The following is a 144,179-nucleotide window of genomic DNA, read 5'->3' as shown; positions in this document are numbered from 1 at the left end:
AGAAATTCCCATTCCTATCCTAATATTGATACATTTTTGTAGTTTAGGTTAGGGATGAAGATAAATCAGGAAGTAGCCTTTGAGTGTAGTTTGTACCAGTGATGTTAATTATTGATTTCATCAACCTTTAGACTCTAGGACTCAGGATTTTACTCAAGTTTAAAGGAGAGAATATCCTAGTTTGCCTAAATCTGCCTAATAACTATAAACACTTTCTTGACAGGCTGACTTTGGGCATGTTTAACAAGAAGATAGAACACCAGAGTCAGGTGATATTGTCATTTTCTAAAGAGAAAGGAAAAAGGTGGCAGTCAGGAAGGGTCTTGAGATGTGAATACAGAAAATGTAACTTTGAATTATCCTGGAATTCTTTTTTTAATACAAATGCCCAGGTATTGCTCTTCTTTTCTCCAAAACTCCAGATACATTTCTAACAAGCATCCATGTTTGAAAACAACTCAACTATATGATGATCTTTTATCTAGTTTGTTTCACTTTTTAAATTTCATAGTCAGTGCTTCCATTTCATTTAGTTTGTTTTCCAATTTCTCCATCTCTTCTTTTTTTCTGATGCTCTTTCTCAAGCCCTTTTCACACATAATAGAAAAACTTTTTTGTGTATATATATATATATATATATATATATATAGTATGTGTAATATATTTTAGAAATATTATGAATCTTTAATAAATTTATGACATTTTGATTCCACTTGTTTGATTCAGTATGAATAGGATGCTAGACTTCTAATTAAAAAGACAAGCAATGAAGTTTTACTGTATAGTATAGGGACGTATTATCAATATCTTGTAATAACCTATAATGGAAAACAGTCTGAAAAATAATATATATGTATATGTATACCTGAATAACCTTTCTGTGCATCTGAAATGTTGTAAGTCAATTATACTTCAATAAAATATATATATTGGGGGAAAAAGAATCAGGCCAGAAATTATCACTGTCAAGAAGGATGGAGCATGGGTTCCACGGGGCCTTCTTAGAGAAATGGGCTCAGGCGGCAGTTTTCATAGGACACCCAGTTACTGGGCCTTGCATCACAGAACGGGATCGCTGCCTCCTCTCTCCAGCCTCCCAAGGTGGATTCTCAGCGCCCCACACTGCCATCTCCATGTCTGAGGGCCTTTTCTCCCTTCCACAAACTGCTGTTGCCTCAATGTGCCAGGATATTAACAAGTCCCAGGGAACAGTCCACAACTCTCAGGAGTGGGTGCTTGAGAACTTCAGTCCTTTGCCCCTCAAGTGAGATAATTCTGGGGCATATATTGGGCATTGCTTCCAGGATTTCCCAGTGAGATTAACTTGCAGTTATCCACCGAGGTAGCTGGCTTTATCACACACATTGTATTGGCTGTCTTCTCTTCCCTGTATTAACTCTCCTCTTCCCCACCTGTGTCCCAGCATTGCCCAAATAAACTACTTGCTAAAAAAGAAAAAAGAAAAACGTTGAATCCCAGAAGTGCCCCTCACAGCTGCACAACTTTAGGTAGGTTACCTACCATCTCTGAATCTTAGTTTTCTCAACAGCAAAGTAGAAATAGCTCCTACGAGTAGGATTACTGGTTGTCTCAAAAGAGAGTATGTATGATAAAATATTTTGGAAACTAAAAATCACTGTAAAAATATTAGTTATTATTAAATGCCCATTAAAAGGCTGTTTGCTTTCAAATTTCTATAAGAACAGGATAGGGAAGAACTTTCAGAAAAAGAGAGAAAAGTAAGTGGGAAAAATGATGCAGGCTAAACTAGAAACCACTTTAAATATTTAATTTCCACCTGTTAGACTCTGTCTGCATTGGGTGCTGAATAAATAGTATTGACCATAAACAAAACTGAATTTCGTATTTTTAATTTTTTAACTAAAGTATAGTTGATTTACAATGTATTAACTTCCAGTGTATAGCAGTGATTCACATATATACTTTTTTCATATTCTTTTCCATTATGGTTTATTATAAGACATTGAATATAGTTCCCTATGCTACATGATAGGACCTTGTTATTTATCTGTTTTATATATGTTAGTTTGTATGTGCTAATCCTAAACGCCTAACATATCCCTTCTCCATCCCCATTTTCCGCTAGTAATCACAGGTTTGTTTCCTATGTCTGTGAGTCTTTCTGTTTTGTAAATAAATTCATTTGCATCATATTTTTATTTTTCTTCCTTAAAAAAATTAATTTATTTATTATAATTGTAGGCTAATTACTTTGCAATATTGTGGTGGTTTTTCCATACATTGACATGAATCAGTCACGGGTATACATGTGTCCCCCATCCCGAACCCCGCTCCCACCTCCCTCCCCATCCCACCCCACATCGAGTGCACTGGCCTTGAATGCCCTGTTTCATGCCTCGCACTTGGACGGATTCCACATATAAGTGATATCATATGGTTTTTGTCTTTCTCTGATTTCACTTAGCATGATAATCTCTAGGTCCATCCATGTTGCTACAAATGGCATTATTTCATTCTTGTTATGGCTGAGTATATCCCATTGTGTGTGTGTGTGGACATGACATGTTCTTTATCCATTCATCTTTCAGTGGACAGTTAGGATGCTTCTGCATCTTAGTTATTGCAAATCGTGCCGCTGTGAACATTGGGGTGCATGTATTTTTTCACATTAGAATTTTTCTTTTCTGGATATATGCCCAGGAGCAGGATTGCTGGATAAAGCTGAATTCTTAATGAAATTTCCCCCAAGAGTAAGATGAAATAAAAAATGAAATCAGTGTTTTTAAGGACCCAGAAATTTGCTCATCGCTTCTGGATAAATGAAAATGCCAAATTTATTTAAAATATTTTTTATCCTATTAAATGAGCAAACAGAAACCCAAGGAACTATTATCTCACACGGAAATGGAAGCTCAAACGCAGCAGAGATTTTTGTCTGTTTTTTCCACTGAAGAATCCCTTAGGTCTAACCCAGTGTCTGGCACAGAGCAAGTGTTCAATATGTATTTGTTAAATAAAATGAATTAGTACATTTATCTAGATCAGTGCTGCAATGTGGGCGCTAGTTTTCACAGAGAATTTACTTAAAAGCCCATGTTTACCATTCCAATGAGAAAAAGTCTTTGGTTAGCGTCAAACCCTATGCTTCAATGATTAAATTTTTCCTTTTTTTTTTTAAATTAGATGAACAGCTTTGTTGCAAGATGAGAGCAGGGGGTGACTGGGAGGGAGGCTCAGCAGGGCAGGGGGTATGTGTACATATCTGATTAGCTTGGTTGTACTGCAGAAACTAGCACAGCATCATAAAGCGATTATACTCCAACAATAAAATTTTTTAAACAATAATATAAAAAAGAGGAGAGCAGAACCCCTCTCCCCCGCGGTCCTGGTGGAATCAGCCTTAGGTTCTGAGCATCCAGGTGTCCTGTGGCGGTGGGGGGAGGGGGGGCTTGATTAAGGTTTTTACATGAAAATTGTGAGTGAAACTAGCCCCCCTTCATAGAAGGTAAGACTGTGCAACTCACACACACTTTTTGCCTCCGAATAAACTGTCTTCTACCGGCAGGAGGGAGATTGTAAGACCAAGTGTTTTAAAAATTAACTTACGCTTGTGCAGCTTAATTGTTTTACAAGGCTCTTTTATATGTGCCATCCTTGACTAGCTCAGCAAGGCACTGAGGCAGGCAAATGACAGTCTCCATTTTGTGCAAAATGAGACCGAAAGAAGGGAAGTGATTAGACAAGCAAGGGGGGAGGGGATAAAAATAGAAGTTGGGTCCCTTGAGTCCTTGTCTAATGACCTATTTACCCCAGCCTGATGTATGCATGCAGTCATAATTAATAGACTGCTCATTCATTGTTTATCAATGCAAAGATGTTTAAGGCAAAAAAATGTAAGCAATTGTTTGGACTACATTAAAGCACCTTCAGCTGAACATAAATTGCTCCCCAAAGGCATTCTTTTTGTCTCAACTTTCTGGGCAGTCGCCTTGACTTCATTTCACCCTGCATGCTTGAACAGTCTTTGTTGCTCATCCTTAACGCTAAGTGCTCATTACCACCTAGTTTCATTCTGTTCTAAAGTGGACTATGACTGCTTCTTGTTTTGTGACTTAAAGCTCAATCTTACTTGAAATAATTTCTATTTCCTGCACCTTACACAAATTATGGTAAAGATAAATGCATAAAAATTTAAATCCATGAACCAAAAGTAGAAAAAATGTGAAATCTTATTTGTGTTTAATTTTAAAAGCCTGCCCCCTGTTGGAGTAGTGGTGACATGACATGTAGAAATAAAATAGGGAGGAATTGTGCAGTTTTGTTGAAGGTCCAATCTTACTCCCGTAAGGCTTTATTTCATTTCAAGACCCTTAAAATGATAGGTCTTGGTGCCTGTTCAGATTAGCTTCAATCACGTACTCAGTCCAGAAAATTCAGAGTTTAGGAATCAGATAAGACCACACTACTGAGCTCTCTTTATATAAAATTCTATCTTAGACCTAGGGATTTTCTTTCATAAATTATTTATGAGAACACTTTAGAAGCAAATTTTTTAAATTACCTCTTGGAAATTTTAAAATAGAAACTCAGAGACAAACAGAGTAGCAGAAATAGAGAAAAATATCTTTTCTTATCTTGCCTTCTGTAGCTGACAAACTCCTATTGCTCTCACAGGATCCAGCTCAAATGTCTTCTTTCCTTTTAAGCATAATCATACTCTCTTAAGGAGGATTAGCCATTTTCTTTTCTGTACTACTGTAAATAAATTTTGCATTTATCATACTGTATTGAAGTCATTGATATATTTTTCTCCTTCAAAGCTTCAGAGACATCAAATGAGAATTTTAAAGATTTGTAAAATGTTCTGTTTGTTTTTTTTTTTTTCCGAGGGAGGAGATAGGCATTCTACTTAGCTTGTGGGATCTTAGTTCCCTGACAGGGGATTGAACTCAGGCCCTGGCAGTAGAAACACCAAGTACTAACCACTGGACCACTAGGGAATTCTCAAAATGTTCTTCTTCAAAGTGATTTTCACTTGGTATTTTAGAGAATCATAGATTACCAGAACTAAAAGGTATCTGAGAGATTATTAATTTAAATACATCCCTTCCTCAAGCTTTGTCCCCACCCCCAACCTCCATTATTATATATAGACAATGAAACAAAACCTATCTAAATAAGGTAACTATATACAAGTTCTCTCACCTAGGAATTAGCAAAGCTGTCATCCCTGTCTTTTTTTTTTTCTTTTTAACTTTTTGCTGAAAGAATTTTTTTATTGACGTATAGTTGATTTACAGTGTTGTGCTAATTTCTGCTGCACAGCCCAGGGACTCTGGTGGTGGTGGTGGTTTAGTTGCTAAGCTGTATTCAAATCTTGCAACCGCATGGACTGTGGCCCTTCAGGCTCCTCTGTCCGTGGGATTTCCCAGGCAAGAATACTGAAATGAGCTGCCATTTCCTTCTCTAGAGGATCTTCCTGATCCAGGGATCAAACCCACGTCTCCTGCATTGCAGGGGGTCTCTTGCATTGAAGGCAGATTCTTCACAGCAGAGCCACCGGGAAAGGCCTAAGTGACTCAGTCTTATGAGTCACACACACACATGTATGTGTGTGTGTGTGTGTATATATATATACACACACTCAGTTTTATTTATACATATATACACACACATACAAGAGGAGGGCCCTGCAACCCACTTAAGTGTTCTTGCCTGAAGCATCCCTTGGATACAGGAGCCTGGCAGGCTGCAGTCCATGGGGTCACAAAGAGTCGGACATGACTGAGGTAATTTAGCACACACACACACACACACACACACACATTCTTTTCCATTATGATTTATCCCAGGAGACTATAGTTCCCTGTGTTGCACTGAAGGACCTTGTTGTTTATCCATTCTAAATGTAGTAGTTTTGCATCTACTGACCCAGATTCTCAGTCTATCCCTCTCCCTCCTCTCCTCCCCTTTGACAACCACAGGTCTGTTGTCCGTGTCTCTGAGCCTGTTTCTGTTTTGTAGATAGGTTCATTTGGGCTGTGTTTTAGATTCCACATATAAATGATATCATATGGTATTTGTCATTCTTTTTGACTTTACTTCGTGAGAATCTCTAGTTGTATCCATGTGACTGAAAATGACCTTTTTTTCTTTTTTATGACTAAGTAATATTCCACTGTATTTATGATGAGTTTTATCCCATGGTGTATATGGATCATATCTTTTTTATCCACTCACCTGTTGATGGACATTTACATTGTTTCCATTTTCCATCTTTGCTATTGTGAATAGTGCTGCTATGAACACAGGGGTGCACATATCTTTTTGAATTATAGCTCTGTCCAGGTTTATGCCCAGGAGTTGGATTACTGGATCATATAATAGTTGTATTTTAGTTTTCTGAGGAGCTTCCAAATTGTCTTCCACAGTGGCTGCACCAACTTACATTCCCACCAACAGTGTAGGAGGATTCCCTTTTCTCTACACCCTCTCCAGCATTTGTTATTTATAGACTTTTTCATGATGACTGTTCTGACTGGTGTGAGGTGGTACCTCTTTGCAGTTTTAATTTGCATTTCTTTAATAATTAGTGACGTTGAGCATCTTTGCATGTGCCTGCTGGCTATCTGCATGTCTTCTTTGGAGAAATATCTATTAAGATCTTCTGCCCATTTTTTTTTATTGAGTTGTTTGTTCTTTTTTACTGTTGAGTTGTATGAGCTGTTTATATATTGTGGAGATTAAGCCCTTGTCTGTTGCACCATTCGCTAATATTTTCTCCCATTCCATAGGTTGTCTTTTTCATTTTTAAAAATAGTTTCCTTTGCAGTGCAAAAGCTTGTAAGTTTGTTTAGGTCCCATTTGTTTATTATATTTTTATTGCCTTGGGAGACTGACCTAAGAAAACATCGGTACAATTTATGTCCGAGAATGTTTTGCCTATATTCTCTTCTAGGAGTTTTATGGTGTCATGTCTATGTTTAAATCTTTAAACCCTTTTGAGTTTATTTTTGTGTATGGTGAGAGGATGTGTTCTAACTTCCTTGATTTACATGCAGCAATCTAACTTTCCCAGCACCACTTGAAGAGACTGTATTTTTCCCATTTTCTATTCTTGCCTCCTTTATCATCCCTGTCTTTTGATTCCAGTATAACCACCTCCTTTCTACACAGTGATTTTGCAATAATATATCCTGCCAAACTCTTCAGGGGTACTAATTTTGTATCCTTGAATTTTCTAAAATCATATTTTATATGCATTTTATCATATGCAAAATTTGTATGCATGTGTTTTAGGGCCTGCCTGTGTGAGGGATGTCTTCTCTCTAAATGTTCGTTCACTTATGCATGCATGCATTTATTCAACACATTTATCAAAAACAGTATGTGCAATCCTCAACAAGATGCAAACAAATTGAAACCAGCAACATATAAAAAGGATTATATGTCATGACAAAGTGTGATTTTTTTTCCAAGGAATGTAAGATTGATTTAACATCTGGAAATCAATCTTGTGATATACCATATTGATATAATAAGGGGGGAAATTCACAAGATCATCTCAATAGATTCAGAAAACGTTTGACAAAATTCAACACCATTTCATTATAAGAACACTATAAACTAGAAATAGAAGGGAACTTCCCAAACCTGTTAAAAGGCGTTTATGAAAAGCTTACAGCTAACATCACACTCAATGGGAAAAGACTGGATATTTTCCACCTAAGATGAAGAACATGACAGTGCTATCCTCTCTCACCGCTTTTTTAATATCGTACTTTCAGTTCTAGCCAGGGCAATTATGCAAGAAAAAGAAATTAAAGGCATGCAGTTTGGAAAGGAAAAAGTAAAACTGTCTCAATTTGCAAAAGACATGATCTTTTATATTAAAACATCCTGAAGAGTAGACACACACACAAACTATTAGAACTAATTAATAAGTTCAGCATGGTTTCAGGATAGAAGATCATTATGCAAAAGACAGTTATATTTCTATATATTAGCAATGAACAATATGAAAGAGAAGTTAAAATATTTCATTTACAATAGCACCCAAAACAATAAAATACATAGGGATAAATCTAACCAAAAAAGTGCAGGACTTGTACACTGAAAACTTCAAAACATTATTGAAAGGAATTAAAGTAGATCTTAATAAATGGAAATAAATGTAAATATATCCCATGTTCTTAGACTAGAAGACTTACTGTTAAGATGCAATACTTTCTATTTATCTACAGAATCAGTGCAATCCCCAACAAAATCCTAGGTGCCTTTTTTCTTTTTTTGCAGAAATTGATGAATTGATCCTAAAATTCATATGGAAATTGAAGAGACCCAGCATAGGCAAAACAATCTTGCAAAAGGACAATATATAGTTTTAGCACTTTCATTTCAGTCTAGGATCCAATTTGAGTTAATTTTTGTATGTGGAGTAAGTCAGGGGATTCAACTTCATTCTTTTGCATATGGTATTCTACTTTCATGTGCATGCTAATTCCCTGAGAGTTGATGAAGATTTTATCAACTCAAGTTACATAACGTTTGGAAGTTAAATCCAGTTCAATGTTTGAATTTATACTTTGGACTAGATGTTCAAATTTCTGAATCTAGAGTAAGTTTGGCTCCCAGGATGATAGTGGGTTTAACAGTGCTGCTTAGAGTGAGCTTGTGAAGGCATGATACTGCTAGGAACTAGGGAAGCTCACCCCCATGGGATAATCTTGCAGGAATGCAAGCAAGTTAAATAAAGTTGTGTTTTGATTGTGCCATGACCCAGTCTTGCTCAGCATACTGTTTACATATATAGACATGTGTTGAAGAAGTCTGTCTTAATGATGAAGGTGAAACATCAGAGTGTGAGGGCATGTGGTCACCACCCTCCAAGATGAGCCTCAGTGTTTCCACCTCTCTGTATTCTTGCTCTTGTATAGTCTTCCCGCACATGGAATAGGGCTGGCTTGTGTAACTAATAGGATATTGTGGAAATGATGGAATGTGACTTCTGAAACTAGGTCATAAAAGACATTGCCTCTTCTGCCTTACTCTTTCTTGGGTCCCTGGCTCTGAGGGAGGTCCACTGCTATATCATGAAGATACTCAGGCAGCTTATGGAGCAGTCCACACTGTGAGGAATTGAGGCCTCCTGCCAACAACTATGTGAGTGAAAATCTTGAAAGCAGATTCTCTAACCAGTCAAGATGATGAGAGCCCACGGAGGCATTTTGAAGAGACTAGAACTAAAATCAGTCAGCTAAGCTGTTCTCGGATTCCTAATCCATAGAAAGTATGTGACATCATAAATGTTCATTATTGTTTTAGGCCATTAAACTTTTAGCTAATTTGTTACGCACCAGTAGTTAACTAAAACAGGATGGGGAAGGGCAGCTCTGGATGCCAGAGAGATGCCTGAGAGCAGAGGGACCAGTCCTGACTCTGCCACACAGTGGCTATTCATCAGCCCACATCTTGACAAGCTGGTAATTTGACCTTACCTGGTGGGACCTGCGGGCCCAGCCATGTGCAATAATATTGAATGGAGACCCTGGTGCGTTCAAGACAAAATAGAGAAGTATTTCTTCTTCAGGTTTATTTCCAAAACTCTTTTTAGAGTTTTCCTACTGCTTTATAACTCCTCCAAGATCCCCATCTTGACTTTTCAGCTTACTGTCTCCTGTTCCATCACTGCTTCTTCTTTCTTTATCTAGTTTTATAAACTACACCAAGTCAACATATATTGAGAGTTTGTTATGTGCAAGGACCTTAAAGATGAACAAAGAAACTTCCTTTTATAGACTTATTTATGTTGGAAACATATTCATTTGCTTCTAACATTGGTGTTTGTCTCTCCGTCATGTCCACCTCTTTGCAATCCCTTGGACTGTAGCCCATCAGGCTCCTCTGTCTATGGAATTCTCCAGGCAAGAATACTGGAGTGGGTTGTCATTCCCTTCTCCAGGAGATCTTCCTGACCCAGGGATCAAACCCGGGTCTCCTGCATTCTTTACCATCTGAGCCTCCAGGGAAGCCCTCTAACGTCAAAAGCAGAGGTTAAATTGCGGAGTCTGATTCAGCAAGTCTGGGATGGAGCCTGAGATTCTGTATTTCAAGGGAGCTTGCGTGTCAGGCTGCTGGTCCTGGGACCACACTCTGAGCACAAGGCTTTAAAAACTCTGCAGGTATAGGGGTGGCAGACAGTGCAGCATGCCCAGCAAATGCATGAACTCTCATGGCAGAGGGGCACTCTGCCTGCAAATCAAACCATGGGTACTGCTCTGGCTCAACTTACATCCAAGGTCTGTCCTAGTCACCGTGAATGAAACATGAGAGAGAGACTGTGATGGCAGAAGTCAAAATTTTAACTCCTTTTCTGATTATAGCCCACCAAGATCTCCCTGCCCTAATCTTCCAGCTGCACACACATTCTTAAACCTGACCTGGTACCAGTACGCTACTCTACCTGATCCTGTCGGAGTAAGGGACCTTGGGCGCCCTCTAGAGGCCGATAGTAATAGGGGCAAAGAGAACAGGTTGCTAATTGAAAGCGAAACCTGAAGTAGAGAGGGCTTGTTTAACCTACAGGAGAGGGGCGGGTGTCAACATACTCTGTAGCCTTTTAATCAGCTGTTCTCAAAGTGCAGCCTGGCAACCGCAATGGGGTCCACAAAATTAAAACTACTTTTATACAAATTTTCTTTTTTACTCTTTCTTTAGAGAGACTTCCAGGGGTCACATGATTGAATCTCAACAGAATGAATACATAAGCAGATTTGAGAATCTTACTGTATTCTATTAAGCTAGACATTAAAAAGACCTGCAAGCATGTAGGACAGTGCTTCGCTTCTAAATTTTTTATTTTTAAAACTACAGCTATTTTTCATAAAAATGTTATTTATGTTAACATGTGATAGGCTTGGGCTTCCCAGGTGGTGCCAGTGGTAAAGAACCCACCTGCCAAAAATAAACTCAAAATGGATTAAAGATCTAAACGTAAGACCAGAAACTATAAAACTCCTAGAGGAGAACATAGGCAAAACACTCTCTGACATAAATCACAGCAAGATCTTCTATGACCCACCTCCCAGAATATTGGAAATAAAAGCAAAAATAAACAAATGGGACCTAATGAAAATTAAAAGCTTTTGCACAACAAAGGAAACTATAAGTAAGGTGAAAAGACAGCCCTCAGATTGGGAGAAAATAATAGCAAATGAGGAAACAGACAAAGGATTAATCTCAAAAATATACAAGCAACTCCTGAAGCTCAATTCCAGAAAAATAAATGACCCAATCAAAAAATGGGCCAAAGAACTAAACAGACATTTCTCCAAAGAAGACATACAGATGGCTAACAAACACATGAAAAGATGCTCCACATCACTCATCATCAGAGAAATGCAAATCAAAACCACAATGAGGTACCATTACACGCCAGTCAGGATGGCTGCTATCCAAAAGTCTACAAGCAATAAATGCTGGAGAGGGTGTGGAGAAAAGGGAACCCTCTTACACTGTTGGTGGGAATGCAAACTAGTACAGCCACTATGGAAAACAGTGTGGAGATTTCTTAAAAAACTGGAAATAGAACTGCCATATGACCCAGCAATACCACTTCTGGGCATACACACTGAGGAATCTAGATCTGAAAGAGACACGTGCACCCCAATGTTCATCGCAGCACTGTTTATAATAGCCAGGACATGGAATCAACCTAGATGCCCATCAGCAGATGAATGGATAAGGAAGCTGTGGTACATATACACCATGGAATATTACTCAGCCGTTAAAAAGAATTCATTTGAATCAGTTCTAATGAGATGGATGAAACTGGAGCCCATTATACAGAGTGAGGTGAGCCAGAAAGATAAAGAACATTACAGTATACTAACACATATATACGGAATTTAGAAAGATGGTAACAATGGCCCTATATGCAGGGCAGAAGAAGAGACGCAGAAGTACAGAACAGACTTTTGAACTCTGTGGGAGAAGGGGAGGGTGGGATGTTTCGAAAGAACAGCATGTATATTTTCTGTGGTGAAACAGACCACCAGCCCAGGTGGGAGGCATGAGTCAAGTGCTCGGGCCTGTTGGGCTGAGAAGATCCAGAGGAATCGGGTGGAGAGGGAGGTGGGATGGGAGACCGGGATGGGGAATTCGTGTAACTCTGTGGCTGATTCACATCAATGTATAACAAAACCCACTGAAAAATAAAAAAATTAAAAAAAAAAAAAAAAAAAAAAAAAAAGAACCCACCTGCCAATGCAGGAGACATAAGACACACGGCTTTGATCCCTGGGTCAGGAAGATGCACTGGAGCAGGAAATGGCAACCAACTCCAGTATTCTTGCCTGGAGAATCCCTTGGACAGAGGAGCTTGGCAGGCTACAGTCCATAGGGTCTCAAAGAGTCAGATGTGACTGAATTGACTTAGTGCACATAATGGGCTTATTACTGCTGCTATTTTTAAGTAACTTAACACATAAAATTTTTATATTCTGGTTTCTAACACAGCAAACTTCTACAGATATAATCCACATAAACAAGAACACTTCGGGGGGCCCAATAATTTTGAAGAATGATAGGGTTCTAAGGTTTAAAAGTTTAAGAATCAATGCTTTCAGCCTTGCTGCATATTGGAGTCAACCTAGGAAACTGGAGAAAATACTGATGCCTGGATTCCATGCCCAGCGATCCTTATGTAATTGGTCTGGTGTGCAGCCAGGCCATGAGATTTCTAAAAGCTTTTATTTCAGACATTTCTAATGAACAGCCAAGGTTGAGAACCACTGCTCTGGGCAAAAGGCTTTTTCAGTTCAGTTCAGTTCAGTCACTCAGTCGTGTCCGACCCTTTGCGACCCCATGAATCGCAGCACGCCAGGCCTCCCTATCACCAACTCCTGGAGTTTACTCAAACTCATGTCCATCAAGTCAGTGATGCCATCCAGTCATCTCATCCTCTGTCGTCCCCTTCTCCTCCTGCCCCCAATCCCTCCCAGCATCAGGGTCTTTTCAAATGAGTCAACTCTTTGCATGAGGTGGCCAAAGTATCAGAGTTTCAGCTTCAGCATCAGTCCTTCCAATGAACACCCAGGACTGATCTCCTTTAGAATGGACTGGTTGGATCTCCTTGCAGTCCAAGGGACTCTCAAGAGTTTTCTCCAACACCACAGTTCAAAAGCATCAATTCTTCAGTGCTCAGCCAGGCTTCCCTGGTGGCTCAACTGGTAAAGAATCCACCTGCAATGCGGGAGATCTGGGTTCGATCCCTGGATTGGGAAGATCCCCTGGAGAAGGGAAAGGTTACCCACTCCAGTATTCTGGCCTGGAGAACTCCATGAACTGTATAGTCCATGGGATTGCAAAGAGTCAGACATGACTGGGCAACTTTCACAGTTTCAACCTTCTTTATGGTCCAACTCTCACATCCATATATGACTTCTGGAAAAACCATAGCTTTAACTATACAGACCTTTGTTGGTAAAGTGATGTCTTTGTATTTTAATATGCTATCTAGGTTTGTCATAGCTTTCCTTCCAAGAAGCAGGTGTCTTCTAATTCATGGCTGCAGTCACCATCTACAGTGATTTTGGAGCCCAAGAAGAGAAAATCTGTCATTGCTTCCACTTTTTCCCTTTTGCCATGAAGTGATGGTACCAGATGCCATGATCTTAGTTTTTTGAATGTTGAGTTTCAAGCCAGCTTTTTCACTCTCCTCTTTCACCCTCATCAAGAGGCTCTTTAGTTCCTCTTCACATTCTGTCATTAGAGTGATGTTATCTTCATATCTGAGGTTATTGATATTTTTCCCTGGAATCATGATTCCAGCTTATGCTTCATCAAGTCCGGCATTTTGCATGATGTACTCTGTATATAAGTTAAGTAAGCAGGGTGACAATATATAACTTTGTCATACTCCTTTCCCAATTTTGAACCATTCCATTGTCCCATGTCCAGTTGTAACTGTTGCTTCTTGACCTGCATACAGGTTTTTCAGGAGGCAGTAATGTGATTTGATATTCCCAACTCTTGAAGAGTTTTCCACAGTTTCTTGTGATCCACACAGTCAAAGGCTTTAGCATAGTCAATGAAGCAGAAGTAGATGTTTTTCTGGAATTCTCTTATTTTCTCTATGAGACAACAAATGTTGGCAATTTGATCTCTGGTTCCTCTGCCTTTTCTGAATCCACCTTGTACCTCTGGAAGTTCTTGGGTCACGTACTGTTGAATCAAAGCTTGAAGGATTTTGAGCACAACCTTACTAGTATGTGAAATGAGCACAATTGTCTGGAAGTTTGAACATTCTTTAGCACTGCCCTTCTTTTGAGATTGGAATGAAAACTGATCTTTTCTAGTCCTATGATCACTGCTGAGTTTTCCAAATTTCCTGGCATATTGTCCACAGTACTTTAACAGCATCATGTTTTAGGATTTTAAATAGCTCAACTGGAATTTTATCACCCCCACTAGCTTTGTTGGTAGTAATGTTTCCTAAGGCCCACTTGACTTCACTCCAGGATGTCTGACTCTAGGTGAGTGACCACACCATTGCGGTTATTTGTACAGTTCTTCTGTGTATTCTTGTCGTCTCCTGTTAGTAACAACTAATATTTATTAAGTATTTATTATATCGAGCAATGGTTTAAGCATTTCATATGCATTATCTCATTCAGTGTTCTCAACAACCCTATGAGCTAGTCCTAGAATTCCCAGTAGTAAGGAAACTGAGGCTAAGTGGAAGGCAGCCTCCAAGATGACCCCAATAATCCTCTCTTCCTGGAATTCCTGCCCTCATGTCGTCTCTCCCATAGTGAATCAGAGCTGGCCTGTGTGACCAATAACATAGGAAGAGACCGTGTGTGACTCTGAAAGCTACATCATGAAATGTACCGCACGTGTTGTTTTGGTCTCTTGGTCACTGGCTTTGGGGAGGCCAGCTCCTATGCTGTGAGGATGTTCAGGTCCCCTGTGGAGAGCCTCAGCTGACATCTAATGGCAGCCCTAGACTGCCAGCCGGAAAGCCCAGCCGGGCTGCTCCCAGGTTCCCCATTCACAGAAACTGCACGCTTTTCAGTCTTCCCAATAGGACTGAATCCACACTGCTCATGACGGTAACCTTCATAATGTATCCTTATAGGGGCTTCTCCCCCTTCCATCTTACATTCACACTCCCACTTCCTTCACTCCTGCCTCCTGGGATCACCTTTCAATAAACTGCTTACACCCATGTGCTTTTCTTAGGCTGTTTCTAGGGAAAACCCTAACTAAACAGACATCATGATGAACTTGGCTTTTACAGATGCAGATGATGTTCTATTAAAAGTGAATTATGCAAGCAGTAGGAATGTAGGGAACATTTCTCATAGAGCTGGGCTTTTTTGGTTTTTGTTTTTATTTTTTCTGGTCACAAAAAACTAGATTTAGGAATTCCTAAAAGTACGATGCTTTCCCCAAATTGATGTGCATGACTCAGAAGACTCTGAATTTGGTTTCATGGATGTTAGCAGTTTTCAGCCATGAGTCCTTCCCACCTGCAGAGCTGACCTTGAAATGTTGTTGGTGACAACATTTACCAGAAGACTCTAAGGGCATCTGCCCTGTCAAGTGGGCCCTTGGCCGGCATTGTCTCACCTGCCTGCTTGCAATGAATTTTGACCAGAAATCAGAAATCATCAAACTCTTAATGAAAAGTTTCTTAAGAAAGACACTAGCTATTTCTTGGCTCTTTCCTTAAGCCACTATAAAATATTCCTTTGATTCAGGCAAGTCATGGATATTCTCTTGTATCCTTGGTACTGTCGGTTTTTGTTGTTATTGTCATTCAGTCACTAAGTCATGTCCTATGTTTTTTTGCAGCCCAAGCACTGCAGCATGCCAGAGTACTGTCCTCCACTATCCCCTAGAGTTTGCTCAGATTCGTGTCCTTTGAGTCAGTGATGCTATCTAGCCATCTCATCCTCCGCCACCCTCTTCTCCTCCTGTGCTCAATCCTTCCCAGCATGCGAATCTTTCTAATGAGTTGGCTCCTTGCATTAGGTGGCCAAAACATTGGAGCTTCAGCAGCGGTCCTTCCTATGAATACTCAGGGTTGATTTCCTTTAGGATTGACTGGTTTGATCTCCTTGCTGTCCAAGAGACTCTCAAGAGTCTTCTCCAGCACCACAATTCTAAAGCATCAATTCTTTGGCACTCAGCCTTCTTTATGAACCAACTTTCACATCTGTACACAATTTGGCCTCTATAAAATATTACTGAATTTTAAGGCTTCCAGTGACAGCTGTCAGAAATTCATATTAAGATATCATGTCTGCCCTATTGATAAGCCTGAATACATCAAATAGATGAACCAAACAGTTTCTGACAGGCTGTTGCCAAAGATTGTATTCACTAAGTTGACTTGAAATCAGTTGTTTGGAGTGCAGAAAGTATTTTCTCATAAAAACAGCAGTTATTCCTAAGGTGATACACTCATTGAGGTTCAGTTCAGTTCAGTTGCTCAGTTGTATCTGACTCTTTGCGACCCAATGAACTGCAGCACACCAGACTTCCCTGTCCATCACCAACTCCTGGAGATTGCTCAAACTCATGTCCATCAAGTTGGTGATGTCATCCAATCATCTCAACCTCTGTTGTCCCCTTCTCCTCCTGCCTTCAATCTTTCTCAGCATCAGGTTAGCTGGGGCTTTTCAAGTTTTAGTACTGCTACTTCTATATCCTGAGAACACCCTCAGTCCTGGAAAACCAAGACAGCTCGTTATTCTACTTATTTCTGATGGTTATATTTCCAGATTAGCACACAGAAGCCTGTTTAACCCTTGGTTCAGTTGAAATTATTCGTGATCCTGGAGGAGTTCTGAATAATGGATAAGATAAGGTAATGTGCTATGGTGTGTCTGAGAATTTCAGGGCTGATCAAGGAAAAGCCAGTACCAGGATAGTGTTGGACAGTATGCTTGTTGAGCACCTCTAGGACAGGGCTATGTGAGAAAGGATGTCCCTCACAGCAGGAGATCTTTCAGAGATGCTCATGCAGGGCCACCACCCAGAAGGGAAGAGGGCCAGAGAACTCTCAGGGGAGAGGGGAGTTGGAGAAGGGACTCTGTGTCAGGACAGTGCCACTTAGAAGTAAGGCAGGTGTCTCTGAGCCAGAGAACTCTGAAGGGCAGCAGAGACTAAGACTTTTTGGAGTCTTTTATAGCTGTGGGTTTTATCTTGTATATGGCCAGTTTCTGTTTGGTACAGTTTCATGAGAGATGAAAAGCAGCTTCTAGATTGGAAAAATAGGTTTAACTGGGATATATTTTGTTGTTGTTCAGTCACTGAGTCATGTCCAGTTCTTTGCAACTTCATGGAGTATGCCAGGCTTCCCTGTCCTTCACTATCTCCAGAAGTTTGCTCAAATTCAAGTCCACTGAGTCTGTGATGCTATCTAGCTATCTCATCCTCTGCCACCCTCTTCTACTTTTGCCTTCGGTCTTTCCCAGCATCAAGGTCTTTTCTAGTGAGTCAACTCTGCATCAGGTGGCTGTTGCATTGGAGCTTCAGCCTCAGGAAATTTTGTTGTTCAGTGGCTAAGCCATGTTCATCTCTTCGCTACCCCACTGCATCATGCCAGACTTCCCTGTCCTTTACCATCTCCTGGAGTTTGTTCAAACTCTGAGTTGATAATGCCATCCAACCGTCTCATCCTCTGTTGTCCCCTTCTCCTGCCTTCAATCTTTCCCAGAATCAGGGTCTTTTTCATTGAGTCAGCTCTTCACATCAGGTGGCCAAAGTATTGGAGCTTCAGCATCCGTCCTTCCAATGAATATTAAGGGTTGATTTCCTTTAGGATTGACTCATTTGATCTCCTTGCTCTCCAAGGGACTCTCAGGAGTATTCTCTGGCATCACAGTTCAAAAACATCAGTTCTTCAGCGCTCAGCTTTCTTTATGGTCCAGATCTCACATCCATATATAACTACTGGAAAAACCATAGCTTTGACTAAATGGACCTTTGCTGGCAAAGTGATATCTTTGCTTTTTAATACACTGTGTAGGTTTGTCATAGCTTTTCTTCCAAGGGCAAGACTCTTTTAATTTGATGGCTGCAGTTACCATCTGCAGTGATTTTGGAGCCCAAGAAGGTAAAGTCTGTTACTGTTCCATTTTTTCCCCATCTATTTGCCATGAAGTGATGGGACCAGATGCCATGATCTTAATTTTTTAAGTGTTAAGTTTTAAGCCAGCATTTTCATTCTCTTTCACTTTCATCAAGAGGCTCCTTGGTTCAACATCACTTTCTGCCATTAGATAGATATCATCTGCATATCTAAGGTCGTTGATATTTCTCCAGGCAGTCTTGATTCCAGCTTGTGATTCATCCAGTCTGGTATTTTGCATGATGTACTCTGCATATAAATAAGCAGAATGACAATATACAGCCTTGACATACTCCTTTCCCAATTTTGAACCAGTACATTTTTACATGTCTGGTTCTAAACTATTGCTTCTTGACTTGCATACAGGTTTCTCAAGAGGCAAGTAAGGTGGTCTTGTATTCCCATCACTTTAAGAGTTTTCCAAAGTTTCTTATGATCCACAGTCAATGAAGCAGATGTTTTTCTGGAATTCTCTTGCTTTTTCTGTGACCCAACAGATGTTGGCAATTTGTTCTCTGGTTTCTCTCTCTTTTCTAAATCTGGCTTGTACATCTGGAGGTTCATGGTTCACATACTGTTGAAACCTAGCTTGAAGGATTTTGAGCATTACCTTGCAAGCATGTGAAATGAATGCAGTTGTGCAGTAGTTTGAATATTCTTTGGCATTTCCCTTCTTTGAGATTGGAATGAAAACTGACCTTTTCCAGTTCTGTGGCCACTGCTGAGTTTTCCAAATTTGCTGACATATTGAGTGCAGCACTTTAACAGCATCATCTTTCAGGATTTTAAATAGCTCAGCTGTAATTCTATCATCTCCACTAGCATTGTTGGTAGTAATGCTTCTAAGGCCCACTCGACTTCATACTCCAGGATGTCTGGCTCTGTGTGAGCAATCACACCATCATGGTTATCCAGGTCACTAAGACCTTTTTTTGTACAGTTCTTTTGTATATTCTTGCCACCTCTTCTTAATCTCTTCTGCTTCTGTTAAGTCTTTACCATTTCCTTGTCCTTTATTGTGCCCATCTTTGCGTGAAATGTTCCCTTGGTATCTCTAATTTTCTTGAAGAGATCTCTAGTCTTTCTCAGTCTGTTGTTTTCCTCTATTTCTTTGCATTGATCACTTAGGAAGGCTTTTTATATTCTTTGAAACTCTGCATTCCATTGGGTATATCTCTCCCTTTCTCCTTTGCCTTTTGCTTCTCTTCTTTTCTCAGCTATTTGTAAGCCTTCCTCAGACAACCATTTTGTTTTTCTTTTTCTTTAGGATGGTTTTGGTCACCACCTCCTATACAATTTTATGAACTTCTGTCCATAGTTCTCAGGTACTGTCTCTTTCAGATCTAATCCCTTGAATCTATTTGCCACTTCTACCATATAATCATAAGGGATTTGATTTAGGTCATATCTGAATGGCCTAGTTGTTTTCCCTACTTGCTTCAACTTAAGTCTGAATTTTGCAATAAGAAGCTCATGAACTGAGCCACAGTCAGCTCCAGGTCTTGTTTTTGCTGACTGTACAGAGCTTCTCCATCTCTGGTTGCAAAGAATATGTTCATCAGATTTAAGTATTGACCATCTGGTGGTGTCCATGTTTAGAGTCATCGCTTGTGTTGTTGGAAGAGGGTATTTATAATAGCCAGTACCTTCTCTTGTCAAAACTCTGTTAGCCTTTGCCCTGCTTCATTTTGCACTCCAACGCCAAACTTTCCTATAACTCCAGGTATTTCTTGACTTGCTACTTTTGCATTCCAGCCCCCTATGATGGAAAGGACATCTTTTTGTTGTTGTTGTTAGTTCTAGGAAGTCTTGTAGGTCTTCATAGAACCGTTCAACTTCAGCTTCTTCGGCATTAGTTGTTGGGGCATAGACTTGGATTACCATAATGTTGAATAGTTTGCCTTGGACATGAACCAAGATCATTCTGTCATTTTTGAGATTGCACTCAAGTACTGCATTTCAGACTCATTTGTTAAATATTCCAATGAATATTCAGAGTTGATTTCCTTTAAGATTGACTGGTTTGATCTCCTTGCAGTCCAAGGGGCTCTCAAGAGTCTTTTCCAGCACCTCGATTCAAAGGTATCAGTTCTTTGGCGTGCAACCTTCTTTATGGTCCAACTCTCATATCCATACATGATTACTAGAAAAACCATAGCTTTAACTATATGGACCTTTGTTAGCAAAGTGATAGCTGTGCTTTTTAATATGCTGTCGAGGTTGGTCAAGGCTTTCCTTCCAAGAAGCAAGCATCTTTTAATTTGATGGCTGCAGTCACTGTCTGCAGTGATTTTGGAGCCCAAGAAGTATACATGTATCCAAGTTCTTTCCCCATTTAGGTTATTGCTTCTGCTGTCTGTCCCCTGGTGGATGAGGCTGTCTAAGAGGCTTGTGCAGGGCTCCCTAATGGGAGGTTCTGGTTCCTTCCCTCTAGTGGGTGGAGCTGAATCTTGTCCCTCTGGTGGGCAGGGCCATGACAGAGGTTGTGTTGACCAGGCAGTTGTGTGCTCAAAGACTTTAAGCAGCCTGTCTGCAGTTGGGTAAGCTGTGTTCTCATCCTGTTGGTGGTTTGGCCTGAGGTGTCCCAGCACTGCAGCCTACAGGTTGCTGGGTGGGGCGGTCTGGATGAGAAAATGGTGGCCTTCAGGAGAGCTTAATCCAGTGAAATACTTCTCAGAACTGCCCCCACCAGTGTTGGTACCCACAGGGAGCCACAGCCACTCCCCGCCTCTGCAGGAGGCCCTCCAAAACGAGCAGGTATGTCTGGCCCAGGCTTTTATGAGGTCACTGCCTTCCCCCCCTGGATCCTGGTGTGCCTGAGACCTTCTATGTGCATCCAGGAGTGGAGTTTCTGTTTCCCCCAATCCTGTGGGAGTGATGCTGTCAAACCCTCCTGGCTTTCAAAGCCAGATTCTCTTGTGTCTCCTCCTCCCATTGCCAGATCATCAGGTTGGAGAACCTGACACAAGGCTCAGAATTTTTACTCCCATGGGAGAATTTCTGTGGGACAGTTCTTTTTCGGTTTGTAGGTTGTCCACCCAGCAGGTTTGGGAATTTGATTGTAATGTGATTGCACCCCTCCTGTCATCTCATTGTGGCTTCTTTGTCTTCAGAGGTTGAATATCTGTTTTGGTAGGTTCCAGTGTTTCTTTCTTTTTATCAGTGGTTTTTAGCAGTTAGTTGTGATTTGGTGTTTTTGTAAGAAGAGGTGAGCTCACCTCCTTCTACTCAGCATCTTGTCTCCATCCTTAGTTGGCCTACATTTAAAGCAATTAGATGTATACATCTTTGAGTTTGGTGATGGTGGACTTTGGGCTAATAGACTTAAGCTGCTGTGAAGAAGTAGACTCAGGGACAGTATGCAGAGCTCACCTCTGACCCATTTGTATCACCCATGCATTCAGATTTCTGACCATGGATATGAGAACACACATCATTCCTGCTGCAGCTCTGACAGTGAGAACGAGGACTGTCCTGGGCAGATTAACTTCTGCCTCCACCTCTTTGCAGTTCTGTTCCTTCTTTTTTAAACACCAGTAAGTATTGTCTCTCATGACCTTGGAAGAAAGATCTAACATAAGATGGAAGGAAATGGTAGTTGCAGGGTGGAGAGTAAAATTACTGGCAGATCAGGAGTTCTGGGGCTCGGGAAGGAAGAAGGAGCTGAGGCAGTGCATTTGATGTGAGGAACAAAAACATTGTTCTGGGAGATAAGAAGAACTGTAATGGGACCTGTAGTCCGTACTTGCCTACACTGTGGAGAGAACTATTGTAGGCAGTTTTCACTTTACCCAGACTGTTATCGCAGTCAACCCCCTGTTTTATTTGCAGGAATGCCCCAGGCAGTGTGTTGTACCCCAGCCTCACTGAGGAAACTCAGGATGAAGCCTTCTGACTCATGCCCCTTAGAGAGGAAGGAGCACGTGACATGACCTGGCCCATCAGATGCCCAGGAGCCCAGCAGAAGGGCAGTTAGAATCACTCAGCTTGCTGGCATTCCACAGTGGCAACAGCACCCAGCAGTGTTCAGCATTGGCAGCGTCCACTGAAAGTGGTGTCATCCGGGCCCTGAGCAGACCGTTCCTATTTGATTGTGGTTCCAGCCAGTGAGACTCCCATTGGATAAGGCCTGATTTCTCAGCCTGATTCTTCACGATGAGTTTTTAAAGAGCTACCCTTACATTAGCCCAGGTCAGTTTCTATTGTTTATAACAGGGAATCTTGATCAATACCAATGACATAGCCTCTTCTTGATGGAGAAGCTGTAAATGTCTATTATCTCTAGGCAAACCTACATCTGTCCTCAAAGCCTTAAAACACAGATCAGGTGCATTTCATTTTTTTCCCCTAAAGACAAATCCTTTCTAAGATAATCAAGTCTCTAAATAATAAAGAGCAGTTTTCATTACAGTAAGTAAATAGTATACAGTCGTCTCTTGTATCTAAAGGTATTGGTTCTAAGATCCCCACAGATACCAAAACTGGATGCTCAAGTCCCTTATATAAAATGGCCAGTATAGGTGGCCCCCTCTTACCTCTGGGATTCGATACCCTCGATACAAAGGCCTGACTATATGTATCAACCTATTATCTTCATGGACAGAAAAAAAATGTGAATCAGCAAATGTGAAAACATTTTTATTGACCTGAAGATATAGTAATTTTAGGAAAGCAGATAGTTGACATTGTTTTCAGTTATTGTCACAGCAAGGTGCCTGTGAAACTCTTATAATTGGACTGAGTGGCACCATAAATGACACTTGAGATATATGCAAAGCTTGTCATTACCTTTAAAATTCACAAAGGCAGATCAGTTTAATATGCTTTATTCATTTTCTGGGTTGAACACTGGGTTATATCCCAGTTGACTAAAGCATCTGATGTACTCCGATTTGCATTTTTGCACACAACATACTTTCCGGTTCTACCTCGTTCACATCACTGTGATTGTGTCGGTTTCTTACATAGGGAGGACATTAGTCACATTCATTATCAGCTAAATAATTTGACCCAAATGGCAATAATAAATCATGCCCGACTCAGACAATTGAAATATCAGAATTTTTAACTATGACCTGCTTAGCTTGGGCAAAAGACCCTTGGTCCTAGCTATCCTAACTGTTCCTCCCTCCCAGGGAACATAATATCAGACATGTTAGGAAGTGTCACTGTGCATTCTCTTTGTTAAATTAGTATGTGTGGACGATTACATATATCTGATTTAGTAATAGAATGTGGATTTGTGTGTGATCTCTAATGAACAGCTTATATGTGATCATCAAAACAAAAATGTACAGAAATGTGTGTCAGTAACAAGCCAAAGAGAGACCATGAAATTTTGAATCAGTTTGAAGCCCAAATCAAGAGTGTTCACTGTTGCCTGCCAGCAATTCAAACAGTATAGAAGTATATAAAGTATAATTCAGTTACTAACCTGTCTGCCCTCCAATCTTCCTTCTTTGAAGTCAGCAAATATTGACAGCATGCTTGTGTATGTATGTATATACATATATATGTGTGCATGTGTGTGCGTATATACAGGGAATGGCAACCCACTCCAGTATTCTTGCCTGGAGAATTCCATGGACAGAAGAGCCTGGAGGGCTACAGTCCATGCAAAAGAGTCAGACATGACTTGGCGACTAAACCACGATATAAGCTGTGGGGCTGAGGAAAGCCTTCGGGAAGCAGCCGAGGCTGGGATGTGGGTCTGCACTGTCAGGGGCTCCTAGCCACGTCACCTCAGCCTGAGTCAAGAGCTAGAGAAAATAACTGATGCCCAGTTGTGGGGAAAGCTGTGTTCCTTGGAGTTCCTCTTAGAATGTCCTCCAGCGCCCTCTACCAATGAAACTTGATATTGTGTCAACTGCCAAAGGAAGAATGTTTTAAAGGGCCAGTTGCATTTTCACAGATTAGGCAAAAAGGATGAATTTGAGGTTGACAGGCAATAAATTGATAACTGCCATAACTGTACATACTACTCTGTCAGTTTGAGTTGTCGATTAGACTGTTAAAAAAAAAGTCCTCAAGTAGAATGGCTTAAAACAACCACCGTTTTATTTCCTCTCAGGAGTCTGTGGGTTTATAAAGCTTAGCTGCGGAGTTCTTCTATTCCGTGTGATGGGATCTGCGACTGTGGTCATCTGGAGGCTCTCTTGGGCTAGAATAGCCAAGGTGGTTTGCTGACATGTATGGCATTAACTGGGATGCTGGAAAAATTGTCTCCCTCTCTCCTGTCTCCATGTAATTTCAGGACTTCATCTCTATGTGGTCATTCCAAATTATTTCCTTAATAAATTTCTTCAGCCATACTTCTTAAATTGTGGCTTAGAGCTCCCCCAAAGCACAAAAGCAGAAGTTTATAGGCTTCCTTAAGGCTTAGGTGCAGACCAGCACAGCATCTCTTCTACTGTATTCTGTTGACCAAAGTAAGACAAAGGTCTAGCCCAGACTCAGTATATTAGGGGCATGAATACTGGGGGGCATGGGTCATTAACATCCACCTTCGGACACTAGCTTGGTCACCTGATTTTTTTTTCTATAAATAGGATTAATATTGCCTGACTCTCAATTACCATCACTATTGAGGTATCATCACCTAATAATGTTGCAAAGATGAAATAAGGCATGGGAAGCTCTCGGGTGACTGCCTGCTCAGGATGAAAGGAAGCAGGCTTATCAATTTGAAGATGGTACAAAACTGGTATGCATGTAAATTCTGGTTCTAAAGACTAATAAGTTGAAAAGATAAACTGACTGTAACACCATGCACTTCAGTAGGGGTTAAGGAAAAGTCCAGTAGTTGGATCTGAAACTCCAATGGAAAAAACATGGGTGATAAGAGGACATAGGACCTAACAGAACAGTGTGAAAGAGAATGAGAAGTTTAGGCAGATAATAAAGCTCAGTACGCACCTACAGTGTCGTGTGGTCAAATACCAAAAGTAGATTAAAATCTTGTATCTAAAATTTTTTTTCAAAAATTCCTTAAATATTAGTGGAATATTAGTAGGCATCTTATGGGGAAAAAAATGTCTGGAAGATGGTTCTGTGGCCCAAGTTTCATAAATAATGTGTAATACAAAGGTAAACAAAATTATTAGGTCACAGAATCACCTTCCAACCATGTTGAAGAACTCCTCAAAATCAGTAATATGCTATAATAAATAGTGATTCTTTAGTGGGAGGGGGACATGGATAAAGGTTGTGGTATTTCCCAAGTTTATTTGACCACAGAAACTTTTTTTTCCCGAGGCATCTCCCAGGACCTGTATTCTGGGGGAACATACTTTGAGGAACATTTGTCCAGAATGAAGGATTTGATATTTGTATCTCTCTTTGCTGGCCACTCAAGTTTAAAAACCTACCTTTAATTTATGGCAATGTATTTAAAGGGGGTAATGTATTATCTGAATATTGTTTGGGGAGAGGAGTTTTTTTTTTTTTAATTTGCTATTTTGTTTTGGGGTATAGCTAATTAATGGGCTTCCCTGGTAGCTCAGCTGGTAAAGAACCTGCCTGCATTGCAGGAGACCTGGGTTTTATTCCCGGGTTGGGAAATTTCCCTGGAGAAGGGATAGGCTACCCACTCCAGTATTATTGGGCTTTCCTGGTGTCTCAGATGGTAAAGAATCTGCCTGAAATGCAGGAAACCTGGGTTCGATCCCAGGGTTGGGAAGATCCTCTGGAGGAGGCATGGCAACCCACTCCATTTTTCTTGCCTGGAGAATCCCCATAGACAGAGGAGCCTGGCAGGGTACAGTCCGTGGGGTTGCAAAGAGTCAGACACGACTGAGCAACTAAACACAGCACATAGCTGATTAACGGTGATGTGATAGTTTCAGGGGAACAGTGGAGGGACTCAGCCATATATATACATGTATCCATTCTCCCCCAGAGAGAGGTGGTCTTGATGATGAAAAGATGAAGAACAGTGAAATGTAAAATACTGAGGATGCTTCATCTTGAGAAAAAAAGTGCTTCAGGGGGACATAGTGGATATCTTCAAATATGTGAAGATTGCCGCATGCAGATGCAGTAGACTTGTCTTTATAAGGGTTAACAATTGAAAGGGTTAATGGGTAGGAAGGCCAGAGGTCCCCAAGCAGCCAGAGGAAATAAACTGCAAGGGGTAGACTTTTTTTTTTCCCTTGAAATTTTGTGTAGAGAAGAAGAAAAAAAAAGTGTGCATAGTTTATTTCCTCTTACCACTTGGGGACCTCTGGCCTTCCTACCTGTTAACCCTCTCACAATGGGATGAGGTAGGCCAAGTGGTTGCAAAGTTTTCTCTGTTCAAGAAAGGATTTTCCAACTTGGAGGTCCAAGAATGGGAAGAGCTTTGAGATGTAGTCTTGAGCTCCCCATCACTCTCAGGGCTTACACAAAGTTGTATCTCCATGGTTGGAGATGTTAAAGAAGAGATTCAGGTTTCAGCTAGCTGGCCAAACAAGGTGATCTTTAAAGTTTCCTTCCATATCTGAGATTCTAAGACTTGACTCTTAATATCCTTCTTGGGACCATTATAAGCACCATTCTCCATTTCTCTGATGATGATTTCATTTGACTATCTAACCATGGTAAGAGCGGTTGATGCTTTTAACTGGTAATTGGTTTGCATAAGCCAGAACAAGTTTTATGGTTTGAATCATGCATCTAAAATATTGAACAAACTCTAAGCAGTGTTGGTGAATTTTATTATGGTGAATGTGTAAAACAGTTTGTACTTCATTCCTACTTCTGAGCCAGCTTTAGTATGCCCATGGAAATTTATCATTTTGCAGTATTTCTACAAGTAAGGTTCCTTTATGATGGACAAATCTTTGCCTTTTATCTTCTAAGTATCGAATTGATTCAACAAGCTATTTTGGATGGCTTTTTAAATTTTTTTTTCCTTATGAAATTTCCTTTATTAAGGACAGTAACTAAATTACATTGATTTCTATCAAGAATGTAATTTCACGTGTGGTCTATTACAGAGTCTGGATTCAACCTAAGAGATAATTTCCTTGTACAGTAAAAAAATTCCAGCTTCCTGCTAGAAAAATAATACTCTAAATTTTCTTGTCTTGCTTAATTCTCTTATTAAAATTATGAATTTATATTTTTCTGGATATCACGATAAAATTCGTTTAGCCTCTTTTCCTCTGCAACTTGACCCTTTTGGAGGGAGACCTTGTTTCACAGAGCAAGCTGTTCAAGTTTTGGCCACTAGGTGCTGCACTGGTTAAACATTTTCTCCATCTTCCTGGCTCGCTTGCAGTATCAACTTGTACTTGAAAAAGACCAATTTGTACTTTGTACCAAAAGGCCAGTTTCATTCACTTTGAACTAATTGTATATATTCTTGCATTTTGGCAAGTTAACTCAGTTTTTTTGGCTCTCTCCCATGTATACATGTTATTGAACATTTTGTTTGATTTTCTCCTGTTAATCGGTCTTGTAATATACTCAGTCTCTAAGTCTTGTCTGACTTTTTGGGCCCCATGGACTGTGGCCCTCCAGTCTTCTCTGTCCCTGGGATTTTTCAGGCAATACTGGAGTAGGCTAGCATTTCCTACTCCAGAGGATCTTCCTGACCAAGGGATGGAACCCACGTCTCACGAGTCTCCTGCATTGGCAGACGAGTTCTTCAGCACTGTGCCACCTGTCTCGGGTCAATTTAATTCTTAGACCAGCCAGAAGAACCTCGAAGGCTAGAGGAAAGTTTATTCCTTCCTGACAAAGTGCACACTGTTTGCTATTGTTATTATTTCAATCTTAGTTTTACTTGTCACTTTTAAAAGAAAAGTAGCAGGAGAGGAAGTCAGGAAAACCTGCTCCTCCTCAGTGTGGGAAGTAGATCTAGTTGGGTGTCCCACCTATGGAAAACTGGTGCTATCCTATCAAAGACTGCAGAGTCCACCCCATAAGTCACTCATTTGTTCCCTCCTCTTGTAAACCATTAGACATTCAGCTACTAGTGGCAGGTAGCTGAGAAGCAGGCAGGAGGTGGCAGCTATTTAAGTGCAGTGGATTATCCACAGGTATTTAGTGGATTAGTGGAAACATAAAGAATATTAAAAGGGTAATGAGATCAACTAATTGTGGTACCAGAAGCTTGTTTCACGTCACCGGTGAAGACTTTTAACTTGTCAGAAGGACGTAAGGAACCCCTGACACCTCTCACCCCTCAACTCCCATAGTAGCCTTAAGTAATGTTTGCCAGGATAACAGCTGCCTGAGAAGGAATTTTAAAATTCCATTTTAATATGGCAGACAAGTCTTTATTCAAGAGTTGTGAGATTTCCAAAAATAAATAAATAAAGCCAAATAGGATTTAATAGAATAAATTTAAGGAATTTTATGGGACCCATGACAAGTACACACAGGCCCTTTGGGAGCCTCAACTGCGGGTGAAGAGAAGGTATCAAGAGGCCAGCATAGCTGCTCTCCTCCCGGCGACAGTCTCCTGTCTTCACTTCTCTGCACGGGTCTGCCCTGTTCTACAATACTCCTCTCTACAGACTGAATCTGCTTACCCATCTGGCTCACTGATGGCTTTACACAGCCGCTCCCAAGTGGAAATGTATACTCAGCCTCTGAAAACAATCTAGTATAAACCCACTTGGTTTACTTAGGTCTTGAATTATAATTCTAGGAGCTTCCCTTGTGGCTCAGCTGGTAAAGAATTCACATGCAACGAGGGAGACCTGGTTTCGAGACCTGCAATTCTAGGAAGAGATCTTTGGATCTAGCTTGAATCAAATACAGATACTTGGCCAACTGTCTGTGATGGTGGGGAGGGGGAGAGCATCCTGTGTGGAGGAAATGACTGTCACCTTTTGTGAGGGACAGTTCAGCAGTGGCCGCTTGCTGGCAGGAGAGTGTGTGCAATTTTTTTTTTTTTCATAAGTGAAGACTTTTGACTGCATAAAACTTACAAACACTTAAATAGCAAAGAATATCTTAAGCAAAATAAGGACTAAGAAAAGTTACCTAAAAAATAGTTGCAAAATGTTAACTCCCATAAAATAACCAGAAAATTCAGGATTAAATTAATAAAAATTTTACTAAGTTTAGCTGGGGGTGTTGTAATTTAGGTCTTTTGTTTTTTTTGGAGGGGGGAGTTGCACTGTTTTTGAAACCAATGAAAACTTGATATTAAGTAACTTTTATAGATTTCTAATAAAAACTCATAGCATATAGAAATGATCTTTATTATTTCAAATGTCCTCATCCAGTCATGTCAAACCTCCCTCAATTATGGTTTAGTATAGTGGACCTTTTATTTCAATCAAAATAAAATACTTACACCTTCTGATTCTAGATGATATAAAAAATAATTTTTATTTATCTAGAAATAAAACTGAAGTGAGAATAATGTATTCATAAGAATTATATTTAAACCATCTATATTTGGAAAATACTGTTTTAGGCAATAAGAACAAATATAGCATTAATTAAATAACAGGAGTTAAATTAAAAAGGTAAATCAAAATTATTTTCTCAAAGAGACCTGGATTCAATCCCAGGGTTGGGAAGATCCCCTGGAGGAGGGCATGGCAACCCACTCCAGTCTTCTTACCTGGAGAATCCCCATGGAGAGAGGAGCCTCGCGGGCTACAGTCTAAGGGTTGCAAAGAGTCAGACACGACCCAGCAACTAATAAAACTACTATAGCATGGTATTCTATTTTAGTTTTCTGAGGAAATTCCTTACAGTTTTCTATAGTGGCTGCACCAACTTACATTTCCACCAACACTGTAGGAGGATTCCGTTTTCTCTACGTCCTCCAGCGTTTGTTATTTGTAGACTTGTTGATGATGGCCATTCTGACTGATTTGAGGTGATACATCATTGTAGTTTTGATTTGCATGTCTCTAATAATTAGTAATGTTGAGCGTCTTTGCATGTGCTTTTTGATGATGTATATATCTTCTTTGGAGAAATACCTGATTAGATCTTGTGCCCATTTTTTTGACTAGGTTGTTTGTTTTTTTAAACTGAGATGCATGAGCTGTTTGTATATTTTGGAAATTAACTCCCGTCAGTCACATCATTTGCAAACATTTTCTCCCTTTCGGTGGGTTATCTCTTCATTTTGTTTATGGTTTCCTTTGCTGTGCAAAAGCTTTACAGTTTAATTAGTTTCTATTTTAATTATTTTCATTACTCTAGGAGGTAGATTCAAAAAAGATATTGCTGCAATATTTATGTTAAAGAGTGTTTTGCCTATGTTTTCCTCTAACAGTTTTATAGTATCCAGTCTTACATTTAGGTCTTTAATCCATTTTGAGCTTATTTTTGTGTCTGATGTTACAGAAGGTTCTAACTTCAATCTTTTACTTGTAGCTGTCCAGTTTTCCCAGCAGCACTTATTGGAGACTGTCTTTTCTTCATTCTGTATTTTTGCCTCCTTTGTCATTGATTAATTTACCGTAGGGTGCGCGGGTTTATTTCTGGGCTTTCCATTCTGTTCCATTGATTTCTGTTTTTGTGCCAGTACCATACTGTTTTCTTTTTATTTATTTATTTATTTGACTGTACTGGGTCTTAGTTGTGGCATATGGAAGCTTTAGTCTTCACTGTGGCATACAGGTTCTTTAGTTGCAACATGTGGGATCTTTGGTTGGGGCATTTGAACTCTTAGTTGCAGCGTGTGGGATCTAGTTCCATGAATAAGAATCGAATTTGAACCCCCTGCATTGGAACAGTCAGCCACTGGACCGCCAGGAAAGTCCCACCAAACTGCTTTTATTACTGTAGCTTTGTAGCATAGTTTGAAGTCAGGGAGCCCAATTCCTTCAGCTCTGTTTTTCTTTGATTTCTTTCATCAGTATCTTACAGTATTCAGAGGACAGGTCTTTTGATTCATTAGGGAGATGTATTCCTAAATACTCTTTTTGATGCATTGGTAAATGAGATTTATTTCCTTCATTTCTCTTTCTCATCTTTTGTTGTTAGTGTAGAGGAATGCAACAGATTTCTGTGTATTAATTTTGTATCCTGTAACCTTATTTATCCTGTAACTGAATTCATTGATGAGCTCTAGTAGTTTTGGAATTTTCTTGTTTCTGAAAAGTGAAAGTTGCTTAGTTGTGTCTGACTCTTTGCAACCCCATAGACTGTAGTCCTGCCAGGCTCCTTTGTCCATGGAATTCTCCAGGCAAGAATACTGGAGTGGGTAGCCATTCCCTTCTCCAGGGGATCTTCCTGACCCAGGGATTGAATCCGGGTCTTCCACATTGTAGGTAGATTCTTTACCATCTGAGCCATTAGGGAAGTCCCAAGAATACTAGAGTGGGTAGTCATTCCCTTCTTGAGTTCTAGTAGTTTCATAATTTTCTTGTTTCTAGTTGTGGACTTTTCTTTTCTGCCTTTACCATTTGCTATGAAGCTGATTTGGTGCTAAATTCTTTTAGCTGTTGCTTGTCTGTAAAGCTTTTGATTTCCCTGTCAAATCTAAACAAGAGTCTTCCTGGGTAGAGTATCCTTGTGTGTAGGTTTTCCCCTTTCATTATTTTAAAAATATCATGCCACTACCTTCTGGTCTGCAGAGTTTCTGCTGAAGAATCAGCTGATAACCATATGGGGTTTCCTTTGTATGTTATTTGTTGCTTTTCCATTTTTGCTTTTAGTATTTGCTCTTTATCCTTTTGTCAATTTGATTATGTGTCTTGGCATGTTCCTGCTTGGGTTAATCCTATATGGGACTCTCTGCTCCTGGACTTTAGGTGACTGTTTCCTTTTCCATGCTAGCAAATTTTTCAGCTATTATCTCTTCAAATATTTCCTCAGGTCCTTTCTCTCCCTCTTCTGCTTCTGGGACCCCTGTAATGAAAATGTTGGTGTGTTTGATGTTGTCTCGAAGGTCCCTTAAACTGTTTTCCTTCCTTTTCAGTCCTTTTTTCTTTACTCTGTTCCACAGCAGTGATTTCCATTACTGTCTTCCAGCTTACTGATCCTTTCTTTTGCCTCATTTATTCTGCTATTGATTGCTTCAAGTGTATTTGTCATTTCAGTTATTGTATTCTTCAACTCTGGTTGTTTTTTATATTTTCTCTTTGTTAAAAAAAAAAAACTTCTTGTAACTTCTTGCTATGTGCTTCAGTTCTTTTCCTGAGTTTTTGATTGTCTTTACAATCAAAAGTAAAGAGTTCTTTACTGTGAACTCTTTCTCAGGTAGATTGCCTATTTGCACTTTACTTAGTTATTGTTTTAGGGTTTTACCTTGTTCATCTGAAACATATTCCTTTGCCATCTCTTTTGTTTAAATTTCTATTTGTGCTTTATGTGTTTAGTGGCTTAGTTATGTTTCTTGACCTCAGAGAAGTGGCTTTCTGTAAGGGATGCCCTAGGTGTCCCTCCCAGAAGTACAGTCTCATCACCCAAAGGCCAGGGATGAGGTCGGTTCTGATGTTTATGTACTCAGCTCTGCAGGCTGCAGGGTCAGTTTCCTTGCTTCTGGTGTCTGCCCCTTAGTGGGCGAGGCTGGTCTAGAGGCCTGTGCAGGCCTCCTGGTGGGAGGGGCTGATGCCCACCCCCTGGGGGGTGGAGCTCAATCTGGCCCCCTGGGGGGCACGGCCATGTCAAGGGCGTGTCTAGAGGTGACTGTGGGCTCAAGAGGTCTTTAGGCAGCCTGTCTGCTGATGGGTCTGTGTTCCTGCCCTGATGATTCTTTGGCCTGAGGCGCCCCAGCCCTGGAGCCTACAGGCCTTTGGGTGAGGGCAGGCTTTGGTGCTAATGATGCAGGCAATATGTCTGCCTCCTGGAAGAGTTCAGGTAGGTGTACAGTCACCAATATGACCCCAGACAGATCCACAGTCACCCTCCTCCCAACTGCACAAGAGGGCCTCCAAGACCAGCAGCTAAGTCTGGCCCGGGCTCCTAGGAAGTCAACTGCTTTCGCTCTGCGTGCTGGTGTGCACAAGACCTTGCGTGCACCCTCCAGAAGTGGAGCCTCTGTTTCCACCCCCCACCCCTGTCCGGTGGAGCTCCTACAATCAAGCCCCACTGGCCTTCAAAGCCAGATCTGCTGAGGGCTCCTCCATCCAATGCCAGACCGCTAGACTGGGGAGCCTGATGTGGAACTCAGAGCTCTCAACTCTGTGGGAGGATTTCTGTGATGTAATTAGTGTCTAGTTTGTGGGTCACCCACCCAGGTAGTATGGGATTTAATTACATTGCAAAGTACCCCCCTCCTATTGCCTCGTGTGGTTTCATCTTTATGTCTTTGGATGCAGAGTATTTTTTGTGGTAGATGCCAGTCATATGAAATATCAATTATGCTTAAATCAAAGGCAATACTAATCTGAATCTAAAGGGATGAACATTATAGCTCAGCTTAATTTTTAAAAGCCTATGTGTGGTGACTATTATAGGATAGAAGATAGATGTTGGCTCACAGCTAAATATTCTATTTTTCCTACAGTTTATGATTTCTTTTTTTTTATTGAGATAGTATTGGTTTATAGTTTTATATGTTTCATGTGTACACCATGCTAACCACAAAATTTTAGTTTCCATCCATCACCACACAGTTGACCCTCTTAAAATTCATGTTAAAAGAAGAAAAACATTGTAAAATGAGTCTCACTTCTATCAGACTGACAGAACTCACAACGACAGAAACATATAAACACAAAACCTCATTTATTTTTGTTTGAAGCAGAGAGAGATCACTTCGCACAGGAACAATAAATAAATCACATAAATATTGAGGGAAAATGTTCCCCTGAATACACACATGTATATATTCTTAACAGCAGCAATCAGAAGTTTAATACAATGTAAGGTAGTTTTCAATTTTAAGAAAATGCTTTCTGACAGACTTTTGAGTATGAAGTGAACAGGTAAATCAATACCATATATCACCTATGGTTCAAGTCACTTGAATCCTGTGGACTGTGGAAACCATCTTGGGGTTTACATTTAGTGTCATGATTGGGCTGTTCAACTTTTGCATTTCACTCAGTTTGGACCAGCTTTACAAATTAACCCCTCACTTCTTGATCTTTCACACTCAGGACTAGAGGAGGGGAAGGAAGGAGGGGCTGAGAGTGGGAACAAGCAGGAGACCGACCCCAGGGTTTCTAACAGGTGTCGGTTCATTTCTGCACTTCTTCCCATACTTGAGAGACATTAAAGTCTCAGGGCCCAAAGTCATACCTACAGTGGCTAAATAGGTCTGAAACTGCATAGAAAAAACCTTAAAAATTTACAGTCTACCAATTTGAAAATTACTTCAAGACACTGCTCATGATACATTTTTTAGTCTACCTTTTAATAACTCAGAACACTTTTTTAAAACAAACAAACATATGATTGCTTGCATCATCACCTCTGTCCAGTAGGCTACAGGAGCATCCAGCTCTGAGTATCTTCCATGAATAGCAAGCACAGGGTAGAATTGATACAACGGGGCTTCTAGCTGGCTTTTAAAGCTTTTCAAATGTCTGGCTCTGAGGTGAAAAAATGAAAAACAGGAGGAGTCTGGAAGGGAGTAAAGATTTAAAATTCTTTGCTGGATCTCACAGCCATTGTTTCCCTGCTGACATCTCAATGGTAGCTGCAGACAGGGATATTCAAGGCCACACCTCAGATCAACTAAGTGTCACGGGGGTGTTTCCCATCAACTTCCTTGACCAGGCAGAATCCTCACAGAAAGAAAAAGAGATCCAATGGGGTTCAATGATCATAATATTAATTTAGAAAGACCTCCTTCTAGCATGAAGGAAGCTTATTCCAAGATATTCTCTTGGATTCTAAAACCTTCAGCAATTAAATCAGAAGAAGCTGGGCTAATAAATAAGGAGACAGAGTTTCCTTGGTCTCAGTTTACAACCTCTTAAGGACAACCTCTCCTAATCCTACATTTTACTCTCTTTTGAAAATTAAATTTACGTTGGCTGATTAGCCTGCTTTTGTGTTCTGGTTGCAAAAATATTTTTAAATGTATGGTAGTCTCTACTATCGAATACATTTTTACCTGTTAAAGTATATTCTATTAAAAATCTCATGAGACCTGAGGCAAATAGTGCAGAGTAGGGTGAGAGAGCTGTGAAGATGTTTTAATCCTTCCTTTGCTGTCTGAGAGCAAAATATTCAAAATAAAGTGACAAACAGAATTGACTTGGAATACTGCCTCTCTGCAATTCAAAAGTCAACCCACACTGAGCAAAAGCAACATTTCAAAGTGCAGAACATCTGGGCATGTGTATGTCTAATGCCTGCATTACCACAAAAAGCATATGCAACATTCAGCAATACTGTACTTGGGGAAGTAAAACACATAAGTGATGCAGGGAGCTCAAATTTTAACACATTCTATTTTTACTAGAAAAGAAATTCAGGTTCTAATATATTATCAGGGCTAAATTTAACATTTGACAGGCTGGTTGTATATGGCCATTCTTCCTGCTTCTGATGCTACACTTATATTTACTGCACATGAGTCCTAAATCTAAATGAAAACTGATATTCAGCATGAAAATGTACATCCTTAGAGAAGGTAAAAGTGTAGGATCTTTCCAAGGCTAAGAACAGCTTCTGCCAATCAGCAAATCTTGCACATCATCCAAATTCCTTTGCCCACTCATGTGGGTTAGACGCTAGGGTAACCAAGTTCCTTTGGCAGGGATTGGGGAGATAGATTAGAAAACACCTGCCAGGACTAGAGAGAAATGGAATGAAATTTGGTGGGGCATCTTTGACATGGCTCTGTAGCTAGGAATTCTGGAAATACAGAGAGTAAGACTGGAAACTGGGTTTTTACTGAGTTAATACCTCACAACACAAACTCTACAAAACCAAAATTTGTTCTATCTTGTCTTGTAGGGTATACACGAGTCTGAAAGTGTTTCCGAGGGGTGAGGGGCCAGAGACTGAGCAAATGACTACTGAATTAGCATAACTGTATAAGAATAAAATTTATAGTACCGGGGAAGAAATTTTCTTCTTCATTCTGTGGTTATGGAGTTAGTGATATTACATATAGTTCTCTACCATGCGGTGATAATAAGGAGTCAGCTCTAAGCCCTAGGTATGTTATCATATATTAAGAAAAATCTCCTTTTTCTTGTTGGTTTATAGGGTTTGGAGTTAAATGAGAAAAATATAGCATTTAAATAACATTCATATCAATTTTTCTTAGGGATTTTATCATAAAGTCATAATTTGTTTTTAATTCTAGGTTATAGGAAAGCACACTATATTAGGAAACATAAAAACACTATTTGTTTACTGTTTCTAGATGTCTAGTACAGATTAAGTCCTATTAATATAAACATTAGTGGGCCATCTAAATATTTTCTATCATCCTAGAATTCTAATGTCTTGAAAATTATTAGGAATTAAAAAGGCAAGATAAAATTGAAAATAGAGTAATTTCAATATGCAGGGTTTAAAGATTTTTAATAATATTTATCTAATAGGATTTGTCCTTTATTTTAAAGTTCTAACAGATTGACATGAGTATGAAATTCCCAACAACTATGGAATAGTTCTTTGGGAGGACAGGTCATCACAATGAAACCCTTCCTTTTAGTATTGACACCTCCTGGATGCCCAGAACTTGCCCCAATTTATGAAGACACCAATCTACACAACAGTGCAGTATGGAATTTGTTTCTCTTCTGATAAAACTGAAGCAATAATAGCATCACACAGTTATACTCTAAGGTATTTCAAAGTACACAAAAATACAGCTATTTATGCTATGTAGTTACGTGAATAATATTCCCAAGAGACGTTAAATCTTTAATACCCAACTTCTGTCAAACACTTAGAAGCACAGAACTATATTAAGAAAGCGTGTGGCATTCGATTTCTGACATTTATCCTGTAAGAAGGCAAAGCACAGCAATAACACATCTCTGAAATGCAAATGCCATTAAGTGCAAATTTCCAGAACACAAGGTCAACCTAGAAACACATTTTAAAATTCAACAGATTCACTTTTTAAATTAGTATGCTCAGTATGTAATTTTCAAACACAATCCGAAATGATTTTCCAATGTTTTTTCATAGTCTTAACTTTTTCTCCCTTGTAAAAATATACTCACTGGTTCATTTTGTTTTCCAATTTTCACATTTACTAGCTGAAACTATCTAACCTTATAGGAATATCCTTTTTTCTCCACGTTTCCAAATGTGAAATAGATTTTATTTAAATCCCATAAGAAGAACACCACCAGTAATAACATTCCCTTATGTTTGAGCTTTAAAGTAAACCTTAAACAGTTCTAAAAGGAGAAATTTTTAATCCTCCTAACCAGAGCTGAGAATGAGCACAACTTCCTTCAAACGGTTTGTCAAGTGAATACTGTAACTAGACACAGAAGGAGATAGTCACGCCGAGAACAAGGGACTGTGTTTTGACTTCCTAACTCCACCTGGGCACAAGAAGATGCAGAACTGCGTCACCCCAGGAAAACCTGTAGACGCTGAGGGTCTTAAACGGAGCTCGAAAAGGGAACCACCTGCTTTCCGCCCACATACACCTCCTCAATATTTCGGTCATCTCCTGAAAGAAGCATCAAGGAATCATTGTTTAAACCTGAGCAGGGAGATATGATCAATAGAAAATGCAGCATCTAATCTGAGGACTAGAGCCTGAAATACACGCCTAAAGCAGAATTCACGTAAAGTTGAATCGACCCTCCATCACTGTCCTTTTAGCTAGAATGAGTGGTTTCCATTTCCAGCCCTAGTTGTAAAAGAAATACTTATCTTTACGCTCCAGAATAATACTCAGCATGGTGAGATGAAGGGCTTGCAAGAATTGAGCTTTCACAAGAAATCCCACATGTGTCTCTCCCACTCCAAATTCACTCAGAACTCAGAGGTCACTCAATGGAGTGAGAGGAAGAATAGAATCTTCTATACTATTTACTTCTCTCTCTCTCTCTCTCTCGTTGAATAGAGTTGAATGTGAGTATGTTTAAAAAAAAAAAACTGGCTTCCCTGGTGGCTCAGTGGCAAAGAATCCACCTGCCAATGCAATGGGTTTGGTCCCTGGATCAGGAAGATCCCCTGGAGAAGGAAATGCAACCCACTCCAGTATTCTTGTCTGGGAAATCCCATGCACAGAGGAGCCTGGTGGGATACATCCCACAGGGTCACAAAAAAGCTGGACACGACTTAGCAACTAAACAGCATGTTAAGAAAGCGCTCATGGAGAGACTCCACCACATGCTTCTCACAAACACAGCATGGTGGGGCAGGCTGAAGGGTCAGAACAGGTGTAGGAGGAAGTACAGGGTGATCTTGTCTTACCTGCCGTTCCTCAAGTTTAGGGTCTAATACTATGTTCTCAAAGAGCGTGTTCATTTCAAATAGTGCCTTTAAATATTGTACCACAAATGGGCTCAGTGCTAAGGAATGCTAAAAACAATAATAAGTCTAAGCAAATGATCACACATAATGCTTAACATATGGTACAATATATGCAGAGAGCATACCAAGAGACAACAGAAGATTTTATTTAGCATAGAGACATATATACCTACCTAGATATAGGAACTTCTGGATAACAGCCTAAAATGAAAAATAAAGATAATAATAAAAAAGAGTATTTTCTGCACTTAGAAAAGCAAATTGACAATGAATAGTGGTTGGCAAAACCCAGAAATATAAACTTATTTCTCGATGGCAAAAATCTATTTTTATTTTTTTCTAAACACAGACTTTTTTTCTTTTGTAAATATATATATATATATGTATATATATATATATATTTATATATAGCCCACAGAGGAGAAAAATGTTGTACATTTTAATGCCCAAACTTATTTATATATTTACATAAAAGATGCTATCTTGATTATCACTGTCTGTTTGCAGTTCCACATGTAAATTTCTTTAGTCCTGCATTCCACATTCCTGCTATTAACTTCAAATAATCCAGCACTTTTCTTCTAAAAACCTCAGTATGTTATATTTAATATCACACTTACTCTCATAAGTGGATCAGTTTTTAAGTGGCAATAGTTAAATTTTAAGAAAAACCATCTCATAAAGAATTGTTATTAAAGTAAGAAAAACCAGCTTATTTTATGTATACAAAAACGTGATAAGAGGGACAAAGTAATGAAACTCACTTTCTTATAATTAAGAGAATCATTGTAGCACTGTGATCAAGAACCCAGACCCCAAAAGTCAGAAATTCCTGGAATGGAATCCAAACTCTGTCTATTAATTAATAGCCATGAGTTCTTAGGAAATCATTTAACCTTCCTTAAGTCTCACTGCCCATAAACCACACAGTAATATTAATAGCATGTGCCTCTCATAATAGTTCTGATAGTTAAACAAAAAATGATGTATGAAAGTGCATAATCCCATGCCATTTAGCAGATAGAAAGCATGTTCAATAAGTGGTAACTATATTATGTTTTCTTAGGGTCAAGTACCTTCAAATATACAAATATATTCAAAATAGAAGTGTTTATTTATACCATTATTGTCATGAAATTATAATAACTTAAAAGGATCTAGCTTCCCTTAGAAGAGTCTCCTCCATTCCATTAAACTGTTTCAGTGTCTTTGTTTTTCCCTATAGGGAAGTTGTTATGACTAGTTCATGAAATAAATGCTTTTTGATCAACTTCCTTTTACGTACCTCAGAAATCTCACCAACAAAATCCCCATAAAAGAGGTCAATGGGAGAGTCAGATGCTTTGGGGTTGATCAGGAGGGCATCAAATTCCTTACCCACTTCAAAGTTTCCAATCTCTCTATCCAGCCCCAGGGCTACAGGGTGGAATAAATTAACAAACAGTCAGTATCTCCAAGCTTTGGACCATGTAAATATCCCAATTTACAAGGACAGAATATGCCAACATATCACTGGGGGAAAAAAATCAGTATCTTAATAATGAAGCATTCCAGTAGACCGCAAGACTTCGACTTACAGAAAGCAGAGAAAGGAGAGGGAAAGCAATATCTGAGAACAAAGAGGTCTCTTCAACACCCTGATCATATTAATAACTCTGATGGTATGTCTCTTTTGGCTCTACCAGCACCCTTCACAGTCCAGCTGGTCTATGATTTCCATTCATTCCCCTAAGAAACATGATGATTGACCTAATGTCTTTCTTTTCCTCTCCTATTCTCCTTCCAACATTCCAACTCCTTTCCTTCCCCTTTTTATTCTTTTGTTCTACAAAATAGCTGACAAGATCTACTTTTGTGTCAGTGAAATGAACTTCAAATAAGTAAAAACTAATTATCTTTTTTTTTTTGCATGTTTGTCAATGCAGGCATATCCATCCTAAGTTCCTTAAATGATCTGAATAGAAGAAAAATATTCACTTCTGAAAGTAAATGGATCCTCATAACTCAAGAGTCCCAGTGCTTTAGAAAGCAGACTAATTTCTCTGTAACCTTAAAGATTTCCTGGTTGCTAAAGAAGAATGATTCTTTACATAGGGCATAGGTCAATAATGTCTATTGACCTGATCCATCTCACAGCTAGAATTCTTGTTCCATGAATAGTGATGTCAAGGAAGAACATCTCTCATTTTTATGGTTTACTTTCAAAAGATGAGGGTAGCTGGTTTTCCTGGTCAGTGAGGGTATTGAATTTAAGCTCCTTAAAGCCAATAATGTGGATAGAGTGTTCCAAATGGAAGCATGCATGAAAGAAAGGTCAACTGGAGTGCAGCATTTTGTAGTTGAATTTTTACGTGTATTTTTTGTATTCTGTCACTGTCAGAATATAGTCCTGTGTGAAAATATTAGACAATAACCGCCGCATTATATTTCTCTGTATGGATATCCAAAAGTCTTTTGGCAATGCTTTAAGCACACATTTAGAAATCCTGCTTGTTCTTAAATGGCTATTTAAAGGGTAACTCATTTATTCTCAGAAAAGAGACGTTTTAGCCAAAGAATTCTTATAGGAAGACAGAGGTGCAAACATAATTAGAAAAGTTAAAAAGCAGCTGGGTGATTTCTGATTGTGGGGAGAAGAACTGAATGAAATAGAAAATAACTAGAAATCTTCTCCCCCTTCACTGATTACACTTGACATTTTTCATTTGACACTTGTCATTTTTCACTTCACAAATAGCATGACAAACATGAGTTTTTGATAACTGTATTAAACATAAAATTATTGTGTGTTTAACAGGCCAGATAACCAGGTTCATTTGCCAGGATTTGACAAGATGTGTGTGTGTGTGTGTGTGTGTGTAGTATAGCCCCACTATATAAGGGCTTCCCTGGTAGCCCAGATGATAAAGAATCTGCCTGCAATGCAGGAGACTTGGGTTCGATCCCTGGGTCAAGAAGATCCCCTGAAGAGGGAATAGCAACCCATTCTAGTATTCTTGCTTAGAGAATTCCATGGACAGAAGAGCCTGATGGGCTACAGTCCATGGGATTGCAAAGAGTTGGAGATTATATATATATAAACTAACTGGATTATTTGTTAGAATTTGGAGAGTTCAGGTATGAACTAAAAAAAAGACACAACTACTTTCAGTGAGTTGTAAATTGATCTAAATTCATATTATTGCAGAGAGGCCTAGCTGTGCTGGTAAGCAACTCAAATGCAGTTTAAGAAATGCAGTTTTACTGTCTCTGGAGCAGATGTTGGCTCTGTGAAAGCGACTGATGCATATCTTAATCTTGAGAGTGAATGTAAAGCTAGGAAGAGTCCAGCTTTTAACAGGGAAGCATTCATCTCATTCACTCAGACTCTTGTGGAGACACAAGCTAAGGAAAGGAAATTCTGTAACAGTAACCTCAGAGGCCCAGAAAATAGATCTGAAAGCTGTACATCAAGGTAGAAATGATTTGGTAAGCACCCCATGCCAGCCTGGTCAGATAACAGGATCCTGATGAAACAACTCACAGACAGCCTAGAATAAAAAAGCATTATTTAAATATAAGTCATTTACACCATGAAGTTAAGGTGGTAGGACAACTATATGAACTCAGATGTGAAGGTGGGGAGTGTCACACTTGTTAAAAGTACAGAACTTTTAAAACTTAGAACTTTAGAAAAGGAGGTCATAAGGCATGGGAAAATGCAAAGCATATGACCTTTTTCTTGAAATGTTCTTTATGTCATTCATCATAGCAGAACATTCAGAAAACAGCCAGGAAGTTTCTCTTCCCAGGATATCCTGGCCTCCATCATACTTCATTTCTAACATCTAGGGTATTTATCATAAATATCAGGATATATTAAAAAAGATACACCTGTCTCAAGATCTGTGTTCTTCTTTCTCACTAGCTACCTAGGGTTTCATGCTTTGCTCATTATCATCCATCCAGATTATACTACAATACTAAAGTGAAAGCAATGCAGTTACCAAGTTCTATCTCTTCAGTAAAAATACAATTACATGTGAGAACTGGGAAAAGCTGATGAACAATATTTGCATATCAACCAGCTATATTTTTACAACTTTCTCTTTTGAAGGAGGCTTGTAATTAGTGTACTTAAGTATATAAACAAAATACATAGTCTAGGCTAAGATTTATACAGGAAGGAAAAAAAGATTTATACAGGAAGATACTGCAGTGGAAAGCAATGATCTGCACTCTGGTATCAGATTTCCTAGATTCAAATGATATACCGCAGCCTGACAGGTGTGTAAGCCTCACTCAGGTACCTGGTTGGTAAAATAGAATCAATAACAGTAGTTCTGAGGATTAAATAACAGCATCCATAAAGCATGTTGCATAGTGCCTACCACATGGTAAGAAACCAGTAAGTCTTGGCTATTATTATTATTACTACTCAGGTCAATAGAGAGCACTTTACTTGCCTTGATGGGAAAAAACTGATTGAAGAACTCATATGCATGTGACCAATGCAAGTATCCATTACAACAATATAATTGCATACTGAACGTCTCTTCTGCCAAAAACAAGGAACTTACTAAATTAATGATTCAAATCATTCAAATAATGATTCATCACATGTACTTAGCAAGTGTACTTCACTTGCTAAGCTTTGGGTATATTATGTGAGATGCAAATCATGAATATGGTGATGCCTGCTGAGGTCAGCATCATGAGCCTTCATACTTCAGCCAAGGACATAGATTGGCATGGTTGTACATCTTGTGAGAAAGAAAGAAAATGCTCATCATTACCTTGGCTGCCTCCAAGAGTAGCTAGTCTGAAGACTTCTTTAAGGGTGAGGCTTTTTGCATTTATCTTATTAATTAAAAGGATATTGGAAACCATCACTGCTCTTCTGATTGCATCAAGCATGGATGATGAATAACCACCAGCCACATCTGAGGTAGATAAAATAAACAGTAACTTTATGAGCTGGATTATTAGGTATATAGGGTTTTTTCTGTTTTTAATGACAGATAGAGTCACTCTAATATACTTCAGAGAAAAGACTTTATCTACAAACACAGAATAGACACAGACTAATATTTAAAGGAATTCAAAACTTGTGATTAATATCAAATTATACTTCTACTAGTTTTCTAGGGCTGATGAAACAGACTACCACAAATGTGGTGGTTTAAAACATCAGAAATTCAGACTTCCCTGGTAGTTTGGTGGTTAAGACTCTGTGCCTCCACTGCAGAGGGCATGGATTTGATCCCTGGTTGGGGAACTAAGATCTCACATGCATGGCAAAAAAAAAAAAAAAAGAAACCAGCAGAAATTTATTCTCTCTCAGTTTTGAGGGGCAGAAGTCTTAAAGTGTGGCAGAGCCACCATCCCTACAGTGTCCAGGGAAGAATCTTCCCTGATTCCTCCCAGTTTGAGGGGGCTCCTGGTGTTCCTTGATTTGTGGCAGTGTAGCTCCAATGTCTGCCTCCATATTCAAATAGCCTTCTTCTGTGTCTTTATGCACCTTTCATTGCTTGTCTCTTACAAGGACATTCATTACTGGATTCACCTTAATTCACAATGACTTCATCTTAAGAGCTTTACCTTAATTACATTTGCAAAGATCTTTATTCCAAATAAGGCCATATTTACATGTTCTTGGTAGATATCTCCTTTTGGGGGAGGTGGTACGGGGAGCATAATTCAACCCAGCACAATACCCAAATGTTCAATAAAGTTAAGAGAAGAAACATCTTTGACTATTCCCTAAACTCTCGCAGAAATTGGTCAAATATGATTACATTATAGATAACATGAGATTTAAAATAAATTCATAGTTCTATGCTCTAAAAACTTGTCTTAACTCTATTTTAATTCTGATGATGACTTTGGGAATTAAATAGCTACTTCTTTATGATAATTTTTTCAGGAAGAGCTTTTAGAATGAACTTAAATATTCTGGAAAAATTAGTGTAATAAATGAGCAGTGCTGATATAGACAGTTTTACATTTGTCACTGGCATCATTAGATGAGGAATGAGAATTTTTTATAGTGTTTTAAATAAGTCCCTAATCTTAATTAAATTGAAATATAGCCTTTGACAAGAATGAATATAGAAGTTAAATGAATTAGTATAAATGTCAAGTAAGCTAACATGTTTTATTAGAGGAAAAGTACATCTATAGCTAATAAAATACACTTAATATTTCAAGAGTTCCTTTTGTCACATCTTGGTAGACACATATAATTGTTAGTGCCTATGTATATTGCAAAGATCAAAAATAATAGCCCACTAAGTAATCTTAGACTGCAGTTTAATTCTAAGTAATCTTAGACTGCAGTTTAATTTTATGTTCAGCTGTCTTACGTCTTTACATAAACTTGTATGATTTTTTTTGTTTTAGAAAATACTTTTCTTTAGCCAGAATAGTATTACCAGAGGCTCATCCAGTTTCTTGACAAGTTTTACTCATCTACTTACTTAGTCCACTTTAACATACAGTAACCATCCATCAACCTTTCATTTTATCACAGCATCCAGCTAATAAAACATATATGATTTGGGAAACATGCATATTATGCTTTGAAATACTTTGTCTATTGATTTTTTCTTTATTACTAGAACAAAGAAAATGTTCAATCTAAAGGCAAAATAAAATGCTATCACTACATGGTATGGAAATAAGTAAAGATTGAATATATATTTCAAAATATCTAAGAAGCAGCTAAGAAAACCATATAAGAATAAAAACTTGAGCCAGGGGGCAATAGAAGAATAAAAGGAAGTAATTCTATATGTATGTGTTCATCCTATTCATTCATTCATTTATCAACAGATTTACTGAGCACATTCTTTGTACTTGATTTATTAAAGCAATCATAAATAAAAGTTACAGGCACTGCATGAGCTTACTATCTTATGGAGAAGGAAAAGAGACATACAAAAAGACAAATATTAATAATAAGCCATGTTCAGTTAGTGATAAAGAAAATGGAGGTAGAAAGCCCATTGTGACAGGATGGTCAGAGAAGACCTTGTTAAGTCAACAACATTTAAACTATGGCAAAAATGAGAACTCAACCATGCTTAGAGAGACACAGGGTATTCCAGGCAGAGGAACAAAAGGCACTCAGGTCTTTTGGCAGGAGGGGGTGTGATTCACAGAAGGGATTAAAAGGGAGCACTGTAGGGAGGAGAGCAGCACGAGGTGGGGCTGGGAGGTGGAGGGATGTCACACCATGCAGAACTCTGTGGCCTCATAAAGAGGTTGGCATATTCAAAATCACACTGAAGGTGGTAATCAGGAGGGAGTGAAATATTTTCATTGTGATTCTTTTGAAATGAGAATACTGGATTAGAAGGGCCTAGGAATATGAGACCATTAGAAAGCTAGTGCAGGAGTTTAAGCAAGAAGCAATGGCTTCTTGTATGCTTGTATGAGGTGTGAGAGGCATTTAAGAGGATAGGCTTAGATGTTTGAGGGTATGATAAAGTTTGAGGGTTGTATGAGGAGGGGTCAAAGAGAAAGGAGAAAGTAAGCAGTTGAAAATACAGGTTTGGAATTCAAAGAGGAGTCTGGGCTGGATATAAAAATCTGAGTCATCTGCATATATGTAGCCCATGTTAAGTCATGGTTGCAGATGATGACTCCTAAGAAGAGAGTTGAAAAGAGGCGAGCGCCTAGGACTGAGCCTTGAGGAAAGCTTTTGAATGGCCAGGAAGAGAAGGGGCCTTCTGAGAAGATGAAGAAGGGCAGGCAAGAGAGGAAGAAGGGAAGCAAAACCAGTGTGGTTTCACTGAATCCAAGGAAAGAGTATTTCGACAAGAAGTCCAGTGTGATAGAGACAGACTGGTGTCTTTTAGAGTTGGCAGCAAAAGAGATCGTGTGTGTGTGTGTGTGTGTGTGTGTGTGTGTGTGTGTGTGTGTGTGTGTGAGTCACTCAGTCAGGTCCGACTCTTTGCGATCCCATGGACTATAGCCCTCCAGGGTCTTCTGTCCATGGGACTCTCCAGGCAAGAATACTGGCGTGGGTTGCCATTTCCTCCTCCAAAAGAGATGGTAGCGTGGTAACAATCCAGGGGAGAAAGGACAAGGATAGTAACTATGGAGGGTGGTAAGAAGCCAGGCTGAAGTGGGTGGAGGAATAGGAGAGTGCCTGGATGCAGTGTAGTGTGAGTACGTACTCAATGAAGTTTTGCTGTGAAGGGGGGTAGAGAAGTGGGGCAGGAGCCAGAAGAGGGTGTCTAATTAACAGAGAGGTTTTCTTCACACCTTTGCTTAAAAGATCAGGAGGTCTACAGAATGTTTGTATGCAGAAGGAATGACCTAGGAGGGAGGAGGTAACGATGATACACGAGAGTTACTGGCCAATGGAATTGATCTATTGAGATCAAGAGAGAGGAGCGCCTACAGGACACACCTCAGGGTATGTTTGTTTTTGACTTAGACTGGAAGAGAAATTTTTTCAGCTGCAGAGAGAAAAAGGAGAGAAAATGCAAGCAGATGGAGGAAGGTATGTAAATTTAGTGGTGGGAACATAAAGGAAAGGCTTCTGATCGCATCTGTTTTCTCAATGACTGATGAGATAAGGCCACTAGCTGGAAGCGAGAAGGGTATGATTTGGGATAAAATATTTAGGAAGAAATAGGTAAGTCTGTCTTGGAATATGGGAACATATTAGAGAAACATAATTGTCTATTTGGGTAGCGCTAAGGGCCACTTAGGATTTGAAAGCAACATTTAAAATGAAACCACTAGAAAAATGTTTTCCAGCAACATCCAGCTGCTCAGCTGTAAACATTTGAAGGGGAAGAGCTGAGACAGCCAAGGTGGGCTTTTCAAAGGTTAATTAAAAGTAAAAAACGAGGGCCGGAGGGCGGAAGGAAAGAGAGAGGCACATGAGAAACGAGGAAGTTCCAAGGAATGATTATACTGAATACTCTGGCATGTAAGATGTGTAGATTAGGAAAAGAATAATGAATTTTGAAAAAGCATGTAATCACTGGATTGGAGTCTACAAGTTGATCAAAGAATATTGCTTTTGGAATTAATTGAAGTAAATTAGAAAGATAGGAATTTGTCCCTAGAAAGTGGCATCCTGGCTCCATGTCCATTGTTTTGAAGAGTTTGTAGGTCTTGTTGATGTAAACTTGTTCCATATTTTTTCAGGTTACTGGTTTGTTTGGGTTTTGTTTTGTTTTTATAATTTGCTATGTCCTTTTTTTTTGAGATAAGGAAATTTTATACACTCATAATTTTGCTCCCACTTGCCAAATACATCTTCATTCTTTCAACCTTACACATAAACCACAACTTCTTGGTTTCTGTTAACAAAATCAGAAAGTAAAACAATTTTTAGTACTTGGGAAGTTCTTTCTTGCAGCCTATACATTATTTTAAGATTTTATGATAAAATATTAAAGACAGTCAAATGATACAGGGAAAATATAATACCAAAACTCAAGGACCTAACACTCAGTTTCAAAGACAGTATTATATATTCAGGTCCCAGGAACCTCTTCCCAGAGGGAAACACCTTGATTTATGTTGCCATTTTGATTTTTTAAATGTTTATATTGTTGTTTATTAAAGCTGTTAGACCAGTTTAAGACTCATAGTCTGATATTTTTTAAAAGGTATTACTTTTAACATTGTACACATTCTGTCATTTTTAAAACTCCTTTACAATTGTTATTTCTGTTTTAATTGATTTTAGCCTTCCCTGACATCCTGTGGTACCATACTTCCCTATACCATGACCCTTCACTTTGCCTAATCACTCATTGAATGATATAGATTTTCAAGTAATTTTTTCAAAGGGTTCATGGGGAGAATATTTTCCAAACCTTTGTACATTTGAGAATTTTGTTGCCTTCACACATGAGGGAGAATGTGGCCCAATATAATATTCTTGAATAACAACCACTTTCTCTCCAAACTCTTGATATTTTGCAGGCCAACAAAAATTGGTTTTTAACTGTGTTATTGATAACTAACTTTTCCCCTTGCCTCAGCATCTTAGAACTTTCTTTTCTTTTTCTTTATAATTCAAATATTTTGCCACAATTGGTTCAGTTATGGTTTAGACCAGGAGAGGGTAAGTTCTTTCATTACAGTAAGCTCAGTAAGCTCAGAAAAGATTTGTTCTTCAGTGCTGATGGTTGCTTCTGTTCCATTAGTCCTGGATCCTTAGTCAGGAAAATCCTGTTTGCTGCTGCCATGCTCTCTTATCTTCCATGGAGATTGTTCTCAAACACCCTCTTTGATCTTTGGTCAACTTCATTCTCCACATCACTGATTTAATTTTCCACAACAATAATTCTACTTCTCACAGCTAGCTACGTGGTTTGTTTTTTTTTTAATGGAGGGGTAATTAAGATATCATAAAATGCTCAGCACTTGTGTTCTGTTTGATGAATGCTAGTAACTACATATAGCCATCTAAGTACCTTTCAGAAAACAAGATATTAAACATTTCCCTCACCCCAGCAAGGTCCGTCATGGCCCTTTTCAGGAGTTCCCCTCCCCACCCCAAATCTTGGCAACCACTTTTTTTCATTGATGTTTTACTTTTAATCACTTTTTATTGGAGTATAACTGCTTTACAATGTTGTGTTCGTTTTTACTGTATTGTAAAGTGAACCAGCTTTATGTATGCATATGTCCCCCTCTTTTTGGATTTCCTTCCCATCTCAGTCACCACAGAGCACACCCCAGTGTTCACGGCATTGCTGTTTACAACAGCCAGGGCAGGAGGGAAGTGGCTCAGCCGCGTCCGACTCTGCGACCCCATGGACTGCAGCCCACCAGGCTCCTCCGTCCATGGCGACCCCATGGACTGCAGCCCACCAGGCTCCTCCGTCCATGGCGACCCCATGGACTGCAGCCCACCAGGCTCCTCCGTCCATGGCGACCCCATGGACTGCAGCCCACCACGCTCCTCCGTCCATGGCAACCCCATGGACTGCAGCCCACCAGGCTCCTCCGTCCTTGGGATTTTCCAGGCAAGAGTACTGGAGTGGGTTGCCATTTCCTAAACATTCATCAACAGAAGAATGGGCAAAGAAGATGTGGTACATATATACAAAAGACCACCACCCAGCCACAAAACAGGAACGAAACTGGGTCATGGGTAAAGATGTGGTTGGACCTAGAGACCGTCCTAAAGAGTGAAGTCAGTCAGAAAGGAAAGGCAACACCTCTTAACAGGAAAGCTAGTTAGAAAAATATATCAGCCCCTTTAGACAGAATGAAGTGCACATGGGAGATATGAACTTCTACCTGCTTTTGCTTGGCAGCCGTTTTCTGATTTCTGTCAATGTAGGTTAGCTCTGTTGTTGCTAACCGGGACAGTCTGTGGGCCCTGGATTTCATACACGTGGGACCACAGAGCGTGTGCTCGGCTTTGTGCTTGGCTTTGTGCACTTAACAAAATGGTTTTTAAATTAAAATGTTTTGTTTTATTGAAGTAGAGTTAATAGTATTGTGTTAATTTCTGCTGTTTGGGAAAGTAATACATTCTCTTTTCATATTCTTTTCTAGTATGGTTTATCACAGCACATTGAATATAGTTCCCTGTGCTATGCAGTAGGACCTTGCTGTTTATCCATTCAAATGTAATAGTTTGCATCTGCTAACCCTCAAACTCCCAGTCTATTCCTCTCCCTCGGCAACTACAAGTCTACCTTCTGTGTCTCTGAGTCTGTTTCTGTTTTGTAGATAGGTTCATTGGTGTCATATTTTAGATTCTACATATAAGTGATACCATATTGGTATTTGTCCTCTTTCTGACTTATTCACTTGGTTAGATAATTTCTAGGTCCACCCGTAGTGCTTCAATGGCATTATTTCAGTCTTTTTGAATGGCTGAGTAGATGCCATCATATGTATGTACCACACTGTTTTTTACCCATTCATCTGTCCATGGACATTTAGGTTGTTTGCAGTCTTGACTATTGTAAATAGTGCTGCTAGGAACATAGAGGTGAATGTCTCTTTTTGTATTACGGTTTTGTGTGGATATATGCCCTGGAGTGGGACTGCTGGATCATATGGCAACTCTTTTTAGTTTTTTGAGGAACCTCCATACTGTTTTCCCTGTAACTGCACCAAGTTACCCTCCCAGCAACAAGTGTATGAGGGTTCCCTTCTCACCACACCCTCTCCGGTATTTTTAACAAAATATTTTTGTTTTGTATATATCAATGCTTTGTTTTTTTTAATGCTGAATGGTGTTTTTTTTTGGTATGAATATGCTGCATCTGCTTATCTGTCCTCCTGTTAGGTTTTTAAACTTTATTTCCAGTTTGGGACTATTATTAATAAAGCTATTATAAATATTCTTTATAACTATATGTGTTTATTTCTCTAGGGTAAATACCCAAAATGGAATTACTGAGTCACATGTGGATGTATTTTCAACTTTAGAGAACTATTTGGCAGTTTCTTATAAAGTGGTTGTACCATTCAGTCTCCCTCCAGTAGCGTATAGCAGTCTACATGCTTATTATTTTTTCTTTTTCAATTTTCTTCTTCCATTTTCAAATTTTCCTTTTCCATCAAAACTCAAGGTCTTTTCATAGGGCCATAGGGTTTTCTTGTCCTCTAGGGATGATAGCAATATTCTGAACTCTTATTCTAGATCCTAAAGTACATGGGAGATATGTTCATCCTCTTATTATTTTTGATACCACTTTCTCTTGTTTTGCAACAGTTTTGTGAAGCATCATGCACGTTTCTCATGTTTAACAATTAAGAAATGAGAAAGTTCAGATCTGCCTCTATTTGTTATAGATAGAGTGAATGATCCAGTCTTAGACCTACACTCTTGGCACAATATAAGTTAAACAGTCTTTTTAAGTTCAAAGGAAAAGAACAAGTTCATGCATAAAAGTCATGTTTAGGAAATAGTTGTATATAGGATAGCTATGTAAAAAGCAACAGCATCCTCCAAGTTAACATATGAGAATATATCATATTAAATCAAACCTATAATCAGGAAACCAATGTCACTCTTTCCCTTTTAAGCCAATCTTTATTAACTGATGCAACTTGCCAGGTGATGTGCCGGCTAACCACATCACATGCAGTTTTTTCATTTAAGCCTCAAAGCAAGCATGCAGCAGATATTGTTATAATTATTGTTGTTCTTGTTATAGAAATTAGGAAATGAAGTTTTAGAAAATTAAGGTATTTTGCTCAAGGTCTTACGGCTAATAAGTGACAGAGCTCTACATAATCATTTTAGATCATCACTATGCAACCCAAACTCAAGAACTGGAAGTCATGTGAGGAACTAAAGTTGTGGAGACCAAACTCCTTGAAAATCTCAAAGTAACATCTGAGTTTTGCATTTCTACTAAATTTTCCATTGATAAAAACTCTTGACCATTTTTTTCCCTATACATTAAAGGTTTTCTGTCAGAGTAAAAACAACTGGTTTCCTACCTTAATACCTGAAACTACATCCAAGTATTACACAAACTCAGTGATTAAATTCAAATTAAAAAAAAAAAAACCTCAGTTGCTTTGATTCATGTAAAACTGAGGAAAACCTCTAATCTAGCACACCTCTTTAAAATTATAAATTTTATTATGGTAGTCTTACCAATATTGTTTAGTATAAAAATGAACTGAGACTTGAGTTGTTGCAAAAAATGATGAAAACCATTATTTTCAATATGCAAACATCCTGGTGCTCTTACAAATCAGTAAGACAAATGAATCAAGAATGAAAAATAAGACCTTGTGCCCCAAAGCCATTTAAAAATCTTTTTTTAGTTCATTCATACCTAATGATAAGGAAAGGTCATAGCAGATGCCTAGACATTTGGGCCTGACTCCCTTCCAAAGTGAGCAGCACTAGGCATACTCAGGAAAAGCAATTAAAATGTACTTTGAGAAAAAGGAGACGCCACTAATTCATCAGCCACCTAGACTGTCCTTCAGCCGAGCAAACATCAGACTGCCTGTGGAAATCAGAGTCTCATTTTGTTAAAAACTTCTTAAAAGCAAAGCACGTTTTTTAACATATCTCAGAGTCTCCATTATGGCATAGACTGAATTTGTGCTCACTATTCACAAGGTCGAATAATTTTCTTTTGAGACAGTATTTATGATGACACAGTTACTGAAGACTAAAAACATAAAAATCCAAGCCATTGAAATTTAGCAAGGAGGACAAAACAAAAAGAAGAACAAGGACTTTTTAAAAAGAATCTCTTGAGAAAGGCTTATCCTTTTATAGCCCTGTGTCTGAATATAAACATGGATAATGGCTTTCAAGAGGTTAATGTAACCAAAACGTTTCCCTTTGCACATATTTTCTTACTGCTTCCAACCTCACTATTTCATTAGCACAAGATGTGACTGCCAGAAAATAAAAAGTTTTTTAAAACATAGAACTGTTACTTGAAAATTAGTCACAGCAGAAAGTTAGGTACTTTATCAACCACTTTGCCATGGCTCTTAATGGGAAGCTACTCACCTGTACCCAGCCCCGTCTTCACTCCACGTTTCAGGACCTCTGGCACATTGAGCAGGCCGCTGCTGAGCCTGCAGAGAGAGGAGACGGTCAGAACAAGGAGACCCCCCACACGGGGCCAACAAGAGAAGGACGCTAATGGTAACAATGGTGATGTCACTGAAAATTGTGATTCCCATTGTCTCAGCTCTAATGCTGACACAAACACATTAGTCACACCTGACCCTCTGAGGCCTGGCGTAAAAAAGGATCAAAAACAAAACAGCAAGAATTAGAAAGGAGAGCGGGGGATTATGTGTAAGGAAAAATAAATAAGAACTTAAATCTTGCAGTTAGTTCAATGGAATATATTTTTCAGCTTTATAAACAACTTATTGACCAGAGACGTATTAATACATCTTTTGTTACCTGAACGTTATTGATTAGAGATATTTCAATATTCACTTATATAACAAATCACCAGCCACAAGCATTAGTTTCTGCAAAAATCCCATGGTCAATAATGTGTTGATATAAATGATAAAATTATAGGATATTTAAAGTATACAACATGATAATTTGATATATGTATACACTGGGAGAGGATTTCTCCCCATTGAAACATCTATCACCTCATGTATATTTACCTTTTGTTGTTGAGAACCTACAAGTTCTACTCTCTTAACAAATTTCAATTATACAATATGGTGTTAGCAACTTGTCAAAAAAAATTTTTTTTCAAGCAGCCCATCCTTCTGTGCTAGGAAGTAGAAATTATAGAGCATTGCCTTTCCTCTCTTCCTGGAATCATTTGTTGCCTTCAGTGACTAGTGATTTGCAAGGGCAAAGAAAGAGGGGTAAAACTGGAAGAGGGGATGTAGGCTGTAAGTCAGGGCCTGATGAATCAAATGCTGCTTCTGAGGACAGCAGCAACTAGGAGAGATTTCAGACATCGTGACCCTGAGCTCAACAGATGTGGCGCCTTTCTAAAGAGGCAAAAACTAAAGCGATCCTCAGAAGTCTGTGAAGATGCAAAGGTCAAAATGGTTTGCTTGAAAATGCACATTACTATCATTTTCAAAGCCCAGTGCACATGCAAGAAATCTCTCAACAATGCAAGTTGTTGGAGAAAGAATGGCAGTGACCATTCAAACCAAAACATTAGCTATAAAGAAAAATTTAACTTCAAACCTCAGTTTGCAAAGCTGAGTCATGTGTTCATTTAGGTGTTGTGTAACTAAACTCGTAGAATGTTAAACCCTTCCTCTAACTGGTCACTAGACCATAACTATGATCACTAAGATGTACATAGGCAAGATTCTGTTAGGTATGATCACTTTATGTCTGAAAACTAAAAGCCTCTGGAACCTCTCAAAACACTCCAGAAATATATTGCCATGGCTGACGTGCATTTCCTATACTGCCACTGACTAGAACTTTTTCATTCACAGAGTCCCCAGACTTCCGACAGCCAGAACCATCTCCTCTCTGCCTGGAGGCTCTCTCACAAAGCTGCATCTGCTCTGCCCTCTTTTGGGGAAGGTCTGAAATTGCAGAGACTCCATGCCCCTTCGCCCTGACCCAGCAGCCCTCCACTGGTAAGTTTGGGTATAACTACTTCAGCTCCCCCACCTCTTGGGCACGGTGTCCTTGAGGTCTACACTGGCTCCCTGCGTATTCCAGGAGGATTAAATCCCAGGAGCCCATGGTGATGACCTGCTTGGTAATGTTCTCTTTACTGACTTCCTTCCCTTCTCTGTCTCTCTCTACTAAAGGTGCTTTCTGAGATCACCTCCCAAATAAATTACTTGCACGTAAATCCTTATGCCATGTTCTGCTTCTGCAAGAACTCAAAATGAGGAAGGATATAAAGTAATCCTCAAAAAAATGAAAATCTAACAGAAACTAAGAAATTTATTGAATGAATATATGAATGATCCACCGCAACCTGCCTCTCGCTCTGCTCTAGGTCAACTAACACCAGAAATGAGAGATCCTTTCTGTATGAAATCCTGGAACAGGAACTCTTAGCCTAGCATTCATGGGTTGGCATTATGGTATCCATGAGTTCCCCAAGATTAGATGCAGCATTTCCATGTCTGTGGGGTTTTTTTCGTGAAGATACAGGCAACTTTCATCTGATTCCCTTGTGCACCTATAACTTTTCAAAAGGTTAAAAAAAAGTTGTAAATAAAGTGTTCTCCATCCTGGGGAATTAACAGGACAGGGTCCCTCCTAAGTGCATCATGTCAGATAACAACAGCATAACATATAACATCTACCGAAGGGTGATGGCTTCTGGTAGCACTGCACCATTTCTGGTAGTTTGTACATCACAAAGTAATGAGAGGTCAGTACCCTCTCCCTAGAACACCTGGTTGGCATACACACTCTTTCGGTCCTTAGCTCTAAATTCTCAGTGCTATTGGTTTTGAACTCTCTGTTTCCTATTGTTCTGTTTTGTGCAAACTCAGAAATTGTAAGAGATGTGGGGCTCCTCAAATGTATACTCTGCAAAAACTCGCCTCTTTTTTAAGTGCTCTCAGTCTCCCCAGTGTAGTACAGACAGGCATCCTTCTATCTAGTTCACATCCCAATCGAACATGACTACAGAAGAGAGATACTAGAGGAATGACAGAAAACAAAAGCTATATGGCTGCTGCTTTGCAGTCCAAACATTCATGATCTACCAATCCATAATTGCCTACTTACGATAAGTTAGAATTGGGACAGTGCGAGATGGACGCTCCTCGTTCCCTGAATACATCCAGTTCTTCTTCTGAAAGGTAGCAGCCATGTGCCATCACTGTCTGGAGGGAAGAGCATTCCAGGTGGAGACTACCACTTCAAAGTGCTTAAGTTAGTCCTCATTCACAAGCAGGTATTTAGCTGGTAAAATTGATTCAAGAAGGCCGGCACTGCACACATCAGACTTCTCTTAATTTTTAATCCTGATAATACTTGTGGGTTTTCCTGAATAAGACTTTACTCTTACAAAATTCTTTTTCTGTCAGTATAAAGCCTGTATTTAAATAGCTATCTTCTTTGGGGAGCATGGTTCAATGACCACAGAATTATCATTAAAATAAAATCTTTCCAACCTCTGTGCAAATACAATTAACATGCAAATTGAAGGCTAATTTATTAATCATATGGAAATAGATGTAGAGTAGGGTGGAAATTACGATGTAGCATAAACAAGATCTATGCAGAATACTAACCTTTGAAACCAATCATATTCAGATGTCTGTTCACATAGTCCCTAAGAATTCATTTGCCATAATAATTAAACTTTCCATGCACTTCATACATTTCGTTAAAGGCCAAGGCCAGGGGATATATTGCTGTAATGAGATCTCTCCTCACTCATATTAATTTTAATTAAAATTATTTAATTATAAATATAATACATACTCATTTCTTTAAAAAAGCAGTCTTAGAATGTTTAAAAATGTCAAAAGTCCTCTGCTTCCTCAGGAAGGATCACTTTTAACATTCAGTGTGTGTCTTCCAGGCAGTTTGCTAAGCGAGCATGTACCCACACATATACAAACACACATCAAACAATATTTCTACAAACACCCTTCCTTGTAGGTTTGTATACCTCATTCTTTGTGAATGTTGGGTAAAATTCTAATTATCTACGTTCTATAATCTAAACAATTCCTCACTGATAGCCATTTTTAAACTTTGATATGTAATTAACATCCCTATTCATATTCCTTACAGAATGGATCTTCAGAAATACATTTGCTAACTCAAAGAGATACACATTTACATTCTAATGGATACTGACAAAAATGTCCTTGGACCAAATGACATTCCCACTCTCAAAGAATTTTTTAGATTTATTTACCAATAAATTTAATGATTTATTCATCAGGGATGAAACTTCAGGCCCATTTTTAATTGTTTGCACACATGCATATGCACACTGTGTACTTTTTTATTTGGGAAATGCATGTGTTACAGAAGTCTGAAGATTACTACTGAGATTTTTAAATTTAGATAAATATGCCTTACTTCATATAGATTGTATCATGATGTGCAATTTACCTTATTTGTCAGAAGATTGTTTTTATCATACACATCTGTGTAGTTTTTATAACCAGGGTATAAGTTTTCCACAGCTTTAACTTCCTCACGATTTTCACTTATATGACTCTACAAGAAAAGAAATAACATTTTCAGTTTTTTAATGTAAAATGCCATTAGAAATTATACTTCCTACCCCCAAATGATGTGGATGGTGTCCAAGTTCCTAAATAAAATAATGAATGGTTGGTGTATTTTATTTAAAACAATTCTTATTATATATGACAATGAAACTATGAATATATAATTATATGAATACGTACTATTCTAATCCTAACCCACGTAATGCTTTCTAACAGTCTTTTCAAATTTCAAACTATAGCAAGAATAAGTAAAAATAAAAAATACTAATTGAAGAGAGTCAGGAGCCTAGCTATGCATAAGTCACCTGCCTCTTCTGGTTTTGGTCACTTAAGAAAAGTGTTCATTGGCCATCAAAATGGTAGGTAATGGATTACTCATAAAAAAGCTGAAATATGAATTAAAAAGTTGAATTTTAGCCCAGGTTCTGACCCTACATATGTGTTTTAGGGTAAGGCAGTTGTTTCCTTGGCACCTCCATTTTATCATCTTGCAAATAAGTGTTGGGCAAGATGAGTGATTTTCTAAATTCTTTTACCTTTCAATGTGTTATTCTTATAAAAATTCACAGATATGCAATATTTAAAAGGTATGAATGAGTTGCCATAAAGAATAAAGCAGGGTTTGGACTCTGGGACCCTGCTCCCATTCTGTCCCCTTTGTCAGCTCCCAGAATGAGTTCCTCTTCAGGAAATAGCTTGAGAATAAGAGACAAACAGTCCTGACATCATCAAGAAAGAGTGTATAAGAATGCACATAGAAGCAAGTCCTGGCCCCAACACTGTCCTTTCTCCAGGGAACCACAAAATCTGCGATGGTATAAAGTGTTTTTGAGACACGATGTGTCACCATACCAACCCCTCACCTAAAGCAGAAATCACTTCTGACAAACCAGTGATGAGTATAGTATATGTTATAAGAAATAACTCATGAGCAAGTTACTACTTCCAGAAATGGCAATGCCATTTCCCTTCCTCCCTGAGGTAGAGTATAAATAACCAAATAAATAAAAAACAACAATGGACTGAAAACAATGTTCCATCTGAAGAATGAGCTGTCTCCCTGCCTTGAGGAAATCCAGGCCACTGAGAAATGGGCATGGACATTGGAAGAGAGGAAAGGGAAACCAGATGGTTTGTGTCATTTTGATAAATTTGAGTAAATATGCACATATACATGTAGATACACCTCCAGCAAGTAAAAACTTAATTTTTCTGTGTGTTGATAGGGTTCAGGACACACTAACCCAAAATATGGCACCTTGGAATACTGAATATCTTAATCCAAAGAAATCTGACAAAATGGTGAAAGTAGGATGGTTTACTCTGATCTTGCCTTCACCCCTTTTTTCCTGAAACAGGTCATAAAACTCTTGTATGAGAGGTTCCCACCCTATACCTACAGGAAAGGAGTATCCTTATCTCTGAAGACAAAGGAAACCAAGAACCAGGGCTTGCTAAGTTTTCCCCACTTTACTATGCTTGCTTCATACTCCTTAACCCAGCCTGCTCCTCCAGGACTATACACTTGTCACCATACCTAACATAAAAATACTCAGGTATGTTTCATTGTGTCTCTGTTTCCTAATGAGGCTCTTGTATCATATAAAACTTATATAAACCTGTATGCTTTTCTCCTGTTAATCTGTCAGTTTAGTTTTCAGGCCCAGTCAGGGGCCCTAAAAATGTAACAGATAATTTTTTCCTTCCCTACAATTGTATGGGATTGAATAAAAAATTTCAAATATCGCAGACCACCAAGAAAAAAAAATGGGGAAAGACAAAAATAGTTGATGAACCCTAACAAGATAAATCTTAACAATCCTCCATCCTACGAAACAATAAAGGATCAATGTGTTGCCTTTCCCTGACATGCCCTTTGTTTTTGGATAGTCAACTCTTAAGAGGAAAAATTTTAGTGCAGTATGTAATGTAGCTTGAATGGAGAAAGGAAGCTACCAACTCCCAATTTTAACCCAGCTGGAAGCTTCAGAAAGTGTTTTATTCCTAAATTGCAACCATTTAATGACAAAGTAAGATATACTTTTTTTGTTCCTGACTTTAAATTAAGAAGCTTGGAACAAAAGGGCTTTTAAATCCATTTTTGTAAGGTGGAAATTAGGTTCTTTCTGCTTTTCAAATAATAGGTGGTTCCTCCAAAAAGGAAGGACTAGAACACTGAGAAAGTATCAAAAGAGAAGCAGGAAAGAAACATATTAGGTGTATCCTATGGAGAGCAGGTAACCAGTTTCTCATTAATCCTGCCTGTTTACTTAAAATGTCCTCATCTCTGGGAGCCAGATTGGAGATGACTGAGGGCAAAAGGAACCTTCAGGTTTCTTAACTAAATAGCAAGCTAGATTTAGGTGATGTCTCTAAGGAACCTTATATCCTATGATGCTATATAGAGCTCTTATGAGGCTAAGGGCAGGCTGCCCCCAAAGTGTGCCACTTTGGATGTAGATTATTTTGAGCTAAAAACTAATCAAGGCCCAAAAGATTCAGAAGAAGCTTTGAACTTCCTCCTTACCACCTACTTAAGATCGGAAGCCTGTCCCAGGAAAGAGCTATTATCAGAGATAACTATAGTAAGGTACTAGGTATGTAGACAAGGGGAACCTAGCAAAACCCACTTGCTCAAAATGGTTCAGCACATATTTACTTACGAAATAGTAACTTTTTATTTCAGTGCCTTACCTTATTTCTGCTTGAAGCCTGAGATCCCTACTTTCTTTTTAGTCTAGAACGTGTATATATGTCACCTTGCCTTACTGTCTTTGGAACCCTCATACTTATGTGGATTTCCTGTGTGCACATAATAAATTTTGTTTTCTCCTGTTAATGTGTCCTATATGCCATGTTAATTGCCAGTGAAAGGAACTGAAAGAGGAAAGTGGGGAAACCTAACTCTTCCACAGTAGATGACGAAGATTATGAAATTACTGCCAGAATTTAGAGTACAGAGACGTCTTCTAGGTCTAGACAGAGGCACGAACAGGAGAAAAATGCAAAATGCCCACCTGAATGTGCAAATCACGGGCCTTCGCGAGGTTTCCGAGTTCACCCAATAAAGTCTCAGAGCAGGAAAGGGGAAAACGTGGTGTCACTATGGGCTGCACTCGAGGATACTGGAAATCATCAAAAACACTTGGTAAAGAAACTATGGATATCTGAATGTGTAGCATACCCCAAAATGCATTTCATACCACAGCATGATTTTACATCTTCATCCCTGGGGACAGTCCTTCATTCCAGGAGTAGTGGATGGGTTTCATGGAAATGGCTCATGGTTGAGGACAAGGAAGGGTATTTCTGTAACACCAAGTTCATTGGAAGAAGATCCCATCTCAAATGCAAGACACATGAAAGCTCAGACTTGAGTGGCTTTTATGAAGAGAATTAGGAGGCAGAGGAGACGTTTCAAAGGAGAGTGCTGGGGAAACTGAAAATGGGGTGGTGGTCTGTCCCCCTTTCTACATCTTAGGGCAGTGGTGAGGCTAAGGATCCACTAAGTTACATCTAGGTCTCCCAAGATGAGACTGAAAGAAATACTGAGGGGTCCTATGGTTTCCAATCAGACCTTAAAAAATGGTGAGCGAAGAGTCCGGTTTGCCATCTAAGAGACTGCCCAGTTGAGCCAGAGGCCAGCCTGCTGGGGGTGGGGCAGAAGACGGCTCTGCCCCCACAGGCTCACAGCACCTGGGCGCTGTGCCGGGGGTGCCTGGCTAAGGCCTTCGGGCCACATGACGTGCCGGGCCCATGACATCTATGGGCCAAGGCAGTCTGGCGGGGGCATCTGGGCTGGACACCACCTGTGTTTCAGACCCGATCGGGGGTACAAGAGGCCAGAGCCAACGGTGATATAGCTAACAAACCACACCACAACATCTAGTGGCCACCAATCTGTCTACATCAATGAAGCCCTCTTCCACTTCCCACAGACCCAGCCTATGAAATTAGAAGGTCTCAGAGGAGAGGGAGGGAAGACCACTGAAAAAGTAAGAAAAAAAAATGCCTGACCTTACTAAGCTGAGCTGATGGGTTCCCCATGAAAACAATTTAAGGTTTTAGGAAAATACTTTTGCATGCATGAAATAAGCTAACCATACAGACTGCTGCCACTGCCGCTGCTAAGTCGCTTCAATCGTGTCCGACTCTGTGCGACCCATAAACGGCAGCCCACCAGGCTCCGCCGTCCCTGGGATTCTCCAGGCAAGAACACTGGAGTGAGTTGCCATTTTCTTCTCCACCATACAGGCTAACCTCTACCAAAACCAACAAATCCTACAGTCAACACAAAGGCAATCCAAAAGCGAGATAGGAACAAGTTTACTTACATTCCTCTGGAGCATTTCTGACACAAATCTGAAATAAAACAACAAATGTAACATTAGAAAAATTAGGCATTTTTCAAATAATTTTTTTAAAAGGATAAAACCATGATCCTTACATTTGCCCTAATTTTAATATAAACATTTCTAATGCTGGATATGTTTCACCACCACTAATTAAGGATTAACAAGTAGTAATTACTTTGTTCTCTCATTTGTAGTCCAAGAGATGGAGTGCAAAATCACAGGGAAATACAATTTTATCATCTACCATCAGCTGGGCTGCTCACAAGTATTCCCACAGCACTCAAGGCGTTCAGATAGATTAAGCTCTGTTTCAGGGAATATCGCTGTACGTTTATGTTCCATGGACATTAGAATCGTGGGGTCCTATGTACCTGGAGGTGTTTAGAAGCCATGGGCTCTGCACTTTCAGTTTCCCTAAAGTAGAAGCTGCTTGCCCACACAATCACAATAGCATCATTCATTTTCAAAGGCCAGGTCCTACTGGGCATGGATGTTGGAGTAAAGCAGAAGGACTAGGCCAGACATGTTGTGAAACAGGTGGTGACGGGTGGTGATCTTACCAATTATATCAGCGGGGATGATGGTATCTATATGGCCAATGAAATTGACTGTTTCTGCCTTGGCTGGAAATATTTACAAACTATAGCTTCCTATCTTCTGGTGTTACTTTGTTTAGGAATAAAATATGAATTAGGGTTCACTATACCCACAAACAAGACCTCCCGGGTGTCACTAGTGGTAAAGAACCTGCCTGCCAGCACAGGAGATATAGGAGACCTGGGTTCAATCCCTAGGTTTGGAGGATCCCCGCGAGAAGGGAATGGCAACCCACTCCAGTATTCCTGCCTGGAGAATCCCATGGACAGAGGAGCCTTGTGGGCTATAGTCCATAGGGTCACAAAGAGTCAGACACGACTGAAGCAAATTAGCACACAGCACATTCCCACACACACAGATTCCTAGAAAAGTTGAGCATATGGCGAAATGCTAAGAGGAAAATGTGTACTTCTTTCTCTCCACGGGCACATAGGAACCTCTAAACCACTGTTTTCAGAGGACACGCTTAAGGTGGAGGCCTGGGGAATGGAGAAAAGTTGGACTTCTCGAACTTTGCATCAGGATACATTTGGTCTTGGGGAAGGTATAAAGCTAAAGAATTTCCTTCTATATTTCTTGCATGTTGAGTGTCATACAACACAGTTCCTTGTGAAATCCTCAAGGTACCGTGAGAAAGCCATTAAAGAAATGTAGGAAAAGGGCTTCCCTGGGGGCTCAGTGGTGGAGAGTCTGCCGTCAATGCAGGAGGCACAGGTTCAATCCCTGATCTGGGGAGCAGGATCCCATATGCTGCAAAGCAACTAAGCCTGTTTTCTAGAGCATGGGACCCACGACTACTGAAGCCTGCATGCCCCAGAACCCATGCTCCAAAACTAGAGAGGCCACCAGAATCAAAAGCCCGCACACTACAAACAAGAGTAGCTCTCACTCGCCACAACTACTGAGGGGCCAAGAGCAGCAGTGAAGACCTATCACAGCCAATAAATAAAGTTTTATATATATATGTAGAAAAAGTACCTATGGCATCAGTAGCATGAAGTGAAGTGAAGTCGCTCAGTCGTGTCTGACTCTTTGCGACCCCGTGGACTATAGCCCACCAGGCTCCTCCATCCATGGGCTTCTCCAGGCAAGAATACTGGAGTGGGTTGCCAGTTCCTTCTCCAGGGGATCTTCCCGACCCAGGGATCAAACTCAGGTCTCCCGCCTTGCGGGCAGATGCTTTAACCTCTGAGCCACCAGTAGCATATCCCCATATAAAATAAAAAGAATATAACAAAAGCACATGATCTCAAGCAATAGCATAACCTATACCCAAAAGTAATTTAATGAGCTGGCCACAGACACTCAACACAAGTTTAACCTACAGGAGAAACCCAGATCTATAATGAAGTAGGTAAATCATTCACTTTTTAAAAAATCCTTCATTTTAAAAAGGGATTTGAAAAAAAAAAAAAAAGGGATTTGCCCTTACTAAAGTATAGTAAGTACCCAGAGGCTTTCAAATATAACTTGATATACAAAAATAGTATTGATATGCAACATTTTCCTAAGGATCAGGTCAATTTCATATAAGTTAGACACACCCAGTGACATATGTGCACATTCTGCCTGGGTTAAAGGGGTTTCTTCTCTCCATCTGTAACTCCATCCATAAGATAAATCAAGACAAACATACCTCTCTGTTTCCTTGATTGATTCCTCTGTGGTTTCTTTGTATTCTGGAACAAGGTCATTCAAATCCATGCAAATTTTGCCCACAAATGCCCGCTGCCCAAATTTATCTGTGAGAAACACAGAAACGATTTCAAGTCATGGTTCTTTCCTAAAATGTACTTTCCTGAGCCCTTTAAAAACATTTTAAATTAAAATCATTATGAAAACATAAGTGAGAGTATAAAAGATCATCATATTATTTAAGAACAATTTTTTTAAAAAGCCAGTTAATTCTGTAGGTAGTAAAGATTCTCCCACTGGTGGCTGACTCCTCTGTTTACACCCAGGACGAAGGATATTATTTGCTTAAGGTAAACTCAGATGTGTGCAATGTCCTCTACGATGTGCAAGGTTATGAGAAATATACCCAATAATGTATGTAAAGTGTCTGACACATGGGGCTTAGAAAAGGTACTGTCACTATTCTTAACTGTAGCAGTGCCAGTATTCTTCAGTTCAGTCACTCAGTCATGTCCAACTCTTTGCAACCCCATGGACTGCAGCACCTCAGGCTTCCCTGTCCATCACCACGCCCAGAGCTTGCTCAAATTCATGTCCATCGAGTCAGTGATGCCATCCAACTATCTCATTCTCTGTCATTCCCTTCTCCTGCCTTCAATCTTTCCCAGCATCAGGGTCTTTTCTAATAAATTGGTTCTTCGCATCAGGTGGCCAAACTATCGGAATTTCAGCTTCAGCATCAGTCCTTTCAATGAATATTCAGGACTGATCTCCTTTAGGATGGACTGGTTGGATCTCCTTGCAGTCCAAGGGACTCTCAAGAGTCTTCTCCAACACCACAGTTCAAAAGTATCAATTCTTTGGTGCTCAGCTTTCTTTATGGTCCAACTCTCACATCCATGCATGACTACTAGAAAAACCATAGCTTTGACTAGATGGACCTTTGTTGGCAAAGTAATGTCTCTGCTTTTTAATATGCTGTCTAGGTTTGTCATAGCTTTTCTTCCAAGGAGCAAGTGTCTTTTAATTTCACTGCAGTCACTATCTGCAGTGATTCTGGAGCCCAAGAAAATAAAATCTCTCACTGTTTCCATTGTTACCTGTGAGGGATTTTGCTTAATCCTACTAGAAGTTCTCAGCACTGAAGAACCTAATGCTTATCAGAGGTGCTAGAGGAATTCTATTTCAGTTAGGAAGTTGATGCTACGTGAAGCAGTGTTCATTATTTTAACACCTCTACCTCTGTCATAAGAGTCTTTCAGAAGTCTTTCTACATCTCTCTTTCCCCTGTAATTCATTGTAATACCTGGCCATTAGATTACTCTTCCTTAAATCACCACCTTCATTATACACTTTATCTGACTCAAAACCTTTTTTGAGTCTTTGATGCATATCTGAATCACTCCACAGTCTGAAGCATCCCCTCTCCCCAACTTCTTTCATCCCACCATGCAATGAATCTTTCCCTTTAGTTCAACTCTTCTGTCCTCTGCTTTCTGTATCCTCTATGGACATTCCTGACTCCATACCCACACCCCCATGTCACTTCTCCTGTCTTAAAGGCATTTTCCTGTCTCCTCATCTCCCTTGAAAGTCCAGTTTAAAGGTCCCTTTAATGAAATCTTTCCAGATGATCCAATTCTGGCTTCGTTCTGTCTCCTCCAAAATTCACAATATTTACTTTCAGCATCACACTTGAAGTCTTTGGCATACACTACCTTGGCCTGCAAACATGTATCAGCACATCAGTCAGTAGTATTTACGGAGCACCTGCTGTGTGGTAGGCAATGTGCTGGGTACAAGTTTTGGAAATAATCCGTCTAAATCCAGTCTCAGCTCTGCTGACTAGCTCTGTGACCTGAGGATGTTGCATAACTTCTCTGGGCGTCAGTTTATCCATCTGTAACACAGGGACAGGAACAACTGTCCCAGAAGGCTATTTACAGCTAAATGGAACCAATCCATGTGGAGTGCTTTGCACAACACCAGACATCTAGTAAGAACACACAGCTGTTACTGAAGTTATTAATCTATGTTGTTGTTTTGTTACTAAGTTGTGTCTGACTCTTTTGTGACCCCATGGTATGTACGTAGCCCACCAGACTTCTGTCTATGGGTTTCCCAGGCAGGATGACTGGAGTGGGTTGCCATTTCCTTCTCTAGGGGATTTTCCTGACCCAGGGATCGAATCCACGTCTCCTGCATTGGCAGGCCAATTCTTTACCACTAAGCCATGAAGGAAGACCTTTAATCAATGTGTGTACCTGTTGATCAGTTAATCCTATCTGATTCCTCAAGGGCAGAGACTATTTTCCATTTTACTGTGTTCCCAGCATCTAGCACACTGCCCTGAGTCTAGCCAACAGCCAAGAACTATCTGTTGATTATAATAAACTGTGGTCATTGCTAGCATTAGTAAATCTGCTCCAAAAAGCCCTAAATTAATACAGACCTATTTACGTCATCCTACAACCAAAACCAAAAAGTAAATAATCAAATTACTTAAACAATAGAAAGATTTCAAGGGCCACAGTAATACACAAATACCTAATCACTTACAAGACGTGCAGTGCTCAAATTCTAGCAATTAAAAAGCAAGACTGCTCACAAGTATAAGTCCCTGCCAGCATGGTCCCACCTGTCTGCTTCATGTGCCCATAAATCATCCTTTTATCTCCTCACCTGTAATTTCCGCAAGAAGCAGTGATGAGTCAGTGTGAATTGTTCCAAAGTAACAAGCTGTGGTTGTTCCATTCTTTAGTGTTCTCCTCTAAAAATAAATCACAAAAACCATGAATTGCCTGTGCCCAGAAAAGTCGCATGGTATATACACATGAAGATGGAATTTTGGTTTTCAATTTTAAGATGTTTTTACTTAAAGGAATGCCATCTCGACATGAAATGTAATTAAGGTAAATGGCAAAAGTATTCATATTTCAAAAATGTTAGAACTTTTGATTTCCTAGATTCACAAGATTCTGTGTTGCAGAATTTATAAAATGTGATACTAATTCCTGACTTTTTAGGATTGTTTATGGATATGCAAACTTTATTGGGAAGGAATAAATACAATTTATTCTAGAAATTACAGGATAAAATTATTCAGCCAGCTATTTAGTTCAAACTGGCAGATTGATCACATGTTTCTATCTCTCTTCCTCAGGAAATCTCCACTAAAATAATATAATGGAGTGTTAACATTTATTAACCCATGAAGAGAGAGGAGACATGAGCAGAGGAAATATTTTAACGTCTTCACAGAAGAAAAAAACATGAATAAAAACCTTGGAGGCAACTTGGAAAAAGAGAGAAACATGTGGTTTTAACAGGGAATTGGCTGAAAGTGCGTATACAGATGATTAAACCTTGGCAGGACTCTTTCCTGTTGAAATCAGCCGTTCCTTGCAAAAGAGATTTACTCTTTGCAGAAATTTTATAGTATTTAGAGAATACAAGCCCAAAAGGACAAGGTGAGGCACAGGCTGAAAGGAAGAGGCTTAAGTAGATAGGTGGCTGACTCTGGGACCCATGGTCATCTTCCCCAAAATGTCACATGTACTACTTCCACCAGTTCTGGCAGGACTGAAGGACTTCTTTCTAGAGAAGATAAATGGCTCTAGAAGAAAGATGTCCTCACAGTGACATTTAGGATCCACAATTAAAATGGCTATTCACTGCCTTCGCTGTTCATCCTAGAATGAAGCTTACCCGGCAACCAGTGTGATAATAGGAAAGAACACGCCCTACCCTAGCAGCCTCTGCTCAGCTTCAGCCAATTGTTAGAGATCAGTGATGTCAGTTCATCTTGAAGGTCAAGAGAATTAGGAAAACTGGATTTTTATGTCAGTATTTTCAAATTTTAAGACACTTAGCACATGAAATAAAATATGAATGACTGTAAGTAAAGGATGTTTAGAACCTGTCAGCTACAGAAAAGGATGCACTAGCTTTCTGCCAGAATCATATGCTGAAGAGGAAAGTTAACATCTTGACAGAGGCATTGAACTCAATCTCCATCTGCCAGGAAAGTGCTTGCATCCTAGTGTGAAATAAACTGAATTCACTCAGTTGTGTCCGACTCTTTGCGACCCCATGGACTGTAGCCTACCAGGCTCCTCCATCCTTGGGATTTTCCAGGCAAGAGTACTGGAGTGGGTTGCCATTTCCTTCTCCAGGGGATCTTCCTGACCCAGGGATCAAACCCAGGTCTCCCGCATTGCAGGCAGACGATTTACCGTCTGAGCCACCAGGGAAGCCAGGGCTTAGTGAATATTGCTGAATGAATGCATGAGGAAGCAGACCAAACTAAAACAATCAGAGGTATAAAATGATCTAAAATTAGCATTTTTACATGTATATAACAGGATACAGTATCCTTGAAAGAGGAATGGGCTACTGAGCAGCAAGAGTGAATTAATGACTTGCAAAGTTGGGCTACTGGCATTCTCTAAGAATGTAGCATAAAAGTATATACAGAAATGTCACTGTTTTTCTAAGAAGAGTTACCAAAAGAAAGAGCACATTGGAAGGGAAAATATACTAAGAGCAAGAGAAATGGCGGGGGGTAGGGGGGTGGGGGACGGGTAAAGAGGCAGAGAAATTGAATGAGCACACGTGCATGAGAAAGATTTATTTCCCAAAATGGAAATGATACTATATTAAAGAAATGTGCTGAAAAAAAAGAACAGATCTATAAGTGAAATTTCAGAACATCAAGGATGAAGAAAATCCTGTAGGACAGCAAAGTAACTAGAAAGGAAAGAAAACCAGATTTACATTGGTACATTGGATGGTGGTGAGCAAATCAAGAATTCTCTCTAGAGCTAAATTGCATCATTCAAGAGTCAGAACAAACTTTTGGTAATTCAAGGGTTTGGATTATCACCCACTTTATTAGAAAAGATTACCATCGTCTATATTCTAAGAAAATGAATCCAAAAGAAAGACTGGGGATCCAAATTTAAAACACTTTAAATTTAGATGGTGAAAAAAAAACTGGAACTAAAATCTCACATGATGTAACACAGGACATGGTGAGGGAGGTTCTATCTTGAAGAAGAGAAGAATAAGTTTCTTATCCTATTAAATGGGAGATTATAGACGAAAATGATAGAAGACTTGTAACACTTATAACAACCTAATTTAATAGATATTTTTTCAAAAGTCATTTTGACAGACCAAAAACAGTCTTTTTAAAAGTGTACAGAATAATCATAAAAGTTGACCTTTTGTTAGGTCATAAAATAACAGTGAACTAAGAATGGAGAAGAAAATGGCAACCCACTACAGTATTCTTGCCTGGAGAATCCCACAGACAGAGGAGCTACAGTCCATGGGGTCGCAAGAGTCGGACACGACTTAGCAACTAAACCATCCATCCATCCAATTACCAAGAAAAGTAACCACACAAGTTACATTTACCAGCCCGAATAAAATGAAACTCATATGAAATTTAGAAAGATGGTAACGATAACCCTATATGCAAAAAAGAAAAAGAGACTCAGAAGTACAGAACAGACTTTTGAACTCTGTGGGAGAAGGTGAGGGTGGGATGTTTCGAGAGAACAGCATGTATATTATCTATGGTGAAACAGATCACCAGCCCAGGTGGGATGCATGAGACAAGTGCTCGGGCCTGGTGCACTGGGAGGACCCTGAGGAGTCGGGTGGAGAGGGAGGTGGGAGAGGGGATCGGGATGGGGAATACGTGTAACTCTATGGCTGATTCATGTCAATGTATGACAAAACCCACTGAAATGTTGTGAAGTAATTAGCCTCCAACTAATAAAAAAAAATTTTTTTTAATTAATAAAAAAAAATAAAAGAAAAAAAAAAACCAGAAGTGTATCTGGCATTTTCTAAACTCTCAACACTTTAAACACCTTTCTAAAACAGGCTTGAAGAAGAGCTCAAATGGAAATTTTCAGTTAATTAGCTATGATGACAGTGGAAGTAATACTACCAGACCCCAAGAGCAAGTCCTTTCTCTGAGTCAGGGGAGATAAAGGTTCTCAAATAGAAAGGCTTCTAGATGAGAAACTGCAGTTTCAAACTGGACTGGAACAAATGAGAGAGACTAGAAAGTTCAAGAATCAGCTTAAATTACATTTAAGGAACAGGACAAGGAGAGCCCGCAGAGAAGGCGAGGGGGGAAAGGTCGGGGAGGAAGAGAGGCAAGGAAGAATAGGAGGAGGAACACACAAAGCCACTCATATTGGTACCCACTGAGTTCAGCCAACTGTGAGTGCCTTCTGTATGTAATTTAAAAATTAAGGAACGAATCCAGTTTTAAAATTTTACTGGATAAGCCATTTAAAATGCAGCTACTGTTCTTCTTCACATGTTCTGTGTTTGGCTGTCCCAGGGCCCTGTTCCACCCTGGTTTCTCATAAGTTTTTGAGAGGGCTCTTCCATGAATAATTGATTTTGCATTTTTCCCATTTATAAAGAAATCTAATGGGAATAACATCAACATTGTGGCTGTGTTGCCCAACCTTTCCCCAGCTTTTTTTTTTCCCCCCAGCTTTTAATTCTTTATAAGAATTGTCAGTTCTTGAGACCAACCCTTTTGAGCTCAAAATAGACTGTGAACTTAATATGACCAAATGCTGGAGACAATGTGGAGAGAAGGGAACCCTTCTGCACTGCTGGTGGGAATGTAAATTGGTTCAGCCACTATGGAGAACAGTATGGAGGTTCCTTAAAAAAGTAAAAATAGAGCTACCATATAACCCTGCAATCTCACTCCTGGGCATATATCCAGAGAAAAACATGGCCTGAAAAGATACATGCACCGCAATGTTCACTGCAGCATTGTCTACAATAGCAAGACACGGAAGCAACCTAGATGTCTATCAACAGAGGAATGGATAAAGAAGATGTGGTACATATATACAATGGAATATTACTCAGCTATCTCAAAAAAAAAGAAATAATGCCATTTGCAGCTAGATGGATGACCTAGAGAGTGTCATACTGAGTGACCTAAGTCAGACAGAGAAGGAGAAATAGCATATGACATCCCTTCTATGTGGAATCAAAATGGAAACAATACAAATGATCTTTCTTGCAAGATAGAGACTCAACCAACTTTGAAAACGAACTTACAGTTGCCAGGAAGGGAGGGGATAGTTAAAGAAAGGTCATATACATACTGCTATATTTAAAATTGATAACCAACAAAGACCTATTGTATAGGATGTGGAAGTCTGCTCAATGTTATATGCCAGGCTGGATGGGAGTGGTGTTTGGTGGAGAATGGATACATGTATATGTATGACTGAGTTCCTTCACTGGTCACCTGAAACAACCACAACATTGTTAATCAGCTATACCCCGATACAAAATGTTTTTGGTATCCAAAGAAACATTTAAAAAATAAATTTATTTTTAAAAATATTTATTTTTGTATGTATTTACTTAATTGGCTGTGCTGGATTTTAGTTACATCATTCAAACTCTTAGTTGAGGTACGTGGGATCTTGTTACCTGACCAGGAATCAAACCTGGGCCCCCTGCATTGGTGGCTTGGAGTATTAGCCAGTGGGCCACGAGGGAAATCCCTTATTAAAAAAAAAAGAAAAAAGTTAATATGACCATGAGCTTCAAAGCCACTATCAACAGGCCCCTTATCAGATTATATAATTTCCATAAGCTAAAATAGGGGAATAGAGTGTTCCTGACCTCTTGTCTTTTTACCTGGTACTTTAATGATTTGATACCTCTTTGGAATTAACTGAATTCATCTGCTGAATTTTCAATAACCCCATAGAGTAAACATATTCATTCTATTATCCAGGAGAATGTCTGCAACCAGTTTGTCTTAGTATATTTACAAAGAATCTCATTCTCCAGTCCTTTGACTCATATTAATCTATATAATACACCAATTCCTGAACTTTCCAGTCTTTCTAGTTCATTCCGGTCCAAAGTCCAATTTGAAATTTCAATTTCTCATCCAGTTTGCAATGTTTAAAGGGAACTATTCCAGGACTGACTTACTGGAATTTTTTTCTCAACAATCTCAAGAGATGTTTGCTAACATATACTTTAAATTATTTTCAGATTAAATTATCACTGTGCAAAACTCTGGGGTCTTGATTGCCTATTTATAGATCCAGGACTGTTTCCTGAGGGAGACAATAAAAAAACAAAACAAAAAATGTCTCGGTTCACGGGTACTGCCTCAGCACCCTGGTTTGAATTGCCACAGGCGATCTTCAGCCTAAGGGACAGATTCTAATTAGCAAATCTCAACTTTTAAGGGGATGCCCATTATACTCTCAGCTCATCCAACTCTATCAAGTCTATGGGCCTGGCTCACAATCAGAAACAGAGGATGTGTACACTGAAAATACTTGTTGAGAGTAACACCTATTTCTCCTATTTTGTACTCCCTGACAGCAAATACTTTGATTTCCCTCTCTGGTTCAGTTAAAGCCAAATTTGTGACAGATTCTAACAAATGCATGAACCCCCCATAGTATACATTTTTCTTTGTTTATTTTTTTCTTTGGTGTGATTTCATGACTCATTTTCTTCTCTTGTACATAATGCAATTTTAAGATATCTCTAACCCTTTTTAGAACAATGCAAGGTAAAAATAAATTTTGAGAATAAACAGATTTGGTGTGGTTAAATACGATTCATTAACACAATGCACTAGCAACTTCCTACACAGCTTTAGTCCCTCTCAGTTTTCCTGATGTCGTGTGGATCCATGCTAAATATGTAAAATTCACAATTACACTTGAATTTATAACTAAGCATGGCAAATATATAAATGACAACACTTGCTTTTACTGTTCAAGGCTTGGATGCTGCAAGATGTGGGAAACTGGCAGGAAGGCTAGGTCACTGTATAAGGCTTATTATATTATCATCATCACAACATTACTTTAAGAGAATATCCATCAATGGGTCTAACAAAAATGCAGGAATGTTCAGACTAAGTGTTCTACACGACAAGAGTTAGTGGTTAGATAAGATATTTGCAGCTTTAATTCTCAAATGCAGAAGTTATCTCTGGCTGCTGAATCGATTGGGCATAGGGTTGGAGTAGATAAAGGGAGCTGGTTTTCTTCAGAGCGTGAAAGGAAGGTTATTTCAGGGCCTTTAGTATATGCTGGGTTGGCCAAAAAGGTTGTTAATATTTTTCTGTAAGATGTTATAGAAAGACCCAAACAAGCTTTTTGGCCACCCCACAGTTGGCACACACTGCAGCCACTGTCCTCAGACCAAACTAGCTCCACAGTTCCCTCTAGTGGGCTAATATTCACCACATTCCCGCACGCCCTGCAACAGGGGACCATCCTAGTTTCCTTCCTTTCAAAGCCACCAAAATAATGTGATATCCTTCTAACTAATTTTAATTTTAGATTTCCCTGGATATTTCTTGAAGCAAATACATATGTCAGGCACTATTTTAAGAGCTTAACAAGTACAGACTTGCTTAATTACCATAACAATCCTAAGAAGCAGGTACTGTCATTATCTTTTTTTTTTTCTTTACAGATGGGGAAAGTGAGTCACAGAACTTTCCAAAGGTTACACAGCTATTCCATATGGTACCCAGAACAGCACCGTGGGTTGGGAGGGGTAAAGGAATACACGTACGCATTAAACCCAAATTTAGTAAAAAAAAAAAAAAAAAAAAATAGAGTAATGAGAAGCCAGGGGATTTGAGGATTTAGATTCAGGTGTTTCTTGGCTAGTGACTAGCTGTGTAGGTGAAGTGGTCACACACTCACTGAGCTATGAAAGAACTAAAAACATCTCTATAGTTCATGATGGTCTTAACTGCCTGTTTTTAACAACTTAAATCTGCCCCCAAGAAATGGATGTTTCTATAGATGACTGAATATAATACACCAATACTCATATGCAGGATACTTACAACAACTCTGGTATATACTTCTTCAGCAAAGTCAATGCTCTGGAATTTGTGTTCTGTAGGAAATGTGTACTTGGTCAACCATTCCAAACGTGGGAGGTCCACATTACTCCCGGCAAAGGAGTATTGAGGGGCATGGATGTGTGTGTCGACCAGCCCCGGCATGAAGAACTCACTGGAAATTAAGACAGGGAGAAAAGAATTTAATAACATCTTTAGTCATTTTCCATATCTTTAAATCATGTTTGCTCTAGACAGTGATTTAACTGTTTATCCCACCCAGAGTAGATGCAATGAGGTGAATGTAAATTATATCATATAGAAGTCAGAAAATAAAAATGAAACTCTGCTAGGGGAGACACAGTCCTGAATTGGAATGACTTGGTGTGAAGTTAACCAAAGATGTTGCAAGGAGGAAAAAACACAGCACTGGGCAGAAGCAAACAGTCGTTGCCCAAGAAATGTGTGAAGCTGTGATTTAACCGTAGGATTTTGTTCCTAAAACTAGGGGCTGTAGAACAGAGAGCAAAGATGAAAGAGGAAGTCAAAGCTTCCAGAGCCAGGATGAGGAATTACACACAAGTCACCGAGGATGACTGATGATGAGAGAAAGTATCCACAAGTTTAGTCCCAATGGTCATTTGAACCTTGGTTGACTACCAGAAATCTAGTCCTTCTCCATGTGATGCAGGGGCTACGTTCTGAAATAGAAGTAGCAAGAGAATAACGCTGGTGAGGGATGGGCAATCTGAGAAGATGAGCGTGTCAGTGGGTGAGAGGTGTAAACAGCTAAGTGAAGATACAATTGCAGTGATATGACAACCATTCTCCAGATGCTTCTGATCACTCCCACTGTTGCACCAACCAATATTCCTATTTCTATTAACTCTTATCACAGAAACTCCTTGAAAGGTGTTTTCAGAGACACTACCCTCAGAATTGAGGCCGCCCAATGCTAATAGATACCTAAAGCTTTTCCAAAGAAATCATCCAGTTCACTGGTATCTAGTATCTAATTACATCCAAGCAGATATTTGTTAAAAGACAGGAAGCACCACCGCCACCATCACTGCAAGTAAATAGTAGTTACATTTTTATATACATAAAGAACTTGAACTCAAAATTTGACATAACAAAGAATCCCTCATAGGACCAATTCAAATGTATATAATCTAATGAAAGACAAAGCCACTAGTATCTATAAATGCCTTATTGTTTTTTTTTTTTAATGAAAACTATGTATGGTGGGGATGATGATAAAGATGATGGTGACAGCAGACAATGTTTACTAAAATTGGACATGTACTGGGCACTGGGTACATCATTCTAAATATCTCATTTGTGGAAGGCAGTTTATGATAGGGGTTACATATATACATTCTTGACTAAGACTGCCTGATTTTTTTTGTTTTGTTTCTAACAGACTGCCTGATTTTGAATTTAGGCCCCACCGTAAAATGGAAGTGGTATATTCAACATATTATTTAACCTTTCTGTGACTCAGTTTCCCCATATAAAATGGAGATAGTAGTTTCACAATAGGGCTGTTGTGAGGATTGAGTTAGCATTTGTAAACACAGTGCCTCGGTAATGGAAAGCACCAAAAAAAGTAGTTGTGAAGATGATGTAATACTCACAACAAACACATGAAGTAGTACTGTAATCCCCAGCCACAAAAGAGTAAACCTAAAGCTTGGGAAATTTAAATAGCTGGAAAAAAGTAATCATTCAACTTCAGCTCTGGAGCCTAGATTCAAGCCCAGGCAGTAGCCTCCACAGTCTTGGTCACCACCCTCAGAATTTTTCATTCACTCTGGAAATGAAAAGCGGTGACAATCTACAAGTATGTCAAGAAGGCAGTGTGCAATGAGTCTACAATGTGGGGGCATGCATCGCGGGAGAAGGAAACATAGATTCCTCTCCGGTATTAGTCACTGTGCTCAGCGGACACTTTAGTCCTTGGGGCCGAAGGACTCACCATAAAATGGAATGGCTGTGTGACTTCTTCATGTAGTTGAACTGTTCAATCAAATATTTCCCAAGTATCTATTCTGTTTAAGAAACTCTGCTAAGCATTGAGTCCAAAGAAAAATAGGACATTTTCTTGTCCTTAAAGAGACTATAATTTATTTGAGGAGATTAGGGATGAGTGAAGACATCTGTGTGTGTGTGTGTGTGTGCATTTGTGTGAGTATATAAAAGAGAGGGAGGACAAACATAAAAAGATGGAGACCAAGACAGAGAGATAGAAGGAGCAATTTCACCCCTGGTAATTTACCCAAGTAAATAAATCATATGTTTACAAGAAAGACTGTATAAGACTGTTTATATGGTTTTTATTTATACTAGTCGCAAATTGGGAATAATCTAAATACCACCAGAAAATACATAAACAAACTGGGATATTAGTACAACCAAATACTATTTGGCAATGAAAGAGATTGAACTGCTAATATATACAATATGAGTGAATCTCAAAAACATTATTTTGAATGGAAGAATCCAGACACAAAAGAGTACATATTGAGTTATTACATTTATATAATGTTCAAAAAGTAATCAGTATGACAGAAATCACACAGTAGCTGCTGATGAGGGGCTCGAGAGTGACTGGAAGAGCATAAGGGAACTTTCTAGGATGATAAGAACGTTTTATATCTTGATTGGGGTGTCTGAAAAATATATTTGTCAAAATGTATCAAATTGTATAACTATCTAGGCACTTTATTATATAAAAACGTTTCCTAAAAAAACAGTTACAAAAAGTTTTTAAAGAAAAGGATTTGAATGCTCAGTTTAGTGAATTAATATATATTTGTTACTCTGCAGCTAGGAGGGAGGGAGTCATGAGAATACTTGATCCTCTGTTTTTTATTTTCTTTGGCAGAACTGTGACATATTGAAGCCTGGGTTCAGGAAGATAAATCTGGTGGTGACAGGCATGCATGGGGACACCCTTTCAATCTGTCAAGCATGAGAGCATTTCTGAATAAAGGAAAAGTATAAGTATGTGGGAGAGAACTTGATCTTTTATTAGCTCTAGGTAGTAGAGGAGGGGAAAGATTCAAAGAGAGTAGGCTTTTGAGCATGTGAGGCTGAACATATGACATAAAGTACAGAGAGAAAGTCCACTATGAGGCAGAGGCAATGTCATACTAAACCTACAAAGTATGACCTGCAAGTCTCCAAAAAACGATTGAACACATGGGATAAGAGCTCACAGAGTTATAAATGGGATTCAGATGTGACAGTCTCCCCTGATTAGGTAGCCCTAGAAGTTGGTGGTATAAGAGATTTCTGTAGAAAAAAGAACAAAAGTAAAACTAAGCCTTGAACAGTACCCTCCACTTAAAAGAGTAAGATTGAGGAAGAGAAGGTCATGCTCAGTCTAGGCACAGTCACTGTCAGGAAGACAGAGACCCATGACAGAGAGGTGTCAAGGATGGCAATGAAGGGAAGGACAGTGACCTCTGTCAAAAACTGCAAGAGTCAGTACGCTGAGAGAGCACTCATTTCCATACAGTGATTGGGGAGACACCTGATTTCATGTAGGCAAGTACTTTATTACCTAAGTACTTACCCAGCCCAAATATGTCTTAGTTACTGTCCTAGGTGCTAACGAAAGAGCCATGAATAGGAAAGACAAGTGGAGACAAAAACTATTTGGTAGTGAAGGTTAGAATGGTAATATAGGGGAAGAGTGAAAGTCACTTTTGTTTCCCATTAGGAGAAACCTGAGCATATTATGAAGATAGCAGAGATGGAAGAAGGACATAAGGCAGGGGACAATGTCTTCATAGGCAACAGGGAATGAGGATTTGTCTTATTAAAAGTTTAACTTTCATGCAGAAAGCCTAGCAATCCTTTTTTAGGAAACAAAGTATTATGAAATGCTTATTAATAGAAACATTCACCTAATCAAAGTTAGAGTCCAAGATTAATACAGAAAGCAGTACATGCAGGAATATGGGCTGTCAGGGCTGCATTGAGATAAGCCATCATTGAGCCCAGCTACTCACTTTACAGAAAGAACAAAAGGAAGTTTGAGGATAGCGATCTCATTAGTGACCCAGCCAGGCTTAGAACTCAGTTCTCCACTCAAGACATCACTTGTAGTAACTGTCATTATCAAAAGTCAAACTGGAGGCAAAGCAGAGGGGTTTGGAGGCTGAAGCAGGATAAGATGGAAAAGCTTTCCTTTCTCATCCTATTATACTCTTCCACTTCCTTCTTTTCACTTAATCACTATCCTAATTTCCTTATAAAAACCTCAACTTCCCCCTGATAAAAACCATCAACTTCACATTCTAAATCTGGAGTGCTGGCTAGGCCTGATCAGAACCTGAGGAAAAAGAACAATATGTGCTCCTATGTACATTTATCAGAACACTCACCTATCTTTTAATCAACTGGAAAATGCTAGTAAAAGCCCTACCCTACAATCAAGACACATGACTCTCTATTTAAAAGTCTAAGTTACCCAATCTGTCTGCCCTTACACAGTTTACTACCCTCATCAACATGCCCTGCAAGGGGATATGATGATTTCAAGGGCCTGGGAACCCCAGGCTGTTTGAAAACCACTCTTTCGCTGCACACAAAAAAAAGTGCAAGGGTATGATATAACAACAACATCTTGTACGTATTAAAATTTTTTATATTTGCTCATTGTGGGGTTTTTGCATTAATTTTTATTTTATTTATTTTATTTTTTTTTTATTACTTAGAGGCTAATTACTTCACAACATTTCAGTGGGTTTTGTCATACATTGACATGAATCAGCTATAGAGTTACACGTATTCCCCATCCCGATCCCCCCTCCCACCTCCCTCTCCACCCGACCCTAATTTTTATTTTTTAAAATACTGCAGTACACTATTATTTATCTTGATTACTAAGTTTTTTGCCCTCTCCACCCTTAAATTCCTGTGTTCGAGGTGAATGCCTCACTTGCCTCACCCTAATCCTGGCTCTGCCACATCTGTCTGGTCCATGGTCGCAGTCTGATCCACTCCTATCAAAGCACTGCTGAGTGCTCCAGTTATAATTTTCATTAAAAAAAATCCACACCAGGCTAATTTAATTTTTTTCTTCCCTTGTCACTTTTCTATGTGTAGGACATATAGGTCTCCTGGAATGTGCATTTGTTAGATGGATTTAACTCTAACAGCAGCCTCGTAAAGAGAGAACAAGAGGATATAAAATCCACAGATGCATTCACCTCGATCCACATCCTCCAGACACTCCACCATCCTCTCATTTTCCCAACCTCCATCTCATCCACTCCCAAAGCTTCTTCTGATCCTTCACGATAAAGGCATGCAAGAAGGTGACTTATAAATGTCAATTGTTCCTCAGCGTATATCCTGATGAAAATGCTCCAAGAGGAAGCAGATGGTAACAGCAGAGGTAGAATGATTTCCATGACCACTGATTCATCCACATGCCTATTGGCTGCATACTTCTAAGCCCATGAGAGGCAGCAGGGAGAGAAAAGGAGGTAAGAGATGTGAGTATAAATGTAAAGTGCAACAAAACTTTAGGGCCAGTCCCCCATCTCTCTGGACTGTCACCAGCATCTCTGCCTCAAAACCTTAGGGGGAATACAATTCACAGATGTGCTGCAGTGGATGAGGCGTCTACACCATCTAGGACAATCCTTTGCTAACAGCCCAGGAGACAAGCTCAAAGAGGTGAAGTGCCTGCTTTCCATCTAACAGCTGCAAAGCTGAAGGGTGAGGATTCATGCCAGGTGTACTGATTCCTAATTCAATGTTCTCACTACATTATTCTAAACCCTAAAGTGTTTGTAGACTGAAAACTATTTGGTTGACTTTGGAACTTTTATTGACTTTGGAAACATACTTGGCCTAAACCCAGATATAATCTTTGAATTTAAAAATAGTATTCCCATTTTTTAAAATTTATTTATTTTAATTGGAGGCTAATTACTTTACAATACTGTAGTGGTTTTTGCCATACATTCACATGAATCAGAATGGGTGTACATATGTTCTCCATCCTGAACCCCCCTCCCACATCCCTCCCCATCCCGTCTCTCAGTCATCCCAGTGCACCAGCCCTAAGCACCCTGTCTCATGCATCAAACCTGGACTGGTGATCTATTTCACATACGGTACTATATATGTTACAATGCCAGTCTCTCAAATCATCCCACCCTTGCCTTCTCCCACAGAGACCAAAAGCCTGTTCTTTACATCTGTGTCTCTCTTGCTGTCTCGCATATAGGGTCATTGTTACCATCTTTCTAAATTCCACATATATGCATTAGTATGCCGTATTGGTGTTTTTCTTTCTCACTTACTTTGCTCTGTAGAATAGGCTCCAGTTTCATCCACCTCACTAGAACTGATTCAAATGCATTCTTTTTAATAGCTGAGTAATATTCCATTGTGTATATGTACCACAGCTTTCTTATCCATTCATCTGCCTATGGAAACCTAGGTTACTTCCATGTCCTAGCTATTGTAAACAGTGCTGCATTGAACATTGGGGTACACGTGTCTCTTTCAATTCTGGTTTCCTTGGGATGTATGCCCAGCAGTGGGATTGCTGGGTCATATGGCAGTTCTATTTCCAGTTTTTTAAGTAATTTCCACACTGCTCTCCATAGCGGCTGTACTAGTTTGCATTCGCACCAACAGTGTAAGAGGGTTCCCTTTTCTCCACACCCTCTCCAGCATTTATTGTTTGTAGACTTTTTGATAGCAGCCATTCTAACTGGCGTGACATGTATCTCATTGGGTTTTGATTTGCATTTCTCTGATAATGAGTAATGTTGAGCATCTATTCATGTGTTTGTTAGCCATCTGTATGTCTTCTTTGCAAAAACATCTGCTTAGTTCTTTGGCCCATTTTTTTGATTGGGTCTTTTATTTTTCTGGAATTGAGCTGCATGAGCTGCTTGTATATTTTTGAGATTAATTCTTTGTCAGTTGCTTCATTTGCTATTATTTTCTCCCATTCTGAAGGCTCTCTTTTCATCTTGCTTATACTTTCCTTCATTTGATTATTTTTGCTTTTATTTCCAATATTCTGGGAGGTGGGTCATAGAGAATCCTGCTGTGATTTATGTCAGAGAGTGTTTTGACTGTGTTTTCGAATAGGAGTTTTATAGTTTCTGGTCTTACATTTAGATCTTTAATCCATTTTGAGTTTAGTTTTGTGTATGGCATAAGAAAATGTTCAAGATTCACTCTTTTACAAGTGGTTGACCAGTTTTCCCAGCACCACTTGTTAAAGAGATTGTCTTTTCTCCATTGTATATTCTTGTCTCCTTTGTCAAAGACAAGGTGTCCATAGGTGCGTGGATTTATCTCTGGGCTTTCTATTCTGTTCCATTGATCTATATTTCTGTCTTTGTGCCAGTACCATACTGTCTTGATGACTGTAGCTTTGTAGTATAGTCTGAAGTCAGGCAGATTGATTCCTCCAGTTCCATTCTTCTTTCTCCAGATTGCTTTGGCTATTTGAGGTTTTTTGTATTTCCATACAAATTGTGAAATTATTTGTTCTAGTTCTCTGAAAAATGCCATTGGTAGCTTGATAGGGATTGCATTGAATCTACAGATTGCTTTGGGTAGTATGCTCATTTTCACCAAATTGATTCTTCTAATCCATGAATATGGTATAATTCTCCATCTATTTGTGTCCTCTTTGATTTCTTTCATGAGTGTGTTATAGTTTTCTATATATAGGTCTTTTTTTCTTGAGGTATATTTATTCCTAAGTGTTTTATTCTTTTTGTTGCAATGGTGAATGGGATTGTCTCCTTAATTCCTCTGTTTTCTCAGTGTATAGGAATGCAAGGGATTTCTGTGTGTTAATTTTATATCCTGAAACTTTACTATATTCATTGATTAGCTCTAGTAATTTTCTGGTGGAATCTTTAGGGTTTTCTATATAGAGGATCATGTCATCTGCAAACAGTGAGAGTTTTACTTCTTTTCCAATCTGGATTCCTTTTATTTCTTTTTCTGCTCTGATTGCTGTGGTCAAAACTTCCAAAACTATATTGAATAGTAGTGGTGAGAGTGGGCACCCTTGTCGTATTCCTGACTTTAGGGGAAATGCTTTCAACTTTTCACCATTGAGGATAATGTTTGCTGTGGGTTTATCATATATGGCTTTTATTATGTTGAGGTATGTTCCTTCTTTGCCTGCTTTCTGGAGGGTTTTTATCATAAATGGATGTTGAATTTTGTCAAAGGCTTTCTCTGCATCATTACATTGATTGAATTGCAAATATTGAAAAACCCTTGCATCCCCAGATAAAGCCCACTTGGTCATGATGTATGATGTTTTTAATATGTTGTTGGATTCTTTTGCTAGAATTTTGTTAAGGATTTTTGCATCTATGTTCATCAGTGATATTGGCCTGTAGTTTTCTTTTTTGTGGCATCTTTGTCTGGTTTTGGTATTAGAGTGATGGTGGCCTCACAGAATGAGTTTGGAAGCCTACCTTCCTCTGCAATTTTCTGGAAGAGTTTGAGTAGGACAGGTGTTAGCTCCTCTCTAAATTTTTGGTAGAATTCAGCTGTGAAGCCATCTGGTCCTGGGCTTTTGTTTGTTGGAAGACTTCTGATGACAGTTTTGATTTCTGTGCTTGTGATGGGTCTGTTAAGATTTTCTATTTCTTCCTGGTTCAGTTTTGGAAAGTTATAGATTTCTAAGAATTTGTCCATTTCTTCCAAATTGTCCATTTTATTGGCATATAGTTGCTGATAGTAGTCTCTTATGATCCTTTGTATTTCTGTGTTGTCTGTTGTGATTTCTACATTTTCATTTCTAATTTTGTTGATTTGATTCTTCTTCCTTTTTTTCCTGATGAGTCTGGCTAATGGTTTGTCTATTTTATTTTTCTTATCAAAGAACCAGCTTTCAGCTTTCTTGATTTTGGCTCTGGCCCCTTTTGTTTCTTTTTCATTTATTTCTGCCCCAATTTTGTATGATTTCTTTCCTTCTACTAACCCTGGAGCTCTTCATCTCTTCTTTTTCTAGTTGCTTCAGGTGTAGAGTTAGGTTATTTATTTGATTTTTCACTTGTTTCTTGAGGTAAGCTTGTATTGCTATGAACCTTCCCCTTAGCACTACTTTTACTGAATCCCATAGGTTTTGGGTTGTTGTGTTTTCATTTTCATTCATTTCTATGCATATTTTGATTTCTTTTTTGATTTCTTCTGTGATTTGTTGGTTATTCAGAAGCATGTTGTTTAGCCTCCATATGTTTGTATTTTTAATAGTTTTTTTTCCTGTAGTTAACATCTAATTGTACTGTATTGTGATCAGAAAAGAAGCTTGAAATGATTTCAATTTTTTTGAATTCACCAAAGCTAGATTTATGGCCCAGGATGTGATCTATACTGGAGAAGGTTCCATGTGCACTTGAGAAAAATGTGAAATTCATTGTTTGGGGGTGAAATGTCCTATAGATATCAATTAGGTCTAACTGGTCCATTGTATCATTTAAAGTTTGTGTTTCCTTGTTAATTTTCTGTTTTGTTGATCTAGGTGTGAGTGGGATATTAAAGTCTCCTACTATTATTGTGTTACTGTTAATTTCCCCTTTCATACTTGTGATCAATTGTCTTACATATTGCAGTGCTCCTATGTTGGGTGCATATATATTTATAATTGTTATGTCTTCTTCTTGGATTGATCCTTTGATCATTATGTAGTGTCCTTCTTTGTTCTTTTAATGGCCTTTATTTCAAAGTCTATTTTATCTGATATGAGTATTGCTACTCCTACTTTCTTTTGGTCTCCATTTACATGAAATATCTTTTTCCAGCCCTTCACTTTCAGTCTGTGTGTGTCCTTTGTTTCGAGGTAGGTCTCTTGTAGACAGCGTATATAGGGGTCTTGTTTTTGTATCCATTCAGTCAGTCTTTGTCTTTTGGTTGGGGCATTCAACCCATTTACATTTAAAGTAATTATTGATAGGTATGATCCCATTGCCATTTACTTTGTTGTTTTGGGTTCGAGTTTATAAACCTTTTCTGTGTTTCTTGTCTAGAGAAGATCCTTTAGCATCTGTTGAAGAGCTAGTTTGGTGATGCTGAATTCTCTCAGCTTTTGCTTGTCTGTAAAGCTTTTGATTTCTCCTTCATATTTGAATGAGATCCTTGCTGGGTACAGTAATCTGGGTTGTAGGTTTTTCTCTTTCATCACTTTAAGTATGTCCTGCCATTCCCTTCTGGCCTGAAGAGTTTCTATTGAAAGATCAGCTGTTATCCTTATGGGAATCCCCTTGTGTGTTATTTGTTCTTTTTCCCTTGTTGCTTTTAATATTTGCTCTTTGTGTTTGATCTTTGTTGATTTGATTACTATGTGTCTTGGGGTGTTTTGCCTTAGGTTTATCCTTTTTGGGACTCTCTGGGTTTCTTGGACTTGGGTGGCTATTTCCTTCCCCATTTTAGAGAAGTTTTCAACTATGATCTCCTCAAGTATTTTCTCATGGCCTTTCTTTTTGTCTTCTTCTTCTGGGACTCCTATGATTCGAATGTTGGGGCGTTTCACATTGTCCCGGAGGTCCCTAAGGTTGTCCTCATTTCTTTTAGTTCTTTTTTCTTTTTTCCTCTCTGCTTCACTTCTTTCTACCATTCTACCTTCTACCTCACTAATCCTATCTTCTGCCTCTGTTATTCTACTGTTGGTTCCCTCCAGAGTGTTTTTGATCTCATTTATTGCATTATTCATTATATATTGACTCTTTTTTTATTTCTTCTAGGTCCTTGTTAAACATTTCTTTCATCTTCTCAATCCTTGTCTCCAGGCTATTTATCTGTAACTCCATTTTGTTTTCAAGATTTTGGATCATTTTTACTATCATAATTCTGAATTCTTTTTCAGGTAGACTCCCTATTTCCTCCTCTTTTTTGGTTTGGTTGCCATTTATCATGTTCCGTTACCTGCTCAATACTTCTCTGCCTTTTCATCTTGTTTAGATTGCTGTGTTTGGGGTGGTCTTTCTGTATGCTGGAAGTTTGTGATTCCTCTTTATTGTGATGGTTCCTCCCTGTGGGTGGGTTTGGACGATTGGCTTATCAAGGTTTCCTGGTTTTGGTATATGCCCATTTCTATAAGATAAATCACCCAGTCTATAAAGAGGGTGGGCCAATCACAGGAAACACATTTGGTACAAATGGTTTTGTTGTTCAGTTGCTAAGTTGTATCTGACACTTTGCGACCCCCATGGACTGTAGCTCTCCAGGCTCTCCTATCCATGGGGTTCTCAGGAAAGAATACTGGAGTGTGTTACCATTTCCTTCTCCAGGGGATCTTCCCAGATCAGGGATCTAACCCATGCCTCCTGCATTGGCAGGTGGATCCTTTACCCTGAGCCACCTGGGAAGCCCTGTACCTCTAAAGTAGTTGAAACATAAAATCATAGCTTAAGTGATCTTTTGGAGATAGGTCTATATAGTCAAAGCTATGGTTTTTCCTGTATGGATGTATGGATGTGAGAATTGGACTATAAAGAAGGCTGAGTGCCAAAGAATTGATGCTTTTAAGCTGTGGTGCTGGAGAAGACTCTTGAGAGTCTCTTGCATTGCAATGAGATCAAACCAGTCAATCCTAAAGGAAATCAACCCTAAATATACATTGGAAGGACTGATGCTGAAGCTGAAGCTCCAATAATTTGGCCACCTGATGTGAAGCACTGACTCATTGGAAAAGATGCTAATGCTCAGAAAGACTGAAGGCAGGAGGAGAAGGGGATGACAGAGGATGAGATGGTTGGATGCCACCACCAACTCAGTGGAGATGAGTTAGAGCAAACTCTGAGAGATGGTGAGGAACCAGAAGGCCTGGTGTGCTACAGTCCAAGGGATCACAAAGAGTTAGACATTACTGAGAGTTTGAGTAACAACTTCCTTATAAATGCTGTCAGAGTTTTTCCTCCCTAAACCTCCTCTCACCTCCCACTAGTTTATCTCTATCATGCTCCCTAATTACTTCCTTTACAGAAGGCATCACTGTCATGCTTACCTATCTGTGCACATATTTATGCTCTCTCTTCGCCATGGGCCATAAACCCAGTAAGGACCAATACTCTGCATATCATTTTCACCTCCAGATCCTATTCTTGCACGTAATAAATACAATAAATATTTGCTGAAAAAGTAAATGAATGATGGCAGCCTCTAGTTCTCAAAGTTTCCGTCTTTCAGCTCCATGTTCTCTAATTACCTTCTCTTCCCCAGTTCATACTTAAAAAAAGAGAAAGACATCTCTGTCTCTCAAGACAGGTTCTTAGCATTTGAGACTAGTTAATAGCATCAAGTAAAAGGGAAGACGTTAACTCTGACTTACTGGTGGCTCAGTTCTCTTATTTCACACGGCTTGAAGCACCATTCTTTGGCCAGCTTTTCTTGTTGGGATGCTTCTTCCAAAAACACTATCTTTAAAAGAAAGAAAGAAAGAAAAGAATCATAAATGAATGAACCATAGCCATTTGTTATTAAATATCTAAATTTTTCAAGGGACTATACCATAGCTAAACTAATTTTAAAGGGTATTTGACACCAAATGGGATACAGATTAGGGGTAAAGACAGAGATTTGTCTTTGCTTGTCCAAAGAAATAAACTGCGTGAAATTTCTCCTTTTCTGCCATTCTATCGATATAAGACTTCAAAAATTCTAATTTGAAGATACAGGGTATTAAAAATGGATAATTGATGTCTATTTCCACCCCCCCACCCCGAAATGATTAAGGGAAACAATTGTTTACAGAAAGCACCTCAGTGGTGATGAATGAGAGATTTTTGTTAGGCTATTATAGGGAACCCAAGCCCAGAGCACAACAGGAGTGCACTGTAGGGCAGTTTATTAACACTGAATATAACTGCATGTGATAACTGCCTGACAACGGAGTCTTAGCATGAACTATGTTGATGTTCTGATGCTAGACATCCATTGTAAAGAGGTCTGCCATATTTTCTGCCATATTTTCTAGTATTATGCATGAAACACTAACAGAATGATCTCTCACATGGGGCTTATGAGTCCATGTGCAATAGGTGAGAAACCTTGGATGGGTCTCAGTCCCTCTTGGTCTGGTTTTCCCATCTGCAAACTGAGGCTAACATCAGTACATACTTCATAAAGTGACTGTGAATATCAAATATTCTTAATTTTAATTAAGAAGTTAGCACATCCCTGGAACATGTTAAATGCTAAATACATTATTTTCTACTGCTTATTCTTTTTAAGTAGAGTATGATTGCTTTCTCTACAAAAGTGGATTGTAAAGCAAGAAAGGACAAGGAAAAATGAAATATATGTGAACAAAATAAACTGTTGTATGCAATAAACATTATTTTGAAATATTTTCACATTAGTGAAAATGTTTCATAGAACATGCAATATTGAAAATACTTATTAAAAATTTATCTAATCAATTAGAAGCAAGACAATATTGTGCAGGAAAGTTTATGGAATAAGAAATAAAATAGGGGGGCTTCCCGGGTGGCTCAGAGGTTAAAGCGTGTATGACAAAACCCACTGAAAAAAAAAAAATAAATAAATAAAATCCAAAAAAAAAAAAAGAAATAAAATAAATACTGACTTCTCTGTTCTTAGATGATATCTTTTTATAAAAAATAGGGATTTTTATCAGAAGAGAAAATGAAAAATGTAATTCCTACAAATAAGAAAAAGTAAATTGATTCCAAAGATATTTTTCAATCAATAAATCAAAGCAGATATAAAGTTAATTAAAAATCACAAAAACAGAAATTATTATATCCCAGAGCTGATCTACCATTTACCATTACCAAAAAAAAAGGGAGGGAGGGAGCAAGAAAATATTTGTAAAGTACTACATTCATACATTTGAAACAAATACTTTTCAGGAAAATAAAAATGATCAAAATTTATTCTGGAGATATAGGAGAACTGAATGAACCAGTAATTCTGTGAGAAACTAAGGAAGTTTTACTAACCGTTTAGGAAAGCTCATGGTTCAGAACCATGCTGTCTAATAGAAATAAAATGCCTGTCACAAATGCAAGCCACATTTATAATTTTAAGTTTTCTAATACCTACACTAAAAGCATAAAAGTATAAAACAGTAAAATTAATTTTAATGACATGTTTTATTTATCAATATAGGTGGCCATGGTAAAAGATTATCATGTCAACAAAAAATCAACATAAAAGGTTTTAATTTTACTTTTTTTCGTATTTAGTCTTTAAAATCCAAGATATGTTTTATATTTAAAATATATTTCAATCTGGTTGATAAATTTTCATTAGAAATACTTCATCTGTATATTTTGACTTTACATAATCTACAAAACATAGACTCATAACCAGGTTGTCCTTAAAAGTCTGCAACACTGAAGATAAGTATCAATTTTTAATGAGAAATTAAATTTAAAATAAAGATAAAATTTAAAAGTTCAGTTCCTCAGTATTATTAACCACATTCCAGGTGCTTATTATACCATATTAGATAGCACACATTCAGAGAATTTTATGACAAAGTTCTTCGCAGCTTACAAAGAACAGATAATGTCTGTGCTAAGAGTCCCAGAGCATGGAAAACAATGGACACCTCTTTATTTCTACAAATCTACCACAATCCTCATACTAAAACCTGACAATACACACACATATACATAAAAACAGATACACAGAGAATGAAAATTATTATAACCCAATGCCTCTGTAATATAATTATTAAATAAATAATAATACAGATGCAAGGGGCTTCCCTGGTGGAGAATTCACAACAGAAGAACTATACAAAAAAGGTCTTGATGATCCAGATAACCATGATGGTGTGGTCACTCAGCTAGAGTCAGACATCCTGGAGTGTGAAGTCAAGTAGGCTATAGGAAGCATTACTATAGACAAAGCTAGGGCAGGTGATAGCATTCCAGCTGGGCTATTTAAAAATTTAAAAACTGATATTGTTGTAGTGCTACACTCAGTATGTCAGCAAATTTGGAAAACTCAGCAGTGGCCACAGGACTGGAAAAGGTCAGTTTTCATTCTAATTCAAAGGAGGGCAATGCCAAAGAAGGTTCAAACTACCACATAATTGTGTTCATTTCATATGCTAGCAAGGTAGTGCTCAAAATCTTTCAAGCTAGGCTTCAGCAGTACTTGAATCAAAAACTTCCAGATGTATAAGCTGGATTTAGAAAAGGCAAAGGAACTAGAGATCAAATTGCCAAAAGTCATTAGATCATAGAGAAAGCTAGAGAATTCTAGAAAAGCATCTACTTCTGCTTCATTGACTATGCAAAGGCCTCTGACTGTATGCATCACAACAAACTGGAAATTTCTTAAAGAGTTCGAAATATGAGACCACTTTACCTGTCTCCTGAGAAACCTGTATGCAGTTCAAGAAGTAACAGTTAGAACTGGATATGGAACAATGGACAGATTCCAAACTGGGAAAGAAGTACATCAAGGTTGTATATTGTCACCCTGCTTATTTTTCTATGTAGAGTACATCAGGCAAAGTGTTCAGCTGGATGACTTACAAACTGGAATCAAGATTACGGGGAGAAATATCAACAACCTCAAATACGCAGATGATACCACTCCAATGGCAGAAAGCAAAGAGAAACTGAAGAGCCTTTTAATGAAGGTGAAAGAGTAGAGTAATAAAAGAGCTGGTTTAAAACTCAACATTAAAAAAACTAAGATTGAGGTATCTGGTCCCATTACTTCATGGCAAATAGAAAGGGGAAGTAGGGGAAAATGGGAAACAGTGACAGATTTTATTTTCTTGGGCTCCAAAATCACTGCAGATGGTACTGTAACCATGAAATTAAAAGATGCTTGCTCCTTGGAAGAAAAGCTATGACAAACCTAGACAGCATATTAAAATGCAGAGACATCACTTTGCCAACAAAGGTCCATGTAGTTAAAGCTATGGTTTTTCCAGTGGTCATGTACAGATGTGAGAGTTGGACCATTAAGATGGCTGAATGTCAAAGAATTGATGCTTTCAAATTGTGGTGCTAGAGAAGACTCTTGAGAGTCCCTTGGACAGCAAGAAGATCAAACCAGTTAATCCTAAAGGAAATCAATCCTGATTATTCATTGGAAGGACTGAAGTTGAAGCTTCTATACTTTGGCCACCTGATGCTAAGTGCCAACTCATTGGAAAAGATCCTGATGCTGAGAAAGAGTGAAGGCAAAAGGAGAAGGGGATGGCAGAGGATGAGATGGTTAGATAGCATCATAAATTCAGTGGACATGAATCTGAGCAAACACCGGGAGACAGTGAAAGACAGGGAAGCCAGGTGTGCTGCGGTCCATGGGGTCGCAAAGAGTCAGACATGACTTAGTAACTGAACAACAACAGATACAAAAATAATCCCAATGATATACTGACAATAAAAACCAAAAATATGTTAAAATTATAATTCAGCATGTGTGCAGTATGTAAGCCTCAATTACTTCACCAAGCAAGATACATCTTCAGTGAACTTATAGCTGATGTTAAATAGTTATGCAAGGGCCCTACTCCTCAGAGACCATCAGAATAAATCCACCTGCCTTCTTTTCTGTTTCCTTCTGCTGCTGCTGCTAAGTTGCTTCAGTCATGTCTAACTCTGTGTGACCCCAGAGATGGCAGCCCACCAGGCTCCCCCGTACCTGGGATTCTCCAGGCAAGAACACTGGAGTGGGCTGACATTTCCTTCTCTGATGCCTGAAAGTGAAAAGTGAAAGGGAAGTCGCTCAGTCGTGTCTGACTCTTCTCAACCCCTGTTGAGGTCTGTTCCTGACCTGCTCCCACCACTCTCCACTCCACTATGACCTCTTGTTACTGCCCATCCAAAAATAGCAAATTCCCCTGTGTCTTCAATATCTCCTCTGAGTCTCTCCCTCCTGATAACTGGGGCTCTTCTCTGAGGACATGGCCTCCCCTACACTTCTCAAATGGCAAGTATTCATATATCAGGGTCTGGCAGTGAGTTTCCATACCCACGATGGCCATTTCTAAACCACGTTTCCTGCAGCTTTTTGCAAACCTACAAAGCTCCTTTAAGACCTGCTCCTTTTGGCTTTCAAAGCATTCTTCCTCTCCTGTTTCTTCTACTTTACCAGCCCTTCTTTCATTGTTCCTATCTGTTAATGCCTGCTCCACACTCTTTCTGTCCACTGCAAGCCCTGCCTTCACTCCTTATCATATCAACATGGACAATCCTTTTGAGATCATAGGACTTATTTCCATGAACTCATTTTCAGTGATCTGTTTATGACACATGAAGTTTATGAACTTCACATCATGGCTACAGCTCGGGTATTTCCATAACCTATAAATGCTCTAACTCTAAAACCACAGAATCACACAACTGACCACCATTTCCTCTTTTTCCTGTCTGCCATTTCAGCTATTCCAAACAATCATCCACCTTAAAAAGCCTTCCCTTTCCTTTCTCCTCTCTATTTTCCCCCAGTCCATCAACTGTTTTCTTTTGCCATTTTCCTTGTCCAGTTTGGATTCTGCTGCTGTTACTGCTGCTAAGTCACTTCAGTCGTGTCCGACTCTGTGCGACCCCATCCGTGGGATTCTCCAGGCAAGAACACTGGAGTGGGTTGCCATTTCCTTCTCCAATGCATGAAAGTGAAAAGTGAAAGTGAAGTCGCTCAGTCATGTACGACTCTTCGCGACCCCATGGACTGCAGCCTACCAGGCTCCTCCGTCGATGGGATTCTCCAGGCAAGAGTACTGGAGTGGGGTGCCATTGCCTTCTCCAAATTTCCCGAATTTGGACTCTATCAGGTATTATTTTATATTTCTTATATCTTTTAGTTGACTCACATATAGTAAATTTTTAACCCTGACTACAACCAGCCCTACTTCTCTGGGCTGCATTTGAGGCGTCAAGCAGCACTGGAGCAAGCACACCAGACAGTGGATGGAATATCCATCATTATCAGGCTTGAAGGTGCTCCAACCAATGTCTGCACCTTGCTCCCTACGACTTTTCTCTAGCCCTGTCTTTACCGTCAATAAAACTGACTGCAGGCCTAAGTGCTTATCCACTGATAGGTTATTATAAGTATTTTTTTGGTAATAGATTAATACACAGTTTTTTAATAGAATATAACTCAAAAGGAGTTCAAAGAATTGAGGGCTATTGGTACAACAAAACCCCTCCCATCTTCTTGATTTATGTGAAAATGTTTCTTAGCACTTACATCTAGAAGAGTGAAAAAATAAGAAAAACATGGATGCTGCTTCTGTTTAATTCTACCGACAAGTAACAGTCATCCATAGATACACTATGTAGTTGGAAGAAAAAACAGCCTTTTTGTACTTTTACATTTAACAAATTACTTTTCAAAATGTGTGATATACTTTTAAAATTTTCCTTATGGTCCCAAGCAATTTTAAATATTTAAATTTATGCACAGAAATTTTATTGCAATGGTTGATCAATAAAAGACTTAAAAGTGTAAAAGTATACTGTATTAGCACAAACTGTAAGGAGAGGAGAATAGAATTAGTAATTCTAGAAGAAAAAGGGTCTATATAGCAATTCAGATTATTAATAAGGAGGTAATTCATGATTTTTAGAGAAAGATTAAGGTAGATATCAAATCACTATGTTTTGATTCCATCAGACATATTTTTAAAAGTAATAGCATAGCTTAATTTTAACATGTATATATCTACAACTTGCTAAAAATTATAAGCTTTATATGTTTCAAAATTTAATAAAAACTATATGTATCAACTTTTAAAAAATGCAAAAGCATATAGGTTTTTTTTCAAAAGTCTTTTGGGGGGCATATTAGTAAAAAAAACCATGAAGAGTATTTCTCTAGTCAACTCATGTTCCAGCCCTCCACCATGATAATTTAAAATCTCTCTCTCTTCAAACCTCTTACTCTCCTTACCCCAAAATATATTTATCAAACATTTGCAATAGTTAAAAAAATGCAAATAATTTCAAAGTTGGTCAAATAAGGGATTGGTTAAATATGACTAACCTGCAGCAATTAAAAGTATCAGTGAAGATGTACTTATTGAGTTATTCCAATACAATCTTAAGATTTTTTTTTAAAAAATGCAAGTTACTAGATAAGATATGATAACAATTTTTTTTTACAAGAATAGTGTGTGTGTGTAAGTCAGTGCTATGATGAAAAATAAAGCAAAGTAAGTGGATAAAGTATGATATGTGATGAGATGCTCTCTGAAATATGATGTTTGAGCACAAGTTTGCATGAAGGGAGTAAATCACTTACATATTCTTAGAAGAACATTCCAAGCAGAGGGAATAGCCAGTACAAGGACCCTGATATATATAGTTGAGTTAAATTTAAATTAGATGTTTACCCTGTTTGGAAACACCAGGAAGACAAGTAAGAACACAGTATAAAGACTAGAAGAAAGAGTGGTAAAAAAAAAAAAAAAAAAAAAAAAAAAAAAATCAGATAGAGGAAGTAGCAAGGGGCTGTGTAGGTCACGGCCTTGAGATTTGCTTTTAGGAAACCTCTAAAAATATTTTGGAAAATGAATGTGGAAAACTTATAAAATCATTGATATTGCCTTTATGGGGCAATGGCCCTATCGTCCTGATGTTACCTGGGCTTATGTGGCCATTCACATCACTGATTCAGATCATTCAACAAGAGTGCCTATTAAGTCTCATGGCCTTCCTCTTCATAGGCCTCAGTCTAGGTGGGCTGTCAAGCAGATACATAAGTCATTACAACCCAAGTTTCATAAAATCATTGATGGTGCCAATTGGACAGGAACCTTCTCATCCGACCCCTTGTTTTTCAAATGAGAATACTGAATCCCTTTCGTTAAGCAAACTCCAAGTGCACTCTTACTGGAAACAGGGGCTATTTAGGATGAATAATAATGAGAATGTCAGAAATACTAAAGCCAAAAGCAGATGAGTAATGACTGTCAGCTAATGAAAAGAATCTGTGCAAGATAGAGGCTTCAAACACCAGATGGCAAATGTGGGCAAGAGGCTTGTTGCTATGGAACAGAGTAAACCCCTCTTTGAGCCATTGTGAAACAGCTTGGCCATCTAACAAAATAAGGTAATGTATATTGTATCACAAAATCCACTCTTAGGCATGTTAATGGGAGACAAAAAGCAGATAAAAATGTGAGATCTCAAAGATTTCTGAAGCTTTTGGACAGAGATGAAAATTGCCATATTAGCTCAATTCACATTAAAATGATTAATGGAAAAGAAAGATGAAGTGGCATTGCCTTTAAGAAAAAATGTCAGCCTATAAAGGTAGAAACAAGGGAATTTGTGTTATGAATCACCAAAGGATAGCATGAAGGACTTAGATCTTCAGGTACAATATTCTCATTTTACAGATGAGTAAACAGACCAGGATATGTGACTTGTTCAGAGTCACCAGACAAGGCAGAAGAATCTCCTGGACTTGACCCATCTTTCCTGAGATTCTTCCAGACCTCTACGACTGCTTGTAGGGTACAGAGTTAGAGAAGGCAAGGTTCAGAATGAGAACGAGACCAGCACTTTACAGGAACAGATCACCTTTAATGAAGCGAGAGCGGGCAGCAGTCAGATCAGTGAGCTGCTGCACTTATCTAAGAGTAAGTATACATAGGCATGTATGTGGAAAGTTACTGTCTTAAGGGGGCCTGTTCTCCTCCAAGGTTGTTTGGAGTAGTTATCTCTTAAACGGCTGGGGCAAGGATCTCTGGGATCAGCCAGAGGCTGGACCAGCTGGGAGCTGAGCTTAATCAACCTAACGTCCATTTTTTTTCTTTGGGTGAGAGAGTTTTTGTTTTGTATAGAATGGTGGGGAGGTCCTGGAGGGGAATTTTTAACTCCAGGCAATTTTGAGCCATGTAACTTTCCTTCACTGCTTCTCTAATATAGTATAAACCAGGAGTCAGCACACTTTCTATAATAGGCCAAACAGTAAATATTTTAGACTTTGTGGACTGTATTGTTTCTGTTTTAACTAGTTAACTCCATCACTGTAGAGCCAAATCAGCCATAGACAAGATATACACAAATAGGTATGGCTTTGTTCCAATAAAACGTCACTTAGAGAAAATGAAATTTACATTTTACATAATTTTCACTTGTTATAAACTATTCTTACTTTTTAAAACCATTTAAAAATGTAAAAATGGGCAGACAGTCTAAATAAAAATTTCTCCAAAGACATATAAATGGACAATAGCCACATGAAAAGATGCTCACCATCACTAATTATTAGGGAAATGCGAATCAAAACTACAATGAGGTACCACCTCACACCAGTCAGAATGGCCATCGTCAAAATGGCTACAAAGAGCTAATGCTGGAGAATTTGTGGAGAAAAGAGAAGACTGTAGGTGGGGATATAAATTGGTATAGCCACTATGGAAAACAGTGTGGAGGCACCTTAAAAAACTAAAAATAGAGCTACTACGTGACCTAGAAGTTCCACTCCTAGGCATATATCCAAACAAAACTATAATTTGAAAAGATACACACACCTCTATGTTCACAGCAGCACTGTTTACAATAGCCAGGACATGGAAGCAACCTAAATGTCCATTTACAGATGAACAGATGAAGATGGGGTACATATATACTATGGAATATGACTCAGTCATAAAAAGATTGAAATACAACTGCAGCCTCATGAATGGACCTAGAGATTATCATACCAAGTGAAGTAAGTCAGAAAGAGAAAGACACATACTCTATGATATCACTTATATGTGGAATCTAAAATACAACACAAATGAACTTATTTTTGAAACAGAAACAGACTCACAGACATAGAAAATAAACTTATGGTTACTAAGGGGGAAAGGCGGCGGGATAGGGATAAATTAGGGACTTGGGATTAAAAGATACAAACTACTATATGTAAAATAAACAACAAGGTCCTACTGCATAGCACAGGGAACTATGTTCAATATCCTGTAATAAACCATAATGAAGAAGAATATGAAAAAAAACTGCGTATACATGTGTAATCAGGTTCATATACATTATATATTCAGTTTCATATATATACACTATATCACTTTGCTATACACCATAAACTAACACATTGTAAATCAACTATACTTCAATAAAAGTAAATAAATTTTTTTAAAAATGTAAAACCCATACTCAATTCATTGGCTATATAAAATCAGATAATGAGCAGGATTTGACCTGTGGGACACAGATTGCCAGCTTCTGATGTAGACTCCTAAAAAGACTCATGCAAATTAAAATTGTATAATTTGAAAACCATCCCAGTGGTTTCACACTAGTATTTCTAAGAAGTTTTATCTTCAATTGGCAATAACTTTTAATGATTTTTCCTTTAATTTCAGAGCCTGATTTGTGTGTGTGTGTGCTAAGTTGCACAGTCATGTCTGACTCTGTGGCCCCATGGACTGTAGCCCAAGAGGTTCCTGTGTCTGTGAGATTTTCCCAGCAAGAATACTGGAGTGGGTTGCCATTTCCTACTCCAGTGGAGAAACTCTTGGAAAAGTACCAATTTTGGCTGCCCTATAAGCCCCATGTACATAGAAAACATGCACTTTTTGACAGATGAAAAAATAACTAGTAATTTTTCTAAACTCTACTTAAGATAGCACTAACGATTCGTTGGTACTTAGTAGTTGTTTAATTGGGAGAAAAAGCAACATATTGGATTGGCCAAAAAGTTTGGGTTTTCCATAATATCTTATGGAAAAATGCAAACTTTCTGGCCAACCCAATAATAAAAATATTTAAATGTACTTACTGTGTGCAAGACACTATCCTATATACTTTACATATATCAACTCTCTTAAACCTCACCAGAACCCTATGAGGCAGGTACTGTTACTAGCCCCATTTTACAGGTGAGAAAATTGAGGCACAGAGATATTAAGTTCTTTGCTCAAGATTACATAGCTGGTAGGTGGCAAATGTGAATCACAGTCAGAAATTGACTGTGAACCAGTCAGCCTCAAGGTAAAAGCAATTAAATGCTATGCTATATATATTTTTAAAACTTTCACACAAAAATAGAACACCTCTCCCATTTCCTTTCTTTTTCTTTATAAAATATTTTGTAGTCTTTCCTCTTTCTTTCCTTCCCTTATTGTAGTCCAGGCTGGAGGGCCTGCTAGGGCCAGGAATATGGAGGCAGCTGGGGCTCAGGGGATAATCAGGACTGAGAAGGCTAATAGGGTCAAGGCAACTGGAACTGGAGAAGCACAGAGTCAAAAAGTCAGGTTAAGTGGACAGAGATGTGGCTAAAGAGATAGCCATCATGGTGATTACACATGGGGGTAATAAGTAGGTATGTAAATACATTGTGAATAATGAGAGCCAGGCTTCTCAGAAAAGAGTTTCAAAAATGGAAAAGGGAGAGGCTAAAACAAACTCTTCTTAAGTGAACAATGCAAATAAACAGAGGAATACAATAAAATGGGAAAGACTAGAGATCTCTTTGGGCTTCCAAGGTGGCTCAGTGGTAAAGAATCCACCTGCCAATGCAGGAGATGTGGGTTCAATCCCTGGGTCAGGAAGATCCCCTGGAGTAGGAAGTGGCAACCCACTCTAGTATTCTTGCCTGGGAAATTCCAGGACAAAGAAGCCATGGGATCACTAAGAGTCAGACATGACTGAGCATGCACACGCACGCACGCGCGCGCACGCACACACACACACACACACACACACACACACACACACAGATCTCTTTAAGAAAACTGGAGACACCAAGGGAAACTTTCAAGCAAAGCTAGGTACAATGAAGGACAAAAAATGGCAAGGACCTAATAGAAGCAGAACAGATAACAAAAACGTGCCAAGAATACACAGAATAACTGTACAAAAAAGCTCTTAATGACCCAGGTAACCATGATGGTGTGGTCATTCACCTAGAAGCAGACATTCTGGAGTCCGAAGTCAAGTGGCCCTTATGAAGCATTACTATGAACAAAGTTAGTGGAGGTGATAGAATTCCAGCTGAGCTATTTCAAATCCTAAAAGATGATGCTGTTAAAGTGCTGCATGCATTATGCCAGCATATTTGGAAAACTCAGCAGTGGCCACAGGACTGGAAAAGGTCAGTTTTCATTCCAATCCCAAAGAAAGGCAAAGACAAAGAATGTTCAAATTACCATACAATTGCACTCATTTCACATGCCAGCAAGATTATGCACAAAATCCTTCAAGCTAAGCTTCAGCAGTATATGAATCAAGAAATTTCAGATGTACAAGCTGGATTTAGAAAAGGTAAAAGAACAAGAGATCAAATTGCCAATATATGCTGGGTCATATAAAAAGCAAGGGAAATTTTTTTTAAAAATCTGCTTCCTTGACTATGCTAAAGCCTTTGACTGTGTGGATCACAATAAACTGTGGAATATGTGTAATGTGGTCTGGTGTTCCCATCTCACATTACCTGCCTCCTGAGATTCCTGTAAACAGGACAAACAGCAACAGTTAGAACTGGACATGGAAAAACAGACTGGCTCAAAATTGGGGAAGGAGCATGTCAAGGCTGTATATTGTCACTTGCATATTGTATATTTGCAGAGTACATCATGTGAAATGCTGGGTTGGATGAATCACAAGCTGGAATTAAGATTGCAGGAGAAATATCAACAACCTCAGACATGCAGGTGATACCACTTTAATAGCAGAAAGTGAAGAGGAACTAAAGAGACTCTTGATGAAGGTGAAAGAGGAGAGTTAAAAAGCTGGCTTAAAACTCAGCATTCAAAAACAAAGATCATGGCATTCAGTCTTAGCATTTCATGGCAAATAGATGGAGAAAATGTGGAAACAGTGACAGACTTTATTTTCTTGGGCTCAAAATCACTGCAGAGGGTGACTGCAGCCATGAAATTAAAAGACGCTTGCTCCTTTAAGAAAAGCTATGACAAACATAGACAGTGTATTAAAAAGCAGAGATATCACTTTGCCAGCAAATGTCCATATAGTCAAAGCTATGGTTATTTTTCCAGTAGTCATGTATGGATGTGAGAGTTGGACTATAAAGAAGGCTGAGTGCCAAAGAATTGATGCTTTCAAATTGTGGTGCTGGAGAAGACATTTGAGAGTCCCTTGGACTGCAAGGATATCAAACCAGTCAGTCCTAAAGGAAATCAGTGCTGAATATTCATTGGAAGGACTGGTGCTGAAGCTGAAGCTCCAATACTTTGGCCACCTGATGCAAAGAACTGACTCATTGGAAAAGACACTGATGCTGGGAAAGATTGAGGGCAAGAGAAGGGCTGACAGAGGATTAGATGCTTGAGTGGCATCGCTGTCTCAGTGGACATGAGTTTCAGCAAATTCTGGGAGATGGTGAAGGACCGGGAAAACTGGCATGCTGCAGTCCATGGGATCGCAAAGAGTCAGAAACAACCTAGCAACTGAACAACAACAAAACCACCATGCTGGATTTGAATTGGAGGTGTTTGTGTCGACTAATGCTTTTTAATTTAAGTAGATCAATAAATAAGTACATGTATGCACACACATATGCAGGTAGATCTAAGAAGAATATATATACACACAGGTGTATATACACGTGCACAGGTGTGTGTACGCATACACACATACACACAGGCTCTGCTTATATGTTACTTTTCAAAAACATCAAAATCCATATCATATCACATACTCAAACTAGTAATCCGTAGAACACCTAAATGACCAAGAAGGAAAATATGAATGTATGTGTGTCTGTCAATGTATGTATTTCCCAGCTTTATTTGCTAACGGGGCCTTTAAACAATGACATCCTGTTAATCAGCACCCGTAAAGCTCAGATCTTGGTTTCAATATATCATTCTCCACTAGAAAAAACCAGACTGACACTAGAAGTGGAGCAAAGAAAGTACAAGATAAATCTGGAATAAAACTGAGTCAAAAAGTGAGGAAGTACTAAAGATACAACAGGAGCCTCTCGAAGAAGCTCCTGCTAGCCAACTATAGGCCAATTTGAGCATCAGAGTATTGAAATAAAACCCAGTGAATAAAATAGGAATCTATGAATCTAAATAAATGAATGAAGAATGGAGTGCCCTTCCCTACAGTAAAGTACATATGGAAGGAATGAAGGAATTAGAAAATGAATGTTGGGCAGCCATCACTGTAACAAAATTCATGTAAAAATCACAGAAGAATGTTAAAGCTAGTGGGTGAAAATTTGTTGAAGAATAGGATATTTACATAATTTCAAAGTATCTCCCACAAAATTCAGTTTACAGAGAAAAACAGTAACTTTGTGGTGGATAAATCTGGTATATACCACCTTAACCAAGTGAACAAAGTTAACATCAAGAATAATGGAACAAAATCAATGTCAAATGCCTCTTGATATAATGCACTGAGAAGAACACTGCATCATTCCTATCAAAAAATGCACAACATGAAGAAACACCAGGAAAACCCAAATTGAGAGAAACTCCTTAAAAAAAAAAAAAAGGAAAAAAAAACTATTCTGTATTCTTGAAGATTATCTGGGACATGAAGGACAAAGAAAGACTTAAGACTTGTTCCAGATGGAAAGCAACTAAAGAAACATGACAATTAAAGGCAATTGTGACTCTGGAGTGGTTCCCGAACCAGAAGGAAGAAAAAAAGTATCAAGAATATTATAGGGCCAATGGGCAAAGTTTGAATGGGATCTATGGATTACGTAGTAGCTATAGCTATATTAATTTCTTGATCTAGATGGTTGCACGTGACTATGTAGGACAACATCCTTATTATTATTATTATTTTTATTTATTTTTGTTTTTGGAAATACACACGGAAGTATTTAGACTCGAACAGGATATCTGTAACTTACTCAGAAAAAAATATGTATGGGTATATGTATATCTACATATATCTAGAGAGAGTGGGAAAGAACTATAAAGCAAATATGGTAAAATGTTAACATTGGGAAATGTGGAAGGCTATATGTGAGATATTTATACTATTCCTGTAACTTTTAAAATAATTTTGCAATGACTTAAGTTTAAAAATTTTTAACTAAAAAACAAACAGTATATTAGTTTAGAAACAAAAATACTTAAAAACTATAAGGGAAAGTAAGGACATGATAACATAAAATTTAGGATAGTGATTTCACCAGAGTGAAAGGAAAGAAAATGGGATGGGGAGGATTATATACTTCAAAGATAACAGAAGGGTTCACCATGTCTTCATTCATTACACTTCACAGAAACATTATAACTGTTCTTTTCTTATATGAGCCAAAATATGAGCAAAAACAAATTCTCCACTCACATTAAATGTTACTTTTTTGAACAGCAAAACCTGTATCATATGAAATGCTCACATTGGTAATCTGTGAAAAACCCAAAATGACCAAAAAGTAAAATTATTAAAATTACAAGCAATGAGAAAACAGAATGACACAGGTCCAACATTTATAGTATTCAGATGCTTGTAATCTAAAATGATTATATTTGTCCCTTGTTTTTACAAATAGCAATATGTGAAACAACCGTTTACATGCCCCTGATAGTTTGTGAATACTTTGGGGGTACAAACTCTTACTCCCTAATTTATTTGTACCCTGAATTCAGAATCCCTCGATGCCTTAACTAATCTGTGGAATAAGGAATCCACTTAGATGGGTGTTTAATTATTACTAAGCACAGAGTCAAATTCACCACAAATCTCAGAGCCAAGGTTATGATACATTTGAATCATAAAATCATTAAACAAGCTAATAATTTCAGCAGCTGCCTCACAAAAGTCATCTTCAGAGACCAAGGTCAGCAAGTGGACAACTGAGAATGACTTCAGGAAAAGCACCTACTCTTTCTTTTGAAAACTGAAAAGTGATATCAACTGATCTTAAAGTTTATCGCAACAGATTTCATCACGTACACAGATATGGATAAGAAAATGCAGGCACATACTACCTACACTGGCCTCACAAGCCTCCTCCTTTGATCATTATTTTAAATATAAAATCTGCCTTAGAGATCTGTTATAGGTTGAATCATCTCCTCCAAATTCATATGTTAAAGTTCTAAATGCCTAGTACCTCAGAATACGACTATAATTAGAGATGAGGGTTTTATAGAAGTAATCAAGTTAAAATGAGGTCATTAGGGTCGGCCCTAATTCAATACGACTGGTGCCCATAAAAAAAAGGTAAATGGGGACACAGAGACAGGAGTAGAGAGAAGATGATATGAAGAGCCACTGGTAGAATATGGCCATCAACAAGACAAGGAAAAAGGCCTGATTTAAAATATCCTTCCCTCGGGGCCAGGGAACCAGTCCAGCCACCATTTTGATCTTGGACTTCGAGCATTCAGAACTAGAAGACAATAAATTTGTTATTTAAGCCACCCAGCTTGTGGCCCTAGCACACTAATTCAAGACCCTATGGGAGAATGGATTATTAGACCGGTCTAATAAATCAACAAAGGAAAAACATTGCAGAAACTCTCTGTGTTCCCTGTAAGCACCTCATCTGAGAGGTGATTTTAAAAAAGTACACTAGACTTCACTAAAAATTCAAGACTCTACCATTTACTAGATCTGTGAACAAAGCAAATCCCTTGGCCTCTGACTTACCATTTTTGAAAATATAGTAATATCTGCCACATCTCCTCTTAATGCTATAAAGACAAAATGTTTTTAATGGAGATATGTAAGCACTCCATGAACTGTGAAAGTTCTCCACGAAGTATTATGAGTAGTGCTAACTTTGGTATGGTAACCAGAGTGGTATTTCAGGAGACAAGCGCTGACTCGGTGTGCTTGGATTTCAGAAAGGCTTCTGATGGCACCAGAAAGTTAACTTTGTTGAACAAGCTCAAAATAGGTAGACTTGGAGAAATTCATATCTGGATGTCAACTCCTACTCAAAGGGCTGATTAATAGGGTGCGGGAAGCATGGCTGGAGAGTCTAGAGACATATCACCGAGCTCTGCCCCAGCCATGTACTTATTAATGGCTTATATGTGAAAAGGATAACAATTTGGAAGGGACAGTTTGTTCCCTAGATCAAACAATCAAGTTTTAAAAAGATAGCCACAGGCTAAGACTAACGAGATGAAGCTTAACGAGAATGCAAGTAAAATCCAACGCTAATGTTTAAGGAAAATCAAATACACAAGATAAAGATTATGAGACTTGAAAGAGCAAGAATCATGAGTTAATATGAGCAGTGTGGAACAGCTGCCTATAAAAGCAGATTCTAAGGTCAAATTTGTATAAATACAGGCAGTTGCTGTTTTGCATGATTCTCATATACACAAATTTCAGGTACTGAGGTTTAAATGAGTCCCCCAACAACATGGTTCAAATACCAGTTACCCTGGTATATTAACTGTGGGTGATTGAATAAAATACAAACTTGGCTTCTTGCTCTTCATTCCAGAAATCATTATATAACATAACAGATGCGAATCATGATCAATAGGCAATCACATCACTTCTTCCAAAGTGTGTGGTGATTGGTCCCTGTGCATCAGTTCATACATAGACAACAATGCATGCAGTTGTATTGCCTCTTTGTCTTCCAGCAATAAATTTAGATGGCATTTTACAAAAGGAATAATTGAAACAGTGAATTGCTTAACAACGATGAAGGTGCAAAACGAAGAAATGAAAAGCAGCAGCACAAACAGTAAAACTTGAATCTAACATAAATGGAGTTATGGAAGAAACAGCTTACCAGCAGGAATGTGGGCAGTGCCACCATTCAAGATATTCTAGATCTATGGCTCCAGAAACTTAGCAGAGGTAAACTTAAAGACACAAATGAGGATAGTGATTGAAGATGCCTCAGAAGAAACAACACCCACAAAAAGCTTTATGTTAAAGAAACTCTCAGAAATGTATCTCAGAGATATTCATAACATTCAGAGCTCAAAAAATAAAATGAAGGAAGCTGATCCAAATTTAAAAAGCAAGGTGACAATCTGCAAGACAAACAAAAGATGCTCACTCTGTATTATCAGTTTTATGACATGAAAAAGACAAACATTGTTCAAACTACTGTTGCTAAGTTTATTTTTAAACAAAGAAATAAAACATTTTAATTACCTATGTTTCTAATGTTTTAAATTACAGTGTACTAAATGAATACTGGTTTCACTGTTTCTTTCATCTCCCCATGCATTTAGATCTGAAAAAAAAAGTTTTGATGTTTTAATGGAAGTTTTTTTAAAATAAGATGACTTTTATTTATTTTTCTGGCTGCTCTACATGGCAATGTGTCTTAGTTCCCTGACCAGGGATCAAACTCAACCCCCAACAGAAGTTTTAAATGGTCTCAGAATAATCACAATTTTTCACACTAATTTTTAAGATTACTCGCATGATTTCAGCTTTCAGGATCCTTCTCTCCATCCTGCTTTATTGTACAAAGTGGAGACGACCTTCTTTTACACTTAGCTTGGGGTACAGAACTAGTTGATCTTCAGGTGTGGCGGGATGAATTGAATTGAAATGTTTTTACACGAAAATGACTGAAATGTAGAAAGGCCTTGAAATCAAAACATGAGAGTAAATTCTGAATGGAATTGACTATTTTGTCTGAAGGAGAAGTCAAGAAGATTGAAACTAATGGAAAAGTCACCACATAAAAGTGCCATTCTAGAGCAGTATAACTAGCTTCAATAATTAAATAGTCAGCAATAGTGTTTGGGTAGGGCTTTTGTCAGAATAGGCAATGGCAACCCATGCCAGTACTCTTGCCTGGAGAATCCCATGGATGGAGGAGCCTGGTAGGCTACAGTCCATGGGGTCGCTAAGAGTTGGACACGACTGAGCGACTTCACTTTCACTTTTCACTTTCATGCATTGGAGAAGGAAATGGCAACCCACTCCAGTATTCTTACCTGGAGAATCCCAGGGACAGAGGAGCCTGTTGGACTGCCGTCTATGGGGTCACACAGAGTTGGACACGACTGAGGTGACTTAGCAGCAGCAGCAGTGTTTTCAAGCTCACAAACAGAAGAAGCTTCTAACAATACATAAATGGAACTCACTGACTCACATCGTAGCGAACTCCTCCTAGTTGGAAGTGTCAAGCAGAGGCTGACCATCTGTCAGGGATGTTGTAGCAGAATTTAGTTCCTACACAGGGTGAGAGGGGAGGTTCCATCCAGAGCTCAGATTCTAAACAGCCATGTGGTGACTTTAAATACATCCACAAATTCTTACACATTCCTCTCTTCAAGAGGTGACTCGAGGTTCACCAAACTTAGTAATGTGCTTGGAATGAAGCATTCATGATGCTATGTGAGTTCTCAAACTGATAAAAAGGACAGCTTCCACTGGTTCTTGCGCTTTTGGATTTTTATAATGGGGGAAGCCCTGAGGATATTAAGAAGCCCTGGGAAAAGCTCTCATGGGGGAAACCACAGATTTCTATCCACAACTGTAAGCACCAGCTGACTGTCATGTGAATGAACTTGAACCTTGGAAGGGGATTCCTCAGCTCCAGTCAAGCCAGCAGTCCTGGCCAGAATCTTGACTGAGACTTCATGAGAGATCCTGAGCTCAAACTGCTCCTGCATCCCTGACCCCAAAAGTTGTAAGATAGTAAGTTGGTGTTTTAAGCCCCTAAATGTGGGGGATGATTTGTTATGTAGCAATAGCTAACAAATACAACCTATTTTGATCTAAACAATGAGGGTGTATTGTAGTCTAAAGAAGCCTGCTCACAGAGTTTTGTTTCTTTTCTGTTTTTTTTTTTTTTCCTCCCTATCTCTTTTTAATACACTCAAATGACAATTTCAAAAAAATAGTTTCTATCATTGAAGGGTAAATGATTACCAATAGTATTCTGTTGTAAAAAGTAGAAAGTAGAGAAGGAATCTAAAAATAATTCCTCCCACTCTGGCTGATTATCAACCCACATTCAAATCTGCTGCAAAAGACTAACACAGACCTCACAAATAGGTCTTAAAGTACTCTTTAGCAGGAGAGAATTTTTTCAACAAATTTATCTCTCTGTCAAAAACGATCAATGAAATAAGGTTGAGCCCTTCTATTTCCTTCAGCGTGGTACCATCTGCTCACCCAAACTTAAAGGTCCAGCCCAGACATCTTCTAAATGGACTCCAGGTTCCAACATCTGACATTGTCCTTGATATCTCATTAGTATTTCTCACAAAGCGCTTCAAAATCAACATATCCAAAACAAAGTCCATGATCTTATTCCTGAATCAAGTCCCTTTCCAGAGTTGTTCTTCTAGAGAATGAGACCACATCAATTTAGGGTGCTATCCAGAAATCTTTGTCACATCACTCTTACCCCCGGGGAAACCATTAAAACCTCAATGGTTTCCCACTGCTGTTAGAGTCAAGAAAACCATTCAAAACATGGTCTACAGTGGGGCTGGCATCTACCTGCCTCCCAGCCTAATCCCACCTCAGCCAGATCCCACGCTCTGTTCCTCCTTCCCCATCTCTCTCTGCTCCACCACACTGGTTCACCACACTAGTCCCATTTCAGACTCTGTAAGCACCCTGCTCTCCCTACCATTGGGCCTTTCCCCCTGTTCTGCATGGAATACCTTTCCTTTCCTCTTGCCAAATTAATACCAACTGATTTCTCCTATTTCAGTTTAGCTGTTCTTCCTTAAGAAGCCTTTCCCAGTGAGCTCAAATTCTTCATACAACTCCCCCTCATGTATACCCCCACCCCCAATTAACAATTCTCAAAGCACTAGGCACCTACTCTTTAGGAAAACACAACATCATGGTTATTAAAGGCATAAATCCAGAACCAGGATGCCTGCCTTCAATCTTTTCTGGTTGTGTGAATTTGGACAAGTTACTTAAATTCTCTTTGCCTGTGTTCCTATCCACAATGTGGGGATAATAGTTCTGAATATGTGAAAATTCAATGAAACATAGGTAAAATACTTAGATTGATGACAGACACATCACAGACATTATATAAGTCTGAGCTATTGTATTACAACAGTTGCAATTTCACACATATTCATAATTATTATTTTATTCATATCTGTCTTTACCATTAGATGACAAATTCCACAAAGGTAGAGATGTCTATTTTTACTTATTATCATACCTCCACTTCCTGGCATAGCCTCAGCATGTGAGAAATGCTACTAAAGATCTGATGGATGAATAAATGAATGTGATGCAGGGCCTGGACTCTGGAGAACTTTGAAGTGTCACATGAAGGAGCTTACAATTTTTTTTCTAGAAGTTTTAAAACGAGAGTCATACATAAAATTAACGGAGCAGTGGTTGTAAGGTAAGTTAGGAGGAGAATTTAGAGATAGGAAAACCCTTCCTTAGCCAACCATTTGAATGGTTCATCTGGGTGGAGGCAATGGCCTGTGCAGAGAGGAGTAGGGAGAGAAAAGAACCACCAAGGGAGCAAAATGTTAAGGACCTGCACAAATCGGTAGTGCAATGAATCTAGAGGGGATGGTGAGGATACACATAAGGACTAAGTCTCTGAATGAGAGAATGAGGACAAAAGGAGAGAACCATTAGACCCTAAGGAGATGTTGGCTTGGAGGTGCAGAGGAGGGATGACATTGGGGAGCAGGGTTTGCAGACAGAACTCTCCAGTAGCAGATATCAGCAGAGGACTGAAACTCTGGGGACAGGCAGGTCTGCAGATAGATATTGGAGTCATCTGTGCAGAGGTGAATGTCAACCCCATGCAAGAGACTGATATATCTGGGGAAGAGAAGATGGAATGTGAGGGCAGACAAGGGAAGCCTGGGGATTTGTGGCTGATTTTAAAAGTCTAGGGACTTCCCTAGAGATCCAGTGGCTAAGACACCATACTCCCAATGCAGGGGGTCCATGTTTGATTCTAATCAGGGAATTAGATCTCACAGACTAAGAGTTTGCATGCCCCAACTAAGACCCAGTGCAGCTAAACAAATAAATATAAACATTAAAAAAAATTTTTTTAATCTAAAAAGGTGCGAGGAGTCAGAAAAGGAATTGGAAAAGGTAAAGTCAAGGGGACAGGCCTGGAGAGTAATGAATGGATGCTCACTCCTATCTACAACTTAAGAATTCAGCCAAAGGGTTAGCCACTTCCTCAGGTGACTTTTTTGACCTGATCCCTCAAGCTAAATAAATTGCTCTTTAGCATTGTTTGCAAGTGTTTGCCAATCGCAATGTGGTAGGCTGAATAATGGCCACCAAAAATATCCAGTTCCTAATCTCTAGAACCTGTGAATGCTACCTTATATGGTATTTTGCAGATGTGGCTATATTAAGGATTTTGGTATGGGAAGGTTATTCTGGATGACCGGGGTGGGTCCTAAATGCAATTACAAGTATCCTTAGTGGACAAAGGGAGGGGGAGATTTGAAAAAGAAGCAGAAGGCAATGTGATCGCTGAAGAGAGATGCTGGCTTTGAAGATGGAGGGAAGGCCCAGGAATCGAGGATGCAAGAAATGTAGCTCTAGAAACTGGAAAATACAAAGAAACGGATTCTCCCTTAGAACTTCCAAAGGAAGCAGGGCCTTGTTGACACCTTAATTTTTGCCCAGGGGAACTGATTTCAGACTTCTGACTTCCAGAAATGTAAGAGAATCAATATGTCTTGTTTTAAGCCACCAAGACCATGGTAACACCATTCAGTTCAGTTCAGTCGCTCAGTCATGTCCAACTCTGTGCGACCCCATGAGTCGCAGCACGCCAGGCCTCCCTGTCCATCACCAACTGCCCGAGTTTACTCAAACTCATGTCCAATGAGTCGGTGATGCCATCCAGCCATCTCATCCTCTGTCATCCCCTTCTCCTCCTGCCCCCAATCCCTCCCACTATCAGGGTCTTTCCCAAAGAATCAACTTCACATCAGCTGGCCAAAGTATTGGAGTTTCAGCTTTAGCATCAATCCTTCCAATGAACACCCAGGACTGATCTCCTTTAGAATGGACTGGTTGGATCTCCTTGCAGTCCAAGGGATTCACAAGAGTCTTCTCCACACCACAATTCAAAAGCATCAATTCTTCAGCACTCAGCTTTCTTCACAGTCCAACTCTCACATCCATACATGACCACTGGAAAAAACATAGCCTTAACTAGATGGACCTTGGTTGGCAATGTAATGTCTCTGCTTTTTAATATGCTATCTAGGTTGGTCATCACTTTCCTTCCAAGGAGTAAGCGTCTTTTAATTTTATGGCTGCAGTCACCATCTGCAGTGACTTTGAAGCCCAAAAAAATAACACCATAGAAAGCTAATATAAGTGCTTAGCAGTAATGCTCTTTGTCCTTGGTATTTCTGACACCTAAGTGCTAGACACAAAAAAAGCTCAAATAAATGTCTGCAGAAAGGTTGGAAGAAACGAATCAGAACAAGAAGAAAAAAGAGGGAGGGAGTTTCAAAATAGACAGAGTGGCTGATAAAGGCCTGTCCTTAAACATGAAATTTTAAAATGTCTTTCATCATCATTTGCAGAATAGAGGAAACTCATTACTAGAAAGCAAATGAAAAGGCTGGCAAAGAAGTAAGAATCAGGAGTCAGCTTATCTGAGTTCACATCCCAGCACCATGCTGTTTGTAATAGTGAAACAGATGAAATAATTTACATGCTCTTTCATAGGGAATGGTTAAATAAATTCTGGTCCATCTCTGCAATGGGAAATTGTGGGAAAGTGAGAAAATGAGGCAAATCTTTATGTACCGGTATGGAAGGATATCCAAGAGTCATCCTTCAGTATCCACAGGTATTGGTTCAGGGACTCTCAAGGGTACCAAACTCTAGAGATGCTCAAGTCCCAGAGTTGATGCTATGTATCTTTGGGTGAGAACCTGAAAATATGAAGGGCTGACATTATATAGCAAAGCATTAAACAGTGCATTTAATGTACCACCATTTGTGGGAGAAGTGATTATGTAAAAATATTTAAGTATCTGAATACATAAGATATATATATTAGGTTCTGTATGTCCTACACACTCTCTAGAAAAATACATAAGAAACTAGTAATAGTTTAGTAATAGTGCCTGTCTTTTGGCAGGTAGACTGTCATGTCTCGGAGATAGGAAGATAGGAACAGAAACAAGACTTGCTAGCCACTACATATATCCTTTTGTAAATTTGAAATTTATCATGTGCATTGATTTTTTTTTTTTTTTTTTTGGTATATCTTTCAAAATCCCAGTTCAAGCATTTATCACATGTGTAACATTGGCAAATCATTACTTAATCTCATTAGACCACTGTATTCTCACTCATAAAATAAGAATATTACCTTCCTCATAAACTTCCTCATAAAGTTGGAGAAGGAAATGGCAACCCACTCCAGTATTCTTGCCTGGAAAATTCCATGGACAGAGGAGCCTGGCGGGCTATGATCCATGGGGTCGCAAAGAGTCGAACCCGACTAAGCACATACACACATAAAGTTGTTTTTGTCATTAACTGAGATAACATGAGTAAAATGTTCAAATGAATGCCTGACATAGACTAAACATTTTTCACACTGCCAGTGATTTCTGCTTCCATAAATAAGGGGGATGAGATACTCTAAAGGTACAAATAACTTGATGCTACATAAGACTTTTTAGGGAGCATTCTTTCAGGACACTGGGGATGTATGTATCAAGGGTTTAAGAAAAAGAAAGAGACTAAAAAGAGACTTTAGGCTTAAAGAGGAACGATGAGTAAAAATTATTTAGTAATCTCAGACAAAATGAGATTGTTTAGTAATCTCAGACAAAATGCATGGTGATCCCAACAGTCCCAAGCTCCCCAACAGAAGAAAATAGAAATCCTTTCTGGAGGACCATATCTCCGAGCCCACTTCACAGACAAGGAGGGAAGACATGCAATGGATCCTGATAAGCCCATGATCACACAATCCTATGGGCAGTAGAACCTTTCTCTAGTTCAGCAGTTCTGACTTCTGGCCTAATACATTTTTACAATATTTAATTCATAAAACCTCCTTTGAATACTAAGCTCCACAAAAATCCTGTTATTAAGTTCTAAGAAATCTGTACTCAGTGAAGGAGGGATGAGTTTTATTTTTCTTTTGGTCTTTACGTATAGTCCTTGCTTCTTTCTATATCCTTTATATAATACTCATGTGTTACTTGCTCAGTCGTGCCCGACTGCAACCCCATGGACTGTAGCCCACCAGGCTCCTCTGTCTGCGGGATTTTCCAGGCAAGAATACTGGAGTGAGTTGCCATTCCCTTCTCCAGAGGATCTTCCCAACCTAGGAATTGAACCTGGGTCTCCTGCATTGCAGGCAGATTCTTTACAGTCTGAGCCACTAGGGAAGCCTATATAGTACCAGGGAGTCATTTTTGCTGAACAGTATTATGTAGTACTAGGAGAGTCATTTTTGCCAAACAGGATTCTATTAATGCCCCCTCATCCACCCAATGGAGAAGGCAATGGCACCCCACTCCAGTACTCTAGCCTGGAAAATCCCATGGACGGAGGAGCCTGGTAGACTGCAGTCCACGAGGTTACTAAGAGTCGGACATGACTGAGCGACTTTACTTTCACTTTTCACTTTCATGCATTGGAGAAGGAAATGGCAACCCACTCCAGTGTTCTTGCCTGGAGAATCCCAGGGATGGGGAAGCCTGGTGGGCTGGGCTGCCATCTCTGGGGTCACACAGAGTCGAACATGACTGAAGCGACTTAGCAGCAGTAGCAGCAACCACCCAAGCTACTGCAATTGGTTCATAACAAGAGCACAGGGATAATTACGTGTTTTCATGAGCATAGCATTCACTAGTCAGACCTGTGGGTCTAATACAACTTTTCCATTGTATTTTTATGGAAACCAGAGAATGCTATTTGATGTCATATTTCTTAATGTTTTCATTCTGCTTGTTTAAATCACAATTCATTTCTCTTCATCCCATTTGGTCACTGAGATACAGCTGTATGAAGCAACAAGAGCAGTTTTTACTGGAAGTTCAGAGACCTTCACCTGTTCTCAGAGCTAGAAGATACCCTTTTTACATGACTACTTTTTTCTATCATATGTGGTAAAATTGAAAACCTCTTTGTTTCAGTTTCTCTTCTATCACATTACAAACAAAGACCTTCCTAGTGCCCCTGGAAAATCAAGTGTTTCACAGTTTCTAATTCCAGTGTGAGGTCACTAGCCTGACGTGTTTTTCTGGGTTTTTGTTTTAATCAGATTGACTACATATAGAGTTGGATGAAAGAAGAAAAGCAAAATTTTGGTTCCATATGTTTCTGCCAAACAGAACTCCCAAGACTTTCTATCTGTGACTGGGAGGAGATCTTTAAATTAGTTACATCAGGACAATTAGTCCAAGATCTGATTTACAAAGCCTATTTAAAAGTCGATACAAAAATGTAAAGAAATCAGGGTGGCCATCTAGAGAATATACATTCAGAGCAGCCAAAGGAAGTCAAATTGCAGCTCTAGGTCCAAAAGAGTAGATGTAAAAAATAAAATCTGAGTCCAATCAGAAATGTTCCATGTGACTGATATTCCCTCACTTGCCTCTGTTCTCTGTGGTAGCTCTAAATATACCTGACATTAAGTTTCACATGGTTAACATATTGTGAACTTCATTGAACTGCCTGCTTATTAGCTCAACAAACCTAACTCTTGAAGCTAATAAAAGAAATTCAGAACAAGCCCAGCTACTGGTCTTGCAAATCCCTCTCCTGGATGAGAATGGCAGCTATGCACGGACTCGGGCTTAGTTTTTCCCACTCCCAAAGTCAATGTCTACTCCCCTAGTTCCAAAGCTGAGACATGGAGCAGCATAACAATGTCTCTGAAAACTTGAGGCAGTTCAGTTCAGTCACTCAGTCATGCCTGACTCTTTGCAAGCCCATGGACTGCAGCACACCAGGCTTCCCTGTCCATCATCATCTCGCGGAGCTTGCTCAAACACATGTCCATCAAGTGATACCACCCAACCATCTCATCCTCTGTCATTCCCTTCTCCTTCTGCCTTCAATCCTTCCCAGCACTAGAGTTTTTTCTAATGAGTCAGTTTTTCACATCAGAGGGCCAGAGTATTGGAGTTTCAACTTCAGCATCAGTCATTCCAATGAATATTCAGGACTGATTTCCTTAAGGATGGACTAGTTTGATCTCCTTGCAGTACAAGGGACTCTCAAGCATCTTCTGCAACACAACAGTTCAAAAGAATCAGTTCTTCAGCACTCAGCCTCCTTTATAGTCCAACTCTCACATCCACACATGACTATTGCGAAAAACCATAGCTTTGACTAGATGGACCTTTGTTGGCAAACGAATGTTTCTGCTTTTTAATATGCTGTTTAGGTTGGTCATAGCTTTTCTTCCAAGGAGCAAGCATCTTTTAATTTCAAAATCTGCAGTGATTTTGGAGCCCTCAAAAATAAAGTCTGTCACTATTTGCATTGTTTCCCCATCTATTTGCCATGAAGTGATGGGACCAGATGCCATGATCTTAGTTTTCTGAATGTTGACTTTTAAGCCAACTTTTTCACTCTCCTCTTTCACTTTCATCAAGAGGCTCTTTAGTTCTTCCTTTCTGCCATAAGGGTGGTGTCATCGGCATATCTGAGGTTATTGATATTTCTTCCGGCAGTCTTGATTCCAGCTTGTGCTTCATCCAACCCAGCATTTCTCATGATGTACTCTACATATAAGTTAAATAAGCAGGGTGACAATATACAGCCTTGACGTACTCCTTTTTCAATTTGGAACCAGTCTGTTGTTCCATGTCCAGTTCTAACTGTTGCTTCTTGACCTGCATACACATTTCTCAGGAGGTAGGCAAGGAGATCTAGTATTCCCATTTCTTTAAGAATGTTCCACGGTTTGTTGTGATCCACACAGTCAAAGGCTTTGGCATAGCCAATAAAGCAGAAATAGATGTTTTTCTGGAACTCTCTTGCTTTTCAGCAATTTGATCTCTGGTTCCTCTGCCTTTTCAAAACCAGCTTGAACATCTGGAAGTTCATGGTTCACATACTGTTGAAGCCTGGCTTGGAGAATTTTGAGCATTATTTTGCTAGTGTGTGAGATGAGTGCAATTATGCAACAGTTTAAGCATTCTTTGGCATTGCCTTTATGTGGGATTGGAATGAAAACTGATCTTTTCCAGTCTTGTAGCCACTGCTGACTTTTCCAAATTTTCTGACATAATGACTGTAGCACTTAAAGAGCATCATCTTTTAGGATTTGAAATAGCTCAACTGGAATTCCATTACCTCCACTAGCTTTGTTCGTAGTGGTGCTTCCTAAGGCCCACTTAACTTCACATTTCAGGATGTCTGGCTATAGGTCAGTGATCAACCCATCATGGTTATCTGGGTCATGAAGATCTTTTTGTATAGTTCTGTGTATTCTTGCCACCTCTTCTTAATATCTTCTGCTTCTGTTAGGTCCATACCATTTCTGTCCTTTATTTTGTGCCCCTCTTTGCATGAAATGTTCCCTTGTTATCTCTAATTTTCTTGAAGAGATCTCTAGTATTTCCCATTCTATTGTTTTCCTCTATTCCTTTGCATTGATTGCTGAGGAAGGCTTTCTTATCTCTCCCTGCTATTCTTTGGAACTCTGCATTCAAATGGGTATATCTTTCCTTTTCTCCTTTGCCGTTAGCTTCTTTTCTCAGCTATTTATAAGGCTTCCTCAGACAACCATTTTGCCTTTTTGCATTTCTTTTTCTTGGGGATGGTCTTGTTCCCTGCCTCCTATACAATGTCATGAACCTCTGTCCATAGTTCTTCAGGTACTCTATCATATCTAATCCCTTGAATCTATTTGTCACTTCCATTGTATAATCATAAGGGATTTGATTTAGGTCATATCCCAATGGTCTAGTGGTTTTCCCTACTTTCTTCAGTTAAGGTCTTAATTTTGCAATAAGGAGTTCATGATCTGAGCCCCTGGTCTTGTTTTTGCCAACTGTATAGAGCTCCATCTTTGGTTGCAAAGAATATAATCAATCTGATTTCAGTATTGACAATCTGGCGATGTCCATGTGTAGAGTCTTCTCTTGTGTTGTCGAGTAAGAATTGGCAAATTAGTAATCTTACCTGAGTAAAAACTGAGTTGAGTAAGAATTGAGTTCAGCTCAGTTCAGTCGCTCAGTCGTGTCCATCTCTTTGCGACCCCATGAATTGCAGCACACCAGGCCTCCCTGTCCCAACTCCCAGAGTTTACCCAAACTCATGTCCATCGAGTCGGTGATGCCATCCAGACATCTCATCCTCTGTCGTTCCCTTCTCCTCCTGCCCCCAATCCCTCCCAGCATCAGGGTCTTTTCCAACGAGTCAACTCTCTGTGTGAAGTGGCCAAAGTATTGGAGTTTCAGCTTGAGCATCATTCCTTCCAATAAACACCCAGGACTGATCTCCTTTAGGAAAGACTAGGTGGATCGCCTTGCAGTCCAAGGGACTCTCAAGAGTCTTCTCCAACACCACAGTTCAAAAGTATCAATTCTTTGGTGCTCAGCTTTCTTCACAGTCCAACTCTCACATCCATACATGACCACTGGAAAAACCATAGCCTCAACTAGATGGACCTTTGTGGGCAAAGTAATGTCTCTGCTTTTTAATATGCTATCTAGGTTGGTCATAACTTTCCTTCCAAGGAGTAAGCATCTTTTAATTTAGTAAGAATTGGCAAATTAGTAATCTTGGAAGGACACATAATTGCTTAAGAAGGTTTACTGACAAACTGCCAAAGGCCTTAGGAGTTCTCTTTGGTAAACAAAAAGCCAAAGCAGACAAAAATTATATGAGAGACTAGTGCATATATCCTAAAGTTTTCATGTACCCCCAACCATCTGAGCGCCAGTGGTGGTTTAGGTGCTGAGTCATGTCTGACTCTTGTGACTGCATGGACTGCAGCCTACCAGGCTCCTTTCTCCGTGGGCTTTCCCAGGCAAGAATACTGAAGTGGGTAGTCATTTCCTGTTCAATGGGATCTTCCTGACCTAGGATTGAACCCAGGTCTCCTGCATCACAGGCAGATTCTTTACCAACCGAGCCACCAGGGAAGCCCTGGTACTGGTACCAGTTCAGCATTTAATTTCTCCCAAATCAGAACAGCTGAAAGTAGAGATCTTAGAACCAGACCATATAGATTCACATCATATGCCCTAATTCCATCAGTTTCCAGCTATGTGACCTTGAACAAGGCTCTCAAACTGTTGGAGACTCAGTTTCCTCATCTGCAAAATGGAGATATAATGGTACTTAATTAACAGAATTGTAATGATTAAATGAGTTAGTACATGTAAAGGTTCAGACTAGTGCCTGGCACACAATATACGCTGCACAATCTTTTACCTTTTTCAGAAATTAATCATTTTCTTACTTATCCATTCCTCAATATTTGCTAAGCACATCCTATCTACCAGATGATGTGTCCAGCCTGGGGAACGTGATACGAACAAACCATAAATCCCTGCCCTCAAGGAATTAATAGTCTGGGGCAGCAGCAACACTAGTAAAAAGAAACTCATTTGAAAGCAATACATCTTCACTTGTTTATCATTTTTTAGTAGTTGAAATAAGATGACTTGCAATATTATATTAGTTTCCAGGGTACAACATAGTGATTCAATGTTTTTATAGATTATGCACCATACAAAGTTAATATAACATACTGACTATATTCCCTGTGCTACACATCACATCACATGTGACTTATTTATCTTATAACTGGTAGTTTATACCTCTTAATCCTCTTTATCTATTCCAGCCTTCTCTTCACTCCCTTTATTCTGGCAACCACTAGTTTGTTTTCATATCTATAAGTCTGTTTCTGTTTTGTTATGTTTGTTTTGCTTTTTCAGATTTCATATATGAGCGAAAGCATACAGTATTCATCTTTCTTTGACTTATTTCACTAAGCATAATACCCTACAGGCCCATCCATGCTGTTGCAAATGGCAAGATTTCATTCTTTTATCACTAAGTAATATTCCACTGTATATATTTTTAGCACATCTTCTTTATACATTCATCTGTGGATGGGCATATAGGTTATTTCCATATCATGGCTATCATAAATAATACTGCTATGAAGAACACTGAAACACTTTATAAATATGCTAAGTGTGGGCTCTTTTTCCAACTTCTTCCTGAGAGTTACTGCATATACAAAAAGGGCAAAAAACTGCATTGAGATGTTGATGCTGAAGGACAAGATGGGCTCAATGGTTGATTAAGTGATAACTGGCCAGCACACCACCATGCTTTAGAAATTCAGACATACACCTCCAGTAAATTACAAATATATTCCAAGTTCATCCGAGAAAGTCATCTGTGCTTACCAAGGGCCTGTAATAGTGTGTATGGCAAACAAATCACTAGGTATAAAGGTTAGGAAGAAAAATGCCAAGATTTGGCAGGAAGCTGTGTGAAGTATACTTCTTGGCCTACCTTTTGTCATGTCCAGTAATGCATATTACCTGGTAACCACTCAAGGCAACACATTGCTTAAATATACATCATATACCCATCAAACTGTTAAGTATTCAGATAAATGCACAAGAAATAATTCTCACCTTTTGAGAGTTTATCTTCTGGCTGAGGAAATAAAATTTATGTGCAGATAGGAACTAAGAACAATGCACAGAGGCATGTTTCTAAGAACCAAATTAGCAGTATGAACTGAGCTGTGAAAACTCAGAGAAAGGAAAAATCATTAAGAACTAGAAAAAGCAGGTTGTTTTTTGGAGCAGGTGATGGGTAAGTTATAAGTTGGGGGATTTAGGGTGTAGACAGAAAGATAGAGAAGCCCAAAGACATGAAAAATGTAAATCGATGTAGTTTTATTGTCCTAATTATCACATTATTCCCTTTCCATATATTTTCCCCTGTCTTCTCTGTCTACAATGATTTGGCATATTTTGAAGAATTCAGTCCTGTCTAGATTACACAGATAGTTTTCCTTATTCTAATTTCAGTTGCCAAAAATCTAGCATAAGTCTTGTTTTTCTTCTTCCTACTTGATTGTCTGGACAGAGAAAGAAAAAAAGGATGATTATTCAGGCTTCCATTCATACACATAAGTTTTTCTTACTAATGTCAGTCATTTCAGTTCAGTTCAGTCCTCAGTTGTGTCCTACTCTTTACGAACCCATGGACTGCAGCACTCCAGGCTTCCTTGTCCATCACCAACTTCTGGAGCTTGCTCAAACTCCATCAAGTAGGTGATGCCATCAAACCATCTCACCCTCTGTCATCCCCTTCTCCTTGTGCCTTCAATCTTTCCCAGCATCAGGGTTTTTCCAAGGAGTCAGTTCTTTGCATCAGGCAGCCAAAGTATTAGAACTTCAGCTTTAGCATCAGTCCTTCCAATGAATATTCAGGACTGATTTTCTTTAGGATGAACTGGTTGGATCTCCTTGCAGCCCAAGGAACTCTCAAGAGTCTTCAACACCACAGTTCAAACGTATCAATTCTTTGGCACTCAGCTTTCTTTATAGTCCAACTCTCACATATATACATGACTACTGGAAAACCCACAGCTTTGACTAGACGGACCATTGTCAGCAAAGCAATGTCTCTGCTTTTAACATGCTGTCTAGGTTGGTCATAGCTTTTCTTCCAGGAGCAAGCATCTTTTAATTTCATGGCTGTAGTCACCATCTGCAGTGATTTTAGAGCCCAAGAAAATAAAGTCTGCCACTGTTTCCCCACCTATTTGCCATGAAGTGAAGGGACCAGATGCCATGATCTTAGTTTTCTGAATGCTGAGTCATTTATATGTTGTTTTTCCTCATCTGGATTAAATCTTCCCTGCACAGTCATCACCTGGTAGACAGGGCGGGGATGAGGTTTTCTTAATTGCCTTAGAGAAGGCAGAAGTCCAAAAATGCTTCCCAAGGATCAAAGTGCATTTTAAACACAGGAAACATATATTTCTATTGTCTCACCTGCTTTTGTTTAACTTCAAAATAATCTTAAATTTATAGAAAAATTATGCCTTCATGCTGGATCCTAAGAAAATGAAAATGCCTTTACTAGTGGCATCCCACATTTTAAAACAAAAATACTGACTAAATATCAAGAGGTCCAGTGACACTGAGGTGTTAAATTACTTTTTCTGAAATAAGGTTGTAAAATGATTATTAGGAAAGCTGTAACCACTTCTAAGGAGAACTTGGCAGGCTACAGCCCATGGGGGTCACAAAGAGTCAGATACATCTGAGCGACTAAGCACAACTACTTCTAAACTCTGGCACCATATGTTTGCCAATGCTTTGGCATCCACTCAAATTCAATATTTGTACGTGGGCAATATAAGAATGCTTATGTACCTTTTATAACCACAAACATTTGTAGAGAAGCTCTCAAATAACTTAACTGGGGGAATAAAACACATGTAACTTATCTGTATTTTATTACTATTGGGAGCACTTTATGATAAATAAAAATATTACATATTTATTATCTCAAAAGAGTTGTCTATGATCACTATCTGTATTTCCTTATCTTTCATTCATTCCAAAACCCAAAGCAAGCTGTTTGCCACCCTCTCTCTGCACCAAAATAAGTCTTCCTAAGTTCAACAATAATTTCAGGCTGCTAAATCCACTGAATATTTTTCCAGTATCATCCCACTCCTCCTTCTCAGAAACATGTCACATTTGTTCTACTCCCCTCCATCTTGAAATATCCCCATCCTTTGCCTTCTATGATATCACCTTCTTGTGTTTTTCTCTGACTCACTCTCTTTCACTCCAGCTCAACCATTGGAGTTCATCTACTTCCTGTTCTCAATCTTTACTCCATCATCTCCTACTCAAAAATCTCTTCCAAGCTCCAGACTTGCAAGTCAATACCTACTTAACATATCCATGTAGATGTCACAAGGGCACCTTAACAGAGTATGACCAGAAGAGACCTCAGGATCTGACTTTTCTCTGTTCCCTAACTCAGCGATGTCCACCATATCCATCCAGTTATGTAAGTCTGAAATCTAGGGGAAGCTTGTCCCCCACAATCCATATCTAACATGTCACCCAATCTCATTGAGTTTTTTGAATCTTTATTGTCTCACAGATGCACCCACTTCTCTCCAACTCTACTACCACCTACCTGTCTCTTTCACAGTTCACTGCAATTACCCTCCAACTTGTCTCCTACAGACACTAATCATGGCCTACTCTAGTCTGTTCTCCACTCTGCATATATATATGGTTTGTTTATTTTCATTTCTATATATCTACATATATATCTTTTTTATTCATTTATCTGTTGATGGACACTTAGGTTGCTTCCATATCTTGGCTATTATAAATAATGCTGCTATGAACACTGGGGTGCAAGCCTTTCTTTGAATTACTGTTTTCGTTTTCTTCAGCTACATACCCAAGGGTAGAACTGCTGGTAATTCCTTTTTTAGGTTTCTGAGGAACTTCCGTACTATTTCCCACAGTGGCTGCGCCAATTTACACTCCCACCAACAGTGTACTAGGATTCCCTTTTCTCCACACCCTTGCCAACATTTGTCATTTGTAGGGGTCTCTTTATGATAGCCATTCTGAAAGGTGTGATTGTTCATATATTTTTAAAATGCAAATCTGATCTAGATTCCTCTATCTAACAGTCTTCACTGCCTTCCCATTGCCTGTGGATGAAAAGAAAGGCCTACAAAGAAACAGACGTGGCTACTGCTTACCTCTCTGGCTTTATCTATTTCTACTCTATTGTCTATTACAGGTTCCTTACTGGGTCTTTACATGGCCTTTCCCCTCGTTTTCTCTGCCTAGTTAACTTCCATTTAGACTTCAAATTCAATCAAATGTCACTTCCTTAGGGATGCATCTCGAAGCACCTCCTCAAAATAAGCTAGGTCCTCTTGCTTCACACCTCCATATCACTCTGCGTTTTTCCTTTGTAGAGGTCATACACTTATCCATGCTCATTTCATTATTGACTCTGAGTAAAAATAAGGCTGTATCAGCAATTCCTTTGCTCACCATTTTATCCTAAACCCCCCTAAGTCTTTGCTCTTCATCAGCCATTGTCAGTTGTTATAAGCTCCAAGCGCACTTAGCCCCACAGGGCTAGTGAGTCCACCTGCTGAAACTGGAGGGTCATGTCCCAGGGACCTGGAAAGGCTTCTCCTTGTGTTCTGCACTTCAAAAAAAGAAACAGGACTTATTTAAGACCACCTTCCACAGGGTAGGAGGGAAACAACTTCCAGGTCAAAGAGCACAAAGTAATAAATCTGCCCCAGTATTGGACGGCATTAACAATGCTACTTCTTCTGTTGCACCTTCACACATATTGACTACAACCAGCTGAGAAGATTGATTAACTATTTCCTGTCAACACAGCCAGGAATATCTGGGCATCAAAAGGAATAATGTACAGAGTATAGCAGCCCATTCTATGCATTCTTTTACTCAAAAGCATTTATTGAATGCTGATTTTGGGCTAAAGCATCAAGTACTATGAGGGGCGGGAGATGGATAATAAGAGCTAATGTTTATGGAGGCGCTACCATGTTCCAGGAATGTACATTATAAGTGGCAATTTACAAGCCATGTTTCAAGTAAATTACCATTTTATGAAGAAGTGAACACTTAACAAACCATAATATAAAACCAAAGGGAGTAAGCAGGCCTATGTAATCTACATTATTCCAGATCCTTAACACAGTCCAAGTTAAAGGCATTTGAGAACTTTATGAGGTCTCAGAGTTCCAATTAGAATCTGCTCTTCAGGGTCCTTAATTACTCACTAGGACATGGAAACTAATTATAGCTCCCAGTGGCCAAATACATTGTATTAAGCATCCAAATTAGAAAAACTCAGAGTTCTTATTCAAACAATTATTTGGAAGATATTTTTAGCTGGCTGTATATTTTGCTGATCTTAAAGTGAACTTTTCCAACCTGGTTATCCTGCAGTTAAAAAAAAAAATAAATCCAAGCACTGTTTATGTAACAAATATTCATCTGCATGCCGACTATGTGCTGCTAGGAGTCATGAATATAAAACTGATCAAATCATGGCCCCTGTCTTTAAGGCTGAGACTCACAAAATAAAGTATGAGCCACAAAGAGTTGCCAAGCAGAAACTGAGGCACAAAGGAGCCTTCTGCAAACAGAAGGGTGGGAGCAATGTTGGCAATACCCTCATTAAGGAAGTAACATTTAAATTAGTTTCCAAAGGTATATTCAACCAGCAGTTAGAAGATGAGGAAGAAATATAAACAAAGACACAAAGGCATAATGAATATAAAAGGTGGGTCAATCAGTCAGCAAGGCCAGGCCTAGGTTTATCCCACAGTTAAGCAATATGGAACCATAAAATGACTTTCAACAATAAACTGGTTTTAAAAACTTGCACACGAGCCAGGACTTATCTGGTGGTCCAGTGGCTAAGACTCCATGCTCCCAATGCAGTGAGGCTGGGGTTCGATCTCTGGTTAGGGAACTAGATCCCACATATCACAACAAGAGTTCTCATGCTGCAACTAAAAAGAAAATTATCCCACGTCACAACTAATGATCCCGAAGATTGAAGCTGCAATGAAGACTGAAGATCCAGCATGCCACAACCAAGACCTGGCACAGCCAGATACATAAATTACACATATATATATATGCAGGTCAGGAAGCGACAGTTAGAACTGGACATGGAACAACAGACTGGTTCCAAAATGAAAAGAAGTACGTCAAGGCTGTATATTGTCACCCTGCTTATTTAACTTATATGCAGAGTACATCATGAGAAATGCTGGGCTGGAGGAAGCACAAGCTGGAATCAAGATTGTGAGGAGAAATATCAATAACCTCAGATATGCAGATGACACCACCCTTATGGCAGAAAGTGAAGAAGAACTAAAGAGCCTCTTGATGAAAGTGAAAGAAAAGAGTGAAAAAGTTGGCTTAAAACTCAACATTCAGAAAACTAAAATCATGGCATCTGGTCCCATCACTTCACGGCAAATAGATGAGGAAACAGTGCAAAGAGTGGCTGACTTTATTTTTTGGGGCTCCAAAATCAGTGCAGATGGTGATTGCAGCCATGAAATTAACATGGCTTACTCCTTGGAAGAAAAGTTATGACCAACCTAGACAGCATATTAAAAAGCAGAGACATTACTTTGCCAACAAAGGTCCATCTAGTCAAGGCTATGGTTTTTCCAGTGGTCATGTATGGATGTGAGAGTTGGACTATAAAGAAAGCTGAACACTGAAGAATTGATGCTTTTGAACCGTGGTGTTGGAGAAGCCTCTTGGGAGTCGCTTGGACTGAAAGGAGATCCAACCAGTCCATCCTAAAGGAGATCAGTCCTGGGTGTACATTGGAAGGACTGATGTTGAAGCTGAAACTCCAATACTTTGGCCACCTGATGTGAAGAGCTGACTCACTGGAAAAGACCCTGATGCTGGGAAAGATTGAGGGTGGGAGGAGAAGGGGATGACAGAGGGTGAGATGGTTGGATGGCATCACCAACTCAATGGACATGGGTTTGGGTAGACTCTGGCAGTTGGTGATGGACAGGGAGGCCTGGTGTGCTGCGATTCATGGGGTTGCAAAGAGTCAGACACGACTGAGTGACTGAACTAAACATTTATATATATATACATATATATATATAAATTTCCACATGAATGTTCATGGTAGCACTGTTGACAATAGGCAAAAGGTGAAAACAATTCAAATGTCCATCAACTAATGAAGCAATAGACATAATATACTGTATCTATACAATGGATTGTTACTCAGCCATGAAAATGAATGATGTTCTGACACATGCCACAATATGGGTGAACCTTGAAAACAATAAACTAAGTGAAAATAACCAGGCACAAGGTCACATATTATATGTGTCCATCTATATAAAATATCCAGAATAGGCAAGTTTATAGAAATAGAAAGCGAACTAGCGGTTGCTAGGTTTCCCTGGTGGCTCAGATGGTAAAGTGTCTGCCTACAGTGCGGGAGACCTGGATTCAATCCCTGGTTTGGAAAGATCGCCTGCAGAAGGAAATGGCAACCCACTCCAGAACTCTTGTCTGGAAAATTCCATGGACAGAGGAGCCTGGTAGGTTACAGTCTGTGGGGTCAAAAAGAGTCAGACATGACCGAGCAACTTCACTTTCTTAGGTGAAAGAGTAGAAGGAATACAGAGTGACTGCTTCACAGTTAATGGGTTTCCCTTTAGAGTGATGAACATATTTCAGAACTAGACGGTGGTGATGGTTGTACAACACTGTGAATGTAATAAATGACACTAAACTGTACACTTTAAATGGTAAATTTTATGGGAAGTTATAAAAAGTAAAACAAAAAACAGCAAACTAATAATACAGAAAGTTATAAAGTGGACTATGAAAATTCTGCTTCACATTCCCAACTCTCCACTCCTACTCTACCAAAGTAAATGTTATTTTGGTTTTTTATTTTAATATTGCCTTCCAGAAATGTGTTTTGTGTGCATGTATACAAGGGTGTGGGTGAGTGGAGGGTGCTGTATGATTATATGATACACTTTTTCAGTCCATTTAAATTTTACTACTGGGAAATCTTGGGTTCTTAAAATTCCTATACATATCTAAAAGGACTCACTTTAAATTAGAATTACCTTATAATTGTTTAGCCTTCAAAGTTTTTTTTTTTAATTCACGTTATCAATAGCTGGTTGATAAATTGAGATCAATATAGTTGAGCTTTCAAGTGGAGGTTACTAAGGAAAGTTCATTCTGTCAAAATAATTTTTTAAAACCCAATAACAGCCTGAGAAGAGAAAAAGCATTGTGCCTATATAAGCAGGTCTCATGGTGGTGTCAACCTGAGCAGAATCAGAATGAGAAAACATGAAGTGTACTTATTATGAAATGGTTTCAGGTAACAATGAATAACTAATTCATAAAAAACAAGTCAGCATGTCACAAGCAGAGGCACCAACTTCAACAGTCAAAAGATTTTGAAAGACAGATCTCAATGAGGAGTATAGCTAAATTTAATTTATCCTTTAGAGTCAATGAGTTAGTGTAATAAAGACAATGAAATAATGCTTTCATAAAGGAGAAGGGTGAGGCTTTTTAGAAGGTAGGAAACAATGTCCTGGGGACTTTGGGGGAGATGATCAACAGTTATTGCTCAGTCTTTTTTCTTTTTGCCACACCACACAACATGAGATCTTAGTTCCCCAACCAGGCCTCCAGCCCTCGGCAGTCAAGTTGTAAGTCCTAACTGCTAGGGGATTCCCTACTATTCAATCTTAAAAAATGTATCAGAAGGGAAGAATCTGTCTTCACCTTTAATCTTAGAGATTAAACTTGTATTAACAATTTAAGTACAGGAGGCTCCTATAATTTTGCCATTTGACTATCTGAAAACAAAGGGCTACACAGTGGCTTTAGGACAGCAAAGTCATCCAATGCACCGTATGTTTTGTTAGTAACTCAGTTGTGTCTGACTCTCTGCAACCCGATAGACTGTAGCCTGCCAGACTTCTCTGTCCATGGAATTCTCTAGGCAAGAATACTAGAGTGGGTTGCCATGTCCTCCTCCACAATGTACAGTAATTAGATATTTATTTCAGAGTTAGGATTAACACTCTGAGTCTCAGCTTCCCTGTCAATAAAATAAGGAAAAGTTTTGTCACCCAGGGAAGCATGTCAAGGGTCCTTAATCTGTACTTAAGCTGTCTCTGTAAAGCAAAAGTGTACCTGTCTTAGGCAAGAAAGATCCTCTGGAGTAGGAAATGGCTACCCATTCCGGTATTCTTGCCTGGAGAATTCCATGGACAGAAGAGCCTGATGGACTATAGTCCATGGGGTCACAAAGAGGTGGACACAACTGATCACACACACATGCAAAGTCCACCACTGCTGGTAAATCCCCTTGTTGTTGTTATTTTAGTTGTTAAGTCATACCCAACTCTTTGCAACCCCATGGACTGCAGCCCTCCAGGCTCCTCTGTCCATGGGATTTTCCAGGTAAGAATACTGGAGGTAGGTTGCCATTTCCTTTTCCAGGGAATCTTCCCCACCCAGGGTTCGAACCCACGTCTCCTGTATTGCAGGCAGATTCTTTACCACTTAACCGCTTAGGAGGCCCCATAGCAAACTTGAGAAAACCAAAAACTGACTGTATCTTCTAGTTTTTACATAATTAGAATAGGAGGGCTTAATGGCAAGAAATTAATGGCATTAATTAATTAATCAGCTAGCAATGGCATAAACTAGCTGAATTTAAAAACTGGGACAAAAGTCTCTCTACAGCTTATTACCACCTCACAGTAACAAGATCTCTGCCTGCCTGCACCATACTAGTTAGACCCACTTCTGACCAGACACTGAAGGACCACACAAGGGCTGAAAAGAGGCATGAGCTGCTTTCCGGAAAACTGCCACCTATGTCCACCAGGTAGGATGATAAAAGGTCCCTGTACCCCATAACCTCTGTGGCCTTTTGCTGTAGAAAGCTCTTCTTGCCTGTGATGGGGAGTGGTGCTTTCAGGGCATGAGTTCCTCCTTTTCCATTCTTTGGTCAATGAATAAAGTTTCTGTTTGCTACTAAAAAAAGAAATTTCTCTTTAGTGATGAAAATAAAAACCAGGTAAGGAAAGAACCTAACCAGGGATCAGTAGCGGTTTCATCGCATACAGTAATCAGGAGAATTACGCTTTGTAAAAGCCTGAGCACAGAACCTAGTATACAAGTGTCTAACAAATGTCCAGTATTATTATAGTGGGGCTTCCCTGGTGGGTCAGACCATAAAGAATCCACCTGCAATGCAGGAGACCCGGGTTCTATCCCTGGGTCAGGAAGATCCCCTGGAGAAGGGAATGGCTGCTCACTTCAGTATTCTTGCCTGGAGAATTCCATGGGCAGACGAGCCTGGCAGGTTACAGTCCATGGGGTCGCAGAGTCAGACACGACTAAGCAACTAACACTTTCACTTTTTACTTTCTAATATGAGCATTAACACCATCATTGTACCTCCTGTCTATGAGTTTGCAACCCAGCATCATGGGCTAGAAGCCCAATGCGTTAAAGAAGATGACTTACAAAATTTATTTCCTTTTTATTCATGTTGCTGTTTTTCAGTCACTAAGTCATGTCCAGCTCCTTGTGACCCCATGAACTGCAGCCAAGCTTCCCTGTCCTTCACTGTCCCCTGGAGTTTGCTCAAACTCATGTCCATTGAGTCAATGATGCCATCCAACCATCTAATCCTCTGTCACCCCTTTCTCCTTTTGCTTTCAACCTTTCACAGCATCAAGGTCTTTTCCAATGAGTTGGCTCTTCACATTGGGGGGCCATAATATTTTAGTGCAAAACTGCTTAATATAAGAAATGTGCTACTTACATTTTATGGATCAAACTTTTTAAATCATAATTTAAATATACCATGGAACTCATTTAAAAAGTATCACAAAAACCACCACAATATTATAAAGTAATTAGCCTCCAATTAAAATAAATACTTTTTTTTAAGTTAGTATTGTAAAGCTGAAAATTTACCTTGTATTTTGTTTCCTTAGTGCCTGGGATACACCAGAAAAGAATGACACATTGTTCTCCTCTCTATAGGGGAACCTAAATATGAAAGCCAGTGTGACCACAGCAATCTGCATGAGTTGTTCTAGAACAAACATAGCTCATGCATGTGGTTTCCACTGAGCTAACCTTAGGGAAAGGCTTTCCCAGCCTGGACAGAACAGTAATAACAGACAGATGTCTGGGATCAGAAGCCAAATATAGCATCATGTGGTCACAAAGGGAAGCCATGGCCACCATGGATATAGAGACAAGGGGCTACCCTCATTTAAAAATGAGATGTCTGGAACATCGCTTTTCGAAACTGTAGTAAAGTTCCAAATGGGCAGCACCTTTGTCTTACTCACAGCTATAGACCCTGAACAAGAACAGCACCTGGGAAATTATAATAAACACAGAATCAATATCGGGGAGGGAATGAATGCTTGGATCATAAAAGTCTCCAAGAATCCTTGCAAAGTTACAGAAAGAAAAAGGCTTCAAGTTACTGATACTGGACTTTCCAATGATTGTGTTGCTAGGGCTCATTTTAAGGTTCCCTTAAAATTTGAGAAATGAGGGGGAAAGTAACATTATTTGGACCCAAATGGGTAGGTATATTAATCATTGACAGCATTTAAATAAAGCCTAGACAGAGATGTTGAAAAGGTGAAATGATCCTCTTTGAGGTGCAAGATTAGAGAATCTAGAGGTTTTTTTGACATTCAGAAGTCACTGACTCTTTTGAGATCTGATGAAAAATGCATATGTGGACATTGAAACAATTGTGGAAAAGGTGAGAGGATAATGGATGAACTAGTTAAAGAAAATTATTATAAAAAGAATCTGAGGTTCATTTTGAATCCATCTCTGTTGGCCTATAAAAAAACATCTCATCAACTCTTCTGTAAAACACAAGTATCTCCTTCCTTAGATTAAGAAGCATCAGTTTTGCATTGTTTCTGGAAGTTTTGGTTGTGGAAAGACTATGGATTGGAAGTACTTTCAGATTTTGATTTTACGGGTACTGAGAATTGAAGAATGTTTTAATGACAAGAACAGAGCAAACAAAGATGAAGGAAAAGACCAAGAAAGAGGAGGCACAGTTTCAACAGAGAAGGCATCAGGAGACTAACAGGAGCACAGTAGGAGATTCTGGACTTGGTTACTAAATGAGTCATGGTTTTGCTCTCTAGAGTTCAAAGCCAAGAAAGGAAGGAGGCTAGCTGAGAGAATTAAGTACTCAAATGGTTGAAATGATAACCAGGGTATTTAAAATCAAATCCAGAGAAATAATAAATATTAGAGAAGAAACAGATCTAGATTCAAATCCCAGCTCCGTTCCTTCCTAGCTGTATCCCACTCAGCAAGTCACTAACAGTTTCTCTGTTTACCTTGCCAACACAGAGAACTTGACCTTAAGTGCTAAATCCTGAAATAAAATGTGAACTGTGGTTGGAATGTGTTGTTTGTGACTTCATCACTGGCCATAGGATCCAGTTTTTAAGAATATTAAACACATAGCATATAATTCAGTTCAGTCGCTCAGTCATGTTCGACTCTTTGAGACCCCATGAACCACAGCACGCCAGGTCTCCCTGTCCATCACCAACTCCCGGAGTTCACCCAAACCCATGTCCATTGAGTCAGTGATGACATCCAGCCATCTCATCCTCTGTCGTCCCCTTCTCCTCCTGCCTTCAATCTTTCCCAGCATCAGGGTATTTTCAAATGAGTCAGCTCTTCATATGAGGTGGCCAAAGTATTGGAGTTTCAGCTGCAGCATCAGTCCTTCCAATGAACACCCAGGACTGATCTCCTTTAGGATGGACTGGTTGGATCTCCTTGCAGTCCAAGAGACTCTCAAGAGTCTTCTCCAATGCCACAGTTCAAAATCATCAATTCTTCTGCACTCAGCTTTCTTTATAGTCCAACTCTCACATCCATACTTGACCACTGGAAAAACCATAGCCTTGACTACACGGACCTTTGTGGACAAAGTAATGTCTCTGCTTTTTAATATTCTGTCTAAGTTGGTCATAACTTTCCTTCCAAGAAGTAAGCGTCTTTTAATTTCATGGCTGCAGTCACCATCTGCAGTGATTTTGGAGCCCAGAAAAATAAAAAGTCAGCCATTGTCTCCACTGTTTCCCCATCTATTTGCTATGAAGTGATGGGACCTGATGCCATGATCTTAGATAACCCCACCTTCAGATTAGCTCAAGTTCTGACAGGTCAATAGCAGATCTTGTTAATCACTAAATGATCAGTCATACAAGGGCAGGGCAGAGTTTGCATATTTCATTCATCAGTGTATTTCCAGCAGTGAGCCTAGTCTTTCGCTCAGGAAGCAGTCCACTTTTACAATAAGTACAAGTCTAAGCTTCCTTGCCAACAGTGCATGTTCTTTGAGGTCAGTGACTGCCTCAGAGAGGTGGGCTACTCTAGTAAAGAGAATGTGGGCTTTGGTCATGTTAATTCAAAACCCATTTCTGGATGCATGACTTCTCAAGCCTCAACTTTCCCAACTTTAAGAGGAAATAATCACATTGAAGAATAAAAGAGATACTGGAAGTAATGTACTAGGGAACCTGGCAGCAAATGCTCTTTAGATCGTTCTTCCCAGAGGGTCAGTGGCATGAGCAGTGAGGCTGCACACCAGAGGTCCAGTGACCTCCCACATCCCACACAATTCACCTTGGGCCGAGCTTCCTTCGCCACCCGTTCACCTGCATGAATACCACCATGTGGAGATATGCAAAAACACTACAGTGAGCAAGAGGTTAAGGATTTGCTAGGCGCGGAGGGAAGTAAGAGGACAAAATGAACATGGTATGTGTTGAGTATCCAATAAGTGACAGGCATTTTCATACATTATCTCATTTAATATTTAGCAAAAGTAAATCTCATTCTACAAATGCAGAAACTGGGGCTCAGAGAGGTTAAATGTCTCACCCATGGGCTTTGAGCAGGTAGGTGGTAGAGACCTGACTTGAACTCAGGTCTTCATATGATCTACTCCTACTACCCCAAGATACTACCTCTAAAACAATTCTCTTCCTCGCTCTTGCTTTCAGGTAAATGTGCTTTAAAGACCCATGACATCTTTTACCTATCTTTACAGTCAACCTGACCCAGTGGGAAGAATTAAACAATTTAGTAATATGTGAGCACACAGTGTCTCACAATTACCTATCTGCAAATGAATTACACATGCTGGAGTTTCTCTTTCAAAATGCTACATGCTACTTAAGTAGAAAAACTAACTCAATTCAAAATGCCTAATACTAAATTGTTGACTAGAGAATTTTTTTTAAATTAACTTAATTTTGAATGAGTTTTAATTGATGAATTTAAAAAGCTAGTCATTATCATTCTCTGGGCCTAAATGAAGTTAATAAAATGAAAGATTAGGTGTAGAAGGGAGAAGGAAGACAGGGGAAATCATGTCCCCTCTCTCTGAGATGCTACACAAGCCCAGGGCTTGAAATGAAGAACTGAGCACCCAAGACCCCCCACAACTAGTTCCATCATGCAACCTATATACTGAGGTTACCCAACATGCAATCCATCTACTACCCACGCCTGAATCTCCTGGGATTTTTGTGAATGCCACTTCCAAGGACTTACTCCAGATCTACAGATTCAGATTCTCTGGAAGATGATACCCAGGAAATGGCATTTTAACAAACACCCCAGATGTTTCTGATTCATCCCAAGGTTTGGAAACAGCTTTGAGTGCTCAGTAAAAATGCAAAGATCAAGATGATTCTGCATATTTATTTACTTTGTGGGGATACAATTTTCTGTAAGAACCTTGAAAACTTCTTAATGAATAATATATTTATCCCAGCAAGTCTAAAGACCAGGCAGTCCCACTTTCAAAATTAGGGAAATCAAGTCTTAATATATACATGACAAGTCCACGCTTTACAATCAGGAATCAACTACTTGCACTTAGAGGAGAGGGATAAACAGTTACCAATTGGTCGATTAGTGCATTTTATACTGTAAATCTAATCCACTTGATTAACTTACCTTTGTATGCAATTCCTAGTTAATTTTATCTTGTGGGGGAATGGCGTTTTTCTAAATTTATAACTTCAGTATGCTCCTTAGTTACAAATAGACTCCCTGACTCAACTACTAATTGCATGTTCAGGACACTCTTTTATTCTTCTGTACAACCCCCAGGAAAGGTAAATTTTTTAGATAAAGTACTTCCTTTTCTTCCTCCTTACCACTGATTAAAGGCAATCCACTAGCCAATTCTCTCACCTGCTATCCTACCATTTCAAATTTTGGAAATGGAAATGCAGATTGTAAAAGAAACCTAATTGTTGAACAGCTTCTTGTGATTAAGCAAATACCTCTCATCTTTCCTTAGTTTAGCAGTCTCTCTTCCTTTGTTTCTGGGGACTTGCCCCAAGCCTAAGGGGTCCCTGAAACTTGAGGGTCAAGTACCCAAGGCAACAATTCATTAGCCATGGGCTTTACTGGAGTCTTCCCAATTGGAGGAGCTCTGAGTCTCATCACCTTGGAAACACAACAGCAGGCTCCCTGAATATATAGAGTATAGATTTTTAAGCACCATAAGAAAACAGGGTTTAGTTATCCCCAAATGTAAAAGTCATGACTCAAAACTGTCACTGACTAGGAAGCATCCTTAGTCAGGAATAGCATCTTCAAGCTGACAAGTCACAAATATGTGTACTTTTGCTAACTAAACCGGTAGCTGGGGAAAAGCTCAAAAATATCCCATCTCTATCTTTAATTTTTCTCCTAAAAACGGAATGGCTTCCTCTGAAACGTGCCAGGCCACTGCCAATGTTAACACTGCTGTGTATGGAACACTCAAGTTACCTACGTCTTTGTAGAAATCCTGATTTTTGGAAACAGAAGTGCGAAAGATACACTCACAGAAGACATTTTGAACCTTAAAATGGAACTGCTTGTTTTGATGCAAATGGCTGGGGGTGGGGGGAGGGGGCGGTGAGGCGGTAAATTTCTCTCGGACTATCCTTTCTAGTATTACAAGTTGTCTAGTCTGGATCATTAGTATCAATATGTTTTTGCTGAATAATCAGGTGAATGAAATCAGTTCTTAACTTATTCGAATGCACTGAAAGGGCTCAGCAACACTGATCAAATGACCCTTCTATTATTTCGTTCACAATAAATTCAATCAAATTTACGGAGCGCCTAGGCGGTGCTAGGCACTATGCCAGGAGCCTGAGAATGAATGAAGCGAGGTGCTAGTTTATTAATGATCTCAAGATTTGAGAGGGTACAGCCTCGCTCCCCCTTCCACCGAAGCCTGCACGGCTGTGGAACCAATCGCACTCTACATCTCCCAGCACCTGGGAACACTTTCTTTCCAGTCCAGCCCACGAACCCAGCGCCTGGGCTCCCCCGGAAAGAGCCAAACCCTTAAGTTCAACTCCACGCCGAGCTAACTCCGGGGTCCGCGGCTCACCGGGCGAGATTCCTCGCACCTGTCCGCCCGCCCGCCGGGGTGCGCCAGACCCCGCACCCGCTTACTTTGCCACTGTCGCTCACACCAAGGAGGCGGTCCCGCAGCACCTCCATGGGGCAGGTCCAGGTGGAGTGGACGAACGTCCCTCGGAAGATGTGCGCCAGGGGCGGCATCCCCGCAGCACACATGTGAGCGGCGGAGCGCAGCGCGGAGTTCGCGGGCGGAGGCGGGCGCGCCGGCCGAAGGCGCGGCGAGGACTCCCTGTGGCTGCGGGCAGCTACCGAGCCGGCAGCCGCTCCGGCCTCGTCCTGCCCCCGCTTCCCCGCGCGATCGCCTGCCCCCTGCAGGCCGCGCCCAGGGGCTGGCTTCCTGCCTCCTCGATGCCAATAGGATTTGTCTCCCGTGAGTTGGCTCCAGTCTTTCTCTCCTCCCCTGCTTTAGTTTTTGATACATTAACTCTTTGAGTTTCCAAAATCCCCGCTCACGTCGCGATTCTTTTAACCCTTGGTGGCTGTCGCCCATGCAGAGGGCGGGAGATGAAGGGAGGAGCTGGAGGATTCAGGATTCCAGCCCTGTAACTTTAATTGATCCCTGCATCTGCTTTCTCCTCCATCTTTCTTTAACTGGCACACCCAGAGTCACATCTACCTGCTTTCTGTGCCCTTTAAACTCTTAGCTATTTGTGGCTCAACTCTGAACTTTTTCAACCACAAGTTCAGTGCCAGGGCGACAGGTCTGTTATGGCTGCCTATCTGGAGAAGGGAATGGCTACCCACTCCAGTATTCCTAGGCTTTCCTGGTGGCTCAAATGTAAAGAATCTGCCTACAGTGCTGGAGACCTGGGTTCAATCCTGGGTTGGGAAGATCCCTTGGAGAAGGAAATGGCTACCCTCTCCAGTATTCTTGCCTGAAGAATTCCATGGACAGAGGAACGTGGTGGGCTACAGTCCATGGGGTCACAAAGAGTCAGACACAACTTTCACTTTTCTTTCACCTTACCAACCAGTTTCATTTTCATTTCCTGGGCTGCAGAATTTGTCTTAACCTGATGTTCTGGAAGCATGTCCTACAGAATTGCTGGGGTCCCACCACTGGAGGTTAATCTTGACCCCAGAGTTCTTTTCTTCACCTGAGGCCAATGTGGTGGCCCTTGTGTCCACCCACAAACAACTCCAATTTTTCTCATACCTAAAGTAAATGAATCTCTTTGATTTACTTCCAGTTGTACAGGGGGAGAAAATTAAGTATGCAAGCCAAGTTACTAGAAATGGCAGTGTGGCATGGCTTGGTGGAAAGAGTGCTGAATTAGGAATCAAGAGTTTATGGTCCATGCAAGTGGGGCCTCAGCATCCTTATCATCCTTGTTTGTGAAAATGGAACTTGGACTGGGTGGTTGCTAAGACTGAGACTAGGTCAGCAGTCCTCCCCTATAGCATGTGCACAAAGTCCTCTCCTAAGTTCCTCCAGGAAGAACAACTTGTTTCCACTCAGGACATTTGCACATGTGGATCCTTCTGCCCCTAATGCCTCCTGTGGATACTGACTGGCTCCTCGTAGTCACTAAGTCATGTCTGACTCTTTTGCCAGCCCATGGACTGTAACCCACCAGCCTCCTCTCTCCATGGGATTCTCCAGGCAAGAATACTGGAATGGGTTGCCATTTCCTTCTTCAGGGATCTTCCTGACCAAGGGATCAAACCCAAGACTCCTGCATTGGCAGGCAAATTCTTTACCACTGAGCCACCAGGGAAGCCCCTTCTCGTCACTGGTTTGCCTCAAATGTCAGCTCTTTGGAGTAATCTACCTCTAACACCAAGCTAATAGCACAACCCTATCCCTCGCAGTTTCTATTGCATTAAGTTGTTTCTGCTATTGCATTTATCATAGCTAATTTCATTTATTTTATGCTTTTTTATTTATTTCTGCTTCCCTTCCCCCAGTACACACACACAGACACACAGAGTAATAAAAGTACCACAAAACCAGGCGTCTTATGCCTAGAACAGTGCCTGGTATTTCTTACATATTAAATGAATGAATGGTTTTGGGGGGAGCAGAGAAGTAACTTGAGATAAATATCTATTTTGGCTCCTTCATAAAGTATCAGGGTTTCACATTGCCATGCATGAGCAGGCTTTCCCTAAATCTCTGCCTTTATGATAAAGGGTAGCTTATAGAAATGATTCATTCCCTTCTCAATTCCTTCACCTCCTCCTTACCAAGGTGGAGGAGGACCAATTCATGAGGACTTTCTTTCCTTTAGCACTGAAAGTCTCACAGTGCAGGAAACTGCCAGTCCCAGGCACACCAAGCTGGGTGACCATCCTGCCAATAACTCAGATTAAGAAGCCCTGAGATTAGGAAACTGAGAGCTTTGCCCTTGCCTCTGGGAGGCATCAGCCCTTTCTCCCTGTTGCTTTCTTCTGATATGCAGACCACACTTCCTACTTGCAGTCCCAACAGACAGAATACTGAAACATCCTATTGATCTGAATACATACACACAAACCTCAGGAAAAAAAAATGTCTCGCTGTTACTGTAAAAGTGGAATCAATTAAATATTTCTAAAAGATGTATTGGTTTCCTAAAATAAATACAACTAATTTATTTTTAATGAAAGTCACCTAAATATCCAACAATTGAGTCTAGTGAATTAGAATCCATTTACTTAGTAGAATATTATCAAGTTTTAAAAAACAATAGGGGATATATTACATGTAATAAAATGTCAAGTTTTTTAAAATTTATTTTAATTGGAGGCTAATTACTTTACAATATTGTAGTGGTTTTGCCATACATTGACATGAATCTGCCATGGGTGTACATGTGTTCCCCATCCTGAACCCACCCTCCCACCTCCCTCCCCATCCCATCCCTCTGGGTCATCCCAGTGCACCAGCCCTGAACACCCTGTCTCAGGCATCGAACCTGGACTGGCAATCTATTTCACATATGATAATATACATGTTTCAATACTAACCTCTCAAATCATTCCACCCTCACCTTATCCCACAGAGTCCAAAAGTCTGTTCTTTACATCTGTGTCTCTTTTGCTGTCTGCCATATAGGGCCATCATTACCATCTTTCTAAATTCCATATATATGCATTAATATACTGTATTGGTGTTTTTATTTCTGACTTACTTCACTCTGTATAATAGGCTCCAATTTTATCCACCTCATTAGAAGATTCAAATGCATTCTTTTTAATAACTAATATTCCATGGTGTATATGTACCACAGCTTTCTTATCCACTTGTCTGCCGATGGACATCTACGTTGTTTCCATGTCCTGTCTATTATAAACAGTGCTGCGATGAACATTGGGGTACACGTGTCTCTTTCAATTCTGGTTTCCTCGGTGTGTATGCCCAGCAGTGGGACTGCTGGGTCGTATGGCAGTTCTATTTCCAGTTTTTTAAGGAATCTCCACACTGTTCTCCATAGTGGCTGTACTAGTTTGCATTCCCACCAACAGTGTAAGAGGGTTCCCTTTTCTCCATGCCCTCTCCAGCATTTATTATTTATAGACTTTCTGATAGCAGCCATTCTGACCGGTGTGAGATGGTACCTCATTGTGGTTTTGACTTGCATTTCTCTGATAATGAGTGACGTTGAGCATCTTTTCATGTGTTTGGTGGTGGCTTATTAGTTCCAAGTTCCTTACCAGGATCTCCTGTCATAAAACAACTCATGCAAATGGTTGTATGGTGCCTGGCCAGGGTGGACGGTTTCAGTCAGTGTGCATCCCCTAACAATTCTTTGTCAGTTGCATTGTTTGCTATTATTTTCTCCCATTCTGAAGGCTGCCTTTTCACCTTGCTTATAGCTTCCTTCATTGTGCAAAAGCTTTTAAGTTTAATTAGGTCCCATTTGTTTATTGTTGCTTTTATTTCCATTTCTCTGGGAGGTGGGACACAGAGGATCCTGCTATAATTTGTGTCAGAGTGTTTTGCCTATGTTCTCCTCTAGGAGTTTTATAGTTTCTGGTCTTACATTTAGATCTTTAATCCTTTTGAGTTTATTTCTGTGTATGGTGTTAGAAAGTGTTCTAGCTTCATTCTTTTACAAGTGGTTGACCAGTTTCCCCAGCACCACTTGTTAAAGAGATTGTCTTTTCTCCATTGTATATTCTTGCCTCAAGTTTTTTTTAATGGCATTTATGCTATGGTTGAATGATTTGCCTTGGAAATGAACAGAGATTATTCTGTCATTTTTGAAATGGCATCCAAGTACTACATTTCGGACTCTTTTGTTGACCATGATGGCTACTTCATTCTAAGGGACTAATGCCCACAGGAGCAGATATAATGGTCATCTGAGTTAAATTCACCCATTCCAGTCCATTTTAGTTAGCTGATTCCTAGAATGTCGACGTTCACTTTTGCCATCTCCTGTTTGACCACTTCCAATTTGCCTTGATTCATGGACCTAATATTCCAGGTTCCTATGCAATATTGCTCTTTACAGCATTGGACCTTGCTTCTATCACCAGTCACATCCACAACTGGGTATTGCTTTTGCTTTGGCTCCATCCCTTCATTCTTTCTGGAGTTATTTCTCCACTGATCTCCAGTAGCATATTGGACACCTACAGACCTGGGGAGATCCTCTTTCACTATCCTATCATTTTGCCTTTTCATACTGTTCATGGGGTTCTCAAGACACGAATACTGAAGTGGTTTGCCATTCCTTTCTCCAGTGGACCACATTCTGTCAGACCCTACACATGGACATCACCAGATGGTCAATACCGAAATCAGATTGATTATATTCTTTGCAGACAAAGATGAAGAAACTCTATACAGTCAGCAAAAACAAGACCGGGAACTGACTGTGGCTCAGAACATGAACTCCTTATTGCCAAATTCAGACTTAAATTGAAGAAAGTAGGGAAAACCACTAGACCATTCAGGTATGACCTAAATCAAATCCCTTATGATTCTACACTGGAAGTAAGAAATAAATTTAAGGGACTAGATCTGATAGAGTGCCTGATGAACTATGCACGGAGGTTCATGACATTGTACAGGAGACAGGGATCAAGACCATCCCCATGGAAAAGAAATGGAAAAAAGCAAAATGATTGTCTGAGGAGGCCTTACAAATAGCTGTGAAAAGAAGAGAAGTGAAAAGCAAAGGAGAAGAGGAAAGATGTTTCCTTCTGAATGCAGAGTTCCAAAGAATAGCAAGGAGAGATAAGAAAGCCTTCCTCAGCTTTCAATGAAAAGAAATAGAGGAAAACAATAGAATGGGAAATACTAGAGATTTCTTCAAGAAAATTAGAGATACCAAGGGAACATTTCATGCAAAGATGGGCTCGATAAAGGACAGAAATGATATGGACCTAACAGAAGCAGAAGATATAAAGAAGAGGTGGCAAGAATACACAGAAGTACTGTACAAAAAAGATCTTCACAACCCAGATAATCACGATGGTGTGATCACTCACCCAGAGCCAGACATCCTGGAATGTGAAGTCAAGTGGGCCTTAGGAGGCATCACTATGAACAAAGCTAGTGGAGGTGGTGGAATTCCAGGTCATCTATTTCTAATCCTAAAAGATGATGCCGTGAAAATGCTGCACTCAATATGCCAGCAAATTTGGAGAACTCAGCATGGCCACAGGACTGGAAAAAGGTCAGTTTTCATTCCAATCCCAAAGAAAGGCAGTGCCAAAGAATGCTCAAACTACCGCACAATTGCACTCGTCTCACACGCTAGTAAAGTAATGATCAAATTCTCCAAGCCAGGCTTCAGCAGTGTGTGAACCGTAAACTTCCAGATGTTTAAGCTGGATTTAGAAAAGGCAGAGGAACCAGAGGTCAAATTGCCAACATCCACTAATCATCAAAAAAGCAAGAGAGTTCCAGAAAAACATGCTTTATTGACTATACCAAAACCTTTGACTGTGTGGATCACAATAAACTGGAAAATTCTGAAAGAGATGGGAATACCAGACCACCTGACCTGCCTCTTGAGAAACCTGTATGCAGGTCAGGAAGCAACAGTTAAACTGGACATGGAATAACAGACTGGTTCCAAATAGGAAAAGGAATATGTCAAGGCTGTATATTGTCACCCTGTTATTTAATTTATATGCAGAGTACATCATGAGAAACACTGGGCTGGAAGAAGCACAAGAATCAAGATTGCTGGGAGAAATATCAATAACCTCAGATATGCAGATGACACCACCCTTATGGCAGAAAGTGAAGAGGAACTGAAAAGCCTCTTAATGAAAGTGAAAGAGAAGAGTGAAAAAGTTGGCTTAAAGCTCAACATTCAGAAAACTAAGATCATGGCATCCTGTCCCATCACTTCATGGGAAATAAATGGGGAAACAGTGGAAACAGTGTCAGACTTTATTTTTTTGCTCCAAAATCACTGCAGATGGTGATTGCAGCCATGAAATTAAAAGACACTTGCTCCTTGGAAGGAAAGTTATGACCAACCTAGACAGCATATTAAAAAGCAGAGACATTACTTTGCCAACAAAGGTCCGTCTGGTCAAGGCTATGGTTTTTCCAGTGGTCATGTATGGGTGTGAGAGTTGGATTATAAAGAAAGCTGAGCACAGAAGAATTGATGCTTTTGAACTGTGGTGTTGGGGAAGACTCTTGAGAGTCTCTTGGACTGCAAGGAGATCCAACCAGTCCATCCTAAAGGAGATCAGTCCTGGGTGTTCATTGGAAAGACTGATGCTGCAGTTTAACTCTTAATACTTTGGCCACCTCATGCGAAGAACTGACTCATTAGAAAAGACCCTGATGCTGGGAGGGATTGGGGGCAGGAGGAGAAGGTGACGATAGAGGATGAGATGGTTGGATGGCATCACCAACTCAACGGACATGGGTTTGGGTAAACTCTGGGAGTTGGTGATGAACAGGGAGGCCTGGCGTGCTGCAATTTATGGGGTTGCAAAGAGTCAGACACGACTGAGTGACTGAACTGAACTGAACTGATGCTATGGTTAGAATCAGTAAATGCCTAGGGCATAATGGCTAGAATTAAAAAGATGTGCCAAACAATGGCAATCATTCTATTAAGGTAATGGAATTACTAGGAAATAGTGTTTTGATGCTTATTGACATTGTTACACATGGTTGATGGAATGACTAATCACTGTGTAGCTTTGAATAAAGTTAATCTTAAACAGAAGATATGACCATAGACATCCAGGTGACATGGCATTAGCACTTCTAGGTAAGTGTTAGTTTTTCCAAGCAGGGCACAATTCACTTCCACTCGCAACCAAGGTATAGGCACCTCACTCAGGATCCAGTACCCTCAGCTCAGCCACACGTCAGGAAATCTTGGCTTCCCAACTATTGCCTGTTCTCCACCCTCAGATGTGGAGACACCTTTAAATTGCTAGTCCTTTTGCAATTTTGACGCCCATTCTGTTATGTTTATGGAAATTTTCTCAAGGCTACTGAGGCTTGGAAGAAGCAAGGAGTACAGAGTTTTTATATTCACCTTTGAAACACAGCCCAAGTACACTGCAAGCCAGCCACTTGTTTAATATAATTATTCTGTCCAGGGCAAAGTATGCAACAAATGCTTATTGTGCCTCTGAAGTTTCAAGGAAATAGAACTTCCTATTATTAAGCTCTTTCTGTAGCCCATGTTCAAAATACATGCAACATTAGAACTGAAAGAGCATTAGAGGTTATCACTCAATGTGCATTTCACTGCTGTTTTCTAGGACCACTGTCAGTCAAGCCTCACCAGCTTAATTCGTCAAAAGGAAATCCAACAGTGGTATGCACTTTCAGGGCCCCACCCGCACATATCACTTCCTTCCGAGGAAAACAGACTCTGTACGGCATGGATGCTTCCTGAAGCCCTGGCTGCTTCAGGCTCTTCTCCTTCCGGTTTGCCACATATAATACATCTGCTGCGCTCACGATCTCTCTGCCTGCCGCGCCCTGATACCACTCTATACTGTGCCTACTTTATTTTACTGCCCACTCTTCCCTGGCTAAATCCCTGGCTAAATACCTCAGCTTAATTGCTCACTCCCACCCCTTCCAGGAAATCTTTACACCTCCTCTCTTTCTCAGGTGTTAAATGCTCCTCCTCTGAGTTTGTGGGGGTGCTCAATCTGCCTCCCTGAGAAGACTGCTGTTTTCCTTATGAACCACATTTTCTTCCTTCCCTTCTCTTTCTGTATCCGCTTAACACAGTGTCTGACCAATAGGAGCTGCTCAATAGACATAAAAGTTGTTCAAGTGATGACTCTATTGCCTCATTTTAGTGCTAAAAAATAAAGGGCTAGCGACTTCCCTGTTGGTCCAGCAGTTAAGACTTTCCCTTTCAAAGCGAGGAGTGCCAGTTCGATCCCTTGTCAGAGACCTAAGATCCCACATCCCTCGTGGCCAAAAAACCAAGACAGAAAACAGAAATAATACTGTAACAAATTCAATTAAGACTTTTAAAAATGTTCCACATTAAAAAAAAAATCTAAAAAAAAAGACGGTATAGTGGGTATGTACCAATAGTGAGCAATTCATAGACTGGAACTTAAGAGTAAGCTTTATTTATTTAGTTTTCCAACATTCTATTGTGAAAATTTTCAAATGTTTAGAAAAGTCAAAAAGCTTCATTTCTTAAGATCACATTTCTCCTACTTCAGATGCAGCCAAGGGTTCTCAAACTCACTAACAGCTGGATGGGACCAGTATAACTGAAACTCTAATTGGCTGAAGAAAAGAACCGGAACATAGTATGACCAGTTAGGACATTTTGATCATCTTCTCAGTCTAACTATACTGGTAGCTGGTCATTCTTGCTAGATGGAACTTGACTGTTTTAAATAGCTTTCTCTTTTACTATCTCATTTTGAACCTCACCACAACCCTATAAAGTAGGAAGAGAATGTATTTTAACAATTTCAGTGATGAGGAGACCAAGGTTCAGTGTGGTTGGCTTGACTATCCAGTTAGTATAGAATAAAACTGGGTTCTAACTCATAATTCTCATTGTCTCATCAGAGGAGACTGTGAAGAATTTTCCATCCAATTTTGCCATGGCTATCCTGGTCACTGCACTGTGGGCTGTCATCGACAACTTTCACTTTGTACATGGTTTTTCAACAGTTGCCAGTGACATACAGATCTACTCTGAGGAAAAAGCAAAGGAGAAATAATGGGCCTCTAGGAGAAGAACAATCCAATCAGTATCAGTCAGTAAAATGATTTAGTGAGAATAATTCACACTTTGAAGAGGCACAGGGAGTGAAGGGCAGGCAGGTTAAATGAAAAGCCACTTTCCTCTCCTATCTGGGAGAGAAGTTGTCATTGCACAGTGAAATAAATGCCTGCCTATTTTATTTATTCTTTTTGTGTAGCTAAATCTATCAGTTTCCATGGTGCCCCATGTTCACCATGGAAACTCTGACAAGCTCGTTATGCTTTAGGAAAAAAACACATACACCGAAAATCTGAGATGGGATAAATGCACTCCTTTTAAAACTGTGTTCTTCTGAGTAGGAAGCCTTGATAGATAGCAAATCATAATGATCTCAATTTTTCCACTTCTTAAGTGGGAACAGAGTTTTACATACCCATCAAAGGAGAACCCTTGATCCCCCAAAATTACTTTATCTGTGTGGCAGTAGTTATGTCTATGAATACTTCACTTCTGCATTTACTGGCAGCAGAGACATGGTTCAATCCTCACTTAGCTGATTTTTATGAGAATATGGTACTAGTCCCTATATAATTTCTTGTTTCTTCAGAAGTTTATATTATGATAGGCACCCTGCTAGGCTCTGTGGACATGAGATTGCATGAAACAGATATTGTCTTGTCCATATGCAACTGACACTAATCTTTTTCTCCATCACCTCTAGGAGTAGGAATTAACTGTGTTCATAGTGTTACCATAATATTTCCCTAGTGTGATTGACAAATTACATATTATCATATATACTACATATCTAATTGTAAATGATACAAATATGATAAAAATGCACCTAAAAGTAAAACTGAAGTGATATATATTGATAGCAATGAACAGGTATGTGATTTCTTTAACATTATTTGTTTTAAAGAAGTCTTTTTTTTTTTTTTTTTTTGGCCAGGCTACATGGCTTGCAGGATCTTAGTCCCTCTGGCATGGATTTGAACTCAGGCCCGGGCAGTGAAAGCGCCGAGTCCTAACCACTGGACAACCAGGAAATTCCCATAGAGCGGTCTATATTTTTAAGTAGCTACTTTATTACTTTTGTAAAATTTATATATGTTCATTTTTCAAGATTTGAATATTTTTTAAAATACTCATATCTCACCACCCAAATATATCACAGTCATTAGCACTCTTAAGGTTTTCTTAGAAAAGCTCCAGTGTAGAAAAGACAAAAATAATAGACAGAAGAAGTTTATAGAAAGGAAAACTAAGCTAGAGAAAAGCTACCTCTACTTTGTAGAACAGAAATTAAATTTGGAGAAATTTGGGAAAAGGCATACATTTTACCTGAATTTTAGTTAAGAAAGGAAAACTACAAAACAAGAGGACTGCATTTCTACTTCAACCAGGTTTTATGCCAGGCTGGGGCAAGAAGATATTTTTCCTGGTAGGAAAGCTTTCAGTACCATGTAAGTAGTCATCTCCATCAGCTATTCATGCTGCTAATCCTTAGAATAACATGGCACCTTAGCAGAGATTAGCCGATGCCACTTTCCCACTAGTTCAAAGCAAATACTATTGACCTGATGTTACTCTGTCACCATTTCTGCCCTAACATAGATGATATTACCCTATGTTTACTACCAAAGAATAAGCACGAAATATTGGGGTGGCCAAAAAGTTCATTTGGGTTTCCTCATAACATCTTATAGAAAAACCGGAGCAAACTTTTTGGCCAACCCAATAAAATCAAAATTTATAGGCTCAGGTTCCAGCTCCACCACTAGCTAGTGCTGCCTTAGGAAAAGTATTCCACCTCTTTGGCCTTGGTTTCTTCATCTGTAAGATATAAAGTTACATATTGTCACTGGTCTCATGCCTCTTTACTCTCAGTGATTCATTTTCATATCTCTCCTGATAAAATATTTTGTTTTAAAACATTTTACCTATCAAGAAGACAAGATAGATGCTTGATATGAATTTTTGTTGAATAAATTATTTCCTTGTTTTTCATTAAAGACCAGATTAACTACTAATCAAAGCTGCTGATCAATATGAACTGTCTAGCATCAGTATGTTGAGTTAACATAATTCAAAACTAAAGCAGATCTAACATTTCAGTTAGCCCATGCAATCTATCTCAAGTTGAACAATTTCTGTTAGGTTTTGTGAAATGTTAGTAACAGCTTAAGGAACATGCTTTTGAATTTGTTGATTAATCCTCCTTAGTATCCTGGGACTCTGGGTTGATAAATATCAAACTAATACATAAATAGCTTATACAACTCAATAGCAAAAAATCAAGCAATTTTCTCCAAAAATGTTTAGAAGACCTAAATAGACATTTCTCCAAAGGAGACATACAGATGGTCAAGAGGCACTTGAAGAGATGTTCAACATCACTAATTATTAGATAAATGCAAATCAAAACTACAGTGAGGTACCACCCACACCAGTCAGAATGGCCATCACTGATAATCTACAAATAACAAATGTTGAAGAGGATGTGGAGAAAAGAGAACCCTCCTACACCACTGGTGGGAATGAAAGTTGGTGAAGCCACTGTGGAAAACAGTATGGAGTTTCCTCAGAAAGCTTAAAGAGAGGGTTACCATATGATCCAGCAATCCCACTC

The 144,179-nt window shown here is 39.3% G+C and overlaps 1 protein-coding gene across 1 annotated transcript; it reads right to left on the bottom strand.

Moving 5' to 3' along the window:
* Window positions 1–37,554: 37,554 nt before the first annotated feature.
* On the bottom strand, window positions 37,555–132,599 carry GDA (guanine deaminase). Its single transcript, XM_065908151.1, has 14 exons — window positions 132,477–132,599; window positions 85,872–85,960; window positions 73,538–73,709; window positions 66,325–66,412; window positions 63,644–63,749; window positions 61,390–61,417; window positions 60,073–60,180; window positions 56,934–57,041; window positions 55,590–55,687; window positions 52,902–52,969; window positions 43,213–43,359; window positions 39,723–39,853; window positions 38,611–38,638; window positions 37,555–37,625 (listed from the first exon to the last, which is right to left on the bottom strand). Exons 1-14 carry the CDS (start codon window positions 132,597–132,599, stop codon window positions 37,555–37,557), a joined length of 1,365 nt encoding a protein of 454 aa, XP_065764223.1.
* Between the last annotated feature and the right edge of the window lie 11,580 nt (window positions 132,600–144,179).

Source organism: Muntiacus reevesi, chromosome 17 (genome assembly GCF_963930625.1).
Source record: "Muntiacus reevesi chromosome 17, mMunRee1.1, whole genome shotgun sequence".
Classification (NCBI taxonomy): Eukaryota; Metazoa; Chordata; class Mammalia; order Artiodactyla; family Cervidae; genus Muntiacus; species Muntiacus reevesi.
Note: the sequence above shows the minus strand (reverse complement) of the source record. Positions and strands in the feature narration are given on the sequence as shown.

What these genes read in the sequence shown, in the direction of transcription:
- GDA (XM_065908151.1), bottom strand. Translation starts at nt 132,599, where the DNA reads ATGTGTGCTGCGGGGATGCCGCCCCTGGCGCACATCTTCCGAGGGACG. An exon ending in GCTTCTTGCGGAAATTACAG is followed by an intron (nt 63,750 to 66,324) that starts GTGAGGAGATAA and finishes TGTTTCTCACAG; the next exon opens with ATAAATTTGGGCAGCGGGCA. An exon ending in CCAGAAGTTCCTATATCTAG is followed by an intron (nt 37,626 to 38,610) that starts GTAGGTATATAT and finishes TGCTTCTTTCAG; the next exon opens with GAGATGACCGAAATATTGAG.